Below are 144179 nucleotides of genomic sequence, written 5' to 3' on the forward strand. Positions count from 1 at the left end.
AAGGTTCTTCTCCTGTATTAACCTGGCGAGAAACATCTTCCTGTTCTTATCTAGTGAGCACAGGAGACTTTTCGAGAACAAGTTAGTAGATGACGCCTCGCGAGTGACTGTATGGCGCACTCTATACGGTTTTTTCCCAAATTATGCTTCAAAGGGTTAAACACTAAACCTAATTTCAATCACGGGTAGTACGATTAAGTTTATGGACTAACCCAGTAGCTCGACGATTACACAGCGGCAGAGAGAACAACCGAACACTAAAAGTTTTGCTACAAAATGGTTTTCCTTCAAATTTTGGACTCTAGTCCTTGCGTTTTATTCTTGGTATAGCGTGCAATACGTTGTAAGTATCTAAGAACTCCCTAAAAACACATGCAGTTAGAACCACTAAATTGATATAAATTTAGCGGAAACTCAATCAACTGATAAAAAGGAGCAAAAAATGAAGAAAAAAGGCCAATCGGGTTGCTAAAATACAACCAGTATTGCAACAATATTTCAATTTGGTCGGAATTTTAAAATGCTCAAATGCTTAAAGCAAAGAAACGCTTAAAAAATTAGTTTCAGAAGCAAAACGATTCTTAGATCTGGCACTTAAGCCGACAAAACATAAGCAGACAAATAATAGGCCGAATTTTTTCCGAACCGGAATATTTATCTTTTGAAAAAAAACATGCCCTAGTCAGATTCAAACGCGACACCTTGCCGTCCCAGGAGTATTCGTTACCTCCAAGCTAAGTATGCAGAAGACACTAAAAATTTGTATTCCTTATGAACCACGGTACCACGAGTCCAGATGAGTCCTGTGGACAAAGTTGTTCACGAGAAAAAAGTCTAGTACCCTATTGCAAAACCCTTGCTTATCGCAAGGTTTAACATGCCTGAAAAACGCACAGGTCCCAAATACAAGTAAATTCAATTCTCTCGTTAGCGTACAGTAATGGTAAACAACCTTCTTCTCCTAGTTACCTTAAAAACTTAACTTTACACAGCGGCGAAGATACACTTCGCATACATTAGCAAAAAAATGAGCGATAACGCTAATGAAAAAATTGAATGAAAAAACTTTGCAAATTTTCTTAAGCGACGCGCGCCAATTAAGACTCAATTACACAATGGCTAAGTAACGCAAGACAAAGTTCAGCTATTTCTCAGTCAACTGATTCAGGCAATGTTAAAATTATTCTCAGCAGCCGAGTCAAGCGACTGAAGTTTTGACGTTAATCCATACAGTGAACCAGATGAGGACGTTTTAAAATTTCAAACCAATTTTTTCAAATGTTCTAACTTTTTAGATTTTCTAGATTATTTTGTAGCATACATCGGTTGACGATTTTCTAAGCACACCATTTAAGCGATCGATGATCTGCGAAATTTTGTTTTTTTAAGTGAATCCAATGACAAAAATGTAGGCTTTTCCAAGCCAGCTACAGTGAAATGTGTCGCAAGTTTTAAGACCGCGAACTAAATTCAGTTTCCACTCAAGCTGTTTAGCTAAAAAATTTGAACTATTCCAAAATCTTTATACAACATGAATCGTTTTGCTAAATAGCTGTTTTTTAAAGCTAGCAACTGAGCAAAATTTGAACTATATAGAACTAAAGTTAATTTTTTTTCAAGCAAAATGTTGGGCAATAAACTTTTGAAAAAATTTTAGCATTTCAATTCTGTGAATCTGTTCGCAAAAAAAAATTTAAGGCAAATTTTTGATGAATTAGGCTATAAAATATATCGCATTGAATTCAGAGCTGGAATCAATTCGGTTTCCCAAGATATCTCTTGTTGCGATGAAACGTTTAATTATATCAACTTTTCAAATAGATAGAATCTGTTCGCGCATGTTCTAAATGTTTCTAATCCAGCTAGTTAAGCAATGAAACTTTGAAATATGTTTACGTATTCCTTAAAGTGAAATATTTCTGCGTACTCAAGTTCTATATGTTTTTGCAAAACAAAAACAGTTTTTAAAGCAAGATACTGCAGCTTCTGAGTAAAAAACGATGTAATTTTTTCAATTTGTTTACAATTTGAAAATCTGAGTTGACACGTTTTTTGTTGGATAGTGAAGTTTGCATTTCTCTATAATATGAATTACATTAACAATAACAGATATCAAGTCCAAGGGCTTGGCAAAAACGTTTTCCTTGACAAGTTCTAAAAATTTTTCAATGAAGTTTCAGTTATTCAGATTTTCTTTTCTCTGTATGTGCAACAGCTACATGGAGTTCACCAGTTGCATGGGACATTTTCTTTTTTCTGTTTCAAGTCGATCGCATCTTGATGTTTAGAACCTGATCACGTTTTATTGTCATGGTTGTGAAAAAGCCGATATGGGAGTTTGCCTTCCTTCTCAAAAGTGAATTGAACTGAACTTAAAACTAAATAAACCGAAGTCAAACCGCGATCAGTCAAATTTGAGCGTGAACAAAATAACACTTGTAGGAAAAAAAGGACGCGACCTAAATTAACATCTTAATTACGCTGATTCACGCATCGAAACACATATGTGAAGTTGGTGATAGCTCTGTTAAATGATTAAAGGAAAAGTAGATAGAAGATTCGAATAAGTAAAACGTTTGATATGTCGGATTGGAACCAGCGACTTCGTTTTGAACTCTCACATTCTCTCATCTGTGCCAAGCCACGGGCTCTTGATTAAACTAGCCACCAATGATGCAGCTGTAGATGCTAATGAACTGCCAATGCTGTGCAGCAAAAATCCTACGAAGACAAAATTGGGCTTTTTTTCCTTCCCCCCCCCCACCTGCAAAATTTTACAAGTGAAGTTTTGTTCACGTTATCCGAATGTTACCAAAATTGGCATGCGAAATGATTAGGCCATGACAAACATTTTTGGTCCTCTTAATTAACCTTGTAAAATGCCTCGTTACACCATAAAATTGACGCTTATTTGAGGCTGGGGGGAAAGGAAAAAGAGCCCAAAATTGCTGTTAAGTGCGGTAATACGCTACGCTCGCAACTGATTTGACAGATTATTGACTTGTTTTGCTTTAAGTTAGCCTTTATGACCTTAAGAAGATATCACAAGTCAAAAAACTAAAATAAAAGATTGAGCTCGACGTTCTTAACACAGAGGCGAAGCTGAGCTTAGCAGCACTTGTGATACAAATTTGATTAATATCAAACGGAAAAATTTGAACAAAATCAAAACACCGTTTTTGTCAAAAAAATTTGTCTCTAGCAGTTGTGTCACTTCTAGGCAAGTTGCACCGGATGGTTGATTGAATTTTAATTTATAATTATCATGCGGTAAAAGAGCCGAAAATACCTGAGCAGAAACCTTTCTTGCCGAAAAATATTTTTAAAATTCCAAATTAAAAATTTTTTGTCCTTTTTTTCCCTCAGAGATTGGGCGCGCACACAAATTTTGCTCGAACCCAAACAATGCAGTAAGAAGCCACTAAATCGATATAATTTAGCGGAAACTCAATCAAACGATTAAAAAAAGCAAAAAAAAGAAGAAAAAAGGCTAATCGGGTTGCTAAAATACAACCAGTTTTGCAAACATATTTCGATTTGGTCGGAATTTTAAAACGCTCAAATGCTTAAAGCAAAGAAACGCTTAAAAAATTAGTTTCAGAAGCAAAACGATTCTTAGATCTGGCACTTAAGCCGACAAAACATAAGCAGACAAATAATAGGCCGAATTTTTTCCGAACCGGAACATTTACCTTTTGAAAAAAAACAGATCCTAGTCAGATTCGAACCCGAAACCTTGCCATCTCAGGCGTATTCGTTAACTCCAAGCTAAGTATGCAGCACTAAAAAAGTTTGTCTTCCTTATGAACCAAGGTACCACGAGTCCAGATGAGCCCAGTGGACAAAATTGTTTACGAGAAAAAAGTCTAGTACCCTTTTGCAAAACCCTTGCTTATCGCAAGGGTAAACATTCCTGAAAAACGCAGAGTACCCAAATACAAGTAAATTCAATTCTCTCGTTAGCGTACAGTAATGGGAAACAACCTTCTTCTCCTAGTTACCTTAAAAACTTAACTTTACACAGCGGCGAAGATACACTTCGCATACATAAGCAAAAAATGAGCAATAACGCTAATGAAAAATCTGAACGAAAAAACTTTGCAAAATTTTTTAAGCGACACGCGCCAATTAAGACTCAATTACACAATTGCTAAGTAACGCAAGACAAATTTCAGCTATTTCTCAGTGAACTGATTCAGGCAATGTTAAAATTATTCTTTGCAGCCCAGTCAAGCGACTGAAGTTTTGACGTTAATCCATACTGTGAACCAGATGAAAGATGTTTTAAATTTTCAAACCAATTTTTTCAAATGTTCTAACTTTTTAGATTTTCTAGATTATTTTGTAGCATACATCGGTTGACGATTTTCTAAGCACACCATTTAAGCGATGGATGATCTAGGAAATTTTTTTAAGTGAATCGAATGACAAAAATGTAGGTTTTTCCAAGCCAGCTACAGTGAAATGTGTCAAAAACTTGTCAAGACAAAATTGTTTACGAGAAAAAAGTCTAGTACCCTTTTGCAAAACCCTTGCTTATCGCAAGGGTAAACATGCCTGAAAAACGCAGAGTACCCAAATACAAGTAAATTCAATTCTCTCGTTAGCGTACAGTAATGGGAAACAACCTTCTTCTCCTAGTTACCTTAAAAACTTAACTTTACACAGCGGCGAAGATACACTTCGCATACATAAGCAAAAAATGAGCAATAACGCTAATGAAAAATCTGAACGAAAAAACTTTGCAAAATTTTTTAAGCGACACGCGCCAATTAAGACTCAATTACACAATTGCTAAGTAACGCAAGACAAATTTCAGCTATTTCTCAGTGAACTGATTCAGGCAATGTTAAAATTATTCTTTGCAGCCCAGTCAAGCGACTGAAGTTTTGACGTTAATCCATACTGTGAACCAGATGAAAGATGTTTTAAATTTTCAAACCAATTTTTTCAAATGTTCTAACTTTTTAGATTTTCTAGATTATTTTGTAGCATACATCGGTTGACGATTTTCTAAGCACACCATTTAAGCGATGGATGATCTAGGAAATTTTTTTAAGTGAATCGAATGACAAAAATGTAGGTTTTTCCAAGCCAGCTACAGTGAAATGTGTCAAAAACTTTAGAACCGAGAACTAAATTTCCAAAATATTAAGTTTCCACTCAAGCTGTTTAGCTAAAAACTTTGAACTATTACTAAATCTTTATACAACTTGAATAGTTTTGCTAAATAGCTGTTTTTTTTAAAGCTAGCAACTGAGCAAAATTTGAACTATATAGAAAAAAAGTTAAATTTTTCTCAAGCAAAATGTTGGGCAATAAACTTTTGAAAATCTTTTAGCATTTCAATTATGCGAATCGGTTCGCAAAAAAATTTTTAAGGCAAATTTTTGATGAATTAGGCTATAAAATATATCGCATTGAATTCAGAGCTGGAATCAATTCGGTTTCCCAAGATATCTCTTGTTGCGATGAAACGTTTAATTATATCAACTTTTCAAATAGATAGAATCTGTTCGCGCATGTTCTAAATGTTTCTAATCCAGCTAGTTAAGCAATGAAACTTTGAAATATGTTTACGTATTCCTTAAAGTGAAATATTTCTGCATACTCTGCGAAACAAAAACAGTTTTTTAAAGCAAGCTACTGCAGCTTCTGAGTAAAAAACGATGTAATTTTTTCAATTTGTTTACAATTTGAAAATCTGAGTCGACACGTTTTTTGTTGGATAGTGAAGTTTGCATTTCTCTATAATATGAATTACATTAACAATAACAGACATCTCGAGTGGTCGGAGCAACTATGGCTTATTCTTTTCTGGGTAGATTGTAGTCAAAAGTAGACAAGGATAAAATTTACAATTCAATTTAGTTATTCGGCGACAAAATGAACAAGTAACTGCCAAATTTTTTTAAATCTAACTTCTGGTTCACTACGAAATAATTCCATCCAGCTTTTCAGCATAACAGTTTGATATTTTATGAAGCATTTGAACATGTTTTTATCATTTTTGAAGGAGACAAAATCATTTATGAATGGATGTTTCAAAAAAAATAAAAATGTTTTGTCGGTTGAATGCAAGACCATGTTGAGTTGTTCCTTTCTGTTGCTGCTTCCTTTCTTTTGTCCTCTGACGTTACATGGGATGGCTCAAGGGATGGATAGTGAACTGAACTGGTGGTGTTCAGGAGAGGTCGAACGAGTGCTGTCCCTCCGTGATGGCCTGCACTATTCTCTGTCGCATCACTGTGGCACTGGAGTACTGGGGCAGCTTCAGGTAGTTCACACAAGTCATCACAGATGGCAGCACATCATCCTCTGTCCCCCCTACCACTCCCTCGCTCAGAGCCGCAGCTGCCTTGCGCACTATTGTCAGTGGGGGGCTGAGACTTCGGAATCCTAAAACTCACACTCACAATATTCATGCGTTATTAACTTTTCAATGCTTATCATTCAGCTATTTGCTTAATAACTTGACAAAATTCATTCTAGAAACAAAGACACCCTCAGCTTGAAGGATAGAAGTTATCCAACCTTAACAGCTTTGAACGGAAATATCAAAATAGGAATCCGTCCGATGTTTTTAAGCGCTTTGAAAGTAAACGAGAATAGCCCCGGATGCTGTGGAAGTAGCACAGTAAGTACGACCATGTACAAAAAAATCTTAAACGAAACTCCTTTTTCAAAAACATGCCTTTTGCTTTGCTGTACGTGGTGAGATGAGAGGAAAGACAAAAGCTTTGGAACGAAGCTATGAACCATGCTTTCCTGCAGCAAAAAAAAAACAATCTTTCTTTTAAAACACCTACTCTCTTGCTTTTCTCGCTTGAAATTAAACTTTGCTAACAAAGGATTCCCAATACAAGATTATTTGTAGTACTTTGATTAGGGGCAGTACAACAGTGCCGAAGTACAACAGTGCCGAAAATGAAAACTTTGTTCAACAGTGCCGAAAATGAAAACTTTGTTCAACAGTGCCGAAAATGAAAACTTTGTTCAACAGTGCCGAAAATGAAAACTTTGTTCAACAGTGCCGAAAGTTTGAATAAATTACAACATAATAAGTGCGGATTCCGGACATCCAGCCGATGGGACTTCAAGCCGAATCGTAAAATTAGGGAGTTCAAGCCGAACAGTTCCTATAAACTCGTGAAATATGATTAATTTGAAAATTTTTTTGAAGAAGTTCTGAATTTCATAATCTTTCTTCACAAGCTATTGGCGTTGTGCACAAAATTTAAGCCTCCAAATGAGGCTTCGGAAATTTGAAAAGTAAAACATGGTTGAAGGCATTTTTCATGTTTTTGATTTATGGATTTCAAAAAACGGGCTGATGTTATTAACGGATGCCAATCACAAGTGGTGCATTGTCATGAATAACGTTTATTATGGACTAAACTTGCCAAAATTTTTGAAAAACAACGTTTTACAGATGATAAAATAGTGTTTTGAGGAGCTTGTAAAGTTTTAATTTCGGCTTGAAATCCCTTCGGCTTGAAGTCCCGTCGGCTTGTTGTCCTAGACCCACTAAGTGCGGAATCAAAAATTGAACAGCGATCGTTTACAATCTTAAGAAAAACTTTTAAGATTTTGAGCAAGAAAATTTTCAATTTAGACGTTTTGACGCCAAAATAATTGTTTATTTTGCAGTTGCAGACATTTTGGAGCCAAAATTGGAGTGATTTTCTTCTCTAAAAACGTTGCTTTTCAAAAATTTAGGCATTTTTAGTCCATTATAAGCGTTGTGAGTTAGGACCGAAGTGTAACTCATAGAGTAATTTCGGATAGGGTACACCGTCTGCTCGTCACGCTATCTTATTTTCGGCCGGATAGATTCGTGCAACTTCTTAGTCTAATACCGATCCTAATCTTACTCTTATACTATCTAGTCTCAGGTTGTTTAACTAGTCTCTGCTAGGCTCAATAGATCTAGGGTATACTGGTTTATTGCGGCTGCTGAAGTGCTCGGGAGAGTCCAACTAATTTCTAAGTTAAATTCAAATCTCTCTGGTGCTGAAATTACAAGTAACTTCAGCACTTACAAATAAGTGGGTTGTTAGTTAGATGGATCATGATTGGTTAATATTAAATACTTTACATTGGTAAAACATTTAATTTATCCAATCATAAAATGTAGTTTAGATCAGGTTCCACCCATCCGGGTTTTACAGAGTTTTTTAGAATAGTTCTTCTGCAATTCGAAGGATGGATGATGGACGTTGGTGTTTGGCGAACATCATAATTTTCTTCCGTTTCCTCTTTTGTTAGGGAAGTTCCAGGAAGTTGGAGTTAGAGACATAAGACGTTGTGTTCTTCTTGTGACAACGACTAAGTCTTTGCAACAAACTCAAATCTGATTTCAGAATGGTTTGCTATGTCAGGTTTTTCTGTTCTTCGTGGAGAACTTCTTTTGTGTCTGATTTAGTTTGGGAATGGCGTGGAGATTGTGCGTGGAGGGGATGCCTGGTTACTCGGATCTGTACGTATACTTGAACATCGAGGTGGTCATTGGTCTAGTTCAATGAAGTCCTTTTCTGCGAGGTCAAGTCGTACTCTAAATCCTTTGAGTTGTGATTGTGAGCGGCATATCGATTGTAGTTGGTCATTCTCTCTCGAGTGTAGTGGGGTCGTCTTGTCTTTTGATGTTCGTCCTTGGTGTTGTATTCTGATCTATATATTGCATCATGTGATTTTACATTTTATAAAACTTTTATTAGTTTAATATTTTTTAATAATGATTTTAGTTAGTTGTTTTCACAAAAGCTTTTTGTTTTAGTTCGGTTATTTTGAAGAGTTACTCACACTTGAGTAGCTCTTATTAAAAATAGTGGTGTGGTCACAAAGCGTGGATGTAGCGCGGTGGGTTAGGCCGGCTATAGAGCATGCTCAGGACGTCCTTCCTGGTGGGTTAGGCCAGGAGTGGGAGTATGATTTCATGCGGTTTTTGTGAGGGGTCCTGTTATGTGACAACGTTTTATGTTGAGTTTGTTGTGGTCTTACTTATGTTTTGTTGGTTGTGTCCTTTTTTCAAAAATCAAATTGTTTGTGGTATGGGTTTGTCTTTCGACTTTTTTGTGTTTTATTATTTCTTTCTTAGACTTTATAATAGTCTTCAAAAGAATAAATTATCCAGTTTTAAACTGGGTTAATCCGGTTTGGGTACCGTTGGTTTCTTTTTCTAAGTCATGCTGTTATTCTATGATTTGTGGTATTTAGTAAGCTGCGTTGGTTAGTTTTGTTTAGTATATGATTCCTTTCCAACCGGGTTAAAGGAAAGTTTGAAACATGTTATTATATGTTAGAGTTGTTGAGTGTGAAAACTTGAAACTGAAATTCATTATTTTAAACAATTCTTCGTGGGCGAGCTGTGCGAGTGTGGATAGAATTTCTGTGCGAATGAATGAAAATATCAAAAGGTTAGTACTGCATTTGCATTTATTTAATTTACTACATAGAATTTAGAAATTTACTGCTAGTCATGGGGGAATATTAAGATACAAATTTTCATCATAATTAGATTTACTGCTTGTGGGGGAAAATTTTAGAATTGAATTTACTGCATTGGTATTAAATTTATAAATTTATAAGTGTAAGAGATTAATAGAATTTTTGAAATCTGTTTGATGAAATTTGCGATTTTTATTTGTCTTTTGTGGTTTTTGTAGGTGATCGTCGGATGAAGGCTAAAAATCTAAAGAAAACATGAATAAAGTATGGTGAGTTTTTTAATATTTTAATTAGTTAGTAATATTCATTTAATTCATACTTACCTGTTAGTCGTCGGGGAAAAAACCGTGGGGGAAGATGTCGTGAATTAGTTCTGAAGTTGTTAGTAGTTTAGCTAAGATGCGGATGATATTTTTAGTTTGAAGCAGTGGCCAAAGCAATTGAAGTGCCTTGATAGTGGTTAGTTCTTCAGTGCCAACTGCAAACTCATAAGGTGTGTTTTGGATTAGATTATATAATTTGTGATTGAATTTAGTGTTGTGGATGAATTCTAAAATTGGGATTTCTATGGGTTGTACAAACTCGTGCGGGATAAGGAAGGGTCGGGATTCTTCGGCGTTGAAGGTCTTGGTAATGGGACAGAAGATGTACATTTGGGTTATGGGGTCATAATTACGAAGAATACCATGGAGGTTAGTGTCTTTAATACAATATGTGAAATTTAGGAAAAATGGTGAAGTGTATTTGGAATTAATGAATTGAAAACGATGGTGTGGTTGTCTAGAGGGTGTGTGTAGGTCAAAGTGATTTTGGATGAAACGATAATAACTATATGTGTGGGTTTGTTTAGTGCGCAACATAATATCGTGTGAGCAGTGTAAATCTCTTTCGTGTGGTGCAAGGAAATGAAAGGTTAGTGAAAATATTTGGAAGCGTTCTTTAAAACTTTCGTATGCTTGTGTGTCTGTTAGTGCTTCTGAAATAATGTGATCAAACTTTCGGTCGAAGATGTTTAGTGTGAATGTATATGGTGTCTTGATGAAAAATTTCTCGGTAATTTGTGGATTAGCGAAGCGATCGTCGTCTAAGAATTGATCTTGGTTAGCTCTGATGATGTTGTGATCATAGTATTCGAGTGTATATTCGTTAGCTCTAGGTGCAGTGTGTGTTTTTAGTGATTTTTTATATCCAACGTAAGTAAATTGTCTAGGTGTTAGTGGTGTAGTGAGTCGATATAGCATGTCTGTATTTCGCTCTATATCGATGTGAGTGTTAGATAATGGTAAGCAAAGAGGGTTAGTGAAATGATAATATGAGGTCCAAGAGAGAGTGGGCATTAAAACGTATTCATCTACGAAGTTGCGTGTTTCGTTAGTGTCGTGGGGGGTGTTTAAGGTGTATTGTGGGAATGAGGGTAAGGTGATGGCTAAAAATTCTTTTGTGTTAGTATGCTTGGGGTGGTTGATGTATTCACGGGCTGTTCCTGTTTTTGCTGGGAAAGGATGGTTGGGGAACTTTCTTTTAAAAGTGCGGTAAGCTCTATTAGTGTTGAGTGAAGATTCAGTTGATGTGGATGATGGTGCTAGTGATTCAGTATAAGTTGAAGAGGGTGTAGGGGTAGGGGGGTTGGATGAATTTATTGTGGAGGAGATTTGATTTATGGTTGGGGTATTAAGGTGGTAGGGTTGTTGTTGAAGGGTAATAAAATTATCTAGCTCTGGGGAGATTCGGGGGGTGTCTGGAGAATGAGATGATTGGTCAGAATGGTATGAGGAATAGGTTGGGGTAACTTGGGAAGCATAAGAGGGTGTGGGAGTAATTGGGTCAGGGTTATTGGATAATATGGGTTGAAAAGGGGGTTGAGAAAAATTAGAAGAGTTATGAAAATTATTGGATGGGGATGGTTCTGAGTCGGCGAATTCATCGGGGGTTTCAATATTCGGGTTATTTAGCTGTGAGATGGAGTATAAAACTGAGATGTGTGAATTAGTGTCGGAATTCATGCCTGATGTTACATTACTAGATGGAAAATCGGGTGGCGGAAAAGCAAAAAGTGGTATTATTGGGATTGGAGAGGTAAGATTGGTTGGGTGGGAATTTGATCGGTGTAGTGATCCAAGTTGGCGGCTCATCGTGGGCTAAAAAAAATGATTATTTTGAGACTGAAAAGCGGTGGTATGGGGTTGTTCAATAATTTGTTCATAAGTATTATCATCTTGTGACTGGTGTGTCATTATATGTTGAATGGGACTTTGTGATGTGGTGAGTCGAAAATTTGGATTATGTGTGATGGCTAAGTTTCGAAAATTTCGTGGGACTAGGGATAATGGATGGTTATTTGGTAGGGCTGGTAATTGTGGTGCCGTTGGCGTTATGTCTACATTGTTATGTTCTTCGTCGTATGTATTTTGTCGTGTTGTTATTTTTGTGTTATATTCTTTTATTTGTGCGTCTAAAAGAATTTTGTTTATAGATGTAGAAAAGATTCCAAAAAATCCTGCAAATAGTATGCGTGCTACACTTGCTTGTCTGTTTACTTGTGTGTGTATAGCACATGTGTTGTAGATTCCTTTTAAAAGTGAGAAAAGAAATCCAATAAAGTTAAACATTGCGTATAAAATAGTCAATTTTTCTAAGATGTAGTAGGGCCATCCTAGAAAATCGAGGATCTCATTTTTGAGTGTAACAAAGCTAAAAATGTTAATTGGTGATATATCTTGGGGACGGTATTTTTCACCGTTTAGATATATATAATCTTTAATGTCTTTAAAATATCCGCTATAGTCTTGCGTGTAGATATCGGCAAATCCTGCGGTTTCTGCAAGTTTGCGTAAATTTTGGTCTATTGATTGTCTTTGTATAGTGTCCATTTGTGTTAATAATTCTTGAAATTGTTGTGTTCTAATGTGATGTTGAATATCTGATTTTGAATAGATTCCTATTGATTGTAAGTCTATATTTGGGTTTCGAGCAATAGCGCGAATGCTTTCTGGTGAAAATTTTTTGAGTGATTGCATTAATGTGGGATATGGAGTGAGAAGATAATATTTATTTTCATCAGGGTTTAGTTGTACTACATTGTGGCTGTTTTCTGATCCACATGGGACTGCGGTATCCCAGAAATAGGTTCTTCGTGAAAGTGTATCCACGAAATGTACTTTATTCTTATAAAAGATAGGGATTCTTTTATAACATCGTTTATCTTCAAAAACGTATAGTGGTGATACTTTTTTAGTACAAGTATAAAACCATAAGATGTTTCCTTCATAGTCTAAAAAATTTGATCTATTTCCAGATAATAAGTATCCTGCATAGGGTATTTTTAATACTGCTAATGCAAGTGATTGTAATATTTGTGTTCTTTCTAATTCGCATAATTGGTGTAGTGTTTCTAATTCGGAGAGTGACATTTCTTGAAAAATTCGGCTAATTGTATAATCTAGTTTCATATCTAAATGAATATCATAGTGGATATTACCGAAATATGTAGTATTCATTAGTGATAATTCTTGTAAGCGTGTGCTTCTGGTGTCCTGAGGTTTTAGATGTCCACCAGGTTGTCCGTTGCTTTTTTGAAAATTAACTGGTATATAGGATGTTCCTTCGTTTAAAGGATGACCTGTGGCATATGGGTCGATTTTTATTTTTCCAGTGGTCATGTCGAATCCTTTTTCGTATTCAACTAATATTTCAGAGTATTGTGTTCTGTGAAGTGGATTCCTGTATTTACATGCAAGTTCTGTTTCTTGATATATTTGAAAACGTGTCAATTTGTTTTCTATATTGTCTATGTTTCTAAAATTAGAACTTAGTTTTCGTGATGGATGGACTTGTTCATATGGAATTGATTGTATAAAATATTTTTCGTGAAATTTTATCATACGAGCGTGTATTTTTGCTACTTGAAATGTTGTACATGTATCTTCGGGGAACCAAACAATTGTTGCTTGTGTTCTCGTTGTAGGGTCGCAATAACCTTGATCATTTTTACAAGGTAATCGGATTCCTTGATAGATCATTGTATTATCTGATAAATCTCGTGTTAGTTGTATTTTTTCGAGTTGTATTTTCCAATCGAAAAACATTATTTCTTGGTATCCTTTATTTTTTGTGTTTGCTTTGCAGTTTGATGGGTCATTTATACCAATGTGTGTTATCCAATGTTTATCGTGTAGGTCATAGGTTAATCGTCCGTGTGCGCCGTTATACGGGTATTTTTCGTCTAGTTTTATATGTCCTTGGTGTCTTTCAAGTTGTGATTGATGTACAGAGTCTGAAAAAACTTGAAAATTAACTAATTTTCGTTGGGAGTTTTTATTTTGTGTGATGTTTAGTCTTAGTAATTCATTTTTACAATCGTCGGGATTGAGATGTAAAAGACGTTCTATATTACTTTGATAGAATGATTCATGGTCAAGTCGGTTTTTGTTTCCATTCGAGACTTGTGAACAATGTACTTTCTTTTCGGAAAATGTTGCTGTGAATTTATAACCTGTAACTGTTGTTGCTCGGGCTTTTGAATAGAGTGTTGCTATTACATCTGTGGTTTCTATAGCTTGTGGTTCTGTTTCACATTGTGATACTTGATTTATTGCATATTTATGTAGTGTTTTTTGTTCATTTTCTTCACAATCGTAATGTGTTACTAGTAAATCTTGTGGTCCTGTACGAGGAGAAGGGTTTATGTTTTGATTTGAGATTACTAGAAAAGGGAGTTGGAGAAAAATTAATAATTTTAGAATATACATGTGTATGATAATCCTGAGTATGGATTATAAAATGTAATGTAGCCAATTGTGTTTTTGGTATATCTGTCGTATTTGTATATTACTTCAGTAGTTATAAACGGTGGTGGTAGTGATTGAGCTGTTATGTTAGGTGGATTTAGTGGGTAGGGATGTTGGGTAATATTATTTAACTTAACTGTGATTTCAAACTTTAATTGTAAACTGTTTTGTTGGAGTATTTGAATATTGTGATCACGGATATCGTTGTGAATATCTTGGCGATATTGTAATCTATTAAGTGCCTAGTTATGAAGGCGGTTACTTTCTTGATGTTGTCCAAATAATGGTGGAGGTGCTGTGAATGTATTCCAATCTAGTCTTAAAGGAATATTTATTGATGATTGTTCTCGATATCTGGCGTCGAGATTATTTGGAAAGTTTAAGTTAAAGGGTGGTGGTGAAAACTGGCTTATTGATGGTGTTGATGGTAGTGATAATGTTTCTGGTAGTGATGAGGATGTTGTTGTATCCGTAGAAATATCTATGGGGTCATTGACTAAATTTGGTTCACCTTGTGTAAATGAATGTGTAGTCCAATATGGTAGTCGCGATGCCTGGTTTGGGGGGTTAAAGGGATTTTCACGTATTTGTTCAGATGTTGGTGTTGAACCTAAGTAATCTGATGGTAGGCTTGAGGTGCTACGTTGTGAAAGAAGCGTAGGGGTTTCTGGTAATATACCAATGGGGTTTTCTGGAGTGTTTTGTGATGGGGATTGAGGTATATCAAAATGAACTCGGGGAGTTTGAAAATTTTTGTTTCGTCGAGGATGTATAATTTGTCTATTTATTTCGACTGTATTTTGGCTTTGACTAGAATTTCTTATTCTACTTAGTTCTTGTGGTAGTGTTGGGTATAGGTTATATGTTGGTTCGCTTAAAGGTGCTTGTCGTTGGACTGGTTCTAGTGGTTCTGATAAACGAGTATGTCGTTCTTCAAAAGTGTATGGATTGTCTTGAAAAGAAATTCGTGTAGACGTTTGAGGATTTTGAGTAGTTGAAGGTGGTGTTTGGTTATCTTGGGATGATGTCGGTGAAGACTGATGCTGTGACTGTTGGGTAGCAATTTTTGATGGTTTTTTGAATTATTACTTTAGTGAGAAATTTTGTGTTTATTATAATATTCTTCCAAAAAAAGAATTAGAAGGACTGTTGCTAGGGCAAATGTGAGGATTGCTTTCTTTATACATTTACAGATGGTCAAAATGAGGGATGATAAAAATGTTATGAAAATTACAAACAATAAAAAAATATCGGTTCTACTGAAAATTGTTCGTATCATTTAGACAAGTTGTTAAAATCGTACCTGTGGATATATTCAAGGGTTTTGGAAAGTTGGAGGAATAGTTCGAGAATAGTGTAGAAAATTAAAAAAATGTTACAAAAAATGATTAAGATTATTAGAAAAGATTCAAGTATATCAAAAAGAAATATTATAAAGGCTTCAAGTATTGAAAAAAAATGTTTAAAATTTATAAGTATTTGAGCAACTGTTTGAGAGAAGAGCATTTAAGAAATGATCTCTTGGTCGAATATTTTTTGCTGTTTGAGGCGATTTTCTAGTGTGGTCGAATTATTTATTATTTTTTTTGACAAGTGGGTTGAGTTTTGTAAAAAATTGTTGGGGGCAATTTTCATGGTGACTGGGAGGTCGTCTTTTTCTTTATTTTTGTTTGTCAAATGATCCGGGGTATGGTGAGATTTTTATACTTTAGGCTAATTAAAATGTTCATTTTGTTACTTTAGGCTAAGTTAACAAATTTGCTTTGGGGGTATTCGTGGTCTGAGTTGGGGAAATATTGTTGATCTTTGGGTTATTAGATAAGGGAGGGGTACGGTATTATGGTGATATTTATTTTAGTTGTCAAGTTGGAGTGGTTTGCTTATTTTTGACCTGGAGGTCGTAAAGTTATAGTTAGAGATGTGCCTGGAGTTCTAGATTATTCGTCTAATTGATCTTAGTTTGAGTTAGAGAAAGTGGCGGATTGGATGAATCCTATTGGTCTATTTTGAACTAGAATTATTGCGTACTTGTGAGCATGTTATTTTGAAAAATTGAAATGAAAAATGTTACGGAGGTTTCAAGATTGTGAAGTATGAAATCTTAAAATTACTTTTTAAATTCTACTTTCTTTAATATTTTAGATTGGGGGATGAACATTTTGTAGTTTTTACGTGGTTGATTTCGGAGTCTTGTTGTTTTTCTATGTTCAGATTTGTCTATTTCTTCTTGGGGTATTATTTGTTCTGTCATTTTTCTATTTTTTCTTTGTTTTGGAGATTCTTTATGGTTTTGTGTATTGTTTTTGGTGGCGGTTGGTTTTGTGTTTTGATTTTCGGTGGGGTTATCATTTTGTTCTGTGTTTTTCAGATGTGGTTCATTTTGAATGATTTTTAATCCTGTGAAAGAATATAATTGAGTTAATTCGCGGAGTGCGTATTCTTTTGGGTAATAAGGTAATAGGTTGTTTCGATGTTGAACGATTTCTTTTGTGTTTGAGTCGGTAATTTTATATGTGACATGAGTGGGTTTTGCAATTATTTGGTATGGTCCTTTTCGAAGGGGTTGTAATTTTTTAGAAATTCCTTTTTGAGTATTAAAATTAGGTATTAAAACAAATGTTCCAATTTTTAAATCGGAGGCTGGTGTAAAACGTGAATTGATTTGTTCATTGATGTTTTGTCTTTGTAATAACTTTTTTGTTATTTTTTGATAAATTTCATTGTGTTTTTTATCTCTATTTAGAATCCATTCGGTGTGTGTACCGGAGGCTAGTTTAAGAATTTGTGGGTGATGAAAATGATCTTCATCATGTGTATGTAAAGGTAGGTTATAACAAATTGAGTCTTTATTTGGTTGACAATAACCTTGTGCGTTTTTATGAGAATTTGCTGTAAACATTATTGGTTTGCGTGGCTTTTGGTTAAAAACCATTTCGTATGGTGACATTCCTAAAGTTGTCGTTATTTGTGAATTATATGCTAAGGGAAATAATTTTACATCTGCTGACCATTCGGTATATTTTGTATCATTTCCGTTGATGATACATCTAAGATATTCTTGTAATGAACGGTTCATACCTTCGACTAAGCCGTTTGTCCAAGGTGCATGAGATGTACGTGGTTTGTGTTTAATGTTATATAAATGACATAGTGTGATAATTTCATTATTTATGAATTCTGTACCGTTGTCTGTAACTAAAATTTCTGGTAGTCCGAATTTTGCTATCCAGTGTTCATAGAGTGTTGTGTAAGCGTAATAAGCGTTACAATGGGGTACTGGGTTAAGTGCTACATAATGTGTAAATGCGTCAACAATTACCATAATGTAGGAGTTTCCTTCGGATGAGGGTGAAATTGGTCCCTTAGTATCAAATGAGATACGATGGTTAAAGTACAAGCTTTGTCCTTTAAAATCTTGTTTTTGTGCTATTTGTTTTTGATTTGGGTAAGGTTTATTTAGTTGACATACTATACAATCATTGCATAGTACTTTTATCCAAATTGGTGCATTTGGGAAGTAAAAATTTTGTATAAAATTTGAATATGTTTTTTCTGATCCAGAGTGTCCTTTAATATTTTGTGTATGTGAAATATTAAAAGCTATAAGAATCATACTTAAAGGGAGACACGGAACTGTAGATTCATTCAGGTTATACTCTAAAAGGTCTGTATTTTCGTTAATTGTTGTATTATTGAATTTTCGAAAATATCGGAGGAGTGTTTTATTTCCTAAAATAGTTGTATCTGCCTTGACGGGTTTAGTTTTATATTTGTGCCATGATTTTAGTTGTCTAATTATCGGGTCAAGATTTTGATATTGTTTCAGTGTTGAAATTGTAATTATTTCTGTTGGGGGGAGAAAAATGTTTTCGATTTCTAATTTAGATAAGGGTATTGTATCAAGTGGGTCATGGAGGTCAAAAACTTGATTTATTGTGTATTTTGAATCATTTGTTTGTGGTCCTGATAAATTTATTTTATCAGTTAAATCTTCTTTTTCAATTAGTGGAAAATGGTCTTTCTTAGGCGGGTGTTGTTTTGTTCGTTTTTGTTGGGTGTTATTTTTTATCCATTGAGAATATGGGATTGGTTTGAAAGTTGATGTTCCAAGTAGATCAACTTCATAATGATTATTTTGACAATCTAAATAAAGTGGAAAATGTTGTAAATTATTTATTTGTGATTGTTCAATATCAGTTTTTACTGCATATTTGCATTCCAATCGGGGTGATGTTTCGTTTTCTGCAAGGTAGAATTTTATGTTTTTGGGTATTTCAACTGTTGTTTTTCGTGTAAGTAATTCAGGTGGTGTATTTCGACTTAAGGTGTCTGGTAATGCAAGATTTTTTCCTGCAGTCCAAACTATATGTAAGTTTGGAAATTTCATTAGAATTAGTTGAAATCTGTAAACTCGGTGGTTTGGATTAGACTTTTGTGTAAAAAGAAAAATGATTGGTTTATGGTCTGTGAATAGAACTGTTGGATGTTTTGATCCAAGTATCAGAAATTCATATTCTGTCAGTGTATATATTATGGCTGTGCATTCTCTCATTAGAGTTGAGAGTCGTAGCTCTGCTTGAGTGAATAGTCGAGAATTTGCTGATATGAGGTTCATTTTATTTGTACCATTATGTGATTGTAATAGTGCTGCACCGATGCCAAAGTTCGAAGCATCGCACATTGCATAAAATGGTTGATTTGAGTCTGGAATTGTGTTTGAAATTTGTTCAGTTAAAAGTTTCTTTATTTCTTCAAATCGTGTTTGATGTTCTGTGTTCCATTCAAAATTATTTTGTTGTCTAAGGATGTTATAAAATGGTCGTAGATATAATTGCATTTTATAAACATATTTACTTAAAAAGTTTAACATTCCAAGAAATTCTTGGATTTTCTTTTTATTTGTTGGTGGTTGAAGTTTTTGAATAGCGTCAATGCGTGATTTCAATGGAGTGATTGTTTTTCTTTCTATATTATGTCCTAAGAATTTAACTCTTGTCAAAAAAAAGTGTGATTTATCGGGGGCGGCCTTCAGATTTTCGTTCTGAAGTATTTGGTGATATTTTTCTAAAACATTGAACATCTCGTCTTTTGTTTGTGATTGCATAAAAACATCGTCTAAATAGGTGATTGCGTTTTTCTTGAGTATTAGTGGTCTAAAAATTTTGCTCATAAAAGCTGAAAATGCTGCTGGTCCTATGGATATTCCATAGAATAAGCGGTTGAATTCATATTGTTGGTTTCCGATAACAAATTGTGTTAAACGTCGTGATTGTTCATCTAGTGGCATTTGATTGTATGCACTATTCATATCGGCGGTTGTAAAGTATTTGCCGTTTATTTTTGTTAAAATAACTTGTATTGGTTCAATGGGCCAATTACATTTTGATTCATCTATGAGTGAATTGAGGTATCTAGCGTCGAGAACGATTTTTAATGATTCTCCTTTAGCTAGAATGATAACAGGGTTGATGAATGTGTTGCCTTTTGGTTGTTCTTCTTTGTTTACTGGTGATATAATGTTGTATTGTTCTAAAATATCGAGTAATCTGTTCACTTTATCATGTAAGTGAATTGGTACTTTACTTGCTCTCTGTTTTTTGAAAACTGCGTCTGGTTTTAACGGGAGATGTAGTGATGAACTGATTTTGCCAACATCGAATTTTGATGTTGCATAGACTGATGAATATTTAATGAGCTGTTTGGCTAATTTTTCGAATTCGTCTTGTGTTATTTGTGAATGTTGGAAATTAAACATTGTTAAAAATTTCTGTTGGTCCTCTGTGTAGTTACTTATGTTGAATGTAGGTTTGAAATATGGAGTTTTTGTGAAATAATCCGTATTTCTGTTTTCGTTACTTATTATATTATTTATAGATAATTCTTCATTAAGAATTGTAGATTGGCAAATATCTAGTAATTGGAGTATATTATTTACGCGATAGGCTTTTTCGTGTATTGGTGATATTGTGGCGTTGGTTTCACAATATCCTAAAAGTCCTAAAGGTAATGTTACTTGGTAAGGTGTGTTATTATAGACATGTAAGGAAATGATATCGGAATTCGAATTTTTCAAATATTTTATGGATGAGATTGTGATTTTGAAAAATTTATGAATAGGTTTGAATTCAAATTCTGACATATAAAATTTTTGTTTGTTTTGTTCTTTATCATATTGGTGAACTTGTTTGATTGAAAAATTATAGATATTTCCTGATAGTGGTTTTAGGTGTTTTCTTTGTTTGTTAAATATCGGGTAGAATTTTGAAAAGAATGGTGGTTGTTTATTTAATCTTTGAAAAAATGTTAAGGATGTTTCTTTTGTTTTTGTATATTTATCTTTGATTAATATTTTACTATTTAGTATATTAATTGTTGGTATATACTTCGAAATAAATGGTATTCCAATGATATTATATTTAATGTCAGTGATATGGAATATTTGTTTAAATGGCTTATTTAAAATTTTGCTTTGTTCCATTGTTCTGGTGGGGAGGAGAAATAATTGGATTTTTCCGTAGTTTATCAATGTTGATCCTTGTGCTGTTGCTAACTTACTGGAGGTTTCAAGAGGTATTAACTTTGGGTGTAAAGTTTTTATTTCATTCCATGTGGGGATGTTTATTATGTTTGATTCTGCTCCTGAATCAATTAAAAAATCTATTTCAAGGTCTGGTGGTTGAAATTCTTTATTTCTTGGGCTTTCTAAGCTTTCTGGGCTTCTTTTATCTATTGATTCTTTTAGTTTGTAAAGTTCGTCTAAACTGTTGGTTTCTGATTCTGAAAATGCGTTTCGATTTTTTGAAAATCTTTTTCGTGTTATTTGTCTTTGTTTCGTTATTATTTTTCTTTTTAGTGTTTGTCGTTTTGTTCGAATGTATCCAACTGTTTGTGTGTGAGGTGTGATTACAAGGTCGTATTTTTTGTTATCTATTTCACAATTGTGTAAAACGATTGTTTGTTTATTTCCTAGGTTTTTAAATGACATAAGGTTTAGAATGACGGATGCAAAAGGTTGTTAAATGGTTTCTATTTTTCTTAAACTGTTAGTTCTTACGATTTTTTGGTTAGCTTAACCTGGGTCTATTTGTTCAGGATTGGAGTGAAAAGTATATCGATTCCGAAGAATGATTTTTTACTTTCTCGTGGCTAGTATAAGTTAAGGTGTTAACTTACTTAATCTTACTTAGGGGTAGTGATTGTGTTCAAGGGTTGGAGAATAGTAAATCGATCCACAAGGTTCAGGTATAATTAGAACGCGAGTAGTTCGTTAGATACTATTTTAAACTTACTAAGTCTAAGATTTATCCTGGGTCTGGTAAGAGGGGGGGTCAAGTGAAGGATGAATAACCGAAGTTCTTCACTGTTTATCCTAATTTGAATGATTAGTTTTGTTTAAAAATTTCTATTAGTCTTGGGTCTTTAGAAAGGGTTGGGTAGTGAATCGACGTTTGAGGTCGTTAGACACTAATTAAGTGGGTGGGGGAGAACAAAGTTGTTCTGTTTGATCCAAGGATAAGCCTTGATGATCAAATTTGAAATTTAATTAAGTAGAAAATGATTTAAGATCCAAGGATAAGCCTTGATGATCTGGTTTTAAAATTAAGTGAATTTAAGTTTTAATAAAATTTTAAATGTGTGTAAAGGAAAGATTTAGTGTTTTGATGATATTAGTGGGTTTATGATTGCTGTTATGTTTTAGATGATGAAGCTGGAACAACAGGATGATTTATGATTACTAACCATTTATTGTCATGCTACTAATTTTTATTTTTATTTTCCAATAAATATTTTTCAAACATGTTTTGTATAATACTGCAGAGTTTTAGGAAAACGATCTTAGATCTTTTTATCAATCGTTATTGTATATTAATAAATTTGTTTAGCGCCTGAAATGATTTTGAAGAGTAACTTCAAGGTTTTATGTTTGCAAATGGAAATCTAAATTCATTGCAAGTAGTATTCGAAATATAAAAGTTTGTTCTGGCTTTTGCCGAACTATCATATAACTATACGGCAAGTTTCTACTTTGTCGTATGTCGTCTTTGGTTCGAGGTCTTCTTCCAATTCCGGGTAGTTCTGTTATGGTTCGGAATATTGGCTCTGATCTATTGAGTCGTAGAGACATTTCGATTAAATTATTGTCGTATAACATTTTTGTAAATGTTTTTGTCTAATTTCTAATCTATTTTGGTTAATTCTAATCTATTAAGGTCTTGTTCGAGACTTATGGTCGCACCAGATGAGTTAGGACCGAAGTGTAACTCATAGAGTAATTTCGGATAGGGTACACCGTCTGCTCGTCACGCTATCTTATTTTCGGCCGGATAGATTCGTGCAACTTCTTAGTCTAATACCGATCCTAATCTTACTCTTATACTATCTAGTCTCAGGTTGTTTAACTAGTCTCTGCTAGGCTCAATAGATCTAGGGTATACTGGTTTATTGCGGCTGCTGAAGTGCTCGGGAGAGTCCAACTAATTTCTAAGTTAAATTCAAATCTCTCTGGTGCTGAAATTACAAGTAACTTCAGCACTTACAAATAAGTGGGTTGTTAGTTAGATGGATCATGATTGGTTAATATTAAATACTTTACATTGGTAAAACATTTAATTTATCCAATCATAAAATGTAGTTTAGATCAGGTTCCAGTTGTTCATGACATCCGTTAATACCATCAGCCGGTTTTTGAAATGCATAAATTATAAACATGAAAAATGTCTTCAACCATGTTTTACTTTCAACTTTCCGAAACATCATTTGGCGGCTTATTTTATGAAACCGCCAATAACTAGTGAAGAAAGATCATGAAATTCAGAAATTTTTCAAAAAAGTTTTCAAATTAATCATATTTCACGAATTTATAAGGAACTATTCGGCTTGAAGTCCCTAATTTTAAGATTCGGCTTGAAGTCCCGTCGGCTTGATGTCCGGCACCCAATATTTAACACCCAAGGACAAATGTCCTCCACACTTTCAGTGGTCGGAATAAAAATATATATTCTTTAATCTCTTGAGAATGGATGATAACAACAAACAGCCAACTCTGCGACAACAACAGATCAATTAATGAGCAAATTATTTTTGTTTCATTTCAAGGTCGGGAAGTTTTCGAACACTTTCCACTGGCAGTTGATATTAATGGGTGCCGGACATCAAGCCGACGGGACTTCAAGCCGAATTGTAAAATTAGGGACTTCAAGCCGAATAATTCCTTATAAAGTCGTGAAATATGAACAAGTTGAAAACTTTTTAGAAGAATTTCTGAATTTCATGATCTTTCTTCACTAGTTATTGGCGTTTGCACATAAATTAAGCTTCCAAATGATGTTCCGAAAAGTTGAAAAGTAAAACATGGTTGAAGGCATTTTTCATGTTTATAATTTATGCATTTCAAAAACCGGGTGATATTATTAACGGATGCGAATCACAAGTGGTGCATTGTCATGAATAACGCTTATTATAGACTAAACTTGCCAAAATTTTAGAAAAGCAACATTTTGCAGATGATAAAATAGCGTTTTGGGGTGCTTGTAAAGTTTTAATTTCGGCTTGAAGTCCCTTCGGCTTGAAGTCCCGTCGGCTTGTTGTCCTAGACCCGATATTAATTACACGACTGACAATAAAAACAGTTCTTCAAATTCAGTTATCCAATTAAGCATAAGAGTTTTCTTCGAGCTTTCAAAAAGTTTGTAAGGCTTAAAAGTAAATGGGAGTGCTGAAGAATATATGGATAAGCAGGCAGCAGAAAAGTATGTTTTCCATTCATCAAAGCAAAAAAAACGTAGATCCCAACAGTATTTAGAACGAAATTCGAAACGTAGTTATTCAAAAGCAGCCAAGAGTCAATGTTTGATGGACTAATACCTAGAGCATGAGAAATAAGTCAAGCACAGTTAGTACGGTTAAAAGCACGGGTCAAAAGAGTCTCAGCAAATAGTAGTAGCACTTTATAGAGATGGGAAATTTAACAAGACTGCTCGTATCAGGGCGAAGCCCTGAATGTTCCGACCGCCTTTTAATGTTTATGGAGCAGTAATAACATTTAAGAAATAAAAAATGAGTTTTTTTTTTCTAAAATTTGAATTTTTTTATGAAAATCATCCCCCCACACGCCATATTAAGTACAAAAGGATAGATTTCACTCCTTGTAACAAATCAAATATGGCAAATAAGCTTCTTTCAACCAATTTGGAACGATTTCTAAGACGGATTAACTCTCCGCTTACGCGTTAATAGCGCGAAATATATCGCGCGTTAATTGTCCCAAATTGGCCAAAAAGGCAATCTTTAAACCCCCGTAACTTTACGAAAAATTATCACAGGTAAAATATCTTTTCAAATTTAAGCTCAAGACAACAATACCTTTCGAATGATATAAAAAAATACCGTCAAAAATGGCTAGTTAATAAGTCGAAATTTGTCTGAAGAAAAAAAAACCCACCCCGAGCACAAATATTCCGTTACTTTCGTATCGAAAGTCGGAACAATAACTGTGATACTTATAGCCCAATTTCTTGATCAGATCACTTGGAAAAATTTGAACGGCTATTATATAATAGTAATTGAGTTTTTGAAGAGGTTTTCTTTGCACTGAGATTCAATTTCGCTTTCGTAAAGGTGACTGTATAACTGATGCGATGACTCTTCTGCAAAATAACTTAAAGGCTCAAGTGAATGGCAACAACCTATCGAGTTGTTTTAATGATGTGAAGAAAACATTTGATACAGTAAACCACAGGTACTTATTTCTGAAATTGGAACTTTATGGTGTGCGTGGATTACCACTTGATCTAACAAAGAGATATTTAACGGGCAGATTTTGATTCGAAACGAATATCAGTGACTCATGGTGTTGCACATGGATGATACTGCCATTGTCGAAAAAAAGATTATTTTTCTCTGGGTATCTCTCACGTCAGCGACTAGATGATTTCCAATCATCTCACTTTTACATACTTTTATCACAAAGCGACCCGCGTTTCATTGTTAGCATCTGTTCAATTACTTCAATAGTTTCAAAAACCCAATCAATCAGCATGGTTTTTTTTATTATATCATTATTCAAACGAAACTAGTCTGATTCAAGTTTCAGAAATGCAACGAACTGCAAAAATAGAACTTTTCAGAAGATACCATGATTTCGTTCGGAACTTGATGATTGAAAATGAAAAACAGTGTATTCGGAAAATTTTTGTATGAACAGTTGAAAGGGTAGTCGAACAATTTTTGAAAACTAGCGACTTGAACTGTATCATTCTTGTACAACCCAGTCAGACTCTGAGATGAACCTCAAATTTTGCTACTTCAACTGTATACAGGAAATAAAGGTGCAAATTATTGCTTCAAAACAGATTCAAGAGAGTATACATCTATTTGAAAAAAATACCTGCCATTATTAGTCAATATCAGTTAAATTTCTATTTCAAATATCAAAATCAAAAAAATCAGAGAGAATTTTTTCTAGCTCTTTGGCTAATCGCACGGTCGCTTGGAAGTACACCAGTGACCCAGCAAAATCTGTGGATACCTATTTGATATTTTTAATGAAAGGAAGGTAAAACCGAATGAGTGATAATAGGAATGCGACAAAAAATGATTAAAGTATCATGGATAGTTTGTGAAAACCTTATAGTGCACCAGACACAAAAAGACGACTAACGGAAAGGATAGTGAAAGTCAAAAAAATAATTTGGGCCGAGCTCATATGACCTGTCGTGAAACTTCGAAAGTTGCCAGTATGGCAATGACGTTCAGTTCAACGTGAAAACATTTCTAACTGAGGTTAATATATATGAGTCGCAAAATTTGAGCCTTTTAAAAGCGAGCAAAGTTGAACCCAATAACTTACTTGAAAATAAGGAAGGGGAAATGCCCTGTGCGGTGTAGTGGACCGCCATGGAGTAAAATTTCATGCCACAAAATGGCTTTCTCTTGAAGCCATTTACAAAAATAGGAGCGTAGCCGCTTATGCAGGAAAAAAACTCCACAAACTTTTCTTTCGATTGAAAACTTAATCTCACATTTAGGAGGCTAGTTTTCGGGGAAAGCAGTCTATGAAAAGTTAAAAATTTCAGAAAAACGGTCAAAAAGTTTTTTAAAAATTATGGCGTAGACGCTTATGCACAAAAATACCCAGAACCCGTTTTTTCGATTGAAACTGTACTCCTAGATTTTTCAGGGTAAGTCTGAAGAAAAATGGAAAAACATAAGAACGCAACTGTTTATGCAGGGGAGATCCTGATGACTGAGGATATCCCGTGAATAAACACTAACTCCTAAAACCGTAGAAAGTGGGGTAAGGTTAAACCGAAACTAGAAGTCGATCAGGTTTTTCGTGACCTTTACACTTTTGCTGTTCGATTAAGGAGTTTGCCTTCCTTTTAACAATAGAAACTGAACTTAAAAAAATCAAAAGTCAAACCGCGAAAAATCAAAATTGAGTGTGAACAAACTTTAAGAAAAAAAACAAACAATCTTTTTAAGAGACTAGCGTAATATGCAGGCACACAGTGGCGTAGCCGGTCCTTTCATTGGTACATTTTTTTGAACAAAAAATCGGTGAAGTAGTTTTCGAAAAAAGCTAAGGTTTCTACGAAAAACGCAAAAAATTTCCAAAGCCTCTCAAAAAAACAAATCCTATCCATTTTCACAAAACTCGTTTTTACCAAAGCGAAATTGAATTCACGCCATCAAAACTCAATTTTATACATGCAATACAGCGATAGCATAAGCAAACAATTTAATGAACACTTTTATTTGCGACTTAGGTTGGAAAAAGCTGCATCGTAGTATTACACTATGCTTCGATTGTGCAGCAAGGCCCTATTTAGAAGGGTCGTACAGTCAAACCAAGCGCAAGCGTAAAAGTCTCGATTCTGGTGTTTCTTAACTGGATTAAGTTGTAACGTCAATTGTGACTTGCCTCCGACTGGTAGCTTGGGACTTCCAGTGATGAACTGGAGGAACAGTCGCTTCTGCTGGGGAGAAAGGGAACATATTGCAGTGAGAAACCACTCCACCGCCTCACTAAAGCAACACACAGTCACAACATCATCGTCATCACATAATCAACACTGACTTTTTGACTCTAGTCCAACTTTTGTTATTGAAGGTCTTACCTACTTCTCATTTGGTGAAAAGAATTAGAATGAGAATGTCAAGCTGCCAAAATTTAAAACAACGCGAACAGATTTGAAGACATTTTGCAGAAAAAAACACGACATCAATAAATGTCGTCACTTCGTTCATTAAAACTTAATTATTTGAAGCTCATTGCCAATTTGAACTTATTTGAAGCATAAATTATATAATTTTTGTCTCTACTCATGCTCAGGTTGAATTGCTGCATTGGGAATTGGTGTCATAAAATAGGTGAAAAAGTAAAAGTTCAAGCCTAATTTGCGAACTTATCTTGAAAATTCCACAAGTTAAAATCACAATTGAAATGGCTTTCGTATGGTATATCACTGAAACCAGGTGACTTTTTGTGACTATGTTCAGTGGTCGGGGCGTTGTTCAGCCAGTGCAATATTGACAATTAAACCACAGGGCAGCCAAAAACATGAATTTGGCTGATATATTTATTGAGGCAAACCTATCATCTACTCATACGATGCCAAAGAAAGCCGCCGTTTAAGGAAATGAGCAGGTTTTGAATTTACAACACAGAGGCGAAACTGCGCTTCGCAAACACAAGCGAGAAAAATGCAAAAAAGATCTCTAAACAGGCAAAACGAAGTGAAATAAGGAAAACGTTAAAAAGACACCTTGAGAAACTTTTTTGCAGCACTTGGGAGTAACACGTTCTCACATCTGCTTCATGGCCGCTGCTAGTTTTACTAACAATAGGCACCAATAAAGCAGCAGCAGTTCCTATCAAATTGCCAATGCGATGCAGGAAAAACTCGACCGAAAAACTGTAACTATTTCAATGTTCTGGATTTGGATCTCCTACCGGTTGATTAGGATTTCCACTTCCTCGCAATCGCACCAAGGACGCTTGGAAGAAAAACTAGTTGCCCAGTTTATGCTAGATTCACATGTTTTAATCATTTGATCACATTTTGTACTGATAACGAAGTTACAAAAATGGACTTAACACAAAACCCTAGTGATTTTTCTGCTTAAGTAGTGGATTAGCTACATATTTAAAGAAAAAAGTACAGATCAATCTTTCAACTGAATTCTTTATCTCAGATTTGGCTGTGTAGTTTTCAAAAAAAAATTGAAAAAGATTCCAAAAAACGATCAAAAATTGAAAAAGTTGGCTTTTCCTAAATTCACAAAATTTTCTCTACTAAAGTATGGGTAGGAATAGTCTCGTATGCAGAAAAATTTCCACACCCTAATTTTAGATTGAATCCTTAGTATCGGCTTTAGCTAGTAGCTTTCGAGAACAGTGATGAAATGTCTTTAAAAATACGGTAAAAAAACTTCAAAAGATGGATTTTTCCGATGTCCATATCGGTTTTTCTACAAAACAAAAAAGGCGAACCAGATTACACAGGAAAAATCTAGGCACGACGTTGGTTTGAATGAATTATCAACCTCAGCATCAGCGGGTTAGTTTTTGAAGACAAAAAGAAGTTTCCAAAAAACGGGCAAAGTTTCAAAAATTGTACGTTTTCTAAGGCCATAATTTTTCAAAACGCAGGGCATAGCTGCTTGCGCAGGGAAGATTTGCATACTACGTTTTTTCTTCCGGTTGAACACTTATTCTCAGATTTGGCAGGGTACTTTTTGAGGAAGGTCAAAAAAATTAACCAAAATGTCAAAAAATGCGCTTATTTGAGGCCATAACTTTTTTCTTCCGAATTTAGGGAATAGCCGCTTGAGAAGGAGATCCCAATGATTAGTTGTTTAGTTTAAACGTTCATCTCAGATTTATGCATTTATTATTTAAGAAAATGAACAAATTCAAAATCAAATAAATCAAAAATCCTCCTACTGAAACTTTCGAAAGCCGTAGAATGTGGTGTAAACTGAAAAGAGACTAGCAAAACATGCAGGCACATAGAATACAGCCAGTGTTTCCAATGACACCATTGTTTTAAAAATTGTTTCAGTAGGTTTTGAGAACTTTTTGCGAAAAAAATGGACTTTTTGCGAAAAGTTCAAAAATTTTCCACAGGGTCGCAAAAAAAAACAAAAATTAAAAAATCCCATACAATTTCATAACAACTGTTGTTTTCAAACAGGACGTAACACTGGCCTTAAATAAACCAGGACTATAAGCTATTAAATTTCCTATGCTTAAATACGCTTGAATATGATGAAATTGAAATATACCAAAAGTGCCACTAATGAGCACTTTTATTTATTACTTAGGTTGAAAAAAAAATGTTCGTAATAATACACTTCGCTGCGCTTGTGTAAAGACAGCATACAGTGGCGATCATGCACACTCATACTCACCTGTGTCGCGTGTATCCATGGTCGAACTTGGCACAGTCTGCTATGTTCTGAGGGGTCCAGTGGGCGGAGTCCTGTTCGACGCCCCCACAGAACAGCTGGTCCAACTGGTGGGGGAAGAAGAGACTGGACAGGTGGTGGAGGGGACAGACTGAATTGAAGCCCTCCCTGACTGCCTCCATCTGTTTCCCCACTCCCTCCCGAAGAGTCCAGTGCAGCAGCAGCTCCAGATACTGTTCCAGGTTGTGGATAGTCACTGGCATGTCACTGCCCCCTTTCCGCATCTCCACGTCGTAACCAGGCAGCTCGAACCTCAGGTCCAGACTCTCGATCGAAGAATTGTCCAGAGTGAGGCTCTCCAGTGCCAGCTGCAGACTGGATGCATTCTACACACAAACCAACAGAATACTTTCCGCATTTGAATTTTGAACTTGAAACAAAATCTAAAATGAAAACTGAGCGTGATCAAATTTTAAGTCTTTTTCCTCGAGAAAACAAAAAATCAACATTATTTGTATAAATGAAAAACCAATTCGTTCATTAACCCTTGGACACAAAATACTCAACTGGTTATCGGAAGATCAAAAGTTTTCGAACAAAACATGAAAACCTTGAGAAACATAGCCAACTGACAATTGCAAAAAGGATCATGAGCTCAATAGTCATATAGACAAAATCTAGCAGGTTTTAGCGAAATTTTTTTAAAGCAGATAAACAAATATTTAAAAAACTATGCAGACAAAAATTTTGGTCTGTCACCAATTAAAATTTTAACCCTGACTGAACTGTGTTAAAATGTTCAGAAAACAAGTAATGAAATCATTTGTAAATTGAAAATAGAAAAAATCCGAAACCTATTTTTTGTTTTATTTGTTAAATACTTACGTTTGAAGGCAAATACTTTTAACCCCGAACACTTTTAAATCATTCTTCAACGAATTAGCTCAGGGAAGAACATTTCAATGGAAAAAAAAAACAATTTTTATTGTAAAATGTCATCTTTTCCAAAAATTTACTTAAAATTGTAACTTCAAAATAAACTAAATTCAGAAAACCACTTAATGAAAAACAAAAAAAAACGCTGGTCTCTTTAAGGCCAACCAGAGCTTCGCATTAGTTGCGATACACCGCAAGTGCAGCATTCCAAGCTAGCAAATCGTAATGAAACAGAAATAACAAAATCGAAAAAATATATTTTTTGGAAAAGAAAATTTCAGAAAAACAGTCGAACAAACAACTTCGATTAATTAAGGAAATATTCGAACAATTAATTCTTAAAATTTTAAAATCTTGCAACAAAAACTACCTTAATGTTTTACTCTTGAAATGACCTAGAATAAGATAACTAAGCCGACAAAACAATTTAGGCCGGACGAAGTTTTTAGGCAAAAAAACGAAAGGAAAACCAAGGAAATATATTAAATTTACAAATTAAAAGAGTAAACTTTAAAACATTTGCATCTACGATCAAAATGCTGTCATCAAAAAAATCCTCGATAGGGCAACTAAGCCGACAAAACATAGCAGACAAACAGTCCCGGAAAAATTTCAAATTCATAAAGACTGAAAAAAAAAGAAGATCTGTCTGGGACTCGAACCCCTGACCTTAAGGTACAAAGGCAACTACGTTATCTCACCAAGTGCAAACTTTTCGTGAAGTTGCTTATGTTCACTAATAAAGTAACTTCAAAACTTCGTACAATTTTAAAACAGTTACAAAGGAAAATAACTGAACATAAAAAGAACAATATTTGATTTTTTTTCTGAAAAAACTTGAAATCACGACCTACTTGAGTCAAAATCAGGCTCTTTTTCCTTTTCCCCCCACCTCACTCAAACATGAGTTTTATGGTCTAACGAGTGGTTTTACAAGGTTAATTATGAAGACCAAATATGTTTGTTATGGCCTAATTAGTCTGCATGTTAATTTTCATGACAATCGGACAAAGTGAACAGTAATTTCAAATAGAAAAATTTGCAGGTGGGGGGAAAAGGAAAAAGAGCCCAAAATCATTTCATTTTCGTGTACCTGTTCCATATTAAAATCAAGCGAAAGACCACACGAGCTATAACAAAAAAATGGACGTAGCTCTTGTCTCCAAACTTATCGAGCATTGGCTTGGGCAGTAAGTTGCATATTCTTTCGACGGCATTTTATTTTGCTAATACGCTCACTGAGGCGCAAATTACCGGTCTGCCAGAGGAGGTGAATGGGAAAAATCGAGTGGAAGCAGAGCAGACACTGATTTCTAACCTCTATTTGTGTTTGGGGGAACGTGGACAGGACGAATTACATAACCGGAAGCCCCATCTGGACCTGGCGACTACCCGATATCCACGGGTTTTGGATGAATTTGAGAGTGTTTTCCGCAAGGAAAGAAACGAAACATTCGAGACGTACCAGCTACTATCTCGGAAACAACGTGACGGGGAAACGCCAGAAGAATTTCACTCCGTTTTGAGTGGACTAGCCGCTAGATGCTCACTGGGAACATTGGAACGACGGGTGTTACGTGATGTATTCATAGTAAATATGTCCAACAAGGAAGCTCAAACGGAGCTATGCCGTTCAACTAAGACACCAGATGAGGTCTACCGGATTGCTTTGTCATATGAACGGGGGGACAAATACGCAAAGTCGTATAAAGTATCCGGTGGGGGACTTACTGCGGCACCAGCGGGTTCACTACAAATTAAAGCGGAGCCTATAAGCGCAATTAGAGGAGGGTACCGTCGTCCATTCCAAAGAGGCGGACGTGGATTTGGCAGGGGCGGCACAAGGGGCCGCGGAGGAGCAGCAGATCGCAAGTGCTACAATTGCGACCAGAGTGGTTTTACCCCGGACCACATTCCAAAGTGCCCAGCAAGAAATGTAACCTGCAACTTTTGCAAGAAAATGGGACACTATGAGCGAACTTGTAGAGGACGTCGATCGGCGAATAGGGGTCGCGTAGGCATGATAAATGAGGATGACACCAATGGCGGGACTACCCAAGATTATCCGGAGGAGAGTGCATCCAATTACGGAAGTTCTGTCGGATGGGTGACTGATTCAAAGAAACCGGCACATGGATGGGATTCGGATAGTTCGACGGAGTATGTGGTTATGTCAATTCGGCGGAAGGAGGAAACTGAACTAAAAGTCGCGGGGGCCAAACTAGCCTTAAGAATCAACGGCAAAGCAACTCAGGCCTGGATTGACAGTGGTTCGCCAATATCCATCTTCACTATTGGGGAACTAAAACGTACCCTGGGGACAGTCAACGTACAATTGAAACCGCTGAATCCACAAGACGACCAATTCCGCGATTACGGAAACAATCCGTTAAAATTTCTGGGCAAGATGCAAGTCACGCTTCATTCCAATGGATGGACTTGTTCGTCGGATATAAACGTCATCGGAGGGTGCCGACCGTCTATTATTGGCAGGGATTTAATGCCCTCACTAGGACTGATGCTGGTACAAGCACCATCGACAGAAGGGGTGAAAAGCATACATACCACGGAAGGAACTGTGGCGATGGACAATGACCTGGATTAGTGGCAGACACATTTCTGTAAGCAATTTCAACATCTTTTTCACAGGGTAGGACGCATTCGAAATTATAAGGTGCAGGCAGATTTCTTCAAAAACCTAACTCCAATTCAACAAAAAGGTAGGCGAGTACCTATAACATTACAGGAAAAAGTCGATAAGGAGATTGAAAAACTGTTGGGACAGGGTCATATCCAAAAGTTGGAAGAATGTTCAGACAAATATTTTGTTTCACCTATTGTCATCACCGTGAAAAAGGACGGTTCTGTTAAACTTGCACTGGAATCTAGAGAACTAAACAAACAAGTGCATAAGAATAAATACCAAATGCCCAATATTGAAGAACTAATGGACATCGTAGGGCAAACTATCAGCGAACGCAAACAGGGGGATGTTTTTTTTACAACGATGGACCTCACGTACGCATACGGTCAACTTCCTTTAAACGAAAACACTAGTAAACATTGCAATTTTTCATTGGTGGGAGGCCGTTCTACCGGTACATATCGATTCAAAACAGGATTCTACGGATTGACAACCATGCCGGCGGAATTTCAACGGGTCATGGATGCCATTCTGGCTGAATTTCCGTGCGCGCATGCGTTCATTGATGATATATTAGTAATTTCGAAAGGTACCAAGATCGAACATATCGCTTTAGTGGAGAAGATTTTAATGAAACTCGATAAAGAAAATATGGCTTTGAAGCTAGAAAAATGTCAATTTGCGAATAATACTTGCGAGTGGTTAGGCCACCGGATTACGAAATCAGGGATTACACCAATGGTGCGGAAAACAGATCCAATTGACAAATTAACCGCCCCGAAAACGCTCTCTCAGTTGAAATCGTTCATGGGGTCAATCCATAGTCTTCACAAATATTTACCGGCGTTAGCGGAAACTTCGGCGCCTCTACGTCCACTTCTAAGTAAGAAGAACGAATTCCTCTGGACAATTGACTGCCAAACAGCGTTCGAATCGATTAAGAAACAAGTAGCGAACATTGTCGAACTTAAGCACTTCGATGTACATAAGGACATACGTATCGTGTGCGACGCAAGCCATAACGGTTTGGGGGCGGTACTTGAACAACTAGGCACCGAGGGTTGGCGACCAATATCATTTGCGTCCCGGTTTTTAAATGCGGCCGAAAAGAAATATTCGACGAATGAGCTAGAAATGCTGGCCGTAGTTTGGGGCTCCGAATACTTCAGAAATTATATTTTCGGGCGGAAATTTACTGTGGTGACAGATCATAAGGCTTTGCTATCTTTATTGAATGGGAACAATAAGAGAAACAAGACTATGTTCAGTCGATTAACTCGCTGGATTGATAGAATTATCCCCTTTGATTTTGTCATTGAACACATGCCTGGGGCTAAAATTGGCCTGGCGGATTACCTTTCAAGGCATCCGGTGGGGGAAGCCACGAAAGTTAGTCTTTATGATAACACTTTCACAGTGGCAAAATTGAAATCAATTACCAATTCACTCGGATATATTGATACCAATAAAGGGATCATCAAAGCATCAAAGGAATCAATTGTTTCAGCTAAAGATACTCAAGTTGGAAACGATAAAGTTAACATTCCACCGGAAGAGGGCGTCAAAACGCGTGACCATCGGTTGACCAATCAGAAGCCACTAAAACGAATAGCTGAGTGTAATGACCGGGAAAGCGCAAAAGTAGTAAAGTCAATCACCGAATGTAAACTACGTGAGTCTGATATTAATTCCACAGTAAACAGTAGTCCTCTATTTAACAAAACAAGTTATCGATCTAACAAAATACACATATCTACAATGACATCACTTAATTTGAAGAAATTAAATAAATTACTGTTGAAACATCCAGAAATAACGAGCGGCAGTAGCAGCGAGGTGGAGATTGTGGATGCACGATTGGAGGCGGAGACGCATCACACCAGGGACATTCGATGCAACACAGTCATCTCCATTCCTTCGGCATTCGGAGGTGAAATTTTTCCGGCGGCATACCCAGCAGGAGGGAACGTCATCATGTCAGTAATCCCCCGGGACTGCAAGATAGTCCGCAAAAGCAGTGCACTGCCGGAGTTATTCAACCTGAAGCTCGTGGAAGCGAACTATAAAGGGGACCCCCAGATGCGCGCAATAAAAGAACTGGTGGAGAGTAAGGACCCGGATTTGGAAAAGAAGGTCAGAGCAATGGGTGCCTACCTCGGACAGCACACACATGATTTCCACGTGCGGGAAAATTGTCTGTGGATGGACGAACGACTCGTCATCCCCATACCACTCAGGAAGGCTGTGGTTAATCGGATACATGCGTTTCACCATGGGCGCTCGAGTATGTTCGACGCTGCGAGGGATGTCTGGTTTCCCTATCTCCACCGGAGTTTAGTCGCAGCTGCGGATGGATGCAAGGAATGCACCGATGCAGGTAAAAGCCTTAAACCATTATGCGCCAAAGGTGATGTTGGGAAGATCTATGAACCACGCGAGCCGAACGAATGCCTACAGCTTGATTTTTGGGGTCCAATTAGATATTTAAATGAATCAAGTAAATATGTCTTGGTAGCGGTTGACCGATTCTCACGTTGGCCCTCTGCAATGATCTGCGGAAATAATAAAAGCGACAAGGTCCTTAAGTTCATTAAACAATACATATCTCAACATGGTGTTCCTAGGAAAATTTTTATGGATCAAGGTACAAGTTTCACATCGAATGCAGTTAAATCATTTTGCAATTCCGAAGGAATTGAAATAATTTATTCACCCGTGAATGATCATCGCGCCACCGGGTGTGTCGAACGTACCATTGGCAGTCTGAAAAACTTTGTCTTAACTTACGCTAAAGAAAAAGATAGTGGAAACTTAGAATCAATGATAGAACGAGCCTTGAGTGCTCTAAGATTTGCCCCAAATGCTACTCTCAAAATATCGCCGTTTGAGGCTCATCACGGCAGAGAAGCCAATACGGTACTGCGAAATCTTACGAAAAAGCCAACCCTGCAAAACCTAAACTGGGCCAGAGTGTTGAAACAAAAATCTGCCTATTTAGATTCTACTGACCCCAGAGCTCCGAGGAACATCCAACCCATGGCAACGGATTGGGAAGAACGATCCGACGTGGAGTTTGATGTCGATCATATGAATCACCCTAGGCGACTGACGCAAAATCAACTAGTTTCGGCGGCGGATGGAACACCAATGGCTGACGGGGACGGGAAACAGGCTTGTGGGGGAAAGTCTAAACAGCCAAGTAAACGGACCGAACTGTTGTTCCAACGACTCAAGGATAGCAATAAAAGGTATAGACCCATAAACCAAAAAGTAATTCGCGAATCTAAGCACACTATAACTCTAGCAAATGGCTCTGTACTTAGGAAAAGTGGGGTTGCCGAGAAAGCCATCAAATCGAACGCGCCAACTACCGCGAGTAAGCTAACACTACCACTCCCAGCTATGAGTGCATTGCAACGTCGGGCGGAACTAAAGCGAGCAGCGAACGAACAGGCGGCGGGGACGAGCACACAGAGTAAAGCAAGCGCACAGAGTACGGCTGATAACAGAGTGCGAGAATTTTCACCAGCGGAGGAGGACGATTCGGACTCGGAGTACGAGCCAATAACAATTTCCAAACACGCAGGGAACTCAACAATAGCACCAGGGCGAGATGTGGAAGGAAATGAACCAAACGATGTAGAAGACGGAATTGGAAGACCAAACTTATCCGAAGGAAGCGGAGCTGGAAAATCCCAGGGGGTGGACACGGAGGTCCAGACTATGAGCAACGAGCAAGGGGGGAGTGCCCCAAATTTGAGTAACGAAGGACGAGGGGGGAAACATCCTAAAAAGAAAGGGGAACGAGTACGACGCTTACGTCTCGTATCATACTCGAGTCAAGAATCAGAAGATGGAACAGGATCACGGAAAAGTACCAGGAAGCGGACGGCGGTATCTAAATTCGGCGGAGTTATGATAGATAGTATATTGAAAGCGAGAACATCCAAAGGAGAGGAAGACAGAGAGCGGGACACTAATTGAGCAGGAAGGCACATTTGAAAGAGGGAGTGAAAAAGGAAACTCAAGAAACTTGTTAAACTAAAACTCATGCCCAGGGAGAGGGTGGACTATCGCTGGTCTAAAACTCAAACATTTCCGTTGGATAATTTTAAAACAGTTGTTTGAAAATTGATTGTTGAGGGAATGTCATATATAGTATCTAATCATATATTACGTGTTGGCGCCATTGGTTAGCTATGTGTCTGGTGCGGCTACTAATTAATTAATACCTGTCAACCTTAAGTTTAGTCTGCGATGTTTGGATTCACTGTGGTTAACCGTTAAAAGAATAAACGAGTCAATTTAAGTTCAGTGAATTAAAGATATTGAATCCGCATTTTTCACAGTCCATTGTGATTTGATCTTGTACGGTTGATTGACCACCAATTAAAATAACTTTGCGAACCAGTTCTTTGCTTTTTTGAACTAAAAAATATATGCTCAATCAACTACTGAATGTGTGTTTCTCTTTCTACTAACGAGAGAAGTGTCTGCTTCCAGCTGTTTCTTGCGCTCCACCAGCTGTTGAAATCGACAGAATATGCGGTGCAGATCCGGATCGACCAGACGCAGATCGTCTGCATTCAGGCAGCACTGTTGGCCGAGGAGGAGCCACTTGTAGAATGGCTCTCCCAGAGACAGGTCCAGAGTGCGGTTGTCCATCAAGGCCCTGGCCAGCAGCTTGCCCAGCAACCGGAACCTGGCCCTCACTTTGCTCATAAGTGTGCTCTTCGCACTTCTGCCGTAAGGACGGGGAAACAGTCCGAACACACTGCTCGTTACATCCAGTCCACCAACTACAAACACACACACAAACATAACACCATTACAGCGTAACATAGATCAACCACGAAGTCATCAAAAAATAACAGCGATAGAAGAAATTAATAAACTATTCAGTCCTACTTCCTTTCATTTCAAAGAACATAACCAACGAAAGGACAGTTGGAAACGTGTCCATGAATGCAAGGAAGCACAAATAGATACTGTCTTGTTTTTGAAAAAACTTCAATTTTCGAATTTAAAATAATAGACAGCCTTAAAGCTCTCAGAATTTTGAAACAAAATTTATGATTGACACTTTTTTGATGAAATTAACAGGATCAAAAGATTAAATATTTATCTCGTTGTTCAACTTTTATAGCTACTTTCATGGTTGATACATTAACTCACAGAAGCGAAGCATTACAGCGTAGCGACAGAATAAAAATAGCATGCCAAATTAACCGACAGAAAATAAGACGAAATCCGAAAAAAATGGCAAACAAAACAAATGTACCAAAATTTTCTACATATTTGTCTTTTTTTGTCTTGAATAAAGTTCATTCTAAGAAAAGCATGCCAAGGAAGACACTTGATTGGTAAATTAGCATAAAAAACCAATGAAGCCGCAACAACGGAAACAATTCTTGAGCAGATACCCTTTGGATCAAAGATGTGTTTTCAAGTTCTGAGTTAGGACCGAGTTGGTTAACTCATAGAGTAATTTCGGATAGGGTACACCGTCTGCTCGTCACGCTATCTTATTTTCGGCCGGATAGATTCGTGCAACTTCTTAGTCTAATACCGATCCTAATCTTACTCTTATACTATCTAGTCTCAGGTTGTTTAACTAGTCTCTGCTAGGCTCAATAGATCTAGGGTATACTGGTTTATTGCGGCTGCTGAAGTGCTCGGGAGAGTCCAACTAATTTCTAAGTTAAATTCAAATCTCTCTGGTGCTGAAATTACAAGTAACTTCAGCACTTACAAATAAGTGGGTTGTTAGTTTGATGGATCATGATTGGTTAATATTAAATACTTTACATTGGTAAAATATCTAAATTATCCAATCATAAAATGTAGTTTAGATCAGGTTCCACCCATCCGGGTTTTACAGAGTTTTTTAGAATGGTTCTTCTGCAATTCGAAGGATGGATGATGGACGTTGGTGTTTGGCGAACATCATATTTCTTTTGTTTCCTTTTTGTTAAAGAAGTTCCAGGAAGCTGGAGTTAGATGACATAAGACGTTGTGTCTTCTAGTGACAACGACTAAGTCTTTGCAACAAATTCAAATCTGATTTCAGAATGGTTTGCTATGTCAGGTTTTTCTGTTCTGTGTGGAGAACTTCTTTTGTGTCTGATCTAGTTTGGGAATGGCGTGGAGATTGTGCGTGGAGGGGATGCCTGGTTACTCGGATCTGTACGTATACTTGAACATCGAGGTGGTCATTGGTCTAGTTCAATGAAGTCCTTTTCTGCGAAGTCAAGTCGTACTCTAAATCCTTTGAGTTGTGATTGTGAGTGGCATATCGATTGTGGTTGGTCATTCTCTCTCGAGTGTAGTGGGGTCGTTTTGTCTTTAGATGTTCGTCCTTGGTGTTGTATTCTGATCTATGTATTACATAATGTAATTTACATTTTATAAAACATTTATTAGTTTAATATTTTTTAATTATGATTTTTGTTAGTTGTTTTCACAAAAGCTTTTTGTTTCAGTTCGGTTATTTTGAAGAGTTACTCACACTTGAGTAGCTCTTATTAAAAATAGAGGTGTGGTCACAAAGCGTGGATGTAGCACGGTGGGTTAGGCCGGCTATAGAGCATGCTCAGGACGTCCTTCCTGGTGGGTTAGGCCAGGAGTGGGAGTATGATTTCATGCGGTTTTTGTGAGGGGTCCTGTTATGTGACAACGTTTTATGTTGGGTTTGTTGTGGTTTTTCTTATGTCTTGTTGGTTATGTCCTTTTTCCAAAAATCAAATTGTTTGTGGTATGGGTTTGTCTTTCGACTTTTTTGTGTTTTATTATTTCTTTCTTAGACTTTATAATAGTCTTCAAAAGAATAAATTATCCAGTTTTAAACTGGGTTAATCCGGTTTGGGTACCGTTGGTTTCCTTTTCTTAGTCATGCTGTTATTCTATGATTTGTGGTATTTAGTAAGCTGCGTTGGTTAGTTTTGTTTAGTATATGATTCCTTTCCAACCGGGTTAAAGGAAGGTTTGAAACATGTTATTATATGTTAGAGTTGTTGAGTGTGAAAACTTGAAACTGAAATTCATTATTTTAAACAATTCTTCGTGGGCGAGCTGTGCGAGTGTGGATAGAATTTCTGTGCGAATGAATGAAAATATCAAAAGGTTAGTACTGCATTTGCATTTTATTAATTTACTGCATAGAATTTGGAAATTTACTGCTAGTTATGGGGGAATTTTAAGTTACAAATTTTCATCATAATTAGATTTACTGCTTGTGGGGAAAATTTTAGAAATGAATTTACTGCATTGGTATTAAATTTATAAATTTATAAGTGTAAGAGATTAATAGAATTGTTGAAATCTGTTTGATGAAATTTGCGATCTTTATTTGTTTTTTGTGGTTTTTGTAGGTGATCGTCGGATGAAGACTAAAAATCTAAAGAAAACATGGATAAAGAATGGTGAGTTTTTAATATTTTAATTAGTTAGTAATATTCATTTAATTCATACTTACCTGTTAGTCGTCGGGGAAAAAACCGTGGGGGAAGATGTCGTGGATGAGATCGGAAGTTGTTAGTAGTTTAGCTAAGATGCGGATGATATTTTTAGTCTGAAGCAGTGGCCAAAGCAATTGGAGTGCCTTGATAGTGGTTAGTTCTTCAGTGCCAACTGCAAACTCATAAGGTGTGTTTTGGATTAGATTATATAATTTGTGATTGAATTTAGTGTTGTGGATGAATTCTAAAATTGGGATTTCTATAGGTTGTACAAACTCGTGCGGGATAAGGAAGGGTCGGGATTCTTCGGCGTTGAAGGTCTTGGTGATGGGACAGAAGATGTACATTTGGGTTATGGGATCATAATTGCGAAGAATACCATGAAGGTTAGTATCTTTAATGCAATATGTGAAATTTAGGAAAAATGGTGAAGTGTATTTGGAATTAATGAATTGAAAGCGATGGTGTGGTTGTCTAGAGGGTTTGTGTAGGTCAAAGTGATTTTGGATGAAGCGGTAATAACTATATGTGTGGGTTTGTTTAGTGCGCAACATAATATCGTGTGAGCAGTGTAAATCTCTTTCGTGTGGTGCAAGGAAATGAAAGGTTAGTGAAAATATTTGGAAGCGTTCTTTAAAACTTTCGTATGCTTGTGTGTCTGTTAGTGCTTCTGAAATAATGTGATCAAACTTGCGGTCGAAGATGTTTAGTGTAAATATATATGGTGTCTTGATGAAAAATTTTTCGGTAATTTGTGGATTAGCGAAGCGATCGTCGTCTAAGAATTGATCTTGGTTAGCTCTGATGATGTTGTGATCATAGTATTCGAGTGTATATTCGTTAGCTCTAGGTGCAGTGTGTGTTTTTAGTGATTTTTTATATCCAACGTAAGTAAATTGTCTAGCGGTTAGTGGTGTAGTGAGTCGATATAGCATGTCCGTATTTCGCTCTATATCGATGTGAGTGTTAGATAAAGGTAAGCAAAGAGGGTTAGTAAAATGATAATATGAGGTCCAAGAGAGAGTGGGCATTAAAACGTATTCATCTACAAAGTTGCGTGTTTCGTTAGTGTCGTGGGGGGTGTTTAAGGTGTATTGTGGAAATGAGGGTAAGGTGATGGCTAAAAATTCTTTTGTGTTAGTATGCTTGGGATGGTTGATGTATTCACGGGCTGTTCCTGGTTTTGCTGGGAAAGGATGGTTGGGGAACTTTCTTTTAAAAGTGCGGTAAGCTCTATTAGTGTTGAGTGAAGATTCAGTTGATGTGGATGATGGTGCTAATGATTGTATAATTTGAAGAGGGTGTAGGGGGATTGGATGAATTTATAGTGGAGGAGATTTGGTTTACGGTTGGGGTATTAAGGTGGTAGGGTTGTTGTTGGAGGGTAATAAAATTATCTAGCTCTGGGGAGATTCGGGGGGTGTCTGGAGAATGAGATGATTGGTCAGAATGGTAGGAGGAGTAGGTTGGGGTAACTTGGGAAGCATAAGAGGGTGTGGGAGTGATTGGGTCAGGGTCATTGGATAATATGGGTTGAAAAGGGGGTTGAGAAAATTTAGAAGAGTTATGAAAATTATTGGATGGGGATGGTTCTGAGTCGGCAAATTCATCGGGGGTTTCAATATTCGGGTTATTGAGTTGTGAGATGGAATATAAAACTGAGATGTGTGAATTAGTGTCGGAATTCATGCCTGATGTTACATTACTAGATGGAAAATCGGGTGGCGGAAAAGCGAAAAGTGGTATTATTGGGATTGGGGAGGTAAGATTGGTTGGGTGGGAATTCGATCGGTGTAGTGATCCAAGTTGGCGGCTCATCGTGGGCTAAAAAAATGATTATTTTGAGACTGAAAAGCGGTGGTATGGGGTTGTTCAATAATTTGTTCATAAGTATTATCATCTTGTGACTGGTGTGTCATTATATGTTGAATGGGACTTTGTGATGTGGTGAGTCGAAAATTTGGATTATGTGTGATGGCTAAATTTCGAAAATTTCGTGGGACTAGGGATAGTGGATGGTTATTTGGTAGGGGTGGTAATTGTGGTGCCGTTGGCGTTATGTCTACATTGTTATGTTCTTCGTCGTATGTATTTTGTCGTGTTGCTATTTTTGTGTTATATTCTTTTATTTGTGCGTCTAAAAGAATTTTGTTTATAGATGTAGAAAAGATTCCAAAAAATCCTGCAAATAGTATGCGTGCTACACTTGCTTGTCTGTTTACTTGTGTGTGTATAGCACATGTGTTGTAGATTCCTTTTAAAAGTGAGAAAAGAAATCCAATAAAGTTAAACATTGCGTATAAAATAGTCAATTTTTCTAAGATGTAGTAGGGCCATCCTAGAAAATCGAGGATCTCATTTTTGAGTGTAACAAAGCTAAAAATGTTAATTGGTGATATATCTTGGGGACGGTATTTTTCACCGTTTAGATATATATAATCTTTAATGTCTTTAAAATATCCGCTATAGTCTTGCGTGTAGATATCGGCAAATCCTGCGGTTTCTGCAAGTTTGCGTAAATTTTGGTCTATTGATTGTCTTTGTATAGTGTCCATTTGTGTTAATAATTCTTGGAATTGTTGTGTTCTAATGTGATGTTGAATATCTGATTTTGAATAGATTCCTATTGATTGTAAGTCTATATTTGGGTTTCGAGCAATAGCGCGAATGCTTTCTGGTGAAAATTTTTTGAGTGATTGCATTAATGTGGGATATGGAGTGAGAAGATAATATTTATTTTCATCAGGGTTTAGTTGTACTACATTGTGGCTGTTTCTGATCCACATGGGACTGCGGTATCCCAGAAATAGGTTCTTCGTGAAAGTGTATCCACGAAATGTACTTTATTCTTATAAAAGATAGGGATTCTTTTATAACATCGTTTATCTTCAAAAACGTATAGTGGTGATACTTTTTTAGTACAAGTATAAAACCATAAGATGTTTCCTTCATAGTCTAAAAAATTTGATCTATTTCCAGATAATAAGTATCCTGCATAGGGTATTTTTAATACTGCTAGTGCAAGTGATTGTAATATTTGTGTTCGTTCTAATTCGCATAGTTGGTGTAGTGTTTCTAATTCGGAGAGTGACATTTCTTGAAAAATTCGGCTAATTGTATAATCTAGTTTCATATCTAAATGAATATCATAGTGGATATTACCGAAATATGTAGTATTCATTAGTGATAATTCTTGTAAGCGTGTGCTTCTGGTGTCATGGGGTTTTAGATGTCCACCAGATTGTCCGTTGCTTTTTTCAAAATTAACTGGTATATAGGATGTTCCTTCGTTTAGAGGATGACCTGTGGCATATGGGTCGATTTTTACTTTTCCAGTGGTCATGTCGAATCCTTTTTCGTATTCAACTAATATTTCAGAGTATTGTGTTCTGTGAAGTGGATTCCTGTATTTACATGCAAGTTCTGTTTCTTGATATATTTGAAAACGTGTCAATTTATTTTCTATATTGTCTATGTTTCTAAAATTAGAACTTAGTTTTCGTGATGGATGGACTTGTTCATATGGAATTGATTGTATAAAATATTTTTCGTGAAATTTTATCATACGAGCGTGTATTTTTGCTACTTGAAATGTTGTACATGTATCTTCGGGGAACCAAACAATTGTTGCTTGTGTTCTCGTTGTAGGGTCGCAATAACCTTGATCATTTTTACAAGGTAATCGGATTCCTTGATAGATCATTGTATTATCTGATAAATCTCGTGTTAGTTGTATTTTTTCGAGTTGTATTTTCCAATCGAAAAACATTATTTCTTGGTATCCTTTATTTTTTGTGTCTGCTTTGCAGTTTGATGGGTCATTTATACCAATGTGTGGTATCCAATGTTTATCGTGTAGGTCATAGGTTAATCGTCCGTGTGCGCCGTTATACGGGTATTTTTCGTCTAGTTTTATATGTCCTTGGTGTCTTTCAAGTTGTGATTGATGTACAGAGTCTGAAAAAACTTGAAAATTAACTAACTTTCTTGCGGAGTTTTTATTTTGTGTGATGTTTAGTCTAAGTAATTCATTTTTACAATCGTCGGGATTGAGATGTAAAAGACGTTCTATATTACTCTGATAGAATGATTCATGGTCAAGTCGGTTTTTGTTTCCGTTCGAGACTTGTGAACAATGTACTTTCTTTTCGGAAAATGTTGCTGTGAATTTATAACCTGTAACTGTTGTTGCTCGGGCTTTTGAATAGAGTGTTGCTATTACATTTGTGGTTTCTATAGCTTGTGGTTCTGTTTCGCATTGTGATACTTGATTTATTGCATATTTATGTAGTGTTTTTTGTTCATTTTCTTCACAATCGTAATGTGTTACTAATAAATCTTGTGGTCCTGTACGAGGGGAAGATTTTATGTTTTGATTTGAGATTACTAGAAAAAGGAGTTGGAGAAAAATTAATAATTTTAGAATATACATGTGTATGATAATCCTGAGTATGGATTATAAAATGTAATGTAACCAATTGTGTTTTTGGTATATCTGTCGTATTTATATATTACTTCAGTAGTTATAAACGGTGGTGGTAGTGATTGAGCTGTTATGTTAGGTGGGTTTAATGGATAGGGATGTTGAGTAATGTTATTTAACTTAACTGTGATTTCAAATTTTAATTGTAAACTGTTTTGTTGGAGTATTTGAATATTGTGATCACGGATATCGTTGTGAATATCTTGGCGATATTGTAATCTATTAAGTGCCCAGTTATGAAGGCGGTTACTTTCTTGATGTTGTCCGAATAATGGTGGAGGTGCTGTGAATGTATTCCAATCTAATCTTAAAGGAATATTTGTTAATGATTGTTCTCGATATCTTGCATCGAGATTGTTCGGAAAGGTTAAGTTAAGGGGGGTTGGTGAAATTTGACTAATTGATGGTGTTGATGGAAGTGATAATGTTTCGGGTAATGATGAAGATGTTGTATCTGTAGAAATATCTATGGGGTCATTGACTAAATTTGGTTCACCTTGTGTGAATGAATGTGTAGTCCAATATGGAAATCGTGATGTTTGGTTTGTGGGGTTAAAAGGATTTTCACGTATTTGCTCAGATGTTGGTGTTGAACCTAAGTAATCTGAGGGTAGGCTTGAAGTGCTTCGTTGTGAAAAAAGTGTAGGAGTTTCTGGTGTATTACCAGTGGGATTTTCTGGAGTGCTTTGTGGTGGTGATTGAGGTATTTCAAAATGAACTCGGGGAGTTTGAAAATTTCTATTTCGTCGAGGATGTATAATTTGTCTATTTATTTCTGTTGCGTTTTGGTTTTGACTAAGATGTCGTATTCTACTTAGTTCTTGTGGTATTGTTGGGTAAAGGTTATATGTTGGTTCACTTAAAGGTGCTTGTCGTTGAACTGGTTCTAGTGGTTCAGATAAACGAGCATGTCGTTCTTCAAAAGTGTATGGATTGTCTTGAAAAGAAATTCGTGAAAATGTTTGAGGATTTTGAGTAGTTGAAGGTGGTGTTGGGTTATCTTGGGATGATGTCGGTGAAGACTGATTCTGTGACTGTTGGGTAGCAATTTTTGATGGATTTTTGAATTGTTACTTTAGTGGGAAGGTTTATGTTTATTATAATATTCTTCCAAAAAAATAATTAGGAAAATTGTTGCTAGGGCAAATGTGATGATTGCTTTCTTTATACATTTGCATACTGTCAAAATGAGGGATGATAAAAATGTTATGAAAATTACAAACAATAAAAAAATATCAGTTCTACTGAAAATTGTCCGTATCATTTAGACAAGTTGTATAAATCGTACCTGTGGATATAATCAAGGGTTTTGGAAAGTTGGAGGAATAGTTCGAGTATAGTGTAGAAAATTAAAAAAAATGTTACAAAAAATGATTAGGATTATTAGAAAAGATTCAAGTATATCAAAAAGAAATATTATAAAGGTTTCAAGTATTGTAAAAAAATGTTTAAGATTTATGAGTATTTGAGTAACTGATTGAGAGAAGAGCATTTAAGAAATGATCTCTTGGTCGAATATTTTTTGCTGTTTGAGGCGATTTTCTAGTGTGGTCGGATTATTTATTAGTTTTTTGACAAGTGGGTTGAGTTTTGTAAAAAATTGTTGGGGGCAATTTTCATGGTGATTGGGAGGTCGTCTTTTTCTTTATTTTTGTTTGTCAAATGATCCGGGGTATGGTGAGATTTTTATACTTTAGGCTAATTAAAATGTTCATTTTGTTACTTTAGGCTAAGTTAACAAATTTGCTTTGGGGGTATTCGTGGTCTGAGTTGGGGAAATATTGTTGATCTTTGGGTTATTAGATAAGGGAGGGGTACGGTATTATGGTGATATTTATTTTAGTTGTCAAGTTGGAGTGGTTTGCTTATTTTTGACCTGGAGGTCGTAAAGTTATAGTTATAGATGTGCCTGGAGTTCTATATGAATCGTCTAATTGGTCTTAGTTTCAGTTAGAGAAAGTGACGGATTGGATGAATCCTATTGGTCTATTTTGAACTAGAATTATTGCGTACTTGTCAGCATGTTATTTTGAAAAATGGAAATGAAAAATGTTTCGAAGGTTTCAAGGTAGTGAAGTATAATGTTAAAATTACTTTTGAAATTCTACTTTCTTTAAAATTTTAGATTGGGGGATGAATATTTTATAGTTTTTACGTGGTTGATTTCGGAGTCTTGTTGTTTTTCTATTTTCTGATTTGTCGATTTGTTCTTGGGGTATTATTTGTTCGGTCATTTTTCTATTTTTTCTTTGTTTTGGGGATTCTTTATGGTTTTGTGTATTGTTTTTGGTGGCGATTGGTTTTGTGTTTTGATTTTCGGTGGGGTTATCATTTTGTTCTGTGTTTTTCAGATGTGGTTCATTTTGAATGATTTTTAATCCTGTGAAAGAATATAATTGAGTTAATTCGCGGAGTGCGTATTCTTTTGGGTAATAAGGTAGTAGGTTGTTTCGATGTTGAACGATTTCTTTTTTGTTTGAGTCGGTAATTTTATATGTGACATCAGTGGGTTTTGCAATTATTTGGTATGGTCCTTTTCGAAGGGGTTGTAATTTTTTAGAAATTCCTTTTTGAGTATTAAAATTAGGTATTAAAACAAATGTTCCAATTTTTAAATCGGAGGCTGGTGTAAAGCGTGAATTTATTTGTTCATTAATGATTTGTCTTTGTAATAACTTTTTTGTTATTTTTTGATAAATTTCATTGTGTTTTTTATCTCTATTTAGAATCCATTCGGTGTGTGTACCGGAGGCTAGTTTAAGAATTTGTGGGTGATGAAAATGATCTTCATCGTGTGTATGTAAAGGTAGGTTATAACAAATTGAGTCTTTATTTGGTTGACAATAACCTTGTGCGTTTTTATGAGAATTTGCTGTAAACATTATTGGTTTGCGTGGCTTTTGGTTAAAAACCATTTCGTATGGTGACATTCCTAAAGTTGTCGTAATTTGTGAATTATACGCTAAGGGAAATAATTTTACATCTGCTGACCATTCGGTATATTTTGTATCATTTCCGTTGATGATACATCTAATATATTCTTGTAATGAACGGTTCATACCTTCGACTAAGCCGTTTGTCCAAGGTGCATGAGATGTACGTGGTTTGTGTTTAATGTTATATAAATGACATAGTGTGATAATTTCATTATTTATGAATTCTGTACCGTTGTCTGTAACTAAAATTTCTGGTAGTCCGAATTTTGCTATCCAGTGTTCATAGAGTGTTGTGTAAGCGTAATAAGCGTTACAATGTGGTACTGGGTTAAGTGCTACATAATGTGTAAATGCGTCAACAATTACCATAATGTAGGAGTTTCCTTCGGATGAGGGTGAAATTGGTCCTTTGGTATCAAATGAGATACGATGATTAAAGTACAAGCTTTGTCCTTTAAAATCTTGTTTTTGTGCTATTTGTTTTTGATTTGGGTAAGGTTTATTTAGTTGACATACTATACAATCATTGCATAGTACTTTTATCCAAATTGGTGCATTTGGGAAGTAAAAATTTTGTATAAAGTTTGAATATGTTTTTTCTGATCCAGAGTGTCCTTTAATATTTTGTGTATGTGAGATATTAAAAGCTATAAGAATCATACTTAAAGGGAGACAGGGAACTGTAGATTCATTCAGGTTATACTCTAAAAGGTCTGTATTTTCGTTAATTGTTGTATTGTTAAATTTGCGAAAGTATCGGAGGAGTGTTTTGTTTCCTAGAATGGTTGAATCTGCTTTGACAGGTTTAGTTTTATATTTGTGCCATGATTTTAGTTGTCTAATTATCGGGTCAAGATTTTGATATTGTTTCAGTGTTGAAATTGTAATCGTTTCTGTTGGAGGGAGAAAAATGTTTTCAATTTCGAATTTAGATAAGGGTATTGTATCAAGTGGGTCGTGAAGGTCAAAAACTTGATTTATTGTGTATTTTGAATCATTTGTTTGTGGTCCTGATAAATTTATTTTATCAGTTAAATCTTCTTTTTCAATTAGTGGAAAATGGTCTTTCTTAGGTGGGTGTTGTTTTGTTCGTTTTTGTTGGGTGTTATTTTTTATCCATTGAGAATATGGGATTGGTTTGAAAGTTGATGTTCCTAGTAGATCAACTTCATAATGATTATTTTGACAATCTAAATAAAGTGGGAAATGTTGTAAATTATTTATTTGTGATTGTTCAATATCTGTTTTTACTGCATATTTGCATTCCAATCGGGGTGATGTTTCGTTTTCTGCAAGGTAGAATTTTATGTTTTTGGGTATTTCAACTGTTGTTTTTCGTGTAAGTAATTCAGGTGGTGTATTTCGACTTAAGGTGTCTGGTAATGCAAGATTTTTTCCTGCAGTCCAAACTATATGTAAGTTTGGAAATTTCATTAGAATTAGTTGAAATCTGTAAACTCGGTGGTTTGGATTAGACTTTTGTGTAAAAAGAAAGATGATTGGTTTATGATCTGTGAATAGAACTGTGGGATGTTTTGATCCAAGTATCAGAAATTCATATTCTGTCAGTGTATATATTATGGCTGTACATTCTCTCATTAGAGTTGAGAGTCGTAGCTCTGCTTGAGTGAATAATCGAGAATTTGCTGATATGAGGTTCATTTTATTTGTACCATTATGTGATTGTAATAGTGCTGCACCGATGCCAAAGTTCGAAGCATCGCACATTGCATAAAATGGTTGATTTGAATCTGGAATTGTGTTTGAAATTTGTTCAGTTAAAAGTTTCTTTATTTCTTCAAATCGTGTTTGATGTTCTGTGTTCCATTCAAAATTATTTTGTTGTCTAAGGATGTTATAAAATGGTCGTAGATATAATTGCATTTTATAAACATATTTACTTAAAAAGTTTAACATTCCAAGAAATTCTTGGATTTTCTTTTTATTTGTTGGTGGTTGAAGTTTTTGAATAGCGTCAATGCGTGATTTCAACGGAGTGATTGTTTTTCTTTCTATATTATGTCCTAAGAATTTAACTCTTGTCAAAAAGAAGTGTGATTTATCGGGGGCGGCCTTCAGATTTTCGTTCTGAAGTATTTGGTGATATTTTTCTAAAACATTGAACATCTCGTCTTTTGTTTGTGATTGCATAAAAACATCGTCTAAATAGGTGATTGCGTTTTTCTTGAGTATTAGTGGTCTAAAAATTTTGCTCATAAAAGCTGAAAATGCTGCTGGTCCTATGGATATTCCATAGAATAAGCGGTTGAATTCATATTGTTGGTTTCCGATAACAAATTGTGTTAAACGTCGTGATTGTTCATCTAGTGGCATTTGATTGTATGCACTATTCATATCGGCGGTTGTAAAGTATTTGCCGTTTATTTTTGTTAAAATATTTTGTATTGGTTCAATGGGCCAATTACATTTTGATTCATCTATAAGTGAATTGAGGTATCTAGCATCGAGAACGATTTTTAATGATTCTCCTTTAGCTAGAATGATAACGGGGTTGATGAATGTGTTGCCTTTTGGTTGTTCTTCTTTATTAACTGGTGATATAATGTTGTATTGTTCTAAAATATCGAGTAATCTGTTTACTTTATCATGTAAGTGAATTGGTACTTTACTTGCTCTCTGTTTTTTGAAAACTGCGTCTGGTTTTAACGGGAGATGTAGTGATGAACTGATTTTTCCAACATCGAATTTTGATGTTGCATAGACTGATGAATATTTAATTAGCTGTTTGGCTAATTTTTCGAATTCGTCTTGTGTTATTTGTGAATGTTGGAAATTAAACATTGTTAAAAATTTCTGTTGGTCCTCTGTGTAGTTACTTATGTTGAATGTAGGTTTGAAATATGGAGTTTTTGTGAAATAATCCGTATTTCTGTTTTCGTTACTTATTATATTATTTATAGATAATTCTTCATTAAGAATTGTAGATTGGCAAATATCTAGTAATTGGAGTATATTATTTACGCGATAGGCTTTTTCGTGTATTGGTGATATTGTAGCGTTGGTTTCACAATATCCTAAAAGTCCTAAAGGTAATGTTACTTGGTAAGGTGTGTTGTTATAGACATGTAAGGAAATGATATCGGAATTCGAATTTTTCAAATATTTTATGGATGAGATTGTGATTTTGAAAAATTTGTGAATAGGTTTGAATTCAAATTCTGACATATAAAATTTTTGTTTGTTTTGTTCTTTATCATATTGGTGAACTTGTTTGATTGAAAAATTATAGATATTTCCTGATAGTGGTTTTAGGTGTTTTCTTTGTTGGTTAAATATCGGGTAGAATTTTGAAAAGAATGGTGGTTGTTTATTTAATCTTTGAAAAAATGTTAAGGATGTTTCTTTTGTTTTTGTATATTTATCTTTGATTAATATTTTACTATTTAGTATGTTAATTGTTGGTATATACTTCGAAATAAATGGTATTCCAATGATATTATATTTAATATCAGTGATATGGAATATTTGTTTAAATGGCTTATTTAAAATTTTGCTTTGCTCCATTGTTCTGGTGGGGAGGAGAAATAATTGAATTTTTCCGTAGTTTATCAATGTTGATCCTTGTGCTGTTGCTAGTTTGCTGGAGGTTTCAAGAGGTGTTAGCTTTGGGTGTAAGGTTTTTATTTCATTCCATGTGGGGATGTTTATTATGTTTGATTCTGCTCCTGAATCAATTAAAAAATCTATTTCAAGGTCTGGTGGTTGAAATTCTTTATTTCTTGGGCTTTCTAAAAGAAAGGGTATTGTCCAAATTTTTTCTTTGGGTTGTTCTTTTTGTATATTTTGATAAATGTGGTTTGTATTCAAGCATTTTGTTTTGGTATTTTTATTGGTTTGATTTGTGGTGTTAATCTCATTTGTTTCTTGCGTCGTTGGTGTGGAATTTATGGGTGTAGTGTAATAATTTTGAAGAAATTCTGATTGATTTTCATATATGTGTGATGAAAAGGGTTGTTCATATATGACAGATTCATAGTCATTTTCGACTTTTATCATATTGATAGAAAGAGTGTTTTCAGTATCACTTTCTGAATCTGATGATGTACAGTTTATTTGATTGAGTTGTAACGTATTAGTTACTGTGTCATCAATACCTGGAGGGTCTGATGTTGTTTCTGGATTAGACTGTACTTGATTGATTTGTCTTTGATGTTTAGGTGTACTACTTCTGTGGCGATTATTAGAATTATTATAGTTATTATTATTCCGGTGTGGTGATTGGGAATAATTTCTATAACGATTATTATAACTTGAGTGTCGATTTTGTGAATTATTTCGCGATCTGTTTTGGTAATTATTGTTTGGTCTGTTATAGTTCGATCTATTATATGAGTTATTCCTTGATTGATTGTTCGGGTAATTCTGGTTTCGGTTGTTTGAATAACTTCTATTTCGATTATAGGAGTAGTTTCTATTCCTATTGTATGATGAATTTCGTGATTGGTTGTTTGGATAGTAGTTATTTCTTGATTGGGAATTAGATCTAGAAACAAATCGTTGTGTATTTGAATTTGATCTGGAGTAGTTATTTCGACTATTTGGTCTATTGTAGTGATTTTGTGATGAATTATTCGTGTTTCTTCGTTCTGGTGATCTTCCTCTATAACTTGAGTTATATGGTGATTGATTTCTTGTATAATTTGTATTGTTCGGGAGTGGTTTTCCTGAACTGTTGTTGCTGTAGACTGTTTTGTTCGGTAGATTTTGATCTTTTTTCATGTATTGATAGAATGATTTATTTGGTTCTTTATATTTTTGAGGTTTATTTTGATTGTCTTGCTGTTTTTGTCTACATTCGGAAATACTATGTCCGTATCGTCGGCAATAATTACACCATTTTTTGAAAGATGGTTTGCCTTTAAAGTTTGGGTTCTTTTCGTAAATATTGAGTATTTCAGTGATTTTTTCAACGAGGTCTGTCTCTGATTCCTGTATATTATTAATATTAGTGGGAGTCGTTTCAATGCTGTTAACGTATTGTAATTTCAGATTTTCCGTTTCTTCTAGTTTCATCGTGATTTCTGCTTGTTCTAATTTGTCTACTAGTTTTCGAAAATCTAAATCGGGTTCTCGAATTGAAGAAGGATGGGATGCTCTCTTTTTTATTGCTATTTTCCTTAATTGTGGTGTTAAGGTCATCATTAAGATTTCTGTCATCTTTGTGTTTTTATAGTCGTGCGTATTTAGTGAATATGCTTTTCGAACTAGTGTTTCGATTCGTACTGCTATTTGCTTGATGGTTTCGTTTGGTAATCTGCGAATTTCATTACATAAAACTCTTTGTTGTTGTTTGTTTCTTTCTGAGTCAAACATTTTTGAAAATTCCTGTGTAAACCTTTTCCAGTTTGATTTTATTTCTAGAGGTAGTACTGAAAACCATTTTTGGGCTGCGCCATCTAAGGTTGTTTGTATTAACGCTGTGCGTCGATGTATCCAGTTTTGATGTAGTGGCGTATTAATTGGTTCAGGTCCAATATTTAAAATCAGGTTTGCTGTTACTGCATTTAAATAATCTTCTACAGAGTATTCAGGGTCTGTTCCTGTGAAAACCATTAAAGGTTTGTTTGATGTTATTGATGATCCACCCATAAGGTATGGATTCATTGTCATTTGTAATGATTCTGCTGCATTTGGCATTTGAGAAAAATTTGAAAGTTGGTTTCTTGTTATTTCATGTTGTTGGAGATAATATGGGAGTGGTATTTCATTTTGCATTTGTGATGGTTGATACGAGTGTGCAGTCATTGGATTTTGTTGTTGAATTGGTTGAAAAGGTTGTGTATTAATTAGATTTTGTTGTTGAATTGGTTGTTGATGTTGTGCATCTATTGGTTGTGGAGAAAAATTTCTATGATTTGTACGTGTTCTCTGTATTCCTTGTCTACGATATTCTTGAGTATTTGGTGCAAATATATCTGGTTGTAAGAAATCATCATCTGAGGATAAATAATCCATTTGATAAGATGTCTGTTTTTTATTTTTATTTTGTTGAAAAAATGGGTAATTTTCACTGTGATCCTGTGGAGGATTTGTTTGGAAATTTATTGAATTAGGTTGGGTCATTGGGTTATCCCAATTTCGAGATCTTGTATATTGGTTAAAATTTCTTTGTGGTTGATTATATGTTTTTGATGGATGTGTATAATTATAATTATGGTCTGCAAAGTTGTTTCTAGTGAATGTTTTGCGTGTTTTTGATGGTATTGTCATGGGTCTGTATGTTTGGTAATCCATATGTGAATATTTAGGAGCAACCGAAGGTTTAACGGTTGATTGTAAGGTTACCTGTGTTTGTGAAGGATTTGTATTTCTTGGTGTTGTTAAATTTGGGCGTATTGGTGAAATACTTTGTTGTGTAGTTGTTGTGTGTACAATTTCTTCATTTATGAAGTGTGATGGTGTCTGGATATCTTGTTGAGTAAGATTCCTAGTTCCATTGAGGTTTTCATTGTGTATGACTGTAGAGTTTAAACTATTATTTTGTGTATCGGGCAAAAATGTATTATAGTTTAATGGTGTTGCATCAATGGTTAATGGTATTACTTTTACATAATCTCTTATGTAAGATATCGTACTTATTGCTTGACTTGAGATTGATTGTGGGAAGCTTATAAATGCGGGATGAGACCATTCGGGGTCCCAAACATAATCTGATTGTTCTGTGATAGCGGTATCATCGTTCGAGTTTTGGGGTCTAAAATTTTTTCTTGCTTGTGCAATTAAATCAATATTGTGTGTGAAATAATCTATTATGAACCATGCCAAAATTTTTTGTAGATCGTGTTTTGTATGTTGTGAAACGTCGTCTTTCGTGAAATTTTCTTTAATGATGTTTAAATAACTAGAGAGTAGTGTGATTTCATGTCGTACTCTTAAATGTTTAGATGTTTCTGTCGGTGAGACATTTGTTATTGGGATTTCGTTTTCTAATATCGAAATATAACTATATATTATTGCGAAAACTTCATTGGTGAATATGGAGTTTGCTCTTTGTGAGTTATGATATTGGATGCTTTTTATATATTCTGAAAAAACTTTTGAAAATTCTAAATCAAGATCGTCTGTTTGAATTGTATATTTTCTATTATTATGGTTTGGTGAGGTGAATTCTATGGAGTAGATTCCATACTGTTGTGTTATGTTGCATATATCTTTTAAGTAGTGGTCTATGATTTGTCTTTTGATTTTTACATCTGGGAACTCTGTTTTACATGGACTGATTCCGGGTTCAAATAAATTTAATAGTAAATTTTTGCAAAATATATGCTGTCCTCTATCAGTGGTTGCATCTATTATAAAAGGAAAGATTTCATCATCATCTGGACTTTCTTCACCTGGGGTGTGCGTTGAGCTCATTTTTTCGTTCGATGACTGTTAATATGTAATTATTAATGTGTCGAATTGGTTGATTCCAATTGTATAAATGTACTGGTTTGTGTTTATACTGCTTTTTTATTCTTCTTTTTCCTCTTTTTGATGAATTTGAAGTTGTTTCTGAGTCAGAAAAATATAATTGATCGTGAAGTGGGCAATTTTTATCTATTGATTCTTTTAGTTTGTAAAGTTCGTCTAAACTGTTGGTTTCTGATTCTGAAAATGCGTTTCGATTTTTTGAAAATCTTTTTCGTGTTATTTGTCTTTGTTTCGTTATTATTTTTCTTTTTAGTGTTTGTCGTTTTGTTCGAATGTATCCAACTGTTTGTGTATGAGGTGTGATTACAAGGTCGTATTTTTTGTTATCTATTTCACAATTGTGTAAAACGATTGTTTGCTTATTTCCTAGGTTTTTAAATGACATAAGGTTTAGGATGACGGATGCAAAAGGTTGTTAAATGATTTCTATTTTCCTAAACTGTTAGTTCTTACGATTTTTTGGTTAGCTTAACCTGGGTCTATTTGTTCAGGGTTGGAGAGAAAAGTATATCGATTCCGAAGAATGATTTTTTACTTTCTCGTGGCTAGTATAAGTTAAGGTGTTAACTTACTTAATCTTACTTAGGGGTAGTGATTGTGTTCAAGGGTTGGAGAATAGTAAATCGATCCACAAGGTTCAGGTATAATTAGAACGCGAGTAGTTCGTTAGATACTATTTTAAACTTACTAAGTCTAAGATTTATCCTGGGTCTGGTAAGAGGGGGGGTCAAGTGAAGGATGAATAACCGAAGTTCTTCACTGTTTATCCTAATTTGAATGATTAGTTTTGTTTAAAAATTTCTATTAGTCTTAGGTCTTTAGAAAGGGTTGGGTAGTGAATCGACGTTTGAGGTCGTTAGACACTAATTAAGTGGGTGGGGGAGAACAAAGTAGTTCTGTTTGATCCAAGGATAAGCCTTGATGATCAAATTTGAAATTTAATTAAGTAGAAAATGATTTAAGATCCAAGGATAAGCCTTGATGATCTGGTTTTAAAATTAAGTGAATTTAAGTTTTAATAAAATTTTAAATGTGTGTAAAGGAAAGATTTAGTATTTTGATGATATTAGTGGGTTTATGATTGCTGTTATGTTTTAGATGATGGAGCTGGAACAACAGGATGATTTATGATTACTAACCATTTATTGTCATGCTACTAATTTTTATTTTTTATTTTTCAATAAATATTTTTCAAACATGTTTTGTATATTACTGCAGAGTTTTAGGAAAACGATCTTAGATCTTTTTATCAATCGTTATTGTATATTAATAATTTTGTTTAGCGCCTGAAATGATTTTGAACATTGACTTCAAAATTTTATGTTTGCAAATGAAAATCTAAATTCATTGCTAGTAGTATTCTAAATACAAAAGTTTGTGTTGGCTTTTGCCGAACTATCATATAGCTATATGGCAAGTTTCTACTTTGTCGTATGTCGTCTCTGGTTCGAGGTCTTCTTCCAATTCCGGGTAGTTCTGTTATGGTTCGGAATATTGGCTCTGATCTATTGAGTCGTAGAGACATTTCGATTAAATTATTGTCGTATAACATTTTGTAAATGTTTTTGTCTTATTTCTAATCTATTTTGGTTAATTCTAAGCTATTAAGGTCTTGTTCGAGACTTATGGTCGCACCAGATGAGTTAGGACCGAGTTGGTTAACTCATAGAGTAATTTCGGATAGGGTACACCGTCTGCTCGTCACGCTATCTTATTTTCGGCCGGATAGATTCGTGCAACTTCTTAGTCTAATACCGATCCTAATCTTACTCTTATACTATCTAGTCTCAGGTTGTTTAACTAGTCTCTGCTAGGCTCAATAGATCTAGGGTATACTGGTTTATTGCGGCTGCTGAAGTGCTCGGGAGAGTCCAACTAATTTCTAAGTTAAATTCAAATCTCTCTGGTGCTGAAATTACAAGTAACTTCAGCACTTACAAATAAGTGGGTTGTTAGTTTGATGGATCATGATTGGTTAATATTAAATACTTTACATTGGTAAAATATCTAAATTATCCAATCATAAAATGTAGTTTAGATCAGGTTCCAGTTCCCTGATTGAAACATCTAGATACCTTTTTGCTAATTACAAGACGCAATACGAGTCCACAAGTTGATTAAATGGAAATGAAAAAATGTACGACCCGGTACCAACAACCCTGCTTAATGCAAGTGTACAACTCAGGTGGCAAAAGTTGTTGTTTGAAGTGTTGTCTAGATTTCATTGGGATGTTAAAGAATGGCGCGTGGAAATGATGGAGTTGTACTGACATGCGGCAGGTGGCTGGCTGGATGGCGAGTGTGTGGGTGTGTGTTGAGTAGTGTTGGTGGTGGTGCTGTGTCTCCACATGAGGAGGTCTGTGCGCATGAGGTGGTGAGAGACAAGAGTGTACCACTCCAGGGTGGGACCCAGACCACTGCCCACCTCATCCCGGAACTGCAGCTCCAAGAGACCCCGCCAACTGCCCATCTCCTCCAGCACACTCTCCGCCTCCTTCAACATCACTCCCCCACTCCCACTGCCCCCCTCCCCCTCCCCCACCCCACACTGTCTCGTCACGATACGCTACACATCAACACACACACACATCAGGACACTTTACAATACATCACAGCCATACTCTGTCTTCTGTCACCTAAAGTTAACTTGACCAACCAACCAATACGACTCTTTTCCATTTCATTTCTCTATGCTGTTCCATTTCTCTGCATGCTGTCTGTTACGCGTAACTCAGCGCTGTAGAATATGATCAACAACCGCTCTCATAATGCTTAATTTCTCAGATAATATTTTATAAAGTATTTTCAAAACTGGTATTCATAAAATGGTGACATGAAAAGAAACAGGTCATTAATAAGGTGAACTATATCCTTAGTGGAATTATTCAACCTTTTTTCTATCTAATCTGGGCGTGATGGTGTCCGAGGAGTCCTGTCTGTAAGGGTGGGAGGATGCAGTCCCCTGACCAGTACCCCCGTCCCCTCCCCTCTCTGATCCACCCCCCTCAGTTTGCGCCATCTCTTGCAGACGCAACAGGGCTCTGTCCCTACACAGCAACACAATCACTAATTATGTTACTACTACACTAAAAACATGAGTGGAAGTAGCGTGTGAGAACAGAAGTTGATCACCTGTCAAATGCAGTCACATATAGCAGCGTCCTCTTGGTTTCGAAGTCGAGTAGGAAGGGGAACTTGCGGGGGATGTGGTGAATCCAGGGGGGCATATCGCCCGTCATCACGCCCAGAGGATCCTGCAGCTGACGAGAGACCTTCGACTGTAACTTGACACTGAGGAAACAGGAAGCAGGCACCGCCGGCGCGGAAGGGGACACCACACTGTGCAATATTGACTGCGGCTGCTGGAACAACAATTTACTTACTCAAACATAGCCAACAGATAGTTGGAAAAGAGTCAATAAACAGAAAACAAATAATGACTCCGAATTTCCAAAAAAATACATGCCTTTAAAGATCTGGAAATTTCTAGAACAATTTATGAGTAACACTTTTTTTGATTAAATTAACCCAATTTGCAAAAACTGGATCAATAGGTACAATTTTCATTCCACTGGGAAATGCGATAACTAAATTTTACTTCTGAAACTAGAAGTCGATCACGTTTCGTGTGACTTTTGCTGTTCGATAGTGGAATTTGCTTTCCTTTTAACAATGGAAATGCACTGAGCTTCGAGAAAGAAATCAAAAGTCACACCGCGAAAAAATAAATTTGAGCGTGAAAAATTTCTAATATTTTCCTCATCGCGACCTATATGAGAGCCTGAGCTACGTTCATCGACTCTTAATCATTGCGCCAAGGATTGCACTGCATTTCATTAAGTTGGATACCTGATACAGAGTTTTCCAGTGGGTGTTGAGAGAGTGAAGCACCCTGAGGAGCAGCAACACTTCGATCGAGGGGTCCTGCATGAAGGAAGAGGAGGAAGAGTGAACATGCACTTCCCTATTGGAACACTCCTTCTCCTTCTCCTTGTTCTTCTTGTCTGATACGTCTGCTGCTGCAGTTCCTGTTTGGTCACTCGTGCTCTTTCTCCTCTCACATTGCACTGCAGCTGCCACACTCGCAATCAAATCCAGCTCCTCCTCCAGGGCACTCGTCTGCTGCTGCTCCTGCCGCAGTCCAGGCACCTGACCCTCATTCCACAGGTGGTCAGTGGAGTTGCGACTACTTCTCCCACTTTTACCACCCCCACTCGTCCTCTGGCTCTTCTCTCCTCCAGTTCCTGTTACTCCAGCTCCCCTACCACTCATCCAGCAACTCAGGAGCTCACTCTGGTTAGCGTTGGAGGTCTCTGATCCGGCCGACTCTGTGGACGCCCACTCCTCTGCGGCTGCATAGTATATCGTGTGGGTTCTCAACCAGATGTTGGTTGTCCTGTGGGATGCCTGCTGTTTGTTGCGTCCTGCTCCATCCCCCATCCCGAACAGGGAGAAGTCGTGAGTGGTGCTGATTTGTGTGGAACTGCTGCTGATGTGTTGTTTGTGGCCTAGCTGGTGTATGGCCTGGTACACTGTCCAGTCGTATGGCACCTAATCATCGCATCAATCGTCAAAAACAAACACAGCTGCTCATTCAATCATTCGCACTGCAAACACTAAGTTTCCATAGCATCTTATGTTTTTGAGGACAGGAGAAAAAAAGGCGAAGAAGCGAAGAAAAGAATTTTGTCAGGAAATGGATTGATTGTATAGGAGGCTGTCAGATCGGTGGAAAAGACTACACAAACTAATATACCCAGTGACCACGGCAGGCGAGGCAACAGCGAGACCAAAAGCGGAAGAACAAAGTAATTGCAAACTGATGCATATCATCAACAGTTAAACATAGTCAACTGACAGTTGGAAAAGAGTCAATGAACGCGAAGAAACTAAAAAAAAACATTTACAATTTTTTCAAAAAAAATCAAACTTGGAATTTTTAAGAGAAAAACAGATGGCCTTAAAGCTCTTTGAACTTCTAGAAAACTTATGATTGACAGTTTTTTGATAAATTAACCCAATTTGAGAAAACTGCATCAAAATATAAATTTTTTATTCCGCTGGAAATTTGAATCCATTTTCGAAATTAGAATTCGATCACCTTTTTCGTGGCCTTTGCAATTTTGACGTTCAAAAGTGGAGTTTGTCTTCCTTTCAACAAAGAAAATGAATTGAACTTTAAAAGAAATCAAAAGTCAAACCGCGAAAATCAAAATTGAGCTTGAACAAACTTAAAACTTTTTTTTCCTGAAAAAAAAAAACATCACGACCTAAATTAGATTCTAAACAACGTTCATCGACTCTTAAAAAGAAAGCTTGATGTAATTTTCTCTAAATGTTAAAATTGATTTGTTTCTCAGGTTTAAACTCTTTCGCCTTCCAGGTTTTATCAAGATCGATACCTTTTTCGTAAAACTAATCTATATGGAGAAAACTGGGCCAATAGTTTTTTTTGTTGCATTGGTGAACCCAATTAACACCCACTTTCGAAACAAAAAATCACTAACTTTGTGCATTTTGCACATTTGTAATTGGAGAGCCTATCAAAATTAGTATATACGTATTGCAGCCTTTAGAAAAACTTTAGAGCCTGTCGACCAGAAACGAATGTGCTAAAATAGCAGCAAATATTAATCCTTGAGCGGCCGCCTTTCTCTCTCTCTCAATCATTCATTTATTCATTCACTCACCTCAGTCTGTCCTATGATTAGTTTGAGTCTATGCTGCTGTGGGTTGGAGGAGTGTCTGCTGCTGCTGCTGTGATGCCCAGTGAGCATGGCCAGCAGCACTTCATTCCCGTCCTCGTCAGAGTCAAGCTCAGGCTCACCCATGCCCACACCGCCGCTCCCCTTTCCCCCTACTACTCCTACACATCACACCAATATTACACAGTCACCCAATCAATCCAACTTAAATCAATTCGTAGTTGGAAGATGCCATGACCATGCAGTCTCTTCAATCAGGCAACCACGCCATACCCACGCTTGTTTCTTTCTTTAGGTTCTTTAACTTAATACTCACAGACGACAAACTGCTTCGTCGAATAGTAACTCAAAAGAGGGCGCCCTTAGGTTAGTGAAGGTCTCTAATTTCGCACGGGTAGGCTAATTGAGCAATTAATACGCAATTTGGCGGAAATGAATTTGTAGTTTTTTTTTCAAGTCTGAAAACTTCCTGAGTGAAGTTTGAAGACATTTGATTTGTATGGTGTACATTTTGGTTTATCTGCTGTATTTTGAATAGTGTATATACCTTTGGCGAGCAGGAACTTCTCCACTGAATGAATCTGGGCCAGCGGGTCTATTCTGACTGGGCCGCCCTTCCACTGCTTAGCACCATTCTTACAGCACGGGTGTCGTTCCAGCACACACTTTAGCTGGTGTGTGTTAAAGAACTTGATTGCCCCCGCACACCCACCCCCACCCCCACCAGAGCCCCCTGCAGATGCCCATGAGGAGGAGGAGGAGGACGACGGGTGGGTTAGACTGTGAGAGAGAGACATGGACTCCATGGGGTAATACATGTCTGGACCTGCAATGGACTGCAGGTCTGTCACTCGTACCGGAAACTGTTCCAGCTGATGTAGACACTGGATCAGCTTGCAAACCAGAGCCTCCAACATCCCCGTGTCCCCTGCGGGTGGCCCATTGAGACCCTCGGCTGATCTGCTGGAGCTCAGTGGGGTTCCCATGTCCATGCAATTGCTGTTGTCCACAAGGGAATGACATGGCTCCTGTATAAATTAGTCACCTACTGCATTCAATTGCCTCAAAAAGTGAAAGATCTATTATTTAAAAAGCCGAACCTTCCACACTGGTAGATTGAATTGAACACAAATTCACGTATTTCTTCTATGAAAAGCCTATTTTCACAAAAGAAATCTGACAAAGCGAGAATTCATAAACAAGGATATCCGGTTGCTATGCAATAAGCACAGAAAATTCCGACCACATTAATAAAGAAAAAACAGTTCTTTTTTTCAAATTGTGTCGCTTTCTGTTCGTGGTGTAATGAAGGGATCTGAACGAAATCCTAGAACCTTCGCAAATACAAGCAAAAAACCGCCGAGAAAATAACAATATTAACGCAGAGACGATGCAGAGCTTCGCAACAGTTTCGATGTAAAAAAAACATATTGCTCTACAAGATAGTGAATACAAGATAGTGAAAGAAAAAACAGACAGAAGTCGAACAAAAAAACTGAAAAATTTAGTTGAAAATACTTGAAAATTCTTTGGAAAAAGTTGAAAAAAATTACAGCTATAAAATCTCATGTTTGTATCTGATAAGGTTAAAAAATGGCCTTTAAAAAATCGCTTTTACCGAGCGTCAACAATGGCGACAAATTTTGGGTCAAACCTGATGAGCCGAAAACAAAACTATTGTCTTAAACAAACTCAAAGTTTTGAAAATTTTACGACCCGTCCAAACTGAAGCACAATCGTACACCGATATATTTTGTCATCAAAAAACAGCAAATTGAGGAAGTCGATATAACATAAACTGAAACAGTTTAAACATTAAAAAACTCAAATCAGACCAGGTAAGTTTACAAAGTTGTGAACTTCAGTTATTAAAAAAACTGCTTAAATTGGAAAACCCAAAATAAAAACTGAAAAAATCAAAATCAGACTTGGTAAATTCACAAATTTGTGAACTTCTAGCTACAAAAAAAACTGTTCAATTTGGAACAAAATCCATGCTTTAGAAAGTAAGCCAATAAAAACCCTACCAGATAAAAGAATGGCGTTTAAAAAAAGGAAAATGAACCGACAAAAAATAGGGAAAAAACACGAAACCGAAAAAATGCTTTTTTGAAAAGATATTTACAACCTGCAACGTGCTTCAACTAATTACTACTTAAATGGTAGTAGTTTAATTTGAATTTTCAGAAACTGAGCATGTCAGAAGATGAGTCCAGGAGATGAATGAGTTCTGTGAACAAAGTTAATTACGGGAAACATTCCAGTACCCGATTACAATACCATTGCTTATCGCAAGGTTAATGAGGTATGAAAAATTAATGCCCCTCTGCGAGAATCGAACCACTGACGAATACAGCCAACTGACAGACATAGTCAACAGACAGTTGGAAGAGAGTAATGAACGCAAGGAGTAATGAACTTGTTTTTTTTTCAAAAATCCTCAAATTTTGAATTTCGAATAAAAAATTAGATGGGCTTAAAGCTCTTTGAATTAGTAGAGAAATGTATGATGGGCACTTTTTTTGAAAAAATAACCCAATTTGAGAAAACTGGATCAATAAGTAAAACTTTTATTTCGCTGGTAAATCTGATAATTAATTTCCATTTTCAAAATTAGAAGTCGATCACGTTTTTCGTGACCTTTACAGTTGGACTGTTCGATAGTGGAGTTTGCCTTCCTTTTAACAATAGAAATGAACTGAACTAAAAAGAAATCACAAGTCAAACCACGAAAAATCAAAATTGAGCGTGAACAAATTTTATAACTTTCTCCTGAAAAAAAATCAGCAAGTTTTATATAAGAGTCTTCGCTACGTTCATTACTCTTAAACACACTAGCCACTGATGAAGCGAAGAACATTTTTTTCGAAAATAATCTGGTTTGTACTTCATTCAGACTCTGGGGAGAGCAATTTGCCTTCCTTTTAGCAATATATTAGTAAATACACAAACTGCTTGAAACGCGTACCCGCTAGTAAAAATTGCATTTGAAACAAATGTAAAATCGGTCGACAGAAACTAGAACAAATCCGAAAACAAATATATTAGGAAAAAAATTGTAACTCAAATGAACTAACAGACATGTTTACTCAAACTTTCAAGAAATTAAAATGACAGCTTTTGAGCAGGTCAGCAGAATTTGAAAGTAGAGTTAGTTGTGGAAAAAAGTCTAGTTCCTGATTACAAGACACTTGCTCTCGCAAGTGAAAACAGCTAAAGTCGATTTAGGGGTGATTAAATTTTAAAGCTGTTTCATGCAAACAAAAACCACACCACCTTAATGTGTGTGGATACTTAGAAACAGGCGACGGATTCATTCCTGAAAAAATGGATTATTTCTCAAAATTTTATGATCAGATAAATTCATTGTTTCTGATATACCGAGACGTTCAATAGTTTCTGTGACGAACAGTTATACATAAAGGAGTAAACCAAAAATGACATACAAATAGAAAATCATCAAATCAAAATGACATTCAAATATAGCAAAAACTGCTTAATTCAGTAGAAAAACCAGTAGTAAAATTAGAGGATAAAATACGCAAACCAACGACAGCTCTCGACAACTAAAAATGAAACATCCTCCAACAGTAGTTTTAAATAAGGATTCTGCGATTCGCAGACAATCTATGAAAGGCTATTTGGCCTGTCTAAGCATAGAACATTTGTGTTATTTCCCCACCTTCCAGACCAAATTAAATTAATGGGCAAAACTCTTTTTTTCGACGCAAGCCCGTTTTTTAGAGCCAGCCTGAAACGTTCATGTGAAACCACTATTGCGGCCGAATTGGTCAGGCTGTGGTAGACCTAAAGCTAGAAATTAAGTAACAGCTCATCCTCACACACTATAATCACCATGGTAGGGGATAGATTACACAATCTGACAATCTCAAAGTGAACGCCTTACCACTATTCCTCCAGTTTTCTCAAGTAAAATCAAGTTTTTTATCCTAAAAGTTTAATTAAAAGTAAATTTCCATATAACAAGCGTTACTTTCGACTAAATCTCAAAAATTTCAAAGCAGTTTTCTCGAACCTGGGACAATTTTATGAAGTTTTTTACAATATTGTTCGAATCACGATATATGATATATCACTCGAATTGGTTTATCACTTGATTTTTTGGGTTATAAACATTCTCTAGGAGTCAGGATTCTTGTGTTAAAATGAGCCCCAAAACCTTATGATTTTCGAGATATGGCAAAAAAGATATAAATATAAACAACTTCCGAGACTTGGAGAAGACCACAGACAACGGGATCTTCCGATCCACAAATGTCTGCCCCTATACGTTGAATATTTAAAAAAAAATTAAAAAAAACTCTTAAAAGAGTTTTTTTTTCAAGAAATTTCAATCGTCTTAAATCAGAATTCTGAGATAAAAGGAAAAAACGACATTATCGAAGCAACAAATTTCACTACCTATTTAGCGAAGTTAGCTAATACTGAGAGAAAAAAAAATTTTTTGCATATCTTTTCTTAGACCTCAAAGTATAAAATTCTGAGGCTTCGAAAGGACAACTTAATAGAACAATCCGCCAAGTTACTGACTTGCGTTCTCACTTTAGGAGAACAAAATTTAGAAACAGAAAGATTGTCAAAATTAGCGAGAAAAAATTCAAAATTATCTGACAATCGCGATATCTCGAAAACAGAAAATTTTTCTCGAAAACATTAGATATCTCGAAAACAGTAAATCACGATATCTCGAAAAAGAGTTTCCTTCAGTAAATCACATAATAAAAAACTTGAATAAGAAAAAAGAAATTCAGAATGTTTTTATCTCAATACAATGTAGTTCATTTACCTCAAATGGTCAAAAGAGAGTGAACCTGTAATTTGTTTTGTCTTCTGCGTGTTTTTTAAATTTAAATTTAATGCGTGATTTATTGAGTGTTTGGATGATTGAGTGTTTGGATCAAAAACAAACACTTTTTAAAATTTTGTTGAATGAAATTATTGTGGCAGCTGATCAGTGTAGTGTGGTCATGAAAATGATTGATAATTAGTTTTTGTATCTGCTTGTCAATTGGTTAAATTAAACTTGTTAGAAATTCATTCAGAAGAAATAAACATTTTTTGTTGATATTTGTTAATTTAATTTATTGCTATAAAAACCACATTTACTTGCAGTATAGGGGCAGAAGCTTGGTGGATCCCATGATCCCTTTTCGGTCCTCTCCAGATTTTGCAACAGAATGTATAATTTGACTCAATTTTTTTTCATCAGGAGAAATAACTGCTTTCTTTCTTTCCTTTACCTACTCTGATGATTATTTTTTTGGTACCTGATTTTCGTGGAAAAAATCTAAAACACACCCGAATACAAAGTTCCTCCCCATTTTCAATCGTCGGAACAATAAGGAAAGAAAGAACAAAAAAGAGTATAGAAAAATAGAATTCTCAAACCAATTCTCAAACAGAAAGTGCAATTGCTCTTTTTGCGCAGTCAGCGGAATAAAGCTCAACTTCGGTAATCAAAATGAAAACGTTTCAGGCTCTTTAAAAAAACGACTGAATAAGAGTGTTAAAAAGCCCAGTCAGGACTTCTTTACAATGATGATGCAATCATGAGAAAGGTGGCAGTTTAAGATACTCACGGGACAGTTGAGGAATACGTGGCAGAATGCGTGCAGCCTGCGAGTCCTCTCCACCACCAGGTGTGGGGAGGGGGAGTGGAGGGTGAGGAAGGGGAGCAGACTATGGGCCACCAGTCCACTCTGGGCCACTTCGAAAGGAGAAGCCCCCCCTCCCCCTCCTCCTCCCCCTGCTGCTGTCTCTCGCTGGCCCCCCAAGCCCAGCAAATCACACACTCCTCGCAGAGCTACCACGAAGCCACGCAGCTGCATCGTCTGCATTCGCTGCTCACTCAATTTGATGTCGCCTGTCATCTGAATGAAACAAAGAAACAAACCACATTAGTCTTACGCTACAGCAAGTAGACAGAACTGAACAAACGAAATGACTAAAAAGAAGCCACAGAAAACAAAATTACTTTAGCAACAAATAGCTTCAGAAGAGCGCTATACAGCATACTTATGGGTACGAAAATGAATGCAGCAACGCCTTTAGACTATGGAGCACTGTGATACTGTTTCTCTTAAGCTAGATTGTTTGGAAAATTCAGTTGACATATTACAAATCGAACTTTAATTCAGACGCACCTATGCTTTCGATATGAAAAATGTGTTCGTTCAGCAATGGATACCTGTGCATACGCCTAAATATTCAAAATTTCTTTACCGAAAGTTCGTAAAAAAGTTTCCTACTGGCATGTTTTAGACACAATTAAACGTTTTGGTTCATTTTATTTTTTTTCTTTTTAAAGATCACTTTAAAAATTTAGGTAAATATTTTTTCGGATTGCTGTATTGTAATAACATCAGCAAACATGAATATGAACTTCAAGATGTTCATAGTATGAGTTGAGACAATTAAAGCATCGGGCATATAAAGGTCAAATTTTTATGCTTTTCATTTTGTCGTTAAGTGCACATTTTCCACTTTCAATGAACACTTTTATTTGCGAGTAAATTTAGGAAAAAAGAAGGTTCGTACTAATACACTACGCTGATCGCTAGTGGAAAACATAGCCAACTTTCGAATTTCAAAGAAAAAAAATAGATGCCCTTTAAGTTCTTTGGATTTCTAGAACAATTTATGATTGGCACTTTTTTGATAACATGAACCCAACTAAAGAAAACTGGATCAGTAGGTAAAGTTTTTATTCCGCTGGAAATCTGAAAATAAAAGTCCACTTTCGAAACTAAAAATCGTTCACGTTTTTTCGCGCCATTTTCACGTTGGTATTTGGAGAGTGCAATTTACGTCACTTTCAGCAGATGAATTTCAATTGAGCTCAAAACGTGCATATATACCTAAGTGCACTCATAAATGCATCAATATGTATGAATGTACATATGTAAAGATTAGAGCATTTAAAGACTTTTTCCTCTAAAAAAATCACCAAGACCTATATAAGAGTATTCAGTACATTCATTACTCCTAACAAACCGAATATCAGACCTATATGCGATATTTAAATTACAATAGGTTGAAAACTAGATGGGATTCTGATTCTAACGCTCTTACCAAGTTTTCATTCAATGAAAAAAGTCAAAATTCTTTACTCTCAAAACCAAAGAGAACAGACTTTTTTTCTCATCGTGGGTTTGTTTCTATTTATGAACTCAGCCAATTTCCATCGGAAGGCTAGAGTTCCAGCTAAAGCTGGCGGTAACTGTTTGATAAACTTTGAATTTATTGTTCTGATGCGGAAGGAAATATGTAATTTGAAAAAAATAGGACTTGGGCTTCACCCAAAACCAAGTTATTGCTCTATTAAAATATGAGTGAAATTTTTGTGACTTTGAAACTTTCCCAGAACCAAAATTTTTTGAAGAAATTTGAAGGCTTTCCACAACTTGTTGCCTCGATTAAATCCTAGATATCAGATTTGAGTTGTTTTCGAGAAGTCAAAAACTTTCAAAAAACGGACAAATTTCTGATGGCCATAAATTCTTGGGTTAGAAAAATTGTACGCGAACGTTTACACAGCTTACACAGTGGAGCTTCCCTCAACCCTATCTCGTTTAATTGAACCCAAAATCTCAGATTTGGCATGGTAACTTTCCAGACAATTCAAAAAACTGCAATAAAAACTGTCAAAAATACAGCAGAATTTTGAATTTTCCGAGGGTCATAACTCATTGTGTGAAAAATGGGCGTAGCCGCGTATGAAAGCTTTCCACAACCCGTTCTACTCATTGAGCCCAAAATCTCAGATTTGAAGGGCTAGTTTTGAGAAGCATAAACATAGCAGCATAACATATTAGTTATAGCTGTTAGTGGGTAAAGGAATAGTAATGATAGAGGAGATTAGATCAAGGATGACGATTAAATTGCGCACAAAAAGTACAAACATTAAGCTAAAATGTATTTTCGTTTAATGGGCATTAGCGTTTCGATTGGTTCTGCAAAACGCTTCTGCAATAAATCATATTTCTGTCTTGTGAAAAAGTGACTGGCGGAACTCCACTGAAGTTACCCATTTCAGAACCTTTTAAAGAAACTTTTACATAGGACCGGATTAGGACCAACTTGTAATACTTCAGGCACAAAAAACACTGATTAAAGCTATCACTATAGCATTTTCCAAACTTCTAAACATCAATAAATTAACCATGAAAAAAAATTAAAACAAACTCACAAACCTTCACAATCACAATTAATTCAGGCACAAATTTTTAACACAGGCGAAGCTGAGCTTTGCACCACTTCCGATACAACAATTATAAGATGAGTTAAATTCTTTGGAGTTAAAATGTATCAAATTTTTCCAAGAGGTCCTAGTGGGGTTGAGTAAGGTCATTCAAAACTTGGAGACGGAGCTTTATCGATAAAAGTCTTGTGAAAAAGTAAAGACAAAACTAAATAGCCTTTAAGCTAAAATGTATTTTCGTTTAATGGGCATTAGCGTTTCGATTGGTTCTGCAAAACGCTTCGGCAATAAATCATATTTCTGTCTTGTGAAAAAGTGACTGGCGGAACTCCACTGAAGTTACCCATTTCAGAACCTTTTAAAGAAACTTTTACATAGGACCGGATTAGGACCAACTTGTAATACGTCAGGCACAAAAAACACTGATTAAAGCTATCACTATAGCACTTTCCAAACTTCTAAACATTAATAAATTAACCATGAAAAAAAATCAAAACAAACTCACAAACCTTCATAATCACAATTAATTCAGGCACAAATTTTTAACACAGGCGAAGCTGAGCTTTACACCACTTCCGATACAACAATTATAAGATGAGTTAAATTCTTTGGAGTTAAAATGTATCAAATTTTTCCAAGAGGTCCTAGTGGGGTTGAGTAAGGTCATTCAAAACTTGGAGACGGAGCTTTATCGATAAAAGTCTTGGGAAAAAGTAAAGACAAAACTAAATAGCCTTTAAGCTAAAATGTATTTTCGTTTAATGGGCATTAGCGTTTCGATTGGTTCTGCAAAACGCTTCTGCAATAAATCATATTTCTGTCTTGTGAAAAAGTGACTGGCGGAACTCCACTGAAGTTACCCATTTCAGAACCTTTTAAAGAAACTTTTACATAGGACCGGATTAGGACCAACTTGTAATACGTCAGGCACAAAAAACACTGATTAAAGCTATCACTATAGCACTTTCCAAACTTCTAAACATTAATAAATTAACCATGAAAAAAAATTAAAACAAGCTCACAAACCTTCACAATCACAATTAATTCAGGCACAAATTTTTAACACAGGCGAAGCTGAGCTTTGCACCACTTGCGATACAACAATTATAAGATGAGTTAAATTCTTTGGAGTTAAAATGTATCAAATTTTTCCAAGAGGTCCTAGTGGGGTTGAGTAAGGTCATTCAAAACTTGGAGACGGAGCTTTATCGATAAAAGTACTGCTAGACATTTAAAAGAAAAAAATCGGTAAGATCGACGGCCGATTAGCTAAAAATTTTTTTAATCATATTGGAAAAAATTGCATGTAACGCCCACACGATAGCTATATAAATGGCTTGTGCAAACTTCAGAATTTCGAAAATAAACCGACAGAGCTTAAGTCAACAATCATTCGATTAATTTTGCCTGAAGTTGACTGATTTTTTGGAACTGGTTTTTAGACTGAAAAGTCTATATTCCGATTTCATAACGCTTGCTAATCGCTTGAAAAGCTTTCCTGCGACTGGGCCGAAAGTGATCAGATGAAACAAAAGAAAAGCCACGGGAGTTGGAAAAGAGTCAATGAACTCAAGGAAACAGACAAAAAACTCAACTTCCAAATTGTAAAGACAAAACTAAATAGCCTTTAAGCTCTTTGATTTCACGAAAAAAAAGAAATAATTTTCTGCTAAAATTGACCCAATTTGAGAAAACTGGCTCAATATGTAAGGTTTTTATTCCGCTGCAAAATTTGCTACCATAAATCCACTTCGAAACAAGTCGATCATATTTTTCTTAAGTTGTGCCTTCTGCTGTTCGACAGTGGAAATGTTCTTCTTTATAACAAACTGAACTGAACCTAAATAGAAATTACAATAAAAACTGTGAAAATTCATATTTGAGACAAAAATTTTGAGATTGTGAACAAACTTTAAAATTTTTTCCGGAACAACAAACAACCATTACGACCTATATAGAAATCTTCACTACATTCCCTGACTCTTGTAAATTGAAAAAAAAAATCAAAAAAAGTCAGCCAAAAAATATGATGAGTACAAATTCCGCAAAAAAGACGAAGACGATTAAAAACTTCATCAGTATAGCACTCTATTAAAAGCAGCGATTCGTTGGCCTTTGAAGACATAGCTAACAGTTGGAGAAGTGTCAAGGAATACAAGGAAAATGATTACCTTGTTTTTCTTCAAACAAAAAGCAGAATTCGGAAAATTAATGGCTTTTAAGCTCTTTTAATAACAGTTAAAATTATGACTTATACAGCAGCGGAAAAAAATACCCAGTGATCAAGTTTTCTCAAATTCAATTTTCTCAGAATTTGAAAAAAAACAATGGCTTTAAAACTTTTTAAACATCAGTATAACTTATGCACTATAATTCAGTGGAAAAAAATTTACCCTGTGATCCAGTTTTCTCAAATTCAGCTGACTTTATCAACAAAAATATCAATCAAAAAATATTCTGGATTTAACCACACCCGACAAAAAACGAGGAAAACGGGTTGCTGCTCAGCAAGTAGCACATAATGTTCCGACTATAATCTTTAGAAAAAAAAAGACTTTTTTCAAATTTTTAAATTAGTGTTGTTTTTATTTGTGAGTTGTGTGATGAGAAGATTTGACGAAAACCAATAAGTTAGGGATATTTCACAGTCATAATAAATTAGGCAGATCAGACAACGATTTTTGTCAAAATGACAAAAAAAAAACAGATTTTTTTGCAGAAATTGTTTTCGAATTTTTTTTCCGAAAACAGCGCGGAAAAAACCGATAATTCATGGCATATACTTCTATAATAGGCCTGCTCGCCTGCATTATCCACTCGATTATAAACTAAAACACAAAACACCGGCACAATTTTCTTGACACCGGGACAATTTTTCCAAACTTTTAAATGTCGTTCGAATCACGATTAAAGGACGTTAATATGATATCTCACTCGACCTTTTGCGATGTTTATTTTTGGTACTTGATTGTGCGTCGAAAACAAAAACACACCCGAATATAAAGTTCCTCCCCATTTTAATGGTCTCAACAATTCAACAATTAACCGGAAGAGTTCAAAGTCCAACTAATTATCAAAACAAAGGCAACAAAGGCTACAACTTCACAAACACCAGCAAGAGAAAGCGGCAAAATGTTCTGGAGTTTTAGAACGCACAAAATTTGGAACACGTTCACTAATGGCAAGATAATTGACTTTGCATAAAAAAAAACAAATGAAATATAAAGCCAATTTGCGTTATGCATTCGAAATTTTGGTTATAATTAGCGAGTTTGAAAATTTCTGAGATAGAATTTTCATGATTATACTATGTTAATTAGCTACTAATCAAATTTCAGATCACATGGTATTATCCTCATGGTATTGTCACTCATGGATTCAACACCCGCCAAAAGTAGCATGTTTATTTCCGACTTTGGTTGGGAAAAAAACTTGTTTCGAAAAATCCCAGTAATCTCCGCTGTGTAAAAAGTACTGGTCATTTTATTTTTTCGGCATATCGGACCAAAAATGAATAACATAGAATGAAGTTAAACAAATGACGAAAAGAGCCAACCGTAAAAAACTTGTTTCGAAAAAAATCCCAGCACCCTCCGCATGTGTAAAAAGTACTGGTCATTTAATTTTTTCGGCATATCGGACCAAAAATGAATAACATAGAATGAAGTTAAACAAATGAAGAAAAGAGCCAACCGTAAAATGCACTTCGCTTATGCAAGCAAAAATAAGACCAATAACGCAACTGGGAAAAACCGAATGAGTAAACTTTGAGTCTACAAAAATTATTCAGTGACGCACGCCAACTATGAGCCTACATAATTGCTAAGAGACGCAAACCAACTATGACGCATTGGCAGTACCAGTGAGTCTGAAAAAAAAAAGAAAGTTACCAACTAACATGCCTCAATTTATAGAGCGGACGCTTTTTAACTAGTATACGAAAAAGATCATTACAAACATCCGACCCTGCCCAGGTTCGAACCCCCTTTTTTTTTGTTGCAGGTCTTCTTCTTTACCTCTACGCTACACATCCATAATACCTTGGAGCTAGAGTGCTATTTGTAATAAAATAGTCTGTGTTAACATCCTTAGCATTGGCTGTATTTAATAGCTGGTTACTGATCAAAATGAACACTTTCAAAATGTACACATTTTGTTTCAACAAAATTTGCTTCGCAACAAAAATTGCGTCTTAGGTTGAAAAAAAAGTTCATACAATAACACAAGCTTTGCATGTGTAAATAGTGTTACAGAATTCAAACATTCGACAGACAATTGATGAAAAAAGATTGACTTAATTTTTGTAAAACTTAAACTTGCGAATTTCAGATAAAATATTATCTGGAACTCTTAAGCTATATTATCTGACTTTTGATACAAAAATAAACAACCGTGATAAAAGCAAATTAAAAGAAAAACCAATACAGAGGCGAAGCTGCGCTTCGCAAACACAAACGAGGAAAATGCAAGAAACTCTAGACAGGCAAAAGAAAGTGAAATAAAAAAAAATCCACCCTGACAAAAAATAGCACGTTCTCACTTCTGCCCCACGGCCGATTTTAATTTTACTAACACTAGCCACCAATGAAGCAGTAAAAGTTCGAGCAAAAAAAACAGTTCAATGTTGCAGATTTGAATCTCCGACCTGATGATTAGGAGTGTCACTCACGGTCACTCGGAAGTAAAATAGTGGCCCAGCTAAGGCTGGATGTACCTTTTTTTAATCTTTTCAATCATATACTGTACTGATACGGAAATTTCTATAACTAAAAAAAATGGACTTTACGCGAAAGACTACTTAAGCTTGGCAATAGCCTCTTGTCGGGTAAAATTCCACGCCCAAAATTTTAGATTGAATTCTTAATATCAGATTTAGCAAGTAGTTCTCGAGAATCCCGCAGTCCATATCGGTTTTCTACAAAACAATATAGGGTGCAACAGATTACGCAGGGAAAATCTAAGCATCATTTTATTTGAATGAACTAACAACTTCAGAATCAGCGGGCTAGTTTTTGAAGAAAAGTTGCCAAAAAACGGGCAAAATTTCAAAAATTGGACATTTTCTTAGGCCATATTTTTTTCAAAACGCAGGGCATAGCCGCTTGCGCAAACACTCACATAACTGGTTTTTAGCTTTGGGTTGAACCCTTAATCTCCGATTTGGTAGGGTAGTTTTTGAGAAAAATTTTAAAAATTAACGAAATGTCAAAAAAGGGGCTTGTTTGAGGCCATAACTTTAATTCCATCGAGTTTAGGGAATAACCGCTTGAGAAAATGAGATCCCCGTGATTTGTTCTTTTGATTGAAAGAAAATTCCCCCTACTGAAAATTTCGAAGGCCATAAAACGTGGGATAAACAAAAACGACTAGAAAAATATGCAAGCAGCCGGTTTGTCCATTGGCATCATTAAAAAAAACGGTCCATTAGTTTCTGAGAAAAACTGAAACTTCAGCGAAAAGTGAAAACATTTTCCAAAGCATCGCAAAAAAACACCAAAAAACAAACCCCATAAATTTTCATATAGCATGTTTTTTCAAAGAGGACCTAACACTATCCAAAACAAAGCAAAAACATGTGCTATTAAATTGTTATTCTTCAATAGACTTATATATGATTAAAATAAAATATATCAAAAATGCCACCAAATGAGCAAATTTAATTGCGACTTAGATAAAAATCGAATTGTCATTAAAATTCTTTAAAAAAAACCCAGCCCAGCTCCTAAAAACTACCTGCACCATAAAAAAACTTAACAAGGAGCTTTGAAATGCTAGAAAGATGCCGAACTTCCGAAAAAAAATCCTTTCTGCGGGAACTAAGTCGGTAAAATTCAGCAACAAACTTTCAGTTTAAAAAAAAAGTCCCGACGGGAATCAAACTGCCGGGCTTTGTCGTCAAGCATGGGTGTAACAACATCTTAGAAGAAAGCTTAAACTTCAAAAAAAAATTGGGCTACGAGAACTAAGCGACAAAAATAAACAGACGGACGATAGACCGAAAAAACACAAAAATTCAAGTTTACAAAAAAAACAGGTCAGGGCCGGATTCGAATCACAGGCCTTCACTGTCTCAAGCAGATATGTTACCTCTACGCCAGATACGCCGGAACGTTTGATTAAATCTGCATTTTTTTTAAATGAAGCATATGAGAGATACCAGGCTTTAAGGGAGTCCTGTAAACAATGTTAACTACGGGAAAAAGTCTAATACCCGATTCCAATACCCTTTTATAATTGACACTTTTTGCTAAAAATCATCTCAGTTTGAGAAACACTGCATCAATAAGTAAAAACTTTATTCCGCTGGAAATTTATATCCACTTTCGAAACTAGAACTCTCGAACTTCGAAACGTTTTTCGTGTTTTTTGAACTTTTGCTGTTCGATAGTGGAGTTTGCCTTCCCTTTAACACAGGAAATGAACTGAACTGAACTTAAAATAAAATCGAAAGTCAAAGAGCGAAAAATCAAAATTCAGCGTTAACAAATTTTAAGACTTTTTGCTGAAAAAAAACAAACAATAAAATTACCAATACCTATATAAGAGTATGCACTCTCTTTATGACTCTTAATAACAAATTTCTTGAGATATTTTCAGACAAGTTTTAAAACACTCTTTGAATTTAAAAAATCATTTATATTTTGCATTTTTGCAAACAGAATTACTGGATTTTTTCGACCTTGGGCCTTTTTCCATGGGGGCAGAGAGATGTCATCCATTTTGCCGAAGCCCGTCCCACCTTGAGTAGGCGGATGGAATCTCTCTAACTGTAACCGGAGCGCGGGATTCGAACTCGCAATCTTTGTTTTAAAGGCCGCGCATCTGACCCAATCGGCTATGGCTGCTCGGTTTTTAGAGCTCTGCCCAATCACTAGATAGACCCAAGTTTTTAACTCTGCAGGTAAATGTTCGATAATTAGGTCAAAAAGACTTTTTGGGCCATTTTTGGAAAATTTAGACAAAAAAAACCGCGTTTTGTCGGCGCGCACTCCCCCTCAAATAGTAGCAAAAAAAATAGATGTTTGGATGGCCAGAGGTTCGAATCCCTTCTACATCTAAAAATTGAAATTCACTTTTGAAACAATAATTCGCTGACATTGTTTCGCGCCAATTTCACTTTTATTCTTAGAATGGGTAAGTCACATTTAATTTAGCAAACGAATAATTGCAAACAAACAAAAGATCACACGACCTGATTAAGCTAGAGATTACATCGTAACTAAGACAAAGGGGCACAAATATAATTGACCGCTGAATAAAAAGAAAAGTTTTTTTTTCTAAATGCAACATGACATACTTTTGTGATGTCGAGACTGTGACTGGCGACTTGGAGTTGTGCCAAATGGTCCAAGTCGACACTGCGGATGTCCAAAGTATCTGCTGCAGCAGCCAAGTCCGACAGGTTCTTGGAATAAGTGTGCAGAAAGAGAGATGCCTTCTGTTTCAGCCAGAGTTTGATCTTTTCCTCCGTCACTGCCTCCCAACCAGCCAGTAAGGCCGGAGTTGGAACAGAGTGACTGGAGAAGAATTCCGGAGGGCTGTGGAGCCTCCCATTTGCTAACCCAACTGGCACTCCTGCGGACATTGGGACAGCTGCAGTCCCATTTGTGCCAGGGGGCATCTTGTCCAGTTGAAGCGTGCTCTTTGACTTGGAGTTCATGTGCCACTTCATGGGCTTCAGATTAGAGAAAAAGCTGGCCGCACCTCCTCCTGAGGCGGAACCTTTAGAGCTGTGAGTTGTTGAGGTTTGTCTTGAGTTCGGTTTGACTGAGTTTTGTACTGTGCCAGCCAAAAATGGATCGACCGGATCCAATGTGGCCGGTGTAGTGTGGACATTTAAACTGGTGTCACTGATTTGACTGTTGGTTCGGAAGGGATTGGGGAAGAAGGATCTGGAGAGGAGGGTGTGCAGAGAGGGCGTCTGGTTCGTCTGCTCTGATCTGGTGGGGGGCACAGTAGCAACAGGAACGCCTTCCTGTGCATGCGGCGCACTCTCTGACTTGGTTCTCCTGGACCTCTTACTGGAAAGTGGGGCTGCAGTGGTGGGCATGGAAGGTGGCTTCTTCTTTTTACTGGATTGGACTGGATAGTCTTTTCTGGCGGCCACGATACTATTGTACAGATTGCTCATGCGGCTGCTCCCACTCTCCCCCGAGGGGGCATCCGAGGAGAACTGGCTTCCGACAGGAAGTACACCTGGTTTAAACATGAGATAACCACCATCATCATCATACACTTGGTTGTGCAAGAACTTGGTTGTATTTCCTGGCTCTTTTTTCCATTCCCCCACGAGCGAAATTTTACTAGTAAAATTTTGATCAAATTGACAGATTGTTACAAAAATTGACATGCGGACAAATTAAGCAATGACAAACATATTTGGTCTTCATACTTAACCTTGTAAAACCACTCGTTACAGCATAAAATTGATGCTTATGTGAGGTGGTAGGGGGGGGGAAGAGCGGTGTTTCTAATTCTAGTTATTTACCTAGCAAAGAGGAGAGCATTTGCTCGTTCCTATCTGGCGCCCCTCTTGAGCCTGATGCGGCACTGGCCTGTAGTGACTTGTAGGCCATGTGCAAGTGACTGACAGGATGCTCTTCCTCTCCCCACTCCAGATCTCCCGGCGATGGGGAAGAAGAGGAGTCCACATCGAACATGGAATGTCTGTTCCTGGTCAGTTCCAGCAATCCTGGCAACATCCTTGGCTCACACAGCTTGAACGCATCTGGCCTGGAAGTGCTGGTGGAGTGTGTGTGCTGTGCCAGCTCCATGTTCACTTCTAGATGAGTCAGCTTCTCCATCTCGTGCAACAAGCCCTCTCTGCGGAAGCAGACAGAGAAGATGGCGGGTAGCTTGTGCAACAGGAGGAAACTCATCTGGACAGCGGATGCAGCGACGTGCAAGTCCTCAGACGACAACATGCGGGCCATGTCGCTGGAGAGGGAGTAGCCACGCAGCACATCTGCCAGCAGGGGCGCACTGGACAGGTGCAGCATGCGTCTGATCGACTGCAACACTCTGTGCTTCACCTGATCACACAACTCCACACTGATACTTGTGCAATGCATTGAGATATACATGGCAAACACACGAGGAACGTAATTAGGTCACTTAAAAAAAGAAAAAAGCAAAATCATATCTAGGTTTCTTTGACTTGGTTTGTCCAAATTTAGCTGATCGGAACAATATTTTTCAATTGCACTAAACCATAAGAGTTTAAGACTGGCTATTTCAATTCGATCAAACGATTTCAACTATGCTCAAAACGTGTTATTTCATATACGGTATGGGAATATTTCATAATCAACGGTTAACAAAAACTAAAAATTGGTATATATTTTTGTCAATTCTTAGGTTTCCACTATTTGGTTTCAGAGTTGAGAATCAAAGTGTTTTCACAGATCAAAACATTCAGAGTCAAATCTAATTTCGATTTCAGACATGATTGAGAAGCTGACTTGACAACGGCAAGAGACACATTGGTGGAAACTAAACATGTGGATAGTGTTTAGGCAGTTAGGTAGAAGTGGACAGACCTGTTTGGCTGCTGCAGATGATGAGTACATGTGGTACAGACAGGGGAAGAGACTTCTCACAAACAGACCACACAGCTCCCCTTCGCCCTCCAACACTCCCCCACACCCACCCTCTGCTCCCTCTCCTGCAAACACCCATCCTGTTCAGCTATTACAAAACTGAGGCAAATAGAAAATATTATTGACAGACATTCACAGCCGAGTTTGAAAAAAAATGGCTTAGGGCACATGTTCGCCAAGTTATCGAATGATGGTCTACCAAAAAAAAAATCAAAAATTTATAACAACCTTTATACATTACCTTATAAGCGGGGGAAATAGGATAAAAGCAAAATGTAAAATCTGGGAAATCCGATAACTAAGTTCCGTTTTCTTGACCTTTACACATTCGATAGGGGAGTTTGCTTTCCTTCAGTAGGTACAGTAATTAATAGACGAAATAACAGGATGATTACCAATAATAGTAAGAATAGTTACAATCAGAAAAACTCCACGCTTTTTGGAAAATAAGCAGACAAGGCGAAAAACCGACTATTCAATTTGAACATAATTCAATTTCATGTACTGAAAGACAAGAGTTCCGACCGTTTTTCAAATTCCAAACCTTTGGGTGCAAAGTCAACCTCTGTGCCAAGTGTGAATAGGCCTGCAAATTGTCGAATTTCAATAATAAAACTAGTTCAAACATACCACAAACCCGAATAAAAATGAAAATTTTTTTAAACAATGTTCATTCAAAAATGGAGAGGAATTTTGTATTCGGGTGCGGCTAAGTCTTTTTTCTTTTTGTTTCCTACGCAAAATCAGGTATGACAAAAATCATCAGAATAGGTCGAGTAATATATCATATTTAAGCCCTTTCAAATAAGATTCGAACGACATTCAAATAATTTCCTTAAATTTTCCAAATGTCCAGAAAACCGGTTTGAACTTTCTGATTTTTCGTCTAATTTCAAGCAAATAAAGCGAGCGCGTAGGCTTGTACACAAAAACAAAAACGAAGCTTCGCTTCGCAAACACTAGCGATAACACGACAAAAAGTAGCCTTATTGAGTGCAATAAGAAAAAGTACAAATAAGCCTCGAATTAGTAAAAATTCGGCTGCGTCTGGGATTCGTTCTGCGAACTAGAGATTATGAAACTCACGCACTAACCACTCAGCCACGGAAGCTTGACAAATCACAAACACTAGCCACAAATAAAGCAGAGAATAGATGCTAGGAAAATTCCAAAGCAACAGATCATGATAATACCAAAAGTGTCACCAAATAAAAGAACAATTGTAATAATGAAGTGTTTAAATTGCGAATTAGGTTTATAGATTTGAAGTTATTGGCAGGAAAAAGTCTAGTTCCCGATTTCAACAGTACACTTACTCTCACTGTGTAAAGAACTTTAAAAAAAATCAAAATTCAAACTACAAAGACAAATTTTACTGGAAAAATTTTCCTCGATTATTTCAAGGGATGACATGAGGTTTGGTTGCTGCTTATCCAACATTACGTCGCTATACAATAATCTAGCGAAACTTGTGAATGAGAAGGCGATTTTATTCAATTGGCTATGTACCAATTAAAATCGACTTGTGAAGCTGAATTCAACCTCGATTAGCACAATCAGCTCTTTAGTTATTAGAAAAACACTTCATTAGAACTACAAGAAGACATCCCTTGAGAAAATTTGAGTTATTCAGCAAAAATTGCCGAGAACAGACCTGGTTGTTGGGAGTGACATGCATTACTAGTGTGCATGGGGGCCTCTTCTCCCCCATTTGCAGCATTGTTGCTGCTGGGCCACTCACTCCTCCGAGCAGAGAGGGGGGCCAGTGGATTGGGGGTAGAGAGCAGGTCGTCCACTTCATGCAGTCCCTTGTCGTCCGGCGGCACACTGGGCATCAGATTGCTAGAACACCACCAGTTTATAGCTATAAGTAAGTATAACAGACCGCAACACCACGACTAACTCGCAACAACAAACAGCTTGTATAAGTTAGCAATTACGACAACTCGCAAAAAAAGCGATAACTGGCAATAAACTTGTATGATAAACCCTTAACTGCCCAAACTAAACCATTAATTATAACGTAATCCCACTTAACACTAACGAAACGTCCTTTAATTCTATACTTAATTCAAAAGCAATATTGCTGAGATATGAATCTTTTTTGTATGCGTTGCTATAAAAACAAAAATTGAAAAGTAAGGAAGTTGAAGTTTTCAAATTTTTCTTTTTCAACATTAAGCAACATAAGTTTAAAAGGGGTTTAAAAGTACGACCGTTGAGCGTTCCTAGCTGTTAGAATTGTGGAACACGCAGAAACAAACTTTGATAAATACTTACTAAAATATTTCTACCCGTTTGAAAAATCTGTGTGATGGGGCAAAATCTAATTTTTATAGAATAACTTAATGTCATGCAAAAAACTTAAGAACGAGCTCCAAACACGCAAAGACATCCCCGGTTTATCTATCAAAGATTTCGTAACTATGTCTGAGTGCGCAGCAAACATGCCAAAATGTACGCCTGTTTCGAGAGCATTTCAACGCGAAAGAGAATTTGGAGTAGAGTCAAACACCATGGGGGACACGGCAACTTCCATGAAACTTCAGGCAAATCTAAGAGGGAGAAACTTTTGTCTCAAAACTCAGCGACCAACTGTTTGTTTTCAACACTGATTCATACATACTCATTCTTGAGCGATACACAACTGGCATGCTGATGGCAGTTTTACAAGTTGTCCTTTAATGATTTATCAAAAAAACACTGCTCACTGTTTTTTATTACAACTCTAAACTCAGAAGCAATACCAACCAGCAATTTGGGTTTCATGTCAACTTAACCTCTATCAGAGCCAACAAAACCTGAAACTGACTTTGTAAAAGCAGCAATTCAAACAAATCAGAATTTTCTTAAGTGTCTATAAAAGGTTACTTTTTTCATTGTGCGCAGACTAATTAGCGAAAAATTCAGAAAATAGGACTGGCGGTTGATTACAGAAAGGACAATCATTGATGAAAGAAACTTAAATCTATTATTGCGCTAGCTCTCATTCCTTAAACTCGTAGCTCTCCTTCCTCATTTGAAGCTGGCACTTGATCTTTGCTCGCCACTACAACTGAGAATGAGCAGCTCAAGCCATATCTCGATTTTTTGAAGAAAAAAAACGTGGTTGGAAGTATATGCTCTAGGAATTCAACAAAAAGAGCCAGATTTTTAAACAGCTATATGGAATCAGTTAAACAATGCTATAAAGGTAAACTGAAAAACAACTTTATTTTATTATTATCTCCCGGTCCTGCTCAAGGAAAGACCAACAGTGGGGGTTTTGCACTGTATTGGCAACTGCAAGAGAACTTGCCTACAGCACAAAAAACAGAAAAATCAGTAATGTGGCAACTAAAAATAGATGAAACTAAGGAATCATTAAGACCTATATGAGAATAACCACTAACTTTATGATTTTTAATAAAAATGCAAAACTTCTTGAGAAATTTTCAGAAAAATATTAACACAGAGCTCTTTGAATTATAAAATCTTTTATAATTTGCATTTTTGTACAAGAGAATTATTGCTGACAAAAACAAAAAATCACCATGATCTACAGTCACGGACAATGAAGTTGCAAATAGTGGATTTCAACGACTAAATGCACGAATTTCATCTATATCCACGTTTTTGTATTCTTTGCGACTATTGAAATATAGAACTGAAATTTTGACAGATGCTAGATGAAACTAATTGGAAGGAGCTAATTGGATTAAACATTGAGAAATCTTGCCTTGAAGGCTTACAATTGCCAGTATATCATAACTAGTCTCAGGTTTTTCGCTCCGGAAACATCCTCAAAAACAACTCAAGGAATTTGAATGTATGGACTCAATTTGGTTTTTTAGGACGCTGATAATCTATAACTAGTCTCTACGCCGCGGAACAGACAAAAGAATTGAAAAAATTACTAGGTCTGGCTTGAGAAAAATTTAAATTTTAACGAGTAATTTCTTTCTTCACAAAAATGTGAAGAAAAAATCCGTTCATTTGCTTGTTGAAAGCAAAAAGACGGCCATAACGCTTAATAAAACCTTACTCCCCATGTGCAATGACAAGTCTGATTACCGTGAATTAATTTGAAAGCATCAAAAATAGAAGATCCTTCGAAGTCTTACTATATGAGGGTTGTGATTTCCAACAGCTCTTGGGAGTTCTTTGGGAGTATTCTGAGTTCCCCATTGGGAGAGGGAGATTTTCTGCTGCCAGCCTCTGTAAACATATCCAGAATGGGCGTGGATGGAGGGGGCGCCTCGAATTGATTGGGTGAATTGGGGTCGGGGGGAGTATTGACTGGGTTGGCGGGGGAGGAGTGAGCAGAGGCGGCTGTGGGTCCTATGAGCAAGTGTAGAATTGTGGAGTGGATGTGGTTGCGGAGGAGCTGTGTGGCCAGACTAGCACTGCTGCCGGCCACAGAAGAGAGCAGACGCACCACCAGCCGACTACACTGGCCAGTCAGCACAGGCGGAGAGCTCGACAACTAACAACAACAACAGCATCATAATACTTTTTGTGTCACAGAGGCGAAGAAGAGCTTCGCACAACTTCTGATGAAAAAAATATATGTCAAGAAAAAAAGTTCTTTAAAAAGTTCTCAGATTGGAAAATTGTTGCGATACGTTTTTGAAAACTGAACAAGCAAAAAATCAGTTTGACTCCAACTGGCGTGTTTAACGGCACACTGATGAAAAAACGAATTCTGGTTTTTTTTTCAGGTACAGTTGCCGAACAATTGTATTTCATTTTTCACGAATCAAAACAAATAAGACTAAAGAAACAACACACTTCACCTGAAAAAACTCAAAACAATTCTAAAATTACTTAACTAGTGCAAATGATAAATTTCAAAACCAATTCAAAATCCTAAAACTTATTCTTCTGGTTTAAAAAAATTGCTCAAAAAACACCGAATCAAACAAGGCGGTAAAAAACAAGAAAGGGACAGTGATTGAGAACAAAAAAATGATTTTGACAAAATTTGAAGTCACAAACACCAATTTTAACTCCTAAAAAAGAAACTCCGATCAGACAAAAACAAGTCTACAGAAAGAGTAAGTTGAACAAAAACTCAATCGAAAAAACGCAATCAAATTAATATTGATTAACATAGCCAACTAACAGTTGGAGAAGAGTAATGAACGCAAGAAAACTGAAAAAAAAACTGACATGTTATTCAAGAGCCTTACACTTTTTAATTTTGAAAAAAAATATAGATGGCCTTAAAGCTCTTTGAAGAACAAAATTTTGAAAAAATCAAATGTCGAAAAACTTAAAAAAAACTACAGAAAAATGTTAAAACTAATTTACTATTTCATCTGCTCCAATAAGAATGCAATAAATTCAACCGATTGAACAACCCAAAATAATAAAAAGCCTATACCACTTTTGTTAGTTGAACTGAGAAAAAATATCAAAAAAAATCAAAAACTGAAAATATTTTTTGTTTAATTTTTTTTGCAATTTTTAAAAATAGTATAGGTCTAATTAAAATTTTTCTAAAACTTCATATCGGAATTCAATTACTCCCATATGATACCAAAGAAAATTAACCGAATAAAAAAACAATCGGAAAAAACGCCAACTTCTAGCGCCGAAACTCTACCTAAAATTTTCGGCACAAAAGAAATACTCTGAAAACACGTTTAACGGGCACCCAAAAACAATTCCTGGCTCTTTTCCAGTCCCCCCTTTGTTTTTTTCTGAAATTCAATATATGGAAATCAGTTTTAAAAGCTTTTTCTCAATATAAACTGCATTAAAACGTGTCAGCGTGAACAAGTGAAGTTTTTACAACATTTCTTTCATGCAAAATGCCGTGTGAACAATTTTTAAACAGCTTAATTTTGTAATCTGTTTGTAATTTTCCGAGGGGGGGACTGGAAAAGAGCTCAATTCCCAATACACAATTACTACACGCCATACTATCCATGGTTTTATTGAAATAATATCCATTTTAATTTCGCCCATTCTGTGAACAAATTGCTTTACGGGAAAAAAGTCTGGTACTCAATTGCAATGCCTTTGCTTATCGAAAGGATAATTATTCGAGAAAAAAACGTTCTAAATCAGCAAAACCTCATAGAACAATAATAACTTTTCTTTATTTGTGATGACCGGGCTCCTTGAAACTCAAATAGTGGATAATAGGCAGAGGAGGGGGGGGGGGGGGGGGGGGGAGATGGCTACTTGCCAGTTGTTGGAGCGTGAGGAGTAGTGAGGGGGACAGGATGAGGTCGAGTGTGTTGTGGTCGAGGATGAAGTTGTCCACTAGGCGGGAGAATGCCAGCACTATGCTGTGGGTGCACTTGCTGTCCCCACCGGCCCCCTGGCCACTTGTGGTGCAGCCACTCACTGCCGCTAGACGGGAGCCCAGATCCAGCAGACTGGCTGAGATGGAGTGGAGGAGGGAGGGGGAGGTGACACTCTGACAGCAGTTGGCCACCACCGACAGGGCACTGCGCTGTGCCTGCAAACAACAACAACAACCAATCACAACTACTACTCACACACAAACACAAGTGTTTGATTAAAAATTTGATTGATCTTATCCGGGGGTGTTAATAGAGTCGTGCAGTTGCAGCATGCACTGGAGAAAATGGAACTAGATAATTTAAAAACGTAAAAAAGCAAAAGTAAAACAAACAAAAACTCTGCAATGTGCCAGAATCAACTCTCCGAACTCGAGATTAAAAGCAACACACACACTAGCATGTGTTCTATGGCCGCTGATCAATAAAAAACAGTAAGAGCCCAGCCAAAGCTGGGTATCTGTTTGATGAAATTTTCAAAAATTTACAAATGCAAAAGTTTTATGTTTTAGAGCAGGCAGAAAAAAATCCAAGCAACACCTGTTCTTTCGATTGAATCCTATATATCAGATTTGTCAGTAGTTTTTGGCCACAATTATTTTAAAACTCTGTCAAAAAAGCATACTTTTCCAAGTCCAAAACTAACTTTCTGCTAATCATTAGGGCGTAGCTGCTTAAGCAGTGAAAACTCCTATTAGCTGTTTTTTTTCTCCATTTAACCCTTAATCTCACTTTTAGCCAACTAACAATAGACAAAATCAGCAAAAGTAGTTTTTGACAAAAATAATTTTCTAAAAAACGGGCATGTTTTCAAAAATTGAACATTTTTTCATCGAAAAATTAGGGCCACACCACTTGAGCAGAGATCGACGAAAACCTGTTCTTTCGATTAAACTCTAAAAAATCTCACAGATTTAGCCAAGTAGTTTTTGCTAAAATGAAAACAATCCACGCAGAGGCGAAGCTGAGCTTAATACCACTTGCGATACATAAAGCCACCATATCGTAAAAAAAAACGCCAACAAACAACACCCCGAATTTTTATCTGTTTTTCTCAAAATGGAACTAATTTTGATTAAAACCTGTGGCGGAACACAACAACCAGAAATGAACTAGCATAAAAAGTTACAGAGCGGTAACTATGCAGAAAAAAAACGGGATAAATGTTCCTAAAACAATCCAAACGTGGGATTTTTTAAAAGCAGAAAATGTTGCAACTTTTGACTTTTTTTCATTTGATGTGCCATTAAATTTGATGTGCCATTAAATTGAATCGACTAGCACACGAAAAATCTCAGACATTACGAGGAATAAGAACAAAAAACTGCTCTGAACTAAGTCCAAACACACTAGGACAAAAAATTATCCAAAAGAAAAATGATGGCGAAAAAAACTGTCGTCCATTTTTATTTTTTTTTGCTATCATCAAGTTTTGATAGGTATAAAGACGAAACACCTGAATCATATTAGCCTGCTTGAACTTGACTTGCGAATGAAAAAAAAAACACTATATCGAAGGAGAGAAAAAGAACAAGAAACAAATAGCACAAACAAAACAAAATTGTTATTTTGAACAAAAGAAATTCTGAAAATTACGAGCAAAATATGAAAGCACTTAAGGCCTACTAAAACCGAGTCTCTCATTACTTTAATTACCTTCGCCGCAAATAATATGATAAGAACTGCAGGCCGATCAAGAAGTATCGAGGAAAATATCCCAATAAAGTTTTGAAAGAGAAAAAACTAAATAGAAAATTCCAGAAAAATTATCGACCAAATTTCGAAAAAATTTTCATATTTTTTTTCGAATTTTTTCAAACAAAACTGAAATAAATTTAAAAAACGAATGGAAACAAGCTAAAACAGAACATTAGGCAAGAAAGCCGACAGAATTAAAGCCGACACTTCATAAGCTGAAAAACAGCCAAAATACTTTCGGCAAAAAAAATCATGACATTTGCATCTACCCGCTAAAATGCAAGCTCTAAACAGCCAAAACAAGTACGCTACATAAGCTGCATATTTGTAAATCTACCATTTCAAACAACTTTCTAAATATTTATCATTCTGTGACCAAAGTTGTTTGCGGGAAAAAGTCTAGTACCCGGTTGCAATACCCTTGCTTATCGCTGATTCACCCACTGATATTTTCGAAAGCCGATCGTGTGATAAAGTAAAAAGGGAGAAGCTGAATGTGCTCGCCAATAGTGGAGTAGCCGGTTTGCCCAAAGGATTTTTTTGAAAATCAGTAGAGTAGTTCTTGGGGAAACTTAAATTTCCTAGAAAAGGGTTGAAGTTTGCCAACGCTTCTCAAAAAAACCAAATCCCATATATTTTCATAAGACCCGCTATTATCAAACAGGAACTTGCAACTAACTATTCAAAATTGAAAGGATGCTATAAAAACGATGTTGTGAATACAGGCTATACAGCAACAGCATAAGGTAACATTTTTAATGAAGACTTTCATTTGTGACTTGAGTAAAAACATTGAAAACAATTTGTTGTGTCTCTTTTTTCTCCAGTATATCGAAGAGATCTTTCACATTAAATGTGAACTTAGAATATGTATCGTATCTGTCGTCCATGTTTTTTGTGGGAATCAGGAAACATATTTAAAGACATTTTTACATGACAAAAGATGAGGAGTCCAATATCATTGATTATATGAATCAGAATGAAGAGGTTATATTAAATGACAAGTTGAAATGGCTAACGAGTGCGTGTGTATTTGTGTTGCTGTGTTACCTGGATGGAGAAGAAGTCTAGGTAGAGGAGGGTGGCGTGGATGGCGCCCGCGTGCAGCAGAGTGCGGTGGTGTCTGCGCGACAACATCTCCAGGGCGCACACACTCTGCTCCCCCACATCCATACACTCTATGTGCTCAACCTACACACACACAATAACAACAACAAATATAAACAAAAAAGCTGCGTCAACAGCCTCTTGTAAATAGCTTACAGTAAGCTGTTTGATTTCGCTCATTTAACGGTTGAAATTTTGAGACGGAATGCTTAGGATAATGCTGTAGATGATTCTCCGACCCGAAAACGCTGATCATTTTTTCTTCGTTTAATCGTTGCACGATTTCTCTACATGACAGTCTCTGGAAATTTTAGGGGCACAGTTGAAAGAAGGTAAGGCTGTTGCAGATAAAGTAGCAATTGTTCAGAGGAGACTGGATGTTAAGTAATCACTTTCTTACCTTTTGAAGCAGCAGAGGCACACAGTCCACTACGACTGTGGTGGATCTGGGGAAGAGTTGCATGAGGTAGGTGAGAGCCCTGCAGGCCACATTCATCAGCTCGAAGTTGTGCTCTTTACCCAACAAATCACTCAGAGCAGCCACTGTCTGTTTGGTGGGGAACCCGGCAGCACCTCCCCCTCCCAAATGTGCAGCAGCAGCCGCCGAGGAAGTGGGGGTGAGGTCGGGGTGGGTGTCGTCCTCGTTGGCCATGACCAGCAGCTGACACATCTCCAGCGCCGCCTGCAGCTGCACACTCTCATCCCCACTCTGCAGTCCCTCCAGCAACTGCTGCACCTTACTGCTACTGCCCCCACCCACTACACAATACAACCACATACTAGTAAACAAAGACACACACACACACACACTGCACCCATCCACAGTCAATACTCACATTACATAAGATAGTGCGGATCATGTTAATCGAAAGCGGCTACCGTTTCTTTCCAGTTAAAAAAAAAAGAAGTACATTCAACTAGGGCATGTCTTGAAGCTACGGCACGTCATGGACTCATGTTAACTAAATATTATACTGATTGTCAATACTGTCTGCAAATGGCACAACTACTACCTCCCATCAACAGGGGATATCTGATCAGGAGGTTGCAGGATATCTGATGGCCTAGGCAGAGAGCCATATTGAGATGGGGCACAATGTATTCTAAAAAGATGAGCACGCGGAATTCTTTGGAAGAGCTTTGGAGCAATATTCAGTAGCGTAACTAGTCTTGGACATATTTGAAAAATTCAGAGGCAGGGCACTGAAAGACCACCAAATTTCACCAAAACTACAGAGGGTAAATTGTCTAGACTACACCAAGTTTAACGACGCGCCCACTTCCAAAGTTCTCCCACTACGCCGCCTGATACTTCCTCGACTGAGGAATTATTCCCCCGTTAAACAATGCGCACGTTAGCGCAGCTCATATTCCGCTACTCAATTTAAATACCTATATTAATAGGATAGATGCTAACGTCCCCCGAACTGTTCCCACTGCCCCTAACCCCAAAGAACTCTCCATCTCTTAACTTCCCCAGACCCGAATGTACTCACCCCAATAGACCTGTGCCTACGGCCGGCCGAAATAGCAGTGTTCCTTATGATAAGTTATTTTCTTTTTGAGTTCCGTTTGCGCACTTAATCTGCTTTACTAATTCTCAAAAGCAACTGATTTGAAACCGTGAATTTAATCTTTGGCTCTATAGCTAAACATAGCCAATCGAAGATTTGAAAAAGTAATAAACGTAAGTATACAAACGAACACAGATATTAATGAAAAAATCTCAGCTTTCGAATTTCATAGAAAAAAAACAGATGCCCTTTAAGCTCTTTGGATTTCTAGAACAATTAGTGATGGCGCTTTTTTTGATTAAAATTAGCCCAGATTGAGAAAACTGGATCAACAAGTAAAGTTTTTATTCCGCTGAAAGTCTGGAAAATAAATTCGACTTCCGAAACTAGAAATCGTTCACGCCATTTCCACATTTTTGCGCCATTTCCGCGTTCCTATTTGAAGAGTGCTATTTACGCCCGTTTCAGCAGATGAATTTCAATTGAACTCAAAAAGTGCATAAATACCTAAGGGTATTCATGAATGCATCAATATGTATGAATGCACATCTGTAGTTATTAGAGTATTTTAGGATTCCTGAAAAAAAATAGTAAGACGTATATAGGAGTCTTCACTACGCTCGTTACTCTTAAAAAGAAATAGTTGGTATATAATAGTGGTGCATACAGCTAAAAATGGTATATATTCGAGGCATTTGCAATATGATCATATTATGACTGTTCATTCGGGTTTCCAAATACGGTACCCTCCGCTTTTCAGTTAACGAACATCACGTTCCTGACAGCAAGTAACAACGACAACAATCAGATATCCCGCAGCTTTTACCCTCGTTCAATTCCTTCTATAGGTCATTTACTGGGACTGAATTATCAATGATTTGTGTTATTTAGATTTCTTAAAGGCGATAGACACAATCGACCACAACAATCTGCTTTGGAACGTCCTCACATTTGGCGCATTCAAACATTTATTATATTCTTTGTAGGAATCTGGATGAAAAGCCCCGATCTGCAAAAGTCGCAAGATCTGTCTCAAAACTCCAAACCGTAGCCTCTGGTGTAGCCCAGGGCTATTTTCTAAAGCCCATACTATTTTTGTTCCAACCATTTGACAAATGTGGAGGAATATTTATGTGGTTTTTTTTCAGTTGTGATTCGAACGGCAATGAAAAATTTCCAAAACGTTTTTCCAGTTTCGAGAAGAACTAGTTCGAAGTTTTTTATCTATCGCGTAATTTCGAGCAAGTAAAGCGAGCGAGCTTGCTTAATTTAGGCCGTTTACAATAGCTTATTTGTGGTTAAGTCTAGTTTTACTCGAATGTATTAGTTTTTGGAATTAACGCCATTTTGTGAATCAAAAGCTCAAAATATTTATGCAAAAAAGGCTTCGAATTGAAACCTGGCTCGGTATATTAAATCACAAATTGACACCCCACCGCATAAACCAATATCGACCCTGTAGTATCATTAAGTTTCTCTGCAGCATCCATTTCTTCTCCCCTAAAAATGGAGTTTTATTAACGCAATTTTGGGCAAAAAAAACTGAAAAAAAAAATGAAATTCTTATTTTTGGGTTTTTCTTATCATTTATCTTCAAAAGCGGTTGTCCAGTTTGCCTGTTTTTCTAAGACTGTCGAATATGCCTAGTTTGTAGTTTATTGTTCAGATCCTTGTATCACACCACGCAAAAAAAAACGAAACTAATTTGAAAGATATATGGTCGGAACAGGTGGCGTCCCTCATGCTTGAAGGACCGAATGCTTGAAATTAATTTAGCTTACTTTCAACCAATCAGAATTGAGCATTCAAAATCTCAAAGTAAATCGCAAAAAACTTAAAGTAAGAAAAGAAATCCAGGCCATAAAAGTTAATATTGACCGATTTGATAATAAGCAGATGAGTTTTCAAGACTGGAAACCTCTTATGATTTTGACCTCATTAATCTTGATGATTATCTGAATAGTATTGCGGTTGTAACCCGCAATTTGTAATATTTTTGATTATTTTCCACTGATTTAATACATTTTCTGTTAATATTGACTTCGATTTTGTGAGAAAGGCATTTAGCCAATAGAAACGCTTAGCGATTTTGATTGGTTGAAATTTTTCAAGCATTCGGTCCTTCAAGCATGAGAACCCTCCCCGTCGGAACATTCTATGCTTCTTGCTCAGTAACCGGCTATCCTTGTCGACTTTAATAATCATCTACCTGACTCTATCTTCTATAGCACCTATCCTATGCTGATTACTTGAAATTAATATTTACTCGTCTCGTCGTATTGGTAACATAAACGGATCTGAATAGCTTACAAAGTTGGAGCAGTTGCAATAACGTTAAATTCAAAGGAAATCTATTTTCTGATAATCAAAGCTTGTCATGGACACCCAAATGTCGAAGATGAATATCTTTCTTCACTCTCACTTGTGAAAAGTCTGGGCCAGTTTCCTAACTTCAAAGTCACATGGCCTGATCATGTTCAATTTAAAAACAAGAAAACATACAATTTCTATCAGTTTTGACGCAGAAATGCATCAAAAAATTTATCGCCCCAGAATAAACTTGATTTTTACAAGTCGACAATCTGACCAATAATTCTATATGTAAGCAAACGCTTATGTCCATCAAAAAATAAGAACTAAAATTACTGGAGAATTTCAAAAGAAAAGTTACCAACTGGATTTAGCCTGCAGTAACCTATTATGAAGCATTGAATTTTCTTAATTTTCTACCATAGCCCTATTTTCAGGTGTTGAAAGACTTCCTGACTCTATGCAGCGTATTAACATTAAATTAGGACTGCAATATATGGCACTTAGTATAAACTGACCATTCCACTCCTTTTGTTCTTTCTGCTGTCAGATACGATATCCACAGGAATAATTACTGGTACCGTATAGCACACGCCATCATGACAATCTAACCTGGGAGAAGGTGAATTCCAGGAACACAATAGCCTCATAGTTTAAATTGATGTGGTCATGTTTCATCAAAAAAACGAGTATTTTTTGATGAAACATGACCACATCAATTTAAACTATAACTGTTGCGCACCTGCAGCTGAACTTTCTTATGCATGTGCAAACTGTGTAGAATGAGAAACCCTTATCTGATCTCTCACTGTATCTTAGGCAGCAATCCCTACCTTTGCCCAATTCATAATATTACTAATAAAATAATAGTCATACTATATTTGAAGCGATTATATTGGGTAAATCATACCATTATTCATCTTACTAAACCTTGTACCTTAGTAGGGGTACGAAATAGTTTCAGAGGATTTTAGAAAGACCGGGTAGCTGGATTGGATAGCTCTTAACAACTTAAGAGATTTCAGAGACCGGCACTGAATGTTTCCTATTGGCGCGGAACCGCTGGACCATACATTCCAGTTTATTCCATATTACGACCAAACAATTTTTCGGAAGAAACTACACCATCCCGGGATTTTGCTTCAACGGAAAAGCGAAAAACAAATTGAAGATCTTGCAGAACCTCTTGAAGAAACGAAGGCTTCAAAGAGCCCATAAAAAATGTAATCTGGCACGACATTAAATCATAATAACACCCAGCTGCATTGTTCAATATCGACCCTATAGTATCCCTAAGTTTCTCCGTTTCATCCATTACTTCTCCCCTAAAAGTGCTGGAATCGTGTATGTCCAACGAGCAGGAACCAACAACATCTTAGAGCAGCCTTAAAAGATCGGGATTCCAATAAAATACGCGAGGAGGAAGCTGACTTCGAGTAGAAAACCCAAATTGAAACTGAAACAGTCTTGCAGATACTATCCGAAGTTCACTCATCATTTGATTTGGAACTAGAGCTTCTATCTACTTGTGGAGAAAAATCGATAAATTAACGACCCCGCCTATCAAGCCAAAAACAAGCCCTTCAAGAAAGATTGGAAAAGAAGAATCGAAAGAGATAAACATCAAGACTAAAAAGAATAAACCGTCAGAAAAAAAACGAAAACAAAATCAAAAAAATCTACACAATTAAAGTAACTTAAAACGTGTTTTTGTGCCTCCGAAAATCCTAATTGATTAGGAGGGGCATTTGTTTGGTTAAAAAAGTTTGTTGAACTTTGTGCATCTAAACCCTTGCAGTTCGGTAGGGCATTGTTAACTCAAGAGCAGAATCTGTAACTCCAAAATCATAATTGATCAAGAGGCACATTTTCTGGGTAAAAAGCTTTGTGTATCCAATCCTTAACGATTTGGAGGGGTGTTGTTACTCTTTAAAATGGCTGAACATACAGGTAATCTATCGACTAACATCCCATGTGGCGAGTGTAGCTCAGAATGCAAGGACGGTTCACTGGCTTGCTTTGAATGTGAACAAACCAGGCTTGATGTGGTTGTATAAAAAATGACTTGAACCTGGTAAAAAAAAGCTGGAAGAAACCGAGTGCCCTAAAACCACAGACACTTTCAAGACGCTGAGCAGAAACTAACGGACAGCAAGAAAACAACTGCCGATTTGAATACTAAAATTGAGACAGCAAATGAGGCAAATTTCTGTCAGTTTGATAGCAATTTTGAATCGAAAATGAAAGATATTCTGGAACGCCAAGAAAGCTTGCTCACTGAATTGAAAACAGGTTATCCCAGAAGCAACGATATCAAACGGCAAATACTAAAAAAACATTATGAAAGACACCCTTTCAAACGAGGAAAAGGAACGATTAGACCGAGAGTCACGGGAGAGCAACATAACACTTCACAAAGTCGAAGAAAGTAAAAAGAATTTGGCCGAAGACAGAATGAATGACGACATTGGGCTTCTCCATGACTTTTGCGTGAAAGGGCTGGACATTGTGAGAGAAATTTAATTAAAGAAAGCGATAAAAGGGACCTGCATGGGAAAAAATTATAGGGACGCTCGCCCTCTAAAATTCGTATTCAGGACAAGCAAGAGAAATTGAGAAATCTCCCTGAAGCAGAGGAGAATTACAGAAGTTTACACGAAAGAAACGAGTGCGCTCAAAAGAGAGATTTCTAACGCCAAGGAGAGAGACGGCGAAAACTCAGAACACTTTGTAACCGTTCGCGGAATTACTAGCAAAATAAATGTCCATAAGAAAAGAAGACAAAATAAAATGATTTAAAAAAATGAACAAATACAAGAACGATGACTAGATAGAAATAACGAGGTCCTACTTAATAACGTACGAAGTCTTTTGAAATCAAAGAAACAAAGTGCAAAATCTATTTTATAGAGAAAAGTGTACACTTCAGCTCACTGAAACATGGCTAACAAAGGAAATGAAAAATGGTGAACTCTTTCTTGAAAAATACAAAACTTTACAGAGCCGATCGCAACAAATTGACAATGACCCAAAAAAATATACAATACTACAAGTCAAGGACAGGGTTGGCAAAATGTAAGTTAAAAACAAAAATAACAAACTAACTGTTATTTATCGAAAAAAAACATGTTATTTTTGTTAAATTGTTAATTAAATTAACATATCAACAAGAGTTGAGTTTCTTGAACAGAAACGCCAACTTTCCGGCTTTCTCAACGCCGAGTTGAGCACGAAGCTTCCCATACGTCAGGTGAGATTTTTCGCTCTGTAGTTTGTCAAGTGAAACTGCAATTGGTTTGAAATTTTTTTTTCATCCGTCCGGGATTCGCTACAATCGTTTCGGAACAAGCATGCAGTATAGTTGCGTTGTGTTTTTCTAAGAATTACTCATATCTCTAAGAAATAGCTAACATCACTGTTAGAAATTGTAAATAACACTGTAAGTTAAATTCCATGTTAAATAACAATGTTAAATAACATGCCAACCCTGGTCAAGGACTCTTTTGTGCTTCTGAGAATAAATTTTAATCAACCTTTTCTTGCTTGCAGTAGTGTATAACCCACCAGACAGCAGTCTGTCGAGGAAACCAATTGAATGCAGTCAGTCACTGAAATGCGTAACTTTCTCAGCAAGTTTCCCCACAAAAAAAAGAATGCTGACGGGCTATTTCAATTTGCCTAAAAATGACTGGTAGACATATACGACTAACAACAACCAGTGTGATGACAACTTTGTAGCCAAGACACTGGAAGCAAATATGAAACAAATAGTGAACTTCAAAACAAAGCAAAACCTGCGTCTCCATGTTGTTTAAAAATGATAAACCACTAACATCATTCGCTAGCCCAAATGATTTGAAAATATTTTGATCCCTTCCCAACTTCGTCAAATGCAAATAGCAGGAAAATAAACAACCGTGAAAAGAGGTTTAACTTCTGCAAGTGTGACTTTGATGGACTGAGTGAAAACATGGTCCAACAACCTCTTCAAACATTGACAGCAATGCGAACGTCATCGCCAAACTTTGGTCTGACTGGGTATTCGATTTAATCAAAGATTTGACTCCTCGGACAACAATTAGATGGCAAAATTATGCGCTTTGGATAGCAAAAACTAGCTCACATGCTCTTAACAAACAGATGACAATGAGAAGAAAGAACGATAAGTAACTCGAGCTTTAAGAAGAAAACTTTGGATTTTGAACGCGAGTGCTCTATAAGGCAGAAGGCTGATCAGGATTGCAAAAAAAACAGCTCCTAAGCACAGGAAACAACCAAAAAAATATGAATACTTAGAAGGCCTGCAAACAAAGTTTTCCTCCGAGAATTGTAAATAATGAGACAGGACTCACATCCCAGTGGCATACCCACACAGCAATAATAATCATAATCATAACAAAAACCATAATAATCAAAATAATTAGCACTGGATTACAGCATGGCTTTTCTATTCCAATTGAAATTCCTTTTCGAAATAAATGTTCCGTATAATAAAACTACCGGTAGAACTAAAATTAGCTTCGCGCTTCTGAGGCGCTCTATACTTTGTATAAGAGGATGCAGATCGATGCGCAATGTTCAATTTATCGACAACTCCATTAGCGCTTTTGTAGAGGAAGTACGGCTAAGATAAATTAACATTGCGATGCATTTAATGCTGATATATGACTTCATTGATAAAATGATACAATTAGCTGATATATAAGCATTTTTATAACGATGGTATGGCCCGATCAAGCTAAAGCATTTACCTTAACTAAACGGAAGGGCACCTTTTGTATTTTAGTTTTTTTTTAAACTACCGATTCGCTTTGCGTACAGTTTTGCCCACTAGCTTATTTTCAATAAATTAAATTAAACTGCGAAGATTGGTAATACTATGATAGACGCGGTTCCCTGAAAAAATCATTAACCTGAAATGCTCACTATTTAGAGCTCACTTTTCGTTAATTAAAACGACAATTATATTTCAGTAACACGCCCCAGTATATTTTCAAACCAACTGTGAGTGTTTCTTCAGCAAATGTTCCGTGAAAACTTCCAACTTACCATCTGAATGAGTTAAGAAAAGAAATATGAGCAAATTTGAACTCGAGTATCGATAATTTAAGCCAATTAATGCTTTAAAACCACCCAAAATGTCGCCTCGCTTATGCCCTGAAGACAAATTTTCACACTCACTCACTTCTTTGCAACAATGTTGGATACACTCAACTGAGACAACGAATTTCACAATATTCCTAGACAACTTCTGCCATGTTGTCGAGACTAGAGCCGAATCTTCAATCGTTGGAAGGCGAACGCTTTTAAACAAAACAATATGATGACCAGTTGAGATGACGCTAAATTTGACATCAACGCTAAGGGACTCTTGTAAGGCCAATTCAGCCTAGCCTTATTCGATGAGAATATTATCATTCCCTCACGCTACATGCCAACCAGCACAACGCTTATAATTATCATGAAAGCAAGAAAACACGTAGCGTGAATACTCGTAAAAAATTCTTGAAGTGGAAAACATAGGATCTATTCCACTAATTGTTTGCATGTACTATAGGAGCAGCGCCAGGTTGTACTTAAAGCATTCAGAAACGAACCGAAAAACTACTGAATGATAGTGGGACAATCAAATTTATAATACGAAAACTAAAAAGTGATTTTCTATGCATCGGGGTCGTTAGAAACTGAAAAACACAAACAGCATAGACACTTCCATTAGTGCAACAACCAAGGAGGGCAGATTTTAATTGACAAGTCTCTAAATGCTATGAAAACTGACTGAATTAAAATCACAAAATCATTGTGTTAAGCTCACAAATTCACTGTGTTACGTGAGATATAATTAGTATAACAATTAGCAAAAAATTGGAACAGACAGAAATAATTTTAAAAAGCAATCTGTCAATTTTGAGCAGTTTATGCATGCTAACTCAAGTTTTTAGGTGACCTTGAGTCGTAACTTTTATCTGAAAAGTTAGCTGAAAGGTTTTCTGAAATCGATCATTTGCTCTTTCTAATTAATACTGTCTGTTCCAACTTTTTGCAATTCTCTATAGCAAAAAATTCGGACAGAAAAAATTAATTAAAAGAGCAACTGACCAATATCAGACAATTTTTGGCTGCATAAACTAAATTTTCAGGCAAAAAGTAAGTCTCCATAAATCCTAAAAACACAAATTTGCATGCAAAATTAGCTCGAAATTGGCAGATTGCTCTTTTTAATTATTTTTGTAGGTCCGAACTTTTTGTAACTCTCAATACTTGAACTAAATAAAAGATTTGAACTGGTCTAAGTCGTATTGCCTAAGGGTTCAGATACGTACCAGAAGCTATCTTGGAAGTCATTAGACTGAAATGGGACATTGCATCTGTCGCCTTCTCTAGTTCTTAATTTCAAAGCAAAAACTCATCCCTACTGAGCATTCCAGTGCTCGGAGACTAAAATTATCATCTTCACTTCTGAAAAAACAAAAGCTCCGCTACTATTTATCCTTCTGTTCCAACAAATACCACAATTAGCATTGTCAACTTAATAAAACAAAAAAGTGGTGAAAAATGAGATCAAAAGCTACGTACTTTATCATCTTATAAAACTTGCTCAGTCCCACTTTGGTTCGCGCGCTTCGCTTATGAATTAAGTCACATAAGAGGCTAAGAAAACTAGGCTATAACCATTGAAAGAAATTTTGATAAAAAGTAAAATCCGAACGTTTTCGCAACTATTTGCATCGTCGAGAATTTAACAATAAACTTATCGAAATAACGATAAAACATCCGATGCGCAAACGTCCTTTCAATATTTCGCATAAGTTTTGGTCCTTAACCATCATGTTGAAAAAATAGCCAATCAGAATTGACCTCTAAAATTAATTGATTAGATTATAGTTTTTTTAACCATGGTAATCAGAAGGTCAAAAGTATCATAGTAACCGAGGTTACAGTCATGAGTCCCTTCATCATGTATTCCAGTCAAAATCCTTGGAATTTTCTAGATATGGAAGTGATAACCTCTTATGTGACTTAACCATTGAAATTAATTCAAGAATTTTACTAAATTTTTAGGAAAGCTTCTGCGTCAAAATTTTAGACATGTAAGTTTTTGAACAAAACACCATAAATATTTTGGGAATAATTTTTCAGTTTCAACTCCCTGCTTCTAAACTCATCGCTCGTGTTCAAGCCCTACTATGCCTTGCCCAAAAATGTGGCATCGAATATGCAATTCATACGCTTAGGCAATTCATAGCCTAATTGTTTTGATAAACTTATTAAATAGATTTCTTTGTTCAAATTTACCGCTTGTGTGTTTTCATATCATATGCGCACTGGGCTTTCCTCTTCTGGTTATCTTTGTAACATTCGCCCAAATATCACACAGCGACGGAGCGTAGAAAAAGTACCTATTAACGACTGGCAGGCGTCAGTTACCTTAATTCTACTCGTTTTTCACCGTCTCGACCTTGCCAGTTGATTTTCTTGTCTGTCTAGGGCAAAGTAAAAAGTTACCATTTTTAGGCCATCAGTCAAACGACTTTTGATCAGCTTTCGTTTACATGCGAACACAACCACATAGCTGAGTCTCGGATCCTCAGACTACGTGATTGTCATTAAAAACACGGCTCGAACAACCTATTTTTATATGTTTTTGTGTGACAGTTTTATATTAAATCCATTGGAGATGGATTGACCCTTTCCTTTTTTCTATCTACTCATGCTCTGAAATATTAAATAATAACGGTGTTAATTAAGATCTAGGACATTACAGCAACTGTTGAAGTTAGTTTACCCACTCCCTTCACATATAACAGTCTCTGGGGGACCAAGCCTCCGCTCCCGTGATTTTCTTGAGATAACACTCTTATCTCCTATATTTCGTGTCCCGGGAGGGCTCCGTGGTATTTCTCTTCCCCCCACTGAAGCCTCCGTCTCCACAAATATCCGTCGCTAAGGTTCTTAACGTGTGTTATTGCCACGATAAGAGGCTTCGTAATTTTCTTGCACGACTGTTCTTCACAATCTCTATCGTGGTTCTGTTTTTCGTCTTTTTTATTCAAAATGGCCGTCTTTTTTCTATTTCTCAGAAATGTTCTTCTTCCAATCGAAATTTTAAAAATAAAAATTCTAGAACATTCTGACCCTCCGTCGCAACACTTTTTTGTTCATAAGGCCTTTCGTCACTCTTTTTTATGTCGCCGGAAGGTTGTGTTGTGTCATCTGGCAGAATGGCACATACTCCCCGGACAAGTCTCCATCAATATCCCTATTGATCGCATAACACCGGGTTATCGTCAAGTAGTTATCCAGTTTTCTGTAACCAATCTTACAAATCGCATAAGAAAATGAAATTTATCTACTCCACCTCAACTCACTACGTGTTCACAAATGGCATCGTACTACATCTCACTGCCTTTCAACATTTTCACAAAATTTGCACCATGAGGAGTGTCCTAGATAAAATTTCTTTTCTGACTACTTACGTCGTCTTGCCATAAAACTTCTTTTTGCTCTTTGTGATTAAAAAGTGGGACGTGGCACGGCCACGCACCCGTTAAAATTAACTTAACACTACTCACCAAGTATAATCAGTCATTTATGCGGTCCTTTCTATATTAAAACTAAGAAACTCTGTGGCTAGGAAAGTTATTGAGTTACCCACCCTTCCCGAGCGAGTTTACTCAAACTTACCATGTCGCCACACAGTGAATTTGTGTCTTACACAGGTTAAAAACTTCAGTCGTGAATAAATAGGTAAATATACTCACCTATGTTCCTTATATACATACATAGATAGTAGTAACTAAAATCAATAATTTCAACAATTTTAACAATTGCAACATTTTCAAAGTTTGGTCTGACCAAACTAGATCAAAACAAAAAGTTTAACAAGTTCAATAATCAAAACTTGGTTGATTTGTTCAAGTTTTTACACACAAAGACAATCAAGTTTTTTTTTCTCCTTCTCTTCTCTTCTTCGGTCATCTTCATTCCATCATTTCTCCATCCTGGTGTTCAGCGTCACTGTCTTCCAGAACTTTCTCTAACATGTCCAGAGAGTTGCGGGCCGTGCCCCAACCCTCCTGTTCCAGCAGCCTCGGTTTGCAACAAGGTAGCAAGTCCACATTCACCTTCTGCTCCCGGTTCCTGCAAAAGCTGCTGTGAAGACATAGGCTCACGTTTCGTTCTAGGTCAGCTCTTAAGACTTCTTTCTTCTCATCTTCAGTAACACAAGGCGTTCCAGCTACCCGCTTCACCGCTGTGGTGACCGCGTTTCTGTGCGTCAAGAATGCTCGTTTATAGGCTCCTGGTCCTATATCTAGCTGGAAAGATTGATAGGCTTCCGTGTTCCTTGACATGTGACGCTTCGCGCGTTCATACATCCAAGATGTCATCACTGCACGGAACCAAGGCATCAATCTTTGCCTTGACCATATTCTTTCAATGGCTTTAGGTATCCTCAGAACCTTGCAGGTGGTTCTGAAAAGCTCCAATTCACGACTCATTTTAACGTTGCTCAACTGTTCAGGAGTCGGCACGGCCGTCTCCTGCTCACTTGTGTCCGCGTTAGCCTCCAACCATCTCACTGCTAGCATGGCGCTAACCACCACGATTGACACTTGTTGATTCTGATCGGGCAACCCCGTGGAGTACAACTCCTCCACGTCCCATACTAGGATCAGATTCCCGCGTTTGGGGTACCACAACGTCTGCGCCAAGCAGTGGCAAGGATACTCCCCATGGGTTCTCACTATGTTCCTTCGGGTCCGATACCCTGAGGCTCTCAGCAACGGTTCCACTTCCATCAGAATTCTATGTAAATCGTCTTTCTCTTCTATGGTGGGGAATTCAGTAGGTAACGCTCCACTCGCTTTCTGTTTCTGGAACTCACTCACGTTACCTTCGTTCAGTCTCATGAACTCTTCACCCACAACGTCTTGCAACTCGCCTTCGGATCTCTTCGGGACTGCCCGAAAGATCTTTGCCAACAAGTCATATGACCTTTCCGACATTCTGGCCAACCTCACGCACTTTGGCACAGAGAAAAGTTGGTCAACCAATACTTGTTGCGTCCTCGCATCCATCACCACCATGTGCGTAGGATACTTGCTATTACAATACGGCGCTGAGCTTGAACCCACCATATATTTTGAACCAGTAGGTCTGTGATAGGCTTCACTGTCCTTCAGATTCATTTCATTTTCTAGAGCTTCTCGCCGCCTCCAATCTTCTGCTCTGTCTGTAATGCTCCAGGGAATATTTCCACGCTGAGGGACGTCACTAGCTCATGGGCACGCTCCAAGCGCTCGAGCGATTCTATCGAACTCGTCATGCTATAAAATCCCAAGGCTGTGATCAGGTTTACGTCTGTCACCCCATGGCAGTCCGCGACCAACTCCATGGCACTCTTATCTGACATGCTCAATCTTCCATACAATCGTGCCAGTTGTCGATGCTGCTCGCTCAGCGTAATCAGGCAGTGTCCCAGGTTACAAACATGTCCTTCCATCCCACTGTGTTGAGCCAAGCATGTGCCTTGCTTCAACCAATTACTCGGTGTACCTTCCTCGGACAGCTCCGTGGACGGGTTGCTCTTCCTCTTCGTCAATCTCATGGCCAGCAGGTGATGCATCATGGCCAGATCATGTAAACTCGCATCATCATCCCGGTCTAACATGATATCCGCGGTCATGTCCCAGGTTAAGCCTGCGTTAGGATGGGGACACCAAGAAGGCTTCATGAGTTCCCACATCACTACTAGACTGGTTTTCAAGGGACCGTCCCAAGAACCACAATCAAAACTCACTTGCCCTTTTAGCTCGGGAATCGAGGGTTCGACCACTCGTTCTTCCAAAATAATTCCCAGCTTGGGTTGTTCCACCATCAGCATTCCGATTTCCTTAATTCGTTCAACCCAGAAATTGAGCACTGTGACTTGCTCATAGTCGAAGTACGCTTCCCTGGCTTCTTCATTCACGAAGGGATTATACGCCATCCCTGGTATGCCAGACACATATTGGAACGACTTCAGTTTCCCTAGTGTAGCAAACTCTTTTTTTTCCTCTGACCGATTCAATCAACTCTCGGCTCACTTTCAATTCTTTGTTGGAGTATCTTCTCACCTCTTCCAACTTGCGATAGCTTTCCATATCATTCGACTCCTTGCTTGGCACGGTCAATGGCATGTCCTGATATAGCTCTAGGAGTGCCCTAAGGAAGTTCCTTTCGCAATCAACTCCCTTTTGCCGAATGATCTTTATACATTCTCCCAACACAGGAGTGGGGATACGATCCACCACGAACCTGACAAAGCAAAGGGCATCCTTACGCTTAGCCCATGCTATCGCTGAATCGTCTTTCGAAATCAATGCTCGTAGAGCTTCCATCAACTCTAGCTCCTGTTCTCGTGATTTCGAGTCATTACTGGCTTCATACTCCGCCTTTTTGATGCCCATCAAGCACCAAGCCAACCGTACTTGCAGATCAGTTCTCACGCAAGGATGAGCCAGGTATGCTGCTACCGTCGCAGGTGCATTCATCGTCTCATCGAAGTATTTCTGGAGGGCCGCCCTCCAAGAAATCTCTAGCAGTTTTTCCAATCCAACTTCGTTCGCTTCAGAGGACATTACCGTGCCGTATTCTTTTCGATTTAAGTTTGAATTCTCCGTGAGCTCTTTCAGATATTCCTGCATGGCTCGCTTCTCGCTCCAAGCCATCAGGTGCCCTCTCGCCCTAGTGCATTAAGGAGCGCGACCACAAACATCGCCAACCCCGGGTCTTCTCGTGTAAAATCACAATCGATCAGCCGCTGATAGATCTCGTCTAGAGTCGCTCCTAGACTCGCTGAGAGGAATTCCATGAGTTCGTTCGTGTCACCCATTTCTTTTCGTGTTGATTCTTGTTGTTGTGTCGTGTAATTTCTTTCTGTCTCCTCTGATTCAGTGTTCAGTAAACAATTTTCGATCAATCAAGATCTAAAAAACAGGTCGCGACTTAGAACCATCATTTTTGGATGCAACATCAATCAATTCTTTAAAACTCTCCATTGAAATTCTTTTCAGTTCTGATTTAAAATTTTAGCACCAAGGTGGATCGTCCACCTTTATCTTTGTCAGAGTAGCACGAATAAGCGCTGTCACCTTGATGACACAAACATAAAACATATCATAACAATAACATAACATAAACACATAAACATCACACACCTATACTATCATATAAAAACCTAATCCCTAATACTGTACCTAAAACCTAACCTAAAACTTGACTCTAATTCTTATCGAGAAACTTAATAAAAACCACTTATCGCCGAGCGCAAGTCTTAGCATATGCTCAGATAGTATTTTTTATGTAAGTAAACCTCTATGTCAGTCTCTGAAAATATCACATGCACAAGAGCGTACAACTCTCTCGGGTGTAGCTTCCCTCTATTGGGATCATAAACTGGCAACGAGAGAGAGGTCACACCTCTCTCAACCAGGAAATCCCTAAGTCGAGTCAAGGCCAATACCAAGCTCTCCGGATTCACGTGTTGCCTATCAGTAGCTTTCGTAACCAAAAAACACAAATATTTCCCTGGTATCTGTGATGCAACAGGGGGCAACGCTATCATTCCTCCTACACCAGGCCTCTGTTTCCACAAAAACTCGATATTCTTGTACTCTCTTTTAAAGTCGGCTGCTAGTGCTGTTTTGAAGCTTACATCCGCCGTTATCGCTATGGCGCACGTGCGTTCCGTGAGTATGAAATCGCTGTCCGTTATGACGATATTGTTCGAATAGTGGTTCGGTAGATCAAAATACGATTCAAAGATCCGTCCAAAAGGTGGTTTCTTAGCATTCTCGCCCTCTGTCTCTAGTTCTCCGGTTTCTCTTGCCGATTTCAATTTTTTTTATTATGAGGTTTTCGGTGTGGGTGAGTCCTACCCCCACTCCCCGGACAAAAATATCCATCGACGTCCCCGTCGATCGCCCAAAGCCTAGGAGACCGAGGTTGGATTGTGGAACACGTAGAGGACCATCTGGGGCGACCCAGTTGGACTCGGTATTGTCATGACTGATGTATTTGACGCCGTCTCTATCGACGTCCTGAATCGTCAGGATCGTCTCTTTTGGATCTGTCGGCAGATCATGGAGCCATTCGAGCACGCGCAAGTTTGTTAGTTCTTGCTCATGAGTCTGTTCCGCTTCTGGTTCGAACTCCACTTCCGGTTCTGATCGATCGTCGATCCAATCTTGATCCATATCGTTCACAAGGTCGATTTCCCTTAGCATCGCCACTTCGTCCAGTCCCACCAGCGAGTCTATGACATCACTCACTACTATCCTGTCTACAACGAAGTCCTCGCCATACGGATTGTATTTATTCTGGTTTTTTCCTTTCTTGCTTTGGCGTGTTTCCATGGTGAGAGGAAAGTCAGGCTGTACTCCTTTGTCAATTTCGGTTTGTTCCGGGCAATCCCAGTCTTCTTCGGCATAGGGTAGAGTTTCATCGTCCACCTCTACTCGCTCAGTCAACTCGAGATCCAGTGGTAGATCGCAATCGTCCACCACCTCATTCCCGTCGTTCTTGTCGCGAGTACCCCTTTCATTCACTTCACAAGCGGGATCCACAATTAAATAGTCTCCCTCTTGCATGTCCGCTGGGATGCACCAATCCTCTGACGATGCATTGTGCGGTTTGATATTCTCGTAATGAGCCGCTCTTCCAGTGCTCAGCCGATAAAAACGACCTCCTTGGTGCACCTCTGTTATCTGAAATGGACCACGCCATTTCTTTAATAGTTTCTTGGTTCCTTTTGGTGGAACCACTTCCTGGAACACCCAGACGTAATCGCCAACTGAGTAGGCTTTTGCATCGGCTGTCCTTTTATCAAACCTCCTTTTTTGTCTAATTTGCGCCTGTTGCGTGTTCCTCCTGCATAAGTCATTGAGGTCCTGTTGTCTTCTAATAACGTCCCGCACGTACGTTTGCGGTGCTGTCCTCTTCTCTTCATATTCAGGGTAGAAGAACGTTAACGGGAGTGCTTTTTCGTGACCCGTCAGCATCATATGCGGACTTATTCCCGTGGTGGAATGCTCCGTGCTGTTGTAAGCACCCATTACTTGCGGCAAGTGCTTGTCCCAGTCATCCATGTAGCGTGAGCAGTATACTCTCAACATGGATACCAGTGTGCGATTCTGCCTCTCGACTAGGCCATTCGTTTGCGGGTGATAAGTGGTCGAGTGGGCCTGCGCTACCTGCGACCTTTTCATTAACTCTTTCGTGAGATCACCTACGAATGCTTTGCCATTGTCCGATTGGAACGTGATGGGGCAGCCATGCCTTGCTATCCACACATTTATCAAATGATCGCATGTTTCTTCTGCCGATGCTGTCATGCAGGGTGCTGCCTCCGCATACTTCGTAAAATGGTCGATCATTACCAGCACCTGACTATAGCCCGTTGCTGTCATACAGATTTTCTGATGATCAATTTGCACTACTTCGTTGAAACCCGACGACTCTATTGACTGTAGGGGGAACCTTAGTTTCCTGGGATCCTTTGCCTGTTGACAAGACAGGCATGCGGCTATCCATTTCTCACAAGCCTTCTTCAATCCCGGCCATTCGAATCGTTTTTGTATCCTGTTATACACTTTCTCCACGCCTTGATGTCCCATCTGATCATGTGAGCGAAAGAGCAATTCGGTCTGGTACAACTGTGGTAACACTATTGAATTGTATTTATAAAGGACCTTGTCCTCCTCTTTTCGCTTGCAGGCAACGATTCCGTCCTTATTCAGGTACAACAAGTCGTTTCGCTTCAGGTAGAATTGCTTCAGGATTTTATAGCTGTCTTCTTCCAAGTCTCCCTTGTCAGGTGCTCCATTCTCAATCCATCTCTTCAGACTGCTCGTCATTCTATCATTTCGTTGAGCCCTTAGGAGATCCGACAGCCTGTACCTGGCTTTCAAATACGTCTTCACCACGTTCATCTGCCCACTCATTATCTCCGGAGCATGAGCATCGTCCATCAACTTGACACACCATATCTTTTTCAAAGGCGTCGCTTCTTGCACAGATGGTTCCAGATTGGTACGGACGACCGTACCATGTGGCAGCAATCTGGTTGGGCGTTTTGAAACTGCTATCAGCTCGAGCTCGTCTGCGGCATTATCTACCACAGTGCCCTCTTCATCTGAGGTGTATCTGTCCCTGTCTGGATCCTGATGTGTTTCTCGGTCCAGCCCACGCTGCTTCCAGTCTACCAATAAGGAGTGGATTGCGATCTCTGACATATCGGAGTTGGAAGCTGTTTCAGACGTGTTGTCCCAGGACTGGGGTCTCGAGTCACCACTTGAGTCGACTGATTCCTCAACATCATATTCCAAGTTGTCTGAGATGTTTCTTGACTCCCCGGACAAAACTCTGTCCATCGGTCGCTTTGAACCCGACTCCCCGGACAAAATTCTGCCCCTAGGTGGTCTAGTCAACCTCTCCCCGGACAAGTCGTCCTGCACGGGCTCAAAGGTGTCTGACTCATCAGAGGAGACGTCCTTGACTGGCTCGAAGGTGTCAGACTCCCCGGACATTGTCTCGTCCATGGACGACAATCTGGGCTTGGCTCGTATTCCTCTTTTGCATCCGTGAAGTGCACTCTCCTCGTGAAGCTAGATTTCGACCTGATCCTGACTTCCTCAGTAGCTTGGTTTTGATTCGATGTTCCATATTCAGTGAACGAAGTTCTCAACAATACTTCTTTCGGCATCGAGGTCACCAGCTGGTTGACGATCGACCTGCAATCCCGTTCAACACCTCGGCTGCGAATGGACACTGGCCTCTTCTCTGTTCTCTCGGTGACAGTCAACCTCTGCATGATCTCCATCCATTCACGATCATGCCTATTCACTTCCCTATCCAACAAGTCACGGAGTTTTCCCATGACGTCCGGCGCCACGTTCACCGTCTTATTCAATAAAGCGATGCTGTTTATACCCAGCCTGGTCAGTTCTTGCTGTACCAAGTTGGATCGGACTAGCAGGTCCAACGGAACGGGTTCGCCTCTGGCTAAAAGCTTTATCTCCGCGGCCGTCTCCACTGGAAGGTCAGGGTGTCCAGGTATAGGATGTCTTGATTTGTCTAACCACCTAGTAAGTGGCAGCTTATCGTAGGTTTCTTTGTCCAGAAAGGAAAACCCGTCTTTGATCTCTGATTGGTTAGCCTGCTTCTCCTCGAGGCGCTCATAAAATTCTGTCTTTTTACTGAGGCTATCTGCGTTCTGGTGCTTGTCACGGGTACGGTGCTCTATGATCATGTGGTATCCATCCAGGCGCACAATCCAACGACCAATATAGCTTTGGTCCATCGAATAGGTTTTTAGCCAGGCAAGGGCACGATTATCCACACGTAACTTGAAGGGAGCACTCCCCAAGTAGGCCCTGTATTTTTCCACGAAAGTGATCACCGCAAACATCTCCGCTTTTGGTGCGCCGCACTTCATTTCAGTATCACTCAGGACTTTACTCCCGTAGGCTATCGGACGAAGAACCGTTCTCCCGTTCCACTCCTGCTCCTGGTGAAGTATGCCCGATATCGCAACCACTGATGCATCCGTGTCCAGCACGAATTTTCCCTTCTCTGTTGGCATGCCGAGGACCGGTGCCTCGCAAAGTTCACGCTTGATGTTTTCAAATGAAACTTGTGCCTCATCAGTCCAGGTGAACTTTTTGCCCTTGTTTCTCATCAGCCTCTGCATGGGGTATATCTTGTCAGCATACCCCTTGATGAACTCTCGATAATAATTTGCGAATCCCAGAAAACTCATCAGCTGTGTATCTGTTTTAGGTGCCTTCCAGGTCAACACCGCTTCAACCGCTTCGGGATCTGGTCTCACTCCATGTTTGTCAACCAGGCGGCCCAGATACTTTATGGAATCCCTGAGGATTTCACACTTAGAGGGTTTGCATTTCAGACCCGCCTGCTTCATGCAAGAAAACACCTCCTCCAACCTTTCTATGTGGTCTTCTAAGGTTGGTGTTGCAATCACGACATCATCGACATAACACATAATGAGATTCCCGTATTTCTTAGTGACGCTCGTGAGTGCCTGGGCCATCAGTCGCTGGAATGTGGCCATCGCGTTGCACAATCCGAATGGCATCCTCTTCCACTGGAACAGTCCCAGCTCACACGCGAAACCTGTTTTCTCTCGATCTTGCTTTCTGAGTGGCACTTGCCAGAATGCGGAGCCCAAATCCAACGTCGTGAAGAACTTAGCGTCTCCCAGCTTGGATAGGCTCTCATCGATGCGGGGAATCGGGTATGCGTCCTTTATAGTCACTGCGTTCAGATAACGGAAATCACAACAAAATCTGAGTTGTCCCCCTTTCTTTTTCGCCATGACTACGCCACAAGCCCATGGGGACTTCGACGGCTCAATCATGTCGTACTCCATTAACATTTCAATTTCCTTCCTACACGCTTCTGACTTGTTTGGGGTCATTCTTCTCGCCCCTTCCCTATGAGGTACCGAGCCCTCTTCTATCTCAATCTCGTGCTCTACAAAATTGCAACAACCTATGTCGGCCTTATGTTTCGAAAAAACGTCTGCGTTCCGATTTAGCACCGCCTTGAGCGAATCTAGTTCCTTGTCTGATATTTTACCCTTCAGATGTTCTATCTCAGGTAGGACAGGCTTATTCGCTGCTAACTCTGCCTCCGTCGGCCTCTCAGGAAAGTTGGAACAACTAGACAGCCCATCATCTGTTTCCGACTTCATTGAAAACAATTTCCTAGAAGATTTCAATTCATTTACTCTTTTCATTATACATTCTTGGTTCGCATGCAATGGACATTTAGTGACATCAAACTTCTTCAAGTTCTCCACACTCAGAAAGTCTGTGTTCAGAGGCAAAGCGTAGCCAAGTTTCTTTCCCCTCTGTATTGTCACTGTTGTTGCTTCTGTGTTCAATAACACACTCACACACAGTCCGCTCTGAGTGAGTGAGAAGCTTCTTCCTAAAATAGCCGAGCTTTTACTGTTTGGATTTGGTACCAGACACACCTGTCTGTCATTGCTGAGTTCATTCAAGTTCCTCATCCTAAACGTCGCTACTACGGCTTGGTTCGGTTTTAATCTAACTTTTCGATCCAGAAAAATTGGCACCTTGGCCTGATTAATTAAGATCTTATTAAGGGGTCTTTTTTCATACTTTCTCTCAGGATCCTTGATCTTAATCAATCCGTCATTGAGATCGATCGTGACGTCAAAGTTGCGAACGAAATCCCTTCCTAGGATGAACTGGTCGGATTCATCCAAATTCTCTACTACTAGGAAGCTCATCCAAAGATGTCTTCCTCCGAGCTGCAGTGAGATGATCGGGGTTCGTCCGGCGACATAGATCGCTCCCTGATTGGCAGCTGCCAACCTGATGTTTGTCGGTATGAGATCCGATCTTTCGAAACCCATGTCGGTCCAAGTTTTGACTGGCATGACACTAACCACTGCTCCCGTGTCTAGCAGTCCCTTTACTGAAAGTTGTCTGCCTTGCACTTCCAGAACGTGTGCGGCCAGATCTGCCTCGCAACCAATATGCACAGCATCTTGTTCGAGCATCGCGTTGTGTCCGACTCGTCTGATCTTCAGCTCCTCTTGACCAATGTATATCCGGCCAACCTGATCGTTCGCATCAGTTATGTGAGCTTTCGTGTAGATATTGATGCCATCCACATTCATCAGAATCGGGTAAGGGCCATGGACATCGATATAATGTCCATCCACTTTCATCAGCCTCGGACCTCCCGTTGTGAGCAGCGCTCGCACTGCCCTGGAGTCCAGTTTGGGATCCTTCTCCTTCAGGTAGTCGGCATAGATGTCCAGGTGGATTAGTGTAATCTCGGATGGTTCACTCAAGTTCTTGACCACCTGGTGCCCTGCGACTGAGATGATGGACATTATTTTGGTCCCCGCCTTCGTCATGCCGAAAGTCTTGCCAGATATAACGTTCAGTTTTAGTCCCTGTTTCTTGGGCCCCTCTTTGTCTTCTACTTTTGTCGCTTTACCGAGGACATTAAGACTCTCCCGAAGATCTGTGCTTTCCAGCTCCGACCTTACCCATTGCTCCACTTCTTTCGTGGCAAGGTCCTGTTTGACATTCTGCAGCGCTGTCCTTGCCGCCAGGCCGTAATCCACCTTGAGTGGACTAGACGACTCTGCTTCGAGGTTCGAGGCTACCACCTCGTCAGGCCATGTCTTAACCTTTTTGGTCGCAAAGGTGCTCGGTGTCGTTTCCTTTCTCCGAGATTCAGCCTCGTTCATCAGACGTGCTCGACTGGCCTTGACACCCGAAAGCGCCTCTTCGTGGCGGGGATGTTTCGCGTCCGCTACTGCGTCCCAAAGATGAGTACAATCCGACTTGAAGTGTCCCTCCAAATTACAGAAGAAACACCTCGGACCATATTTCATGATGAGCCCCCTGACGTACTCCTCTTGATCCTCGTCGGTCGCATCGGCGTCCTCGAGAAAGTGGCCTATGGCCTTCATGTTCTGTTTGTATGCAGAACACGCAGAAACGTGATGGTCCATCGAACCACAATTCGCGCACGACCTCCTCTTGTCCATGTCATCGCGAGGTTTGTACCAACTGGAATTCGCACCAGTGTTTGTCCCGCTATAGTTGCCATAATTGCTGTAACGGTTTTGCGCCCTCGGTTTTATGAGTAAATACTCGCGTGACTTCATACGCAAGTCGTCGGGCGTGGGTACCTGGTCAAGCGACAGGGTGAAGTGAGTGGCCAACATCGTCTTCAGCTCCTCACTCCTTACTCCATCCATAAACTTCGAAGCAATCGCCAAGTTTCGCTCGGATATTCTCTCATCCGGGTTGCTTCTCCTCCTGAGCAATTCAAGGTCGTCCAAGAATTTATCTATTGATTCTTCATCTCTCTGACGCCTCTTCTCGAACTTCACCATGGCCTGGTGCCCTTGTACTCCAGAGCCGAAACGATTCAGCAGGATGTCGAATATCTTGCGAGCGCTGTCTCTCTCATTGGCTCTTTTCGCCATTACACAATTTAATGCAGTACCCTCCAGGTTGCTTGTCAGCGCGCTGCACTCTTGTTTCTTGGAGAGATTCTCTTCCTCAAAGTGTAACTTCATCACTTCTATCCAAGTATCAATGCAGCCGTCTGACTCGTCTTTATATGACTTCGGCTTTTTCAGTGTTCTTCTTGACCTCTCTCCTCTCTCGGTTGACTTCGAGAGCTTGGTGATGAATGTTTCAAGAGATCTGTTCAGAGGCTCAAACATCGAGGCATACATCGTTGTGTCTTGCGAGACTGTAGTCAGATCTGGTACTGAACTGACTTGTGGCACGGTTGGCAATCTTGTCTCCGGGGTGGCATCTGCCTCCGGCGGGACTGGATTCGTCCAGCCAGGCCTCTGCGGGGCTGCCCTTGGCCGCTCCTTGTTTCTATGTTCGTAGTTCGTTCTCGAGCCTTGCTGGGTTCTGGCACTGTTGCCCGTACCATCTCCAACATTCGCATTGCGTGAGCGTTCCCTTGAGTTGGAACGCTCCTGCCAACTACTCCCATTCAGGATCGCGTCAAGCTTCCGCATCATCAAGTCAGATTTGGCGTCCAACCTCCTTTCCAGGCCAGTCATCGTTTGGGCATAGGTATTATCATGATCATTCAACAATCGCTCGATCTCTCTTGTCATCCTAGCCTCTCTTTCCTCTGACTCTTTGTTTGCCTGTGCCAGGCTCTCCGCCAGGCATTGATCGGTGTTGCGAATCAACTGAGCTTGATCAACCCTCGCCTGCGATTTCACGTGCGTTAGTTCATCTCTCAGATTCTCTTGACCCTTGTGAGCTCTCTCATCCACCTGATCTATTCTTTTAGTCATGTCCCGTCTCAGTTCATCCAGACCATTCATTACGCCAGCGAACATGTCACTTATGTCGCCAGTGGCCCCAAATGACCGGGTTAGTCCCATAGAAGATGAGGTCAACGGCGGCTGCAGCCTGGTGCTTGATGACGCACCGCCTCTTTGCTTGCTCATCGACGTCATTAATCTGTCGAAGGTTGACGACGCTCCCATCATTATCCCATCTGACATGGGCCTGGTCGGCGAGGTTGATGACGCCTTCCTGCTCATATCATTCCTTGGGCACGGTGTGAAGTTCACATCCGGATGGGTTATCTCCGGGTAGTCATCACTGGAAGTCAAACCTACAGTTGGTAGTGACGCCATGCGTTCGTCGTACAAGGACTTCCAACTCTTCTTGGCCTTCGAACCCGTTTGTTCTCCACTCGGGCTTATACTCGACATCATCGCGTTGTTGCTCTGCTTGGCCAGAGATGAGTGGGTACTAGCCGAATGTGAGTATTCTCCCCTCCACCTGTGACTCTTGGTCTCCGATTTGGACATTCCCCTGTACAACACTTCCTCCGAGGTTCGACCTCGGGACGCTCCGAGGTCTCCTCTGTCCTCTCGGCTTCCTCCCGTTCGAGGACCTCGTCTGGCTCAAAGTCGGGTCGAATGAGCGTTCGCTCCCCTTCGTCAAAGGGATCCACCAGCGTTTCGCTCGCAGGCTCGGCCTCGTCGCTCCGCCTTTGATTGCCATCGAGGTTTTTCTCGCTCCTTAGTTTCATTTCGCTCACTGAAAGATCAGGTTGACCTTTAGTCGATTCGTCTTCAGCAAACGCGTCGGAAGCGCTGCTAAACGAGGTTTGGCTACGCCTAGTTCTAAACTTCCGCGTGCTTCCCTTGCTTAGCTTGGGAATTTTAGTAGTCGATCCTAGCGAGTCCCTGCGCTGCATAGTTTTTTACAAATTGAAAATATTCGTAATTTGATGGCAATGCAAACGTACCACAAACAAGATTTAGTTAAATCACTTAACGCTGCCTACTCGATTCCGTCAGTATCAAAATGTCTCTTAGATCTCTCACGACTAAATTAGTGACTCAGCTAAAGTAACACACAGGGTTTACCCAGTATTGATATAATGCTAACTCAACCCGGTTGTATAGTATAACAGTATCACTAAGTTTCCACAAGATATAATCGACACACAAAACACAATCGATAATCAGATAAGAATATCCTACAGGTGACAGCGACCTTTTGTCAGTATCAATTTATCGCCACACAATTTATCAAGTCACTGCTTTGTTAAAATTAAACAGTCTTTGATAAAAAGCAGTGATGATTCAGAAATAGATAAATAAAACTTAGTCTTAAAGAAAAAGACTTCCCCCAATCGGAACGATCCGAAAGAACGAAGCCCAGGACACAGTCTTCTCAAGTGGGTGTGTGTCTGCCTAATACACCCACCGAGGTCTTCTTTTAGGTTTCCTGCGATTGCCCGAGCTGTCCTACTAAGTAGCTCAAGGCAACCTCTGATCGAAAATTCTTCAAATATATGAAAAAGCTCTCCCACACTCGGACTGCTCCAAGTGCACGAGAGTAGGGAACAATTTTTCTTCTCAAGTGGGTGTGTATTTGCCTAATACACCCACCGAGGTCTTCCTTTATTTGTTCCCGGATCGCCCGAACTTTCCTATTAAGTAGCTCAAGGCAACCACACAACCAAAATCAAAATCAAAAAAAAATTTTGTCCGGGTACTTCTAATACACCCAATGTAGAATCCAAAGTTGATCACGAATTTCCGGGTCAAAATGGGTTCTTATGATCCTAATAAGCGCGCCTAATAGCCTAATATGATCCTAATTAAAGTGATATTATCCGTTTCCCAAATTGCCACAGAAAGTTTACTCAGGTCTCTAACAAGGAAGATCGTTAGAAGGCTTAAGACACTCCGGAGGGTTACCTCGGAGGGTGCCTTGATCACCCAAGTTACTTCGGAGGGTACCTTAATCACCCAAGTTACTTCGGAGGGTCCCCCTAAATTTACTAAGGAGGGTCAATAAGATGCTTAATACGCTCCGGAGGGTTACTTCGGAGGGTACCTCCAAAATTTTCAAATTTTTTGATCTTCGCTTAGAAGGTTCTCCTGCTAGCTTCAAAAAGCGTCAAAACAAGCTAGGAGCTCTAAGGGGAGCTGTTTTAACTTCTTAGGGTGATCTCGTGGAAATTTTCCACTAAGGAGGGTTGCTAAGGGGTTTAGCTGACTCCGGAGGGTCACTTCGGAGGGTTCCCCCAAAATCAAGAAAAAGGGTTATATCACCGCAGTAAAGCCTCTGAAAGCGGTCTACCTGACTTAAAACTAGGTTGGCTGGCACGGTCAACCTTCCCAATTGAATAAAAGGATGTTTTGATAAAATTTTCTGCCGCTCGGAGGGTTGCCCGTGATTTGGACCCTCCGAACCAACAAATTCTAAAAAAAATTTTCTTTTCCGAAATAATCAACCCAAAAACGGTTGCGATTCGGAAAAGTGGTCAAAAACGTCGACTTATGGTACCAAACTTATCCCGATCGGATAACTAGTCTTTGAGAAATCGCCAAAAACGCGTTCGTAAAAATGGACTTTTTCACCACCTGTATAGGATCTGAAAGACTTTTTTCGCAATTCCGGTCGAAAGTGCCTAAAAATACTTGAAATGAGCGTAGTAGCCCTGTACGGCACTGGAATAATGCAAAAAACCGGACCAAAATTGGTTTAGAAACAAAAATTTGGCCAAAAACTATCAAATTTGGACCCTCCGATTCCTTCCTTTTCCAAACCTTAAGTCGTTAGCTCTATCCACGGAGCTACTCGGAGGGTTACCCAAAAATTTCTCTAGTAACCGAGCACGTTGTGCTAGCACGCTCCCAACGCAAAAAATTTTATTGCTCTAACTCTAAAAACTCAAAAACTCGATCCCCAAAACAGATTGACAAAATTCAAAAAATTATCGAAATTTTGACCGAAAAATTTTGGTTTTTTCCAACTTCTACTGAGTCTTTTCTCACGCGGTTTCTTTAGTTAGGGGGATCGAACTACGTAGCTACTCCCTATATAAAAGTTTTTTGTTGTTCGGAAAAGCTCGGATATCCAAAAATTTGGGGGTCTACAGTTTGATCGAAAATCGATGATTTTCGACAAAATTGGGTGTTTTTTGGATCTAATTGAGGAGATAAGTAATATATAATAAGGATAATAATCTATTAATAGTCGTTAATGAATAGTACTATACCCTCTTTTGCACCAAAATATCCGAATTAAGACCCTTAACTCGGAAATTTGTAATCGATGGAGGGTACAATCGGACCGCGCCAATCGTGCCCCCCACCACTTAAGTTTTAAAGAAATAGTACCCGAACGATACTAAAATTGCTTCAACGATACCCAACAGTTGTTGCGGATGTTGTCCTTGATGTCCCTGTTGAGTGTGGAACACGTTGATCAGCTTGCCACTCTACCCTCCGGCCACCGGCAAAATTACCATTAACGTGCTTAAACACTCAAATTACACTCGAGGGAGGGTATCCAACCCTTCACCAAAACACACAATCTTTCTATCAGAAACGATATAAATCAATCTGAAACAACAACAAATAGGAAGGTCAGATCACATCTCGTCCGGAAATAACATATAAACTGTCACTTTATGTTTTTCACTGTTTTTGGTCTTTTTTGGATTTTTTTTACTGTTTTTTGTACTTTTTTGTTTTTAAATAAATTTGTTTTTGGCTTTTTCTTGGTTATACACTATTTTTGTTTGGTTTTACGCTTTCTCTTTAGTTGTTTTTGGTCCGGGGACCTCGGGACAAGCGGGTTCATGACTTCCCACCTAACCCTCCGGCCCCTGGAATTTTCGGTGTTAACTAAGTTAAAAAGCTAAATTGCACTAGACGGAGGGTACGCACCTTCCCCCTAGTACAACAACGGTCATTAAGACCTCTAACTCGGGCATACGCCCGGAGCGGAGGGTTCGTCACTGAAACGCTTGCTGATCATGATGGTTTCATGCCTTTAACAGGTCCACCCAGGAGCGCCATAAAAACGTCTATGTAACATTCGCCCAAATATCACACAGCGACGGAGCGTAGAAAAAGTACCTATTAACGACTGGCAGGCGTCAGTTACCTTAATTCTACTCGTTTTTCACCGTCTCGACCTTGCCAGTTGATTTTCTGGTCTGTCTAGGGCAAAGTAAAAAGTTACCATTTTTAGGCCATCAGTCAAACGACTTTTGATCAGCTTTCGTTTACATGCGAACACAACCACATAGCTGAGTCTCGGATCCTCAGACTACGTGATTGTCATTAAAAACACGGCTCGAACAACCTATTTTTATATGTTTTTGTGTGACAGTTTTATATTAAATCCATTGGAGATGGATTGACCCTTTCCTTTTTTCTATCTACTCATGCTCTGAAATATTAAATAATAACGGTGTTAATTAAGATCTAGGACATTACAGCAACTGTTGAAGTTAGTTTACCCAGTCCCTTCACATATAACAGTCTCTGGGGGACCAAGCCTCCGCTCCCGTGATTTTCTTGAGATAACACTCTTATCTCCTATATTTCGTGTCCCGGGAGGGTTCCGTGGTATTTCTCTTCCCCCCACTGAAGCCTCCGTCTCCACAAATATCCGTCGCTAAGGTTCTTTTCGTGTGTTATTGCCACGATAAGAGGCTTCGTAATTTTCTTGCAGGACTGTTCTTCACAATCTCTATCGTGGTTCTGTTTTTCGTCTTTTTTATTCAAAATGGCCGTCTTTTTTCTATTTCTCAGAAATGTTCTTCTTCCAATCGAAATTTTAAAAATAAAAATTCTAGAACATTCTGACCCTCCGTCGCAACACTTTTTTGTTCATAAGGCCTTTCGTCACTCTTTTTTATGTCGCCGGAAGGTTGTGTTGTGTCATCTGGCAGAATGGCACACTTACCAAATCTCGCCGCCCCAGCCATAGGCCAGTGAAGTTTCCCTGGCGTAACTAGACGCAAGAAGGAGTGAGCTGGTGAATCGACCTCCAAATCGACGTCAGGTTGTACCACTCCCTTTTTTTTCTCTTTTTTTCTGTTTTTTTTTTTCATCTCCTTTGCATCAGCAATTTTAAACCCTAAGTGAAAGTATTCATAAATCACCCCAAAGAGCTTCCTTTCTCGCCCCAGTTGTCTGTGTTTCAGGTTGATGCCGCGATTCCAGGCAAGACGCATCCCTGAGTTCTCACAGAAATTAGTTATCGGACTTCAAGGACCAAATAATTCAAACCAGCTCTAGTAAAATCAACAATTCACTCCTACCGCGGCGCAACGCTTCATGATCTGTTTGAAACAGTTTTACAATAGACCAAAGCGCCTAAAAACAGTAACAATTGTTGCTGGATACAATGACAACAGGCTGCATCCACAAGAATTAGAACAGCAGTGGAAAAACTTGATTAACCTCGTCACTAACAAGTTTCAGCCCAAGACACTCGCAGCAGTGATCACTATGACGATTTCAGTTGTCATCGCTGCACCTCCTAATTTCATTCATCTAACGAAAAGCATGAATGCAATCCCCCAACCCTAGCTACAACCACGCTACCCCAAATGCACCCTCACCCTTCCACTGCCCCACACTCACAAAACTCAGGAGAGTCTTCCACTATAGAACCCAGAACAATACAAGACCCATGGTCAAACCCCTGTCCAGAACTCATAGAAACCACCAGGAAAATATACACCGAAGTGGTCCACTGGAAACCGGTCTTTATGCTCTTGTCAAAAATAAAGTTGGTTATAACTTTATTGAAACCCTCAATAGAACTTTGAACAGCTTAATAGAAAACTACGAAAATACCTTCGCAATGCACGCAGCAATGATTTTTCCACACTTATTACCGTGCAAAACAAAGTTCGAAATTGATGGATTCTTATCCAAAACAATAGCACGACGACTTAAGCAATGGTAAGACGGAGACCTGGATGGACTATATAACGAAGGAAAGGCGCTGCAAATGCGCCTGTTGAAAGGAAGTAGAAGAAAAACTGAAACTGAAGCACAACAGTTCAACAAACTAATGAATACTGGAAAAATATCAAGCGCAATTGCAAAACTAACAGACACATCTAAAGGCGTTCTTTCGCTCGACGAGATTGTCAAAGGTAAGACCGTTGAGCAGACTCTCATAGAGAAACATCCACCATCTGAACCAATTAATGAGAACTATATTACACCAGTCTCAAACGAAACAATTCCTTTCCGTCCATCGATATTTAATCAGATAAACGGTCAACAGATCAAGAAGGCAGCCATGAGAACGCACGGATTGCATGGACCATCTGGCCTCGATGCGAATGAATGGAGACGTATTCTAACACACTTCGGGCAACAATCAGTTAAAATTTCAAAAACAGTTCCTAAAATTGTCAAAAAATTGGCCACAGAAGAATTAAATCCAGAACTAATGGAACCATATAACGCATGCAGATTAATACCCTTAGATAAGAATCCAGGGGTAAGTCCCATAGGCATAGGAGAAGTTATGCGTAGGATAATAGGGCGAACAATAACTAAATGCCTAAAAAACGAACTCATGTCGCTCGGTTCAAACTACCAACTCTGCCTAGGACAAAAATGTGGCATTGAATATGCGATCCACACGATAAGAGATCAATGCAGCAAAACTTCCACCGATGCTGTTTTACTGATAGATGCCAAAAACGCCTTCAACTCGCTGAACCGAAAGCTGGCATTAAAAAACATCGAAAATACCTGCCCTTCCCTTTTAACAGCGATTAAGAAATCCTACTCCAATCCATCTAAACTATTCGTTAACAAAAAACAATCTATTCTCAAGAATGGACAACCCAGGGGGATCCACTAGCAATGGCCATGTACGGTCTAGCCATAATACCCCTCATAAAACTTTTATCAGTAGACGATGTAACCCAGAAATGGTACGCAGACGACGGAAACGCAGTCGGTAAATTAAGCAATCTACGAACCGTCCTCGATAAAATTGTATCACTGTGTAAATTTTTCGGCTACCACGTGAAAGCATCCAAATGCCAACTCATTGTCAAAGATGAAAAACTCGGTGAAGCTCAGAAAATCTTCGCAAATACAGGAGTCAATATAAAGGCAGGAGCCCGAGTGCTTGGTTCAGTTATAGGAACAGAATCTGAATGTAAAAAGTTCCTCGAATTTCAACAGAATGAGCAAATCAAAATTTTGAAAAAACTAACGAAAATTGCTAAAACCTCCCCTCAAAACGTTTATGCCTGCTATACTAAAGGAGTTCAAGAAAACTTTCATTTCTTGCCAGGACAACGCCTAACACTATGGAAAACTTAGAAAAATGTTTAAAAAATTATCAAAGATTAATTATTACCTAACCTAGTCGGTTAAGACACTTTAAGTCCCCAGTTCCGTGAGATATCTTCCTTACCCCTTAAAATGGGCGGACTTAACATCAAGCTACCATCCGATCATGAAAGCTACCTAGAATGGTCTAAGGAAACATCACTGGTACTGGAATCTCAAGATCCTATTACAGCAGTAACACAGCAACAGCAAGAAAAAATATGTACGAAAATCAAAAAATTGAAAACTGATAGAACAAATTTAAAAAAAAACAAATCTCACTGACTCCTTAAATGAAACATATAAATACGCAATCGACCTGGCCTCTGAAAAGGGAGCCTCTAACTGGCTCAATGCTCTGCCACTGAGCAGATACAGGAGACCTGGATGGACTATATAACGAAGGAAAGGCACTGCAAATGCGCCTGTTTAAAGGAAGTAGAAGAAAAACTGAAACTGAAGCACAACAGTTCATTAAACTAATGAATACTGGAAAAATATCAAGCGCAATTGCAAAACTAACAGACACATCTAAAGGCGTTCTTTCGCTCGACGAGATTGTCAAAGGTAAGACCGTTGAACAGACTCTCATAGAGAAACACCCACCATCTGAACCAATTAATGAGAACTATATTACACCAGTCTCAAACGAAACAATTCCTTTCCGTCCATCGATATTTAATCAGATAAACGGTCAACAGATCAAGAAGGTAGCCATGAGAACGCACGGATTGCATGGACCATCTGGCCTCGATGCGAATGATTGGAGACGTATTCTAACACACTTCGGGCAACAATCAGTTGAAATTTCAAAAACAGTTGCTAAAATTGTCAAAAAATTGGCCACAGAAGAATTAAATCCAGAACTAATGGAACCATATAACGCATGCAGATTAATACCCTTAGATAAGAATCCAGGGGTAAGTCCCATTGGCATAGGAGAAGTTATGCGTAGGATAATAGGGCGAACAATAATTAAATGCCTAAAAAACGAACTCATGTCGCTCGGTTCAAATTACCAACTCTGCCTAGGACTAAAAATGTGGCATTGAATATGCGATCCACACGATAAGAGATCAATACAGCAAAACTTCTGCCGATGCTGTTTTACTGATAGATGCCAAAAACGCCTTCAACTCGCTGAACCGAAAGCTGGCATTAAAAAGCATCGAAAATACCTGCCCTTCCCTTTTAACAGCGATTAAGAACTCCTACTCCAATCCATCTAAACTATTCGTTAACAAAAAACAATCTATTATCAAGAATGGACAACCCAGGGGGATCCACTAGCAATGGCCATGTACGGTCTAGCCATATTACCCCTCATAAAACTTTTATCAGTAGACGATGTAACCCAAAAATGGTACGCAGACGACGGAAACGCAGTCGGTAAATTAAGCAATCTACGAACCGTCCTCGATAAAATTGTATCACTGTGTAAATTTTTCGGCTACCACGTGGAAGCATCCAAATGCCAACTCATTGTCAAAGATGAAAAACTCGGTGAAGCTCAGAAAATCTTCTCAAATACAGGAGACAATATAAAGGCAGGAGCCCGAGTGCTTGGTTCAGTTATAGGAACAGAATCTGAATAAAAAGTTCCTCGAATTTCAACAGAATGAGCAAATCAAAATTTTGAAAAAACTAACGAAAATTGCTCCTCAAAACGTTTATGCCTGCTATACTAAAGGAGTTCAAGAAAAGCTTTCATTTCCTGCTAGGACAACGCCTAACACTATGGAAAACTTAGAAAAATCTAAAAAAAATTATCAAACAACAATTATTACCTAACCTAGTCGGTTAAGACACTTTAAACCCCCAGTTCCGTGGGATATCTTCGTTACCCCTTAAAATGGGCGGACTTAACATAAAGCTGCCATCCGATCATGAAAGCTACCTAGAATGGTCTAAGGAAACATCACTGGTACTGGAATCTCAAGATCCTATTACAGCAGTAACACAGCAAGAAAAAATAGGTACGAAAATCAAAAAATTGAAACCTGATGGAACAAATAAAAAAAAAACAAACCTCATTGACTCCTTAAATGAAACAGATAAATACGCAATCGACCTGGCCTCTGAAAAGGGAGCCTCTAACTGGCTCAATGCTCTACCACTGAGCAGATACAACTTCAACCTGAATAAATCATAGTTCAGAGTTGGTATTTACTTAAGATACGGATAGGAACCAACCAAAACCCCACTCACATGTGCATGTGGTGCTGATTTTAACTTGACACATGCGCTTCACTGTGCAAAAGGTGGTTACACACACATTAGACACAATGAAATCAGAGACACATTCGCCAACCTCATGAACGAGGTTTGCCATGACGTCGAGATTGAGCCGAAACTTCAGCCGTTGCAAGGCGAAAGCTTTGTCAACAATTCAACTACAACTGAAGATGAGGCACGACTTGACATTAAGGCAAACGGACTCTGGGGTTCACGATTCAGCCGCGCTTTCTTTGATGTGAAAATTTTCAACCCCCATGCCAAAACATCGCGAAAACTGCATAAGGATGCATACAAGTACCACGAAACGCTGAAGAACTCCAAATATCAGCAAAGAATTTTAAACGTAGAGCAGAGTAGCTTCTGCCCGCTAATTTTTGGATGCACCGGTGGCGCTGCTCCAACAGCCACGCGGACGATGCAAGGATTGGCCGAAAAACTAAGTGAGAAAAGACAAGAAAGCTATCCAGAATCTATAAACTACATAAGAACTAAAATAAGCTTCGCGCTCCTGAGGAGCTCTATACTTTCTATAAGGGGGTGCAGATCGCTACGCAAAGTTCAATTTATCGACAACTCCATAAGCGCTATTGTAGAGGAAGGACAGCTAAGATAAATTAACATTATGACGATGCATTTTATGCTGATTTATGACTTCATTGCTGATATATATGCATTTTTATATCGCTGGTATGGCCCTATCCAGCTTGTGCACTTACCCTCACTAAACGAAAGGGCCCCTTTTGTAATTTAGTTTTTCTTAGGAAGCAATACGAGAAAACAGATTCCGATGCAATATTTGTGCCAGTTGGTCATATTTGAAAGTTTGACCTTGAGAAAAACATTAGTCTTGATTTTGGGGTGAAATTCAATTTTTCAAAATTTCAAAGTGAGCATGTCATGCCCCAGTTTCTCGTGACAACTGAAAATATTAGAAAAATAAGATCAGAAGGTTCGAACTACAAGCGTGGTAAAGTAGTCAAAAACAGCAGCGGGAAATTGCTATTCACAATTTTCGATACATAATTCGAGAGAGAGTAGAGGTCTTATTCGTGGGAGGAGACAAAAAATAATCACGAGTGAAAGCAGAAAGAAATTCGAGTGGACCAGAGTGAACCTTCGGTGGAAAGGTGGACAACTGAAGTCTCCTAATGGTCCAGAACCAAAACCTATTTCTTGAGCTAAAACTGATTCATTACAAAATTTTCGAGTTAAAACTGAATTACTCATCGTTTCTAGAGTTTCTTTCTAGCTTAGTTACTTGATTCTAGAGGTCATGTCGGTATGTGAGTACCAAATTTAATTTTCTTGAGTGTGTTTTATGTGGTTAAGCTGAGTTAAGGAGAGTTTTTAGGTTGATCCATCTGAAATGGATCAAAGGTCCACTGTCTAATAAAAAGTAACTTTACGCAAGGTTCCGACCCTGTTTTTAACGGGGTTCGTGTATTTTAGGCATTGTGAGACCTAAGTATGAGGGTGTTTCTGTTTTCTAGAGTGGGGGGTATTTTGGTAGTGGCCTTTAAACTGTAACAAAGGTTTTAGTCTCATGTCGCAAGTGAACCGAATTGGCTCCGACCGTTTGAGGTAAAAAAAGCACAAGAGATACTGTCCTTGACTCTTGAGCCAATGATTATAGGGCCTGTTTTTCTTTAACCTCATATGTGATTTAAGTAGGCGACTGTTACATAGTGTTTTTATGGCGCGCCTGGGTGTTTTACGACATCAAGATTACGGGATCAAATCCACTTGACAAAGCTCCGGGCTACATGCCCATTCTAGAGTACCGGTGTTGCGGTTCAACGGGAGCGTAATCACCTTTTGGTTGTACCGTGTTAGCTTTTTAAAAAAACTTGAGAAAATTTCACGGTGTGCTTCCGAAACGAGACCTAGCTAACCGAGTAGGGGGTCTTTGGGGGGATAAAAAATACGAGTAAAAGAAAAAAAAGCGGAGTAAAAGCCAAAAAACCATAAAACTTAAGAGGACAGTGGCTTTGACTTCCAAATTAGGTGGATCAAACCTTCATATTAATTAAAATAGTATACCCATACTGTTTTCCAATAACACCGATTATCTCGATCAAACCAGCAACGTTTTAAAGGTGGCCAAGTGTGGGGCGCTGTAAGGCTTTCAGATAGCTTTTGATATCAGCGGACCACTGGTAGACTTGACTGGAAGAGGTGCCCAGCGAAGTGGAAAAGTGGACCACAAGAAGGCTCCAACGCTGGGACACTTAACTGGAACAGGTGAACAGCCCAAGGGGAAAGTGTGACCAATGTAACATTCGCCGGGAAGATACATACCGACGGAAAATAAAGCTAGGGCCTAAGACGACTGGCCAACGTCTAAACAGAGCTTTACATGTTTTTCACCGTCTCTACCAAAGCCAGTTCTTTTGGTGGTCTTTCTAACATCGGGTCGACAAAAACGTAACTGTTCTCCGGCTTCGACCAGAACGCTCAAATTAACTTAATTACATGCAAAATCAGTGAGCTCATGGATGGGTCTCAGTATCCCCAGACCACGAGTTCACTCCTAAAGACAGGGCTACTACTATTTATTGAAATATTATTGTTTTTGTTCAGTAGATAAAAATCATCATCTCCATCGAAGATGGATCAACCCTTTCCCCCTACTACTAGCTTCTCATCCTAGCAAAATGAATTCAGATGTTAATTAAATTCAATTCAGGACATAAAAGGGAAGCTAAAAGTTTTTATAAAAGGCTAAGAGTTTCAGTCCCGAGACCCCTCCGGATTCTTGAATCCGGGGAAATAAGACCTCTATTTTCCTTCCGGAAGGCTGTCTTCTACCCTTCACCGTTGTTCGCAACGGCCTTGCAACTATTGTAGCGACACAATAGTTGCAAATCGGAACGGTCTCTGCTTTTTCTGCTCGTCTCTAATTCCGATTCTAAATTTTTCCGTTGTTATCGTTGCAACTACTGTTGTTGTTGTTGTGTTTTATTTCGGTTTTCTGCCAAAATGGTCGTTTCTGACGTGTCTCAGAAATATGACGTCATACTTCGAAAATTTAAAAATTTGAAACATCAGAATATTCTAGCCTTCACAGTTTGACTAATCGTTCCAATAACACTGCTAATCCTTCAAAACTGCTAATTCAGAAGGGTAGCTGCTAAAATTTTGAATCTGCATATTCGTCCATTCTGGTAGAAGGTCACATACTCCCCGGACAGTCCGGTCAATGTCCCCATTGAATCTCGCAATGTTCGTAAAATTGGTACAGTGTCATCGAACAGAATTTAAAAAATGCACGAAATTACTTTTATCCGCGTCATATTGACTCACGGCAGAATATAAATGGCATCATACTACATCACTATAGCCTTCAAATTTTTTACTTAATCTGCACATTGAGGATATGACCTAAGATAAAAACATCTTTTCTGACTTCCAAGCTCAGTGTCCTGGTTAAAAACTTTTTCTCCTAGATTTAAAAAGATCTTGGTTTGCAGGGCAGTCCTGCCAACTAACAAGCTAAAATTATCCTACTATCCTTCTTTCCTTCGGAAATCTTGCTTGTTATTGTCCTGAATATTAAAACTAAGGAACTCTGTGGTTAGAAAGAACAATGAAACAATCGCCCTCTTCAAGAGATTACCCAAGCCTTTCATGTCACCACAAAGTGATCAGTTCTCCTAGTTGATTAAAAACAATCATGCAGGCTGGAGTATTTAATAATACTCTTTACTCAAGCCTTTCTAAACAAATAGTAGGTGTCTCTAAAGCCACTAACTAAAATCAAAATGCAAATTTATAAATGCAACAAATTCTTTAATGTTCAAAATTTAACTAAATGTTTCAGTTTTCAATTACAACTTGGTTGCTTGGTTTCTCACTTGAGTTTTTTTACACACATAAAACAATTCTGAGTTTTGACTTCTTCCTCTTTGTCACTCCTTTCTTTCTCTTCTTTTCGTCGTTTAGAAGTTCTAAAATTTCTAAATTCTTCTAAACTTTTTCTTTTTGCATCTTGTTCTCTCGACCATTTGTCAATGTTCCATTTCTTCCTCCTGTGACATTGACTCTGCACTTTCAGTTTCTGTGTCTTGCAACACATCGGTAGCTATTCTGACGCTGTTGAAAGCAATCCTCCAACACTTCTGCTCTTCTACTCTTTGTTTACAACAAGGTAGGGGATCAATGTTAGATTCTCTGTTTCGGCAGAAGCTGTTGTGGAGACACAACGTCACGTTTCTCTCCAAATCTTCCTTCAACATCTCTTCCTTCTCCCATCCACTACCTTCACTTGTCCTGGAAATTCTTTTTACAGAGGTGGTCACTGCATTCCGATGAGTCACGAAAGCTCGCTTGAAAACTGCTGCTCCAATGTCCAGCTGATATCCACTGTACACTCTGCCGTGCTTCGACATATGCTTTTTGGCATGTTCGTACAACCATGCAGTCATGTTAGCTTTGAACCATGGCATCAATCGTCTTCTTGCCCATATCTTTTTCACTTCCATGGGAATGTTTAGAATCTTGCACATTGTCTCAAACAGATCTAAGTCTTTTAGACAATCCAATTTCTGTAACTGTTCTCTCGTTGGTGCCTCCTGTCTATTGTTTTCTCTCGCATGAGCCTCCAGCCATCGTACCGCCATCATAACTCCCACTATCACTATTGTTATGGGCCGCGATGAGTCTGCTACACCCATGGGAGCAGCTCTCCAGAGTCCCAGATCAATAACAGATGACTACGTTCGGGATACCACCAGGTTTGCAGCAAGCAGTGGCAGGGAAACTCGTCATGTGTCAACATGATGCTCCTCCAATTACGTTTTCCCGAAGCTTCCAGTAATGGCTCCACTTCCATCATCACTCGGTGGACTTCATCATTCTCGTCTATTGTATTGTAACCTGTAACGGTTGATCCTCTCTGTTTCTGTCTTTCAAAGTCACTGAAGTTCCCACTCACGTATCCCATGAACTTCCTTCCCAGAATCGATTCCAACTCCTCCTTTGCTGTCTCTGGAACTGCTGAGAACATCTTACATAGCAACTCGTAAGATTTGTCGGACATTCTCGTTAGTCTCACACACTTTGGCACTGAGAAGGCTTGATCCACGATCGTTCTCGTACTCTTTACATCCACAGCTACGAAATGCACCGGGTATCTGCTCTTGCACATTGGAGCCAATGTCGATCCCACCAAATATCGTACTCCTGACGGTCTACAATAAGTCTCACTGTGTCTGATGTTCATTTCCGCCTCGATCGCTTCCCTCCATTTTCCTGTGTGCTTCTGCTCAGTTTGCAAAACTCCTGGGAACACTTCTACACTGATGGCTGTGACCATCTCATGTCTCTGTTCTATATTCAATAGTGACTCTAAAGAACCAATCATGCTGTAGAATCCTAGTGCAGTCACTATATTCACCTCGGTTCGTCCTCCATGGCAATCTGCGATCAGTTCCGTTTCCGTCCTTGCTTTCATCACGACATTCCCAAACAAAACCGTCAATTGCTTGTGTTGTCTCTCTAGGGTTTTCACACAATACAGACCTACAAAAACGTGACCTTCCAGTCCACAGACTTCCGCCAGACAGCTACCAGGTTTGACCCAGTCTTCTGGTCCCCAGCCAGGCAACTCCACTTCGTCTTCCCCGTTATTCCTAGAGGCTGTTATCATCACATTATATATGCTATTAAGGTCACGCAGGTTACAGTCTGCATTCAGCTCCCTCTGCACATTTTGTGTGGCCCGTAATATCGAGTCAGCATTGGGACTAGGATACCATGATGGTCTCATCAGTTCCCACACTACCATTACGCTCGTTCTCAGTAGTTCATCTGAGAATCCCAACCCAAACTCCACTCTTTTGTCGGATTTCGGTACGGAAGGTGCAGTCACCTCGTCTTCCAAGACCAGTCCCAATTTGGTCTGCGGATTATTAGCGCTCTTGATCGTTACAATTCTCGACGTCCAGAATCTCAGCAACACTGCCTGCTCGTAATCAAAGAAGCAATCACGTATGTCTTCACTCAGGAAAGGGTTGTACGCTATCCCTATGATTCCGGACACGTAGCTGTACGACTTCTTCTTGATCGGCCCACAGTACTCACTGAATTTCGCTTCATAGATTCTTTGGTGAGTCTCAGCTCCTTGTTTGAAAACCTCCTGATTTCGTCTATCTTTCTCATAGGCTCTAACTCCTCAGGTTCTTTCATATTCACTCTCATCGGCTTGCTTTGATGCATCTCCAGCAGTGCTAGCAAGAGTAAGGCTTTTGCTCGTTCATCGCCCTCCCTCAACATCTTGACACAGGTGTTCAATGCTGGCACTGAAATCTGCTCTATCAGGAATCGAATGAAACAGAGAGCATCTCTCCGCTTTGCGCACGCTACTGCCATTCCTTCCTGGATTATCAGATCCCTCAGGTTCGTCATCAGGAATACTATTTCTTCTTTTGACCTTTTCCTTTCTTCTGAGTCATATTCCCCGCGAGTTAATACAATCATGCACCGGGCGAACCTCAGTTGTAATTCGGTTCTCACGTAAGGTACTGCCATGAGGGCGTGTATTCTCGGCGTGGTCCTCATTTCCTCTTCAAAGTACTTCAAAACCACTGCTTTCCATGGAAGACTCACTAAATGTTCGATCGTTTCCGCCTGCATCTCAGACGACGCTAGAGTCCCGTACGCCTTCTGCTTGAGAGTGGTGCCTCGCAACATCATCTCCAGTTAACCCTCCATGGCACCCTTGTCTTCCAGAGCCATCACATATCCTCTAGCCGAGTTTCGGTATTCCAACATTTCCATGTATCCACCGGCGGGTTCATCTATCGACACAGTCTCCGACACTGTCAGTCTGATATACTCCACTGGTACTAGTTGTCCTGCGACACTTCCCTTTCCGTGGTTCATGGAAGACGGTTTAAAGTCTTTCATGGTACTTTCTCCACATTGGCTGAGTATCTCCATTTCCAAGGTTGCTCCAGTCAATGTGCGGTCACTCCTTTTGGATTTGTAACCTGTTGACTTTATCCCTGCCATGAGAATGGGTGGCACCATCGCTACATCGGTTAACATTCTGTCCGTGCCAGGCAATTGATAATCACCTTGTCCCAAATCCATGGCCTCTTCGACTCGTTTTCGTTTCGCTGAATTGACAGCTTTCATTGATATCTCTGAATCCACCTTCGTCTTTACTACTCTCCTCGGCATCACTTTGCTGCCTAACTTCATCTTCATCTCGTTGATCTTATCAATCAACAATTTTGATCGCATCGTTCCCCTCCTGGTTCTTGACAGATACACCACTTCTCCTTTATCATCCTGCGGTGTCATTTTGATGGGAGAGTTCGCCTCACTTTCATCAGTGGCTGAGTCAATCAACAACTCACTCAATCTCCCTTCACACTCATCAAGTTTGTCAAGGACTTCCCGCATCAATGGTCCGTTGAGACCTATTTTCAAAATGGACTGGGTCCCATAGCTCTGAGCCACTGTCCAGACTTCTTCCACGAACGCCACTCTGTCCAATCTACATCCCGTCCTATTTTCATAGTCTCGGTGATGTACTTCCCACTCTTCTTTGGGCAACGTTCCCAAGAAAGGTACTCTGGCAGAGCCCTCTATTCTTCTTCTCCTAGGTGATTCCATTAGGATTCTTTGTTCGTAATTTATTGAGTTGCCAGGAGAGCTGCTCTCCGGCAAATTCCGTTTCATTTCTGTAAAAGCTCATGGAGGTTCCAGTGTCGAGATGCCTTCATCCGCTGGCTCATTCGTCTCCAACGTATCCGCGTTGTTCTCAAGTTCACTGATGATATTGAAATCCAGGCTGGATACTCCTCCTGTCGATACCCTGTCGTCTTCCCCACCAGCTTGATTTGCATCTTGTGGCATGGGTTCTTCCGCTTGACGGCTTCCTCCCTGCCCATCATCTCTTTCTGACATATCCTTCGAGCTTGAGGGTCCTTGCTTTTCATTGTCGTCCCCCTTCCGGAAATTTTGGTATGATCAGTGTGCCAGCCGATCCATCTTCCTCTTATCCATGGACCACTTTCATTTCCTCACAGCCGAAGGATGCTAGGAAGGTTCTCGCCTGCAACGTTCCTCCTACTTTCAATTCCGGTTTCACACTCACTAGTCAGGATCAAGGAGGCCTCAGACAGTTCGGTCCTGCCTCTCATCTTCATAGGCGCTAAGCCTAATCCCGTCCATTCCTCGTCAAATCCTCCAGGCTTGGGAGTCGCGGCGTTGCTTATTCGCCTTCTCGTCGCTTGATCCGTGTAGGCAAATCGTGTGTACTGCAACACAGCAGCATTCCTCCCCACAAAGTATGGATCCATCGTTCCCACGAGTTTCCCTATTCTCCTATCATTGGTTTCAAATGCTCTCAACCTAGGAGTTTGTACCACGGAGACTGCTCCGAGCAATATCCTTCTTATCAGAGGGAATTCAGGGATTTCTTCCGGCAGCTTCTCGTAATCACCCCAGTCTTTTGTCTCTTCTCCCACCTTGTGATATGCTGCAGTGAGACGAGGAACTCTGGTGATCTCAACATTCGTCTTATCATAGGGTCTCAGATTCCAAAGCTTCGGAAACACCTCGATGTGCCCTCTCTCTACTTCTCCCATGCGATCACGGAAGTGATCGTCAAAATTGATGACTGTCATTTCTGGCTCTGATATCTTCGCAAACAACAGATCATCGCTCATGAGCTACCGCAACACGTGCTGCTCACACCAGTTCAGCGCACTACCGTCCACTGCTGATATGAGGTTCAGGTGCAGCACCGACATCCTATACGCCTCCACCTTAACATCAGGGAACGCAAATGTGACTGCTGGTCCATAGATCACTGTCACACACTCCGTGGCTCCTCTGATCAACGCTAAGGGATCGGTCCTCATAGCCAAGCTCAGATCGGTTAGTAGGGGCATGCCCCCAAGATGTCGTCTCACATCTTCTTCTCTTTCGATAGTCTCATCTTCTCCCGTTCCAAAGCGATTTTGTTGTAAGAGATATTGGATAAGAGTGTGTCTCAGGTCTCTTATCTTATTCCACAAGTCCGTGGATTTCTTCATATCTAAATTCCTCACTCTCTCTCTCATCTGCTCTGGACAACGTATCAATTTCATCAGTCCTCCCAAGATTCCGTGGGTAATCACAATCAGTGTTAGAAGCCCATCTAACCGCAGGTTCTGAACTCCTTCGGTGAGCATTACCGCCTGTCCTTTCACGAAACTCTCTGCTCCAAACGTCACAAACAAGGCTAGTAGCTCCACAATCGATACTTCCACTACTGCTTGGAGGAATTCCTTTATCAAGTTTTGAGAGACTTTCGTGTAAACTTTCGCCGAGAAGGACGCGGTCCATCCGGCTCCCAACCCTTCCAGCATGATATCTAATCGTTCAAAGACTTCTTCCCCCTTCACTTCCTGGTTCCAGAAGGTTTCCAGGGTAATCTGGCACATTCTGTTCACAAACTCAGCTGTCTTTTCTTCAGCATTTTCCGCTAGGTTCACATCCTTCAACAAGTAGGCATGGATCTTCTTAATCATTATGGGGCCTTGCTCAAAAGAATCTGCACCCGATGCCACTACTCGAGGACTCAGATGTAGCCACTGGTCCTCAAAACCATCCCCTACAAATGAGCTCTAGTCTCCTTGGAGTTTTTCCTTCTCGCTTTTTCACCTGTCACTTCCATTGCTCGGAACCATAAGTCGTTGGACATCGCTATGATCATCCGATGGTCGTTGTCTATCCCCGGTTCAAGTTTAAGCTGTCGACTGAAACTGGACAGTTCCAACCCCAGCACCTCATCCAACACTAACATGTGCAGCGCATGGTCCTTGAATCCTCTCCACGCGTTCGAGGTATCTGACCACTCCGCAGGTAGTTCAGCCCTGAGTGGTCTCAGGTTCTCCGTCTCTATCATGCGATTTGGGGCCGATATGATCACATCATATTTTCCTTCCGAAAGCAAGGTCACCATCGCATACACGAATTTCAATCCATCCGGGAGACAGCGCGAACACTACTCTCGGTGTCACCTTGGTGAATGACCCCTGCTTCATCGCATCCTCCACTTCACCCATTGACTCCATGATATCCTTTATTGCTGGCCACACTGCATTTTCTGCCATTGTAGGATCTCTGAGTCTGCTCAGAAAACCTCTACTGTGCAAGTGGTCATTGATGTCAGCAAACACGATCGTGACTGGGTTCAAGTCCGTCTGTCTTTGTACCCCTATTGCCAGAGATACGGCTTGCAGTAGGTCCAGTTCGACCTATGCCAACATTATGACATCCGGCCAAAACAGTGACTTGGGAGTGTACACGAACTCTGAATTCGCTACTATCATAATTTTGGCCTTCCTCATTTCTGCTTTGTCGTACGCGGCAAAGATGGTCTCATCTTTCTTTATCGCTTTCAATCCGCCGTACCTTTGGACGTCACCATCTTGACTCACTTGTTTCGGTTATGTTCTATCTTTCACATGACTCGGGGGTGTCGCCACCTGCCTGAACATCTTCACATGTTGTCCAATCGGCACCCTCGTTGTCAGAAATCTTCCCGGCCTCTCTTCTCGATTCCCCTCATCATGATTCAACTTCACGTCCTGCAATGGTCTTGCGTTCACTGGTCCCATTGTGTTATTAGAGGGCAGTCCCTTTAGGTCAGCAAATCTCAAGGCCGTCGTGGAGCTGAAGTTTATGCCAGCGGCTATCAACCAGTCTACGCCTGTTTTCGAGTACAGTCTACTGACGGATAGACTCGCTCCATTCAGCATCTTCCTGGCATCCTCGATGAAGCTCAACCTCTGGAGATCCAGCTTCATTAGTTCGTCCTTGTACACATGCCAGGGAGATGGTATGGGCCTTGACCATATCAACGAGCCTCTATCCGGGCGTCTCTCCTCTCGACTGGTACTTGTCGTCTCCGATCTCGTGTCTGATCTAGACGTGCTAGTTGTCTCTTCCATCGGGTTGACAGGCCCTAGTCTTCTCCTAGGATGAATGGTCCTCCTCACCGGCGCTTCTCCCAGTCGATCTTGAACGTCTGTTCTTTGACCTGGTTCGCTGGAGCTCTACTGTCTGTAGTTCGTGACGGCCGGGACCATCCCCATAGTGTTTCCAGGCTAGGAGGCACAAAGGTTGTAATCACCGTTTCATTCGATGCTCCTTCCTCCTTTAGCACTCCTGTGTCAAAGAGTTCTACTTCCGACTCATCCAACCGCTCATGGAAGACTCGATTCAACCAAGCCTGTCCTTCTATACTATCGTAGTGGATGCCGTCCGTGGTCAGCCTGGCCTGATCCATAGCTCTCAACTCATGTTCGATGTCCATGAGGATCATTCTTCCGGCATTCCGACTTGCAAGATTCCTCAAGATGTTATTCCACCTGACCATTCCTCCGTTGTGCCTTCTCCATGTTGCTGTCAAGCTCCTTGTATTCATTGGCACAGTGCAAACGATCAGTACCGCGCAGTTGAATTTCTGCCAGAGGGTAGTAAGCAAGCACACCATCATTGATTCCCGTAGTGCTTCCTGCTCATCCGAACCCCTCGAGATGTTATTCGTTCCAACCAGGATCATCACATTGGAGATCATCCCTGGATTCATTAGTACCACCATCCGATATAACTGGGCTACCGTCGCGCCTCCGAAGGCAATCACCGTGGAGACCCAAGAGGTCCTCAAATTCGAGAGTACTCTGACTAAGCTGTCTCCCAGTATCAGATGTGATGTCCCCGGTGGCGGTTGCTGCAGGTTTACTGCCGGGTTCCAAGTCGCTCAATTGAAGCAAGCTCTCGGATCTGTCTCCGGGACTCCCGTGAAGTTATATCTCAACTGATTAATCTTTTGGAGGTCTATTACTCGAGACACTTTCTTCGCTGGCATCTTCCGTATTTTTCTCTCTGGGGCCTTAGAGCTCCCCATTGGTGGCATTGTGTCGCTAACTCCCTCTCTGGTCATTACGCTTCGGGAGAGCCGTACTCTACCCGCACTGTCGATTGTTCCATAGGGCGCAGTCATCCCGGAACCTTGTGCAATTTTGTTGGCGACTAGTCGTCCAGCTGTCTCTGTCAGCCTCTTCACCGTTTGTTCCACGACTGGGTCACCCAAGGTGTCACTAGGGTCCGGCATTATCACTCGACCTGTTGCTGTCGGGAGTCGTGTCTCCGTTTTCTGGCTCATTTCTCGAGGCGTCAAGAGCTCCATCGGGGACTGCCCACGAGGAATACTCCTTGCAGGTATCACTTTCTCCGCGGCCGTTGTCAACGCCATCCGCTCTTTGTAATCCCGCCTCAAGCGCTCAATCTCTTTGCTCTGCTTTTTGCTGCAGTCCTCGAACAATCTCTTCCGCATGTCCCTATCTTCCTCCGTTTTGAGCATGGTCTTAGTCATCTCTTCCAGCTCCCTTTTCGTCCTTTCCAATTCGTCCTTTATCCCATCCAGATCTTGCATGGTTTGGTTCGTCTGTACCTTTTGTTCTACTTTCGCCCTGTTTGGTGGCACAGCTGCTCTCAGTGGTGAACTAGACGATGCAGCCTCGCTGTTCATCTCCTGATGCATTCTCGTCAGCCCAGGTTTGGGTTTGGAGGGCATAGGCATTTCACCTGGTTGGTAAAACCTAGAACTTCCCAATCCAGGCTCATTCGCCAAGTTACTCCCTGAGAGAACCCCGTTTCTCCACCTCATCACTCTCATGTTCGGGCGGTCTAGTACTCCCCTCTCTCCGTATGCTGCCATCAATAGGACTTGCGTGGGGCGGTCCCCACGGTTGTCATGTCCCAAGATGTTTATCAAGTCGGTCAGCAACATGACTACCTCTGGGTCCACCAGAGCGAAGTCTCGATCCATTAGCCGACGATAGATCGCATCTATCATCGGTCCCACATATGCCTCTGCCAGTTCCATCAATTCATCCAGGTTGAAATTATAAATTCTGTTCTTCAGGTTCGATTTGATTTGATTCGAAGTTTTGACTCAAGTGAGCAATTAAATAATCAATCAGAATCTAGAAAAGAGTTCACGAAAATCACACTTGTCAGTTTCACCTTAACTTCTCGTTAAAATTTATTTAAAAACAGTCAGATAAAAAAATTTTGTCCTAAAATTTATTAAAATCAATCGGTCTCTAAAATTTTGAAATTCGACCTAAGATTGGACAGTCCAAACTTTGGATCTATTCCTAAGATAGCCATTCAGTTATTCATGGTCACTTACCCTTCTTACCCAAGATCTTAATAATATAACACATAACATAACATAACACACCTATCACACATGTCACACAACTTAGTCTTTTAGCCTAACATCCTCTCGCACGTCTCTCAGCCTATACTTAAGTAATATCTCTTATGTAGATATACTTGTATATTAGTATCAGAGAATATTACGTGTACAAGCGCGTACAATTCCCGAGGGTACAATCGTCCTCTAATCGGATCATACACTGGAAGCGAGAGCTCCTTCACGTCCATTTCCACGAGGAAGTCTCTCAACCTCGTCAAGGACAAGACTAGGTTCTCTGGGTCCACGTGCTGCTTCTCCGTCGCCCTCGTCACCAAGAAGCATAAGTATTTTCCCGGTGTTTGGAGATATTGTCCATCCGATATTTTCCCTCAAGATGTTATTCCACCTGACCACTCCTCCGTTGTGCCTTCTCCATGTTGCTGTCAAGCTCCTTGTATTCATTGGCACAGTGCAAACGATCAGTACCGCGCAGTTGAATTTCTGCCAGAGGGTAGTAAGCAAGCACACCATCATTGATTCCCATAGTGCTTCCTGCTCATCCGAACCCCTCGAGATGTCATTCGTTCCAACCAGGATCATCACATTGGAGATCATCCCTGGATTCATTAGTACCACCATCCGATATAACTGGGCTACCGTCGCGCCTCCGAAGGCAATCACCGTGGAGACCCAAGAGGTCCTCAAATTCGAGAGTACTCTGACTAAGCTCTCTCCCAGTATCAGATGTGATGTCCCCGGTGGCGGTTGCTGCAGGTTTACTGCCGGGTTCCAAGTCGCTCGATTGAAGCAAGCTCTCGAATCTGTCTCCGGGACTCCCGTGAAGTTATATCTCAACTGATTAATCTTTTGTACGTCTATTACTCGAGACACTTTCTTCGCTGGCATATTCCGTATTTTTCTCTCTGGGGCCTTAGAGCTCCCCATTGGTGGCATTGTGTCGCTAACTCCCTCTCTGGTCATTACGCTTCGGGAGAGCCGTACTCTACCCGCACTGTCGATTGTTCCATAGGGTTCAGTCACCCCGGAACCTTGTGCATTCTTGTTGGCGACTAGTCGTCCAGCTGTCTCTATCAGCCTCTTCACCGTTTGTTCCACGACTGGGTCACCCAAGGTGTCACTAGGGTCCGGGATTGTCACTCGACCTGTTGCTGTCGGGAGTCGTGTCTCCGTTGTCTGGCTCATTTCTCGAGGCGTCAAGAGCTCCATCGGGGACTGCCCACGAGGAATACTCCTTGCAGGTATCACCTTCTCCACGGCCGTTGTCAACGCCATCCGCTCTTTGTAATCCCGCCTCAAGCGCTCAATCTCTTTGCTCTGCTTTTTGCTGCAGTCCTCGAACAATCTCTTCCGCATGTCCCTATCTTCCTCCGTACTGAGCATGGTCTTAGTGATCTCGTCCAGCTCCCTTTTCGTCCTTTCCAATTCGTCCTTAATCCCATCCAGATCTTGCATGGTTTGGTTCGTCTGTACCTTTTGTTCTACTTTCGCCCTGTTTGGTGGCACAGCTGCTCTCAGTGGTGAACTAGACGATGCAGCCTCGCTGTTGATCTCCTGATGCATTCTCGTCAGCCCAGGTTTGGGTTTGGAGGGCATAGGCATTTCACCTGGTTGGTAAGTCCTAGAACTTCCCAATCCAGGCTAATTCGCCAAGTCACTCCCTGAGAGAGCACTGTTTCTCCACCTCATCACTCTCATGTTCGGGCGGTCTAGTACTCCCCTCTCTCCGTATGCTGCCATCAATAGGACTTGCGTGGGGCGGTCCCCACGGTTGTCATGTCCCAAGATGTTTATCAAGTCGGTCAGCAACATGACTACCTCTGGGTCCACCAGAGCGAAGTCTCGATCCATTAGCCGACGATAGATCGCATCTATCATCGGTCCCACATATGCCTCTGCCAGTTCCATCAATTCATCCAGGTTGAAATTATAAATTCTGTTCTTCAGGTTCGATTTGATTTGATTCGAAGTTTTGACTCAAGTGAGCAATTAAATAATCAATCAGAATCTAGAAAAGAGTTCACGAAAATCACACTTGTCAGTTTCACCTTAACTTCTCGTTAAAATTTATTTAAAAACAGTCAGATAAAAAAATTTTGTCCTAAAATTTATTAAAATCAATCGGTCTCTAAAATTTTGAAATTCGACCTAAGATTGGACAGTCCAAACTTTGGATCTATTCCTAAGATAGCCATTCAGTTATTCATGGTCACTAACCCTTCTTACCCAAGATCTTAATAATATAACACATAACATAACATAACACACCTATCACACATGTCACACAACTTAGTCTTTTAGCCTAACATCCTCTCGCACGTCTCTCAGCCTATACTTAAGTAATATCTCTTATGTAGATATACTTGTATATTAGTATCAGAGAATATTACGTGTACAAGCGCGTACAATTCCCGAGGGTACAATCGTCCTCTAATCGGATCATACACTGGAAGCGAGAGCTCCTTCACGTCCATTTCCACGAGGAAGTCTCTCAACCTCGTCAAGGACAAGACTAGGTTCTCTGGGTCCACGTGCTGCTTCTCCGTCGCCCTCGTCACCAAGAAGCATAAGTATTTTCCCGGTATCTGTGACGCCGCCGGAGGTAAGACTGCTACGCCCCCTACTCTTGGTCTTTGCTTCCAAAGGAATTCCACGTTTTTGTACTCTCTCTTAAAACCTGCCGCTAACACTGTCCTAAAACTCATGTCTGCCGTGATTGCTATCGCACCTGTTCTATTTGTGAGTGTGAAATCACTGTCTGTTAGTATTATGCTACTTGAATATTCAATTGGTAGGTTAAAATTTGACTCAACTAGCCTCCCTATGTCAGGTTTCTTAGGTTATTCGCCTGTTTCTGCTTCTAAATCTCCTGTCTCTCTTGCTATTCTTAAATTTTTTATTGTCAAGTTTTCAGTGTGAGTAAGTTCTACCCCCACTCCCCGGACAAAAATATCCATCGACGTCCCCGTCGCTCGCATACCGGCTATCAAATCAAGATTGGAAGCCGGAATGAGTAGTCGCCCTTCCTGGGCAGCCCAGGAAGGATCATCTCGTTCGGTTTTCATGTATTTTATGCTTTCACGATCTACATCTTGAATCGTGACGCTGCTCTCCTTTGGGTCCGACGTCATTTTGTTCAGCCATTCTAAGACACGCAGATTCGTCAAGTCTTGTTCATATGACTGCTGTTGCTCGTCGTCGAATTCTACCTCGGGTTTCGACCAGTCGTCGACCCACTCATCGTCGTGATCATCGACTTTGTCAATGTCCTGTGGCACAGTTATTTTTTCTAGACCCACTACTTCTTCCACTATCTTTTTCAGATCTATCCTATCCACTACAAAGTCGTCGCCGTAAGGGTTATATTTCTTTCTTGGTCTTGTCCCGGCGTTCTGTCGAGTCTGTACCGTAAGCGGAAGATCTTGTTCCACATTTTTGGGAACCTCCATCTGTTCGGGATCCTACCGATCCTCCTCTACGTAGGGTAAGGTTTCATCGTCCGCTTCGATCACCTCGTTTGGATCCATGTCCAGCGGTGTATTCGTTCCTTCCTCCACGACTTCGTTTCCATCGTTCTTCTCCCTCGTGCCCTTCTCGTTCACCTCACAAGCAGGATCCAACTCTAGATAATCCCCTTCTTCTATGTCTGCGGGTATACACCAGTCTTCTGTCGATGGATTGTGTGGCTTAATGTTTTCGTAGTGGGCGGCTCGGCCAGTACTCCGTCTATAAAAGTGTCCCTCTTGGTGCACTTCCGTAATCATGAAGGGTCCCCTCCATTTTTTTAGGAGCTTTTTCGTTCCTTTCGGTGGTATAACGTTCTGAAACACCCATACGTAGTCTCCTACTTAGTAAGCTTTTGCACCAGCTGCTTTCTTGTCGAGTTTTTTCCTCTGCCTTGCCTGTGCTTGCTGAGTATTTCGTCTACATAAATCGTTCAACTCCTGTTGACGTCTGATCACATCCCTCACGTAGACCTGTGGAGACGTTTTCCTTCCCTCATACTCTGGGTAGAAGAAGGTTAAGGGTAAAGACTTCTCGTGTCCAGTTAGCATCGTGTGTGGACTAACTCCAGTGGTGGAGTGTTGCGTGCTATTATAGGCTCCCATCACCTGTGGAAGGTATCTGTCCCAATCGGTCATGTACCTGGAACATTATACTCTCGGCATCGACACTAACGTCCTATTCTGTCTTTCCACTGAGCCATTCGTCTGGGGGTGGTATGTCGTGGAGTGAGCCTGAGCAACTTGTGAGCGTCTCATGAGCTCTTTCGTAAGCTCTCCTACGAAAGCTGTTCCAGCATCCGATTGAAACGTCATCGGACAACCATGTCTCGCTATCCACGTATTGATCAGGTGGTCGCATGTCTCTTCCGCCGAGGCAGTTATGCAGGGAACGGCCTCTGCATACTTCGTAAAATGATCTATCATAACCAACACCTGATTATAACCACTGTCTGTCATGCATATTTTTTGGTGATCTATCTGCACCACCTCGTAGAATTCAGACGACTCGATCGATTGTAAAGGAAATCGCAATTTTCTTGGATCCTTCACCTGTTGGCATGCCAGACATGCTGTTACCCACTTCTCGCATGCCTTTTTCCTTCCAGGCCAATCGAAGTGCTTCAGGATCCTCTGATATACTTTGTTTATCCCCTGATGGCCCATCTGATCATGCGACCTGAATAATAGTTTTGTTTGATAGAGTTGCGGCACCACTTTTGCATTGTATTTGTACACGAACTTGTCCTCTTCTCTTCCCTTGCAAGCCACGATCCCTTCGTTGTTCAGATATAACCTTCCTTTTTTCTGCATAAAGTACTGTCTCTCAGGTTGCTTGTCATGCGATCATTTCTCTGCGCCCTTAGAAGATCCTAGAGTCTGTATCTCGCTTCAAGTACGTCTTCATGACCCTCATCTGACTATTCAGCTCATTGGGCTGGTGTGTGTCTCCTTCCATCTTAACGCACCAAATCATCGCCAGCGGCTGTGTTTCTTGCTTGAACGGCTGACGATCAGTCCTGACTACCTCTTTTTGTGGCAAAAGACTTATCGAACGTTTCGATACCGCTATTGTCTCCAAATCATCCGCTGCGTTGTCAAAGACCTTCTCACTTGGTATGAGGTAGCGATCACTATCAGGGTCCTGGTACATCTCTCTATCCAGATCCCTTGCACGAGTTTCCACTAGTAGTGTGTGGATCGCTGGTTCGGACAGTTCTGATCCCGAGCTCGAGTTCCTGTCTGAGTAGGTGTCAATTCCTGAATTTCGGGAGTTGTCATCTGTTGAAGAGGTCGTGATGGAGTCTGCACCCTCCTCCAGATCATGTCTGTGCCTTCTTCGCATCCATCTGAACTCCCCGGACAAAACTTTGTTCCCAGGTCCTGTTTTTCATCAGGAACTTCTTCATCTATCTCAAACTCCCTGGAAAAACTTCCTTGTCCCGAGTGTTGTTCTTGTACTCGCTGTTTCTTCTCATTGTTCGTCTCCCCGGACAAACAATCTTGCGCCAGGTTTCGTTCTACCTTCGCCCCTTCTTTCTCCTGGTCCACAAAGTTAACGGTTTTCCTTCGCGTATTGCTCCCCTGTTCTTTCCGTCCGTACGAAGTACTGGTTAAAACCTCATGTGGTATTGAGGATTTTAGTTGCTGAACTATTGTCCTACAATCCCTCTCGTTCTCTTCGTGTTGTCGTCTGGACGGCATGATCTTCACCTTCTCCCTGACTGTTAGTGATTTCACTGCTGCTGTCCACTCAGGGTCGTCTCTGGTCACTTCTCTTTCTAACAATCCACCCAGCATCCGAATCACTTGCGGTGTGACCTGCACCGTTTTGTCCAGTAATGAGAGGCTGTTTATGTTCATGCGAGAGAGTTCCTGCTGGACCAGGTTTGAGCGCAGCAACAAATCCAAGGGCACCGGGTCCCTTTTGGATAGGATTTTTATCTCAGCTGCTTTCTCGACAGGTAACTCAGGATGCCATGGAATTGGATACCCAGACTTATCCAACCATCTCGTTAAGGGAAGCGCTTCATAAGTTTTTTTGTCCAGAAACGAGAATCCCTCCTTTACTTCTGCTTGATTGGCTTGCTTCTATTCCAATCTTTCATAGAACTCAGTTTTTTTACTGAGGCTGTCAGCATTCTGGTGTTTATCACGCATCCCGTGCTCGATTATCATGTGGTAGCCATCCAATCTTACTATCTATCTACCAATACAACTCTGATCCATCGAGTAGGTCTTCAACCAGGATAACGCTCTGTTGTCTACGCGTAACTTAAAGGGAGCGCTCCCCAAGTATGCGCGGTATTTTTCCACAAATGTGCTTACTGCAAACAGTTCTGCTTTTGGTGCACCATGTTTCATCTCAGTGTCACTCAAGACCTCGCTGCCGTATGGAATGGGACGGAGAACCGTTCCTCCATTCTATTCTTGCTCCTGATGCAAAATTCATGAGATGGCTACTACCGATGCGTCTGTGTCAAGAACATACATGCCCTTTTCAGTAGGCATGCCTAGCACTGGCGCTTCGCACAGTTCCCGCTTTATGTTCTCGAAGGCAACTTGTGCTTCATCGTTCCATTCGAACTTTTTCCCTTTGTTGCGCATCAGCTTCTGCATCGGATAGACCTTGTCCGCATATCCTTTTATGGTAGTATCCTTTCCCGGTAGTAGTTGGCAAACCCTAGGAAGCTCAGGAGCTGTGTGTCCGTTCTGGGAGCCTTCCATGTCAACACTGCTTCTACTGCTTCCGGGTCCGGCCTCACACCATGCCTGTCCACCATTCTTCCCAGGTACTTGATCGAATCCCTAAGGATTTCATATTTCGATGGTTTGAACTTCAAGCCTGCTCTTTTCATGCATCCAAAGACCTCATCGAGCCGATCAATGTGGTCTTCCAGGGTTGGTGTCGCTATGACCACGTCGTCCACGTAACACATCATAAGATTCCCGTACTTCTTGGTCACTCTGGTCAAAGCCTGAGCCATCAGTCTTTGAAAAGTGGCCGTTGCGTTGCACAAGCCGAAGGGCATCCTCTTCCACTGGTACAACCCCAACTCACACGCGAATCCGGTATTTTTTCTATCCTTCTTCCGCAGCGGGACCTGCCAGAAGGCAGAACCCAAGTCCAATGTGGTGAAGTACTTGGCATCACGAAGTTTAGAGAGGCTCTTGTCTATTCTCGATATCGGGTACGCATCTTTTATAGTTACCGCGTTCAAGTAGCGAAAGTCGCAACAAAACCTAAGCTGCCCCCTTTCTTTTTCCCTATTACTACCCCGCAAGCCCATGGCGATTTTGAGGGTTCTCTCATGTCGTATTCGAGCAATATTTCTATTTCCGCTCGGCTTGCTTCCGATTTATGTGGCGGCATTCAACTTGCGCCTTCCATATGGGTAACTGCGCCCTCCTCAAGTTCGATTTCGTGTTCGACGAAATTACAGCAACCGATATCCGCCTTATGTCTTGAAAAAACATCAGAGTTTCGATTTAAAACTTCCCGCAATTTTTCGAAATCTCCCTCACCTATTTTCCCTTTTAAATGTTCGATCTCTGGCAAAACCGGTTTGTCAGAGTCTAGTTCATATGACGAGGGGCGTTCCGGAAAATTCGAGCAGCTCGATAAGCCGTCGTCCGTTTCGGATTTCATTGAAAACAATTTATGAATAGATTTTAATTCATTAATCCTCTTTAAAATTTTATCTTTATTGGCATGATAAGGACAGTCTTTCACACTATGTTTCTTCAAGATTTGTGTCTCCTCATAGTCGGTCCTCATCGGCAAAGCGTAACTAAGCTTCTTTCCTAGCTAAATTGAACCGTGGTGTCCAGTGTGTTCAATAACACACTGACACACAGTCCATTTCGCGTTACCGAGAAGCTCCGGCCTAAAATCACCGAACTCTGACTATTTGGATTTGGTAATAAACAAACCTGTTTACAATCGCTTAACGAATTTAAATTTCTCATTTAAAAAATTGCCACCACAGCCTGTCCTGGCTGTAGTTTCACTTTTCTATCTAAGAAAATTGGTACCTTGTTTTCGTTTGTTATTATCCTATTAATTGGTTTCTTAACATGATTCCGGTCCGGGTTTCTAATCCGTATCAGACCGTTGTTCATTTCAATCATCACGTCAAATTTCCTGACAAAATCTCTGCCCAAGATGAATTGGTCGGCGTCGTCCAAATTCTCTACCACCAGGAAGCTCATCCAAAGATCCCGTCCTCCCATTTGGGGAACCGTTATTGGTGTTCTTCCGGCTACGTAAATTGCTCCTCGATTGGCGGCGGCCAGTCGGAGATTCGTTGGAATTAGATCTTCCCTCGTGAAGCCCATTCTTTCCCAAGTTTTTATCGGCATCACACTCACTACCGCTCCTGTGTCCAGAAGCCCTGTGACCCCGATTTTCTTTCCTTTGGTGTCGAGCAGATGTGCGTAGTTCCTCCTCATCCAAATAGATCTGCCCTATTTGGTCACTATCTGTTGTTACATAAGTCCTGGTGTAG

The 144179-nt window shown here is 39.1% G+C and overlaps 1 protein-coding gene across 1 annotated transcript; it reads right to left on the bottom strand.

Annotated features, from left to right (window-relative positions):
• Positions 1 to 5839: 5839 nt before the first annotated feature.
• LOC134853223 (E3 ubiquitin-protein ligase TRIP12-like) lies at positions 5840 to 98437 on the bottom strand. The gene is made up of 20 exons (XM_063869184.1): positions 98306 to 98437; positions 88559 to 88917; positions 88102 to 88242; positions 85236 to 85511; positions 83164 to 83525; positions 80715 to 80902; positions 79001 to 79125; positions 77950 to 78493; positions 76759 to 77657; positions 66841 to 67131; positions 61788 to 62268; positions 61226 to 61401; positions 59385 to 60086; positions 58668 to 58897; positions 58426 to 58582; positions 57807 to 58101; positions 37708 to 38024; positions 29649 to 30031; positions 27157 to 27260; positions 5840 to 6399 (listed from the first exon to the last, which is right to left on the bottom strand). Exons 1-20 carry the CDS (start codon positions 98343 to 98345, stop codon positions 6185 to 6187), a joined length of 6285 nt encoding a protein of 2094 aa, XP_063725254.1. The 5' UTR covers positions 98346 to 98437; the 3' UTR covers positions 5840 to 6184.
• Between the last annotated feature and the right edge of the window lie 45742 nt (positions 98438 to 144179).

Source organism: Symsagittifera roscoffensis, chromosome 8 (assembly GCF_963678635.1).
Source record: "Symsagittifera roscoffensis chromosome 8, txSymRosc1.1, whole genome shotgun sequence".
In the NCBI taxonomy this organism is placed as follows: domain Eukaryota; kingdom Metazoa; phylum Xenacoelomorpha; order Acoela; family Convolutidae; genus Symsagittifera; species Symsagittifera roscoffensis.

Coding starts and splice junctions, on each gene's coding strand:
- LOC134853223 (XM_063869184.1), bottom strand. CDS start 98,345: ATGTCCCATTTCAGTCTAATGACTTCCAAGATAGCTTCTG. Junction 80,903..83,163: donor GAAATCACAACCCTCATATA/GTAAGACTTCGA, acceptor GTGGTGTTCTAG/CAATCTGATGCCCAGTGTGC. Junction 67,132..76,758: donor ACAGTCTCGACATCACAAAA/GTATGTCATGTT, acceptor TGTTTCATTCAG/ATGACAGGCGACATCAAATT.